The 144,179-nt window shown below is 38.2% G+C and overlaps 3 protein-coding genes across 5 annotated transcripts; all 3 read left to right on the forward strand.

Moving 5' to 3' along the window:
- Window positions 1–670: 670 nt before the first annotated feature.
- On the forward strand, window positions 671–7,881 carry LOC121737982 (zinc finger protein 271-like). Of its 2 annotated transcripts, none has more exons than XM_042129735.1 (5): window positions 671–917; window positions 1,543–1,658; window positions 4,444–4,641; window positions 5,625–5,825; window positions 6,596–7,881. In XM_042129735.1, the coding sequence occupies exons 2-5, from the start codon at window positions 1,583–1,585 to the stop codon at window positions 7,336–7,338; spliced, it is 1,218 nt and encodes a 405-aa protein (XP_041985669.1). In that variant the 5' UTR covers window positions 671–917; window positions 1,543–1,582; the 3' UTR covers window positions 7,339–7,881. The 2 variants fall into 2 exon arrangements, with proteins under 2 accessions (XP_041985669.1, XP_041985670.1); XM_042129736.1 differs by having other exon boundaries at window positions 1,543–1,646.
- A 9,353-nt stretch (window positions 7,882–17,234) lies between these two features.
- Window positions 17,235–85,014, forward strand: LOC121737980. 2 transcript variants are annotated; one of them, XM_042129732.1, is made up of 16 exons: window positions 17,235–17,284; window positions 31,673–31,793; window positions 65,091–66,127; window positions 71,200–71,391; window positions 74,570–74,674; window positions 74,989–75,154; window positions 75,532–75,642; window positions 76,614–76,715; window positions 77,026–77,160; window positions 77,650–77,788; window positions 78,220–78,371; window positions 78,821–78,925; window positions 79,470–79,559; window positions 79,947–80,057; window positions 80,482–80,669; window positions 81,054–85,014. In XM_042129732.1, the coding sequence occupies exons 2-16, from the start codon at window positions 31,748–31,750 to the stop codon at window positions 81,222–81,224; spliced, it is 2,850 nt and encodes a 949-aa protein (XP_041985666.1). In that variant the 5' UTR covers window positions 17,235–17,284; window positions 31,673–31,747; the 3' UTR covers window positions 81,225–85,014. The 2 variants fall into 2 exon arrangements, with proteins under 2 accessions (XP_041985666.1, XP_041985667.1); XM_042129733.1 differs by lacking the exon at window positions 71,200–71,391.
- Window positions 85,015–119,832: 34,818 nt separating this feature from the next.
- Window positions 119,833–123,504, forward strand: LOC121738237. Its single transcript, XM_042130186.1, has 2 exons — window positions 119,833–122,962; window positions 123,460–123,504. The coding sequence occupies exons 1-2, from the start codon at window positions 119,852–119,854 to the stop codon at window positions 123,502–123,504; spliced, it is 3,156 nt and encodes a 1,051-aa protein (XP_041986120.1). The 5' UTR covers window positions 119,833–119,851.
- Window positions 123,505–144,179: the final 20,675 nt, after the last annotated feature.

A 144,179-nucleotide genomic window follows, 5' to 3' on the forward strand; every position in this document is an offset into this window, starting at 1 on the left:
ATGCCTTGTCGGCTGTTGCCATAGACATAATATATACTGTATATATCATGTATATATTATGTCTATGGCTGTTGCCGTGCTGTTCGAAGCATTTTCGTAAAGGGTTTGACAGTTCGTGACAGATGAAAGGATTTAACATAATATTATTTATAGGTCTACCAGAATCTGATGGCAAGAAGTGAGAAATTAAATTGACTCTAGCAATGCCGGGGTACAGCTCGACAAGGCTTTAAATGAACGTGGCGAGAAAAGGAACTAAGAAACTTAAAAAAGGAACTAACGCTTCTATCATACAAAAACGTCATTTTTGACATGTGTTTGACAGTTCTCCTTTACCAGCAGCGCGGGGCGCCCCGTCCATATTCTTATTTAAAAGCCTTGGAGCAGTTGGAGCACTTAAGAACATTTTGATCCTTTTTTTCCTTATAGCGGCTTATTCTGTGTGTGAAACATGCAAATATAAAATTTTATCCAATGATCAAGGATATTTTTTGAAAACCTGCCGTCAAAAGCCATCAGGCTCAGCTTAGTATTTTTTTAATAACTAATGATTTTGCCAGTCTATGGATTACATGTGATTACTGAAGAAGAAGGAGAAGAACATTATGTCAAACAATGTACAATAGATTGTTCGGTTCATTTAGGTAATTAGTAAAATATTAGTAAAAATTAGTGGAAAAACCTTAAAATTCGTTTATTTAATTATTGTAAAGACTCAGTAAAGTGGTTATAACTAAGTATCAATAACTTTTAGTGTCTAAAATTAGGAACAAGTGCGTTAAAGTGTTGTATGATTTGTGCATCAAAGTAAAGTTTAGATTAGGCGTGTATTATTCTAGTTAGAGTGTTTCGGAGACCCCTGTGATTGTAAATACGGGAATAAAGTGTTTGTTTACTAATATTTGGAAGTTATAAAGGTACGTGTGTTGATGTTTTCGGTGTGTAAGTTGGTTTTATGCGTGAACTAGATAAGGAGATTATATCGCTACTTGCAGTAATTATGGGCGCCCGTAGAGTTATTTCAGAGTAAAATATACGAATTTTCATTATTCATTACGTACATTACATTTTTTTATAAAAATTAAAAAACTTTGTGTAATCAAACACATGAAGATACATTATAAAATAATATAGTTTTTGTTATAGTGTTTTTATCTGTGCTGTGTGCAGGATAATATCTGGGTAAAGCTCTGAAAAGAAGTCCACGATTAATGCATTGTTTTACCACTTGCACATCACTGAAAAATAATTCATTACTTATTAGAAAATAATTTATTTTGCTCTATATCATTTTAGTGTTAAATTAAACCTTTTTATATGCTATAATTTATAATGATATGAATTAAAACCTACAATAATTTATTACAGCAATAGCTTTACACAGAGATATTAACATTCTCATAACTTTGGTTTCTTTCCAAAGCATTCAACACTTTGGTGTTGACACTTGCCTCATAGATTCAGAGATTGTTCTCTAGTCCTTCACAATGTAAAGAGTGGTAAAATTAAATTTTCATTAACAATAATTACCGTTGCTTACAGAGAATAAAAATTATAAATCCAGCGTGGAGCTGCGTTGAATATGTCCGACAATGAGCTGGACATGAAAGAGGAGCCTCACGAGATTGGCGACCACACAGACGACGGTCAGTACTATGGTCAGTTTATCTTAAGCGTTTCTCAACCTTTTTGAATTATATAATAAAACATGAAAAGGGCTTAGGGCTTTTATCTTTGTAATATTATTTTACAAAGTAATAATAACTTGAGTGCCTCAAGATTCTTCAAACAAAAGGCGTCATTATTACAGCAAGTTTCAGGCATAATAAGAATTGGTGTCAATGACTACAGCTCTAATGGTCGTTCCTGATGATAATTATGATGATAATGATGATGGTTATGACTCATGATGATGATGATGATGATGAGTAGTAGTTATGTTCTTTATTGTCACTTAAATTTTATAGTCTAGGAGGTGACTGTAATTTCCAATCTTGTAAACTCTAGTGATATTATTATAGACAACTTGTAATTGTAACTAATGTAAAAAATTATATTGTCAAGTTCATAATAATTTACTTCAAGTTTTATTAGCTTACTAAGTTTCTAGATATTATTAATCAGCTCTAAAGTAAAATAAGCATTTACCTTTTAGAAATCTGGGGGCACGGGAGTACCCCCGCCAAGATGAGCTAAACTTATTTCTATAAAGAGCAATTCAATTATTATTTAAATGTTTACCATCTTTGATACAGTTGCCTATCAAAGCACAGAATGTTTTTGTCGCTAAACATTTCACTAACAATAATAAAATTTCATAAGGAAACAATTTTGTAAATTAAAGAAAGCAGACTGCACTTTGGCTCGCGCGTCATACCTTGACTGACTGATGATAACACATCTACATATAAATAAAAAATACTATTATAAAGCACAAATCAATATGCGTGATAGTTTTTCCGTAAAATACCACAAAATGTTTAGGTTGTGGGATATACTCGCTTCGCTTGCCCTGACAAAAAAAGTACATAATTTAATTTTTGAAACACAATTGAACAGCATTTGAATTCGATACACATAGTCACCTCCCAACCACGTTCACCTCCTATACTACAACATTAGTGTGAACACGGCATTCGAACATTACGCTAACGACGCCGCTACCACGATCACAACGACGCGGGACGACATAATGACGACAAGCGATACATGGCGATACTATCGCGACTTGCGTGGTACAGGGTGAAGCGATGAACTCCGAACTCGGGAACCTTTCTCCTCGTTAGACGTTAGGTCATATTTTTTTATTTATTTATTTAAATCAGGCACCTTGGCATGTTAGGGACTAAAAGACGCGAGCAACTCCGTTGCGCCAAAATTCGATCGGGAACCGTACATTATTCCGGGATAGAAAGTATCCTATGTCCTTTCTCAGGACTCAAAGTATCTCCTTACCTTCAGCAAGATAGGTTTAGCGCTTTGGGCATGGTAACATACAGACAGACTGACACACGAATTGTATTAGTTGTTGGACCAATACAATCGTGGAGGAGCCGCATAAATCTAATAAATAACACGACGTTTATTCCGACCACAAAGTTAAAATAACTGTAAATGAACGAAAGTAATATTAACGTGGATGCTGGTGGGCCACATCATCGCTCGCCATATTACTGTGATAGTAAATAAGTTTAGAGTCGCTGTTTTATAATGCTTCGTCGCGTTGCCTCTGGATCAAAACTGCCATTTTGCAATTTGGCTTTCAAAAGAACAAATCAACTCAACAAGCTGAATTAGTTAATACTGAATCTGCAGTCTTACTTAATGAATATGGAGTTCCACAAGGCTCTGTCTTAGGTCCTCAGCTATTCTTGTTTTACATAAATGACATTCCCATTGAAATTAATAATCCAATAATCATGAATAATTATAAATTTACATTATTTGCAGATGACATATCCATAATATTTACATATAATAAATCGGACGTGAATAAAATCGAAAATGACATAAACTTGACACTTAGATATTTAATTGAATGGCTGACATCTAATAACCTTAAAATTAATGTTAATAAAACTAGGTATATACAATTTACAACTTATAACAAAAAAACCCATTAACTTAAAATTAACACACAATAATGAAAAAATAGAGGAAGTTGAGGAAAACTTGTTTTTAGGCGTACAAATTGACAAACACTGTAACAGCTGGCATGCACACATAGATAAAGTTTGTTCAAAACTGAACAAATTTGTTTTTGTCTTGCGCAGGTTAGCATGGACAGTTAGTATCCAAACCTCAATTACAGCCTATCACGGCTACGTGTCCTCAGTCCTGCGATATGGTCTAGTTGTCTGGGGAAACTCAACGCATATATATAAAGCATTCATTGTGCAAAAGAAATGTATTCGTGCTATAGCTAAGATCCCACCGTTTTTTTTTTTTTTATGAAATAAGGGGGCAAACGAGCAAACGGGTCACCTGATGGAAAGCAACTTCCGTCGCCCATGGACACTTGCAGCATCAGAAGAGCTGCAGGTGCGTTGCCGGCCTTTTAAGAGGGAATAGGGTATTAGGGGAGGGTAGGGAAGGGAATAGGGGAGGGTAGGGAAGGGAATAGGGGAGGGTAGGGAAGGGAATAGGGGAGGGTAGGGAAGGGAATAGGGGAGGGTAGGGAAGGGAATGGGGTAGGGGATTGGGCCTCTGGTAAACTCACTCACTCGGCGAAACACAGCGCAAGCGCTGTTTCACGCCGGTTTTCTGTGAGAACGTGGTATTTCTCCGGTCGAGCCGGCCCATTCGTGCCGAAGCATGGCTCTCCACGTGGGTGAGCCATGCTACCATGATAAATCTTAATAAAAAAAACTTAACTAATTTTCCTATGATTTCCAGTGATTTTTATAGTTCACTCAGCACTCTACATCCCTATCTCTTCCTCAGATCTAACGCTACAGGAGAGCTGCTACAAGTTTCTGGAGGTCGAGATCAAAGTGGAGAAGGACGCCGGCGCCGACCCCCTAGACCCCTCGGGGGAGCGGGGGGTCCAGGGGGAGCAGGTGCAGCAGGGGGGGCAGGGGGAACAACAGGGAGAGCAGCAGGAGGAACCGGGAGAAGTGTACGAGGCGAGAGAGTATAGAGGTGGGTAGATAATATCTATGGATCTCTCGCTCTCATCTCTCTGAATATTGTGATTACTTTGATATAATCATATCAAAATGTAAAAATGCTAATTTTGGTTGTACCTACTATACTAAACTAGATGTTCCGCGCGGCTTCGCCCGCGTAATTTAGTATTTTGACGGAAACCGTACATTTTTCCACAAAAAATAGCCTATGTCCCTTCACGTGGTCTATCTATTCTTCATGTGTGCCAAAAAACATTTTTTTTTTCAAAAGTTTTTTTCATTTCTATTTCTTCGCTCCTATTAGTCTTAGCGTGATAAAATATAGCCTATAGCCTTCCTCGATAAACGGACCAGTATTTCCTGAGATTAGCGCGTTCAAACATACAAACAAACTCTTTCGCTTTATAATATAAATAGTATAGATGTTGCCCGCAACTTTGTTGTGAAGTTCGTTTGTCGCGGGAACCGTATATTTTTCCGGCAATGTCCTATGTCCTTTCCCGTCTCTCCGACAATGTAACGACATTGAGTCCCTTAAGAAATTTTATCTAAGTCCGTTCTGTGGTTTAAGCATAAAAAGGTAACAGACAGGCAGATACTAGACAGACAGATAGATTTACATTAATAATATTAGTAAGGATTATCGAGTTCAAACTATCCACTCTCATGTTATAAATTCGAAAGTGTGTTACCTTTTCACGCACAAACCGCTGCACCAATTTGAATGAAATCTAGTATGGAGATACTTTGAATCCTGGGAAAGGACATAGGATAGTTTTTATTCTGGAAAATGTACGGTTCCCGCGCGATAAACTAATTTTGGCGCCACGGAGTTGCGACGTCATCTAGCCTAATCTTATCAAGTCGCCAAGTTGATATGGACTTTAGTCAACAGTGGCGCCAACTGATGATCTTCTATTGCAGGTTTAAAAAAATATTTTTATTATCATATCCGCTTTGATAAGATTTTTACTACACTCTACAACATACTTCCAGACATGGAGCTCCGTCGTCGCAAGGCGTGCTCCATGGTGGAGACGGACGACGAGTCGTCGCCCGTCGACCTCCGCAAGCGTCGGGCCCACACCGTCCGCCACGTGACCGACAGCAGCGGCGCGCGCGCCTACGGCTGTAGATACTGCCAGTACGTCAACAAACGGAAGTATCCTGTGATACTGCACGAGAGGACGCATACAGGTGCGTAGTGTGTACACTGTACAGATGTGCCGGTTTTAGCACTACCAGCGCCCGGCCCTGGGCGTAATTTCTTCGATGCCCTTTTTTGGGCCTAGCCTAGTGGCCTAGCGTCGTCGCCCACCCAATAAGACCCGCGCGCTGTACCCTAAGTAAGTCAAGTACCCTATTCATGAGGCTTCGATGTCTGTCTCCAGGCTGTATCTCAAGAACCGCTATAGTTAGACTTCTGAAATTTTCACAGATTTTGTATATCTGTTGCCGTTATAACAACAAACACTAAAAACAAAATAATATTAATATTTAAGGGGGGCTCCCATTCAACAAATGTGATTTTTTTGGCCTTTTTTGCTCGTAATCAATAATGATAAGAGGTAGGCACCTGAAATTTTCACAAAGGCCTTAAATATATGTGTACATTAATAATAATATTTAAATAAAATAAATAATTAAGGGGGGCTCCCATACAACAAACACAATTTTTGGCCGTCTTGGCGAGTCCGACTCGCACTTGGCCGATTATTATTATTTATTCACGTACAAGTGAGGGTAGGTTTGAATATGCCGTAAGTTTGGTTAACTGATAACTCAAGTTACTTTTAAATTAGTGACCTTACCTTATAACCGATCATGTCTTGTACTCAAACTTACCTCATACTCATACTTACACTTGAACCAAACATAATCTAGATCCGAACATACTCTGTATCTGACCTAACTCTGTTTCCAACAAACTCTGTATCCAAACTCACCCTTTCTCTATACTATTTCAGGCGAGAAACCCTACAAGTGCAACGTGTGCGACAACACATTCATCAGCAACAGCTATCTGAAGCGACACCAGCGAGTGCACAGTGGGGAGAGGCCGTACCGCTGTCCGCACTGCGAACACACATTCTACACCAGCGCTGACATGAAGCGCCACCAGCGCACGCACACACAAGACCGACCCTACCCCTGTGATATCTGCAAAAGTGAATTCTACACGAAAAGTGATCTTAAAAAGCATAAAAAAACCCATACGGATGAAAAACAGTATATATGTGAAGTGTGCAATCTGAGGTTCTTTACTAATACTAATTTGAAGACTCATACGAGGACCCACACGGGGGAGAAGCCGTACCACTGTGATATATGCAGCAGACAGTTCTCGACTAATACAAATTTAAAGACTCACAAGCGTATACATACAGGTGAGAAACCCTACCACTGTAATATCTGCAGTAGAAACTTTTCTACGAACACAAACCTGAAGACTCACAACCGCACCCACACGGGCGAGAAACCGTACACTTGTAATGTGTGCGATCGAAAGTTCTCCATCATCACAAATCTGAAGATTCACAAGCGAACTCATACAGAGGAGAAACCGTACACCTGTGATATTTGCAATACTAGTTTCTCTCATCTCAATACGTTGAAGACACATAAACAGACACACAGAAACCTGCAGCCCCCTATGCAGATGCCCATGCCCAACCCGCTGCTAAATCCGCTCCTGAGCCAATCGTTTTAACTTTGGACTTCTAAGGGCCAGCAGTGGCATAGCTAGGCTCGCGTCGTAAAGGGCACACCTGATTGTATTTACTTATTTGTTGGAGAAATGTTGTATTAATTTATCAAACTATTTAAATACTTTGTGAATTGAGTTATCTTATCTCAAGTGAAAGAAGAAAAAAAATATATCAAGATGAAACTAACACTGATTTAGCACTAAATCTCCAATCGCTTGAGATAAAATATGTTTTAAATTCGTTATGTATACAACTCCTAAAAATTTTTAAATATTTACAGTACTAATTTGCTTCTTTTTTATAACTGAGTACTTTTTTAATATTACTTTCTTGCACTTGCCAACATTCGATATTATTATTAGATACAATAAGGTGTTGCCCCTACCTAGCTACGCCACTGGTTCAGACTTGTAAAGTCAGAGGCATCTAGCAATTTTGTGTTACAATACATATACATGATACATACAGTCTAATGAAATATAGTGCCTGATAATTATACAAAACATTGCAATAAACTTTGTTAACATTATTATAATAGTAGATTAATACAGCAATAATATTAATAAATATTAATAATTCTAATCTGTAAATAGTTTTCAATATTTAACAATATGAATGTGTTGTAACACAGAATTGCTATGAATGTATTTGGCCCTTAATAAAGTATATGTAAATTATAGAGTAAAGCAATGAATATATTGTTATTATACAGCTAAGTATAATATAGGGCAATACAGCTTACTGTATAATTATTTGTACAATATTTCTGTCTTTGTATGTCAACTATCAACATAATGACACCAACATTTTATAAAGTAAGTAAACGTTTTATAAGCGGGATAGAAAAATAAATAATTATTTTAAAACATCTAGGTTTATAAAATAACGGTAATATTTATATTACAATATTTAATAAAACACAAAAATTATATTTTTATCCTCAATATATTTTGATCTCAACCGAATGAAATATGATAGTATGTTTTATGTTAATGACTTGAATTTCAATGTTTATTTAATAATAATTATTATATTATTTACAAGTGAAAAATTCGAAATTATGATATTAATATTTAGTTTTTAAATACATTTTGTAAAAAGAGATTGTTGTTGTATGTAACAGCTAAGGTGTAGACTTAGCCAGAAAACTAAACAAATAACAATGAAAAGATAGGAACTAGTACATTTTGTATTATAAATAATCTACTAAGGCTTTAGTAACTTCTAATGATAGTTTTGCTTCTGTCCACTAAAGTTTTAGTGGACATATTGTCATGGGTACTCTGTTCCAATTAATTTTGATCAATATGTAAACAAAACTCAGTATATTAGCTATAGTGCTACCAATTTAAATGTTGCATGTAAGCCACACAACAAATAAAAGCGATTTTTTTACATTTAGGTCAAAATGAATTAAAACAGAGTATAGAGGGTGTTTTAACACTGATGTTGATTTTAGTGATAGACAAATGGCCAGATATATTAGTGTTGTTTATAATTAGAGATATTATTATAGTGTTAAGGGTCAGCTAGCTACGTAAACGACCCTTAAATAATTAAGATGGTAGACAATTCCTAAATAAGTGTTAAGCTTGTACTTACAAGTTATGTTTAGAGTTGGGTTAGAGTTGTTACACTTAGAAAGAAGTGTTGATGCAATAGAAATATTGTCAGCGAGAAAAGACAGCTTGGTTGTATAGTTTAGCCGGAGAAAATGGTATATCTTCACTCAGGTAATCAGCCATTTATTTAAAAGTGTTTACATTTTTGTTGCTTTATTGTAATGCAACCATAATATTATAAATGTCCTTTGATTATTTATCGCATTTTTATGTAATTTATAAAATAGAAAGTGAAGTTGATCGAACATTTCTAATGCTCTGTCTCTAATTTCATTTATTTTCTCAAAAATATTATCCAATTGTTGAAAACACAACCGGCTTAACTCTGTAACCAAGTACTATAATATAATTGTATATAACATAGCTTTATTTCAAACCAAATAAAAATAAAGACAGAGTTTGAACAACAAACTTAGGCCGGTCAAACTACGCCTTGTTACTAATTACACACATGTAACTAAACTACGCCATATTTTATAGGCGTGTTATATTGGTGTGTGTTATATTATACAAAGCTACACATACTACATCAATTATTGGCCTAACTTTTTTCGGCAATACTCTGTCTCCATTTTTAGTTTGAGAGAAAGAGATAGAGATATTATGAGATGCGTAGTTGAGTTGTTAGTGGTCGATTATAATTATATAGAATCATTGCAATATGTTTGTATACTCTGTTCAAATCCAAGTTAATCTTATCGCATACAAAAATCTGATACAAAGCTGTACAAAGTTATGCAAATAAAGTTATACACTATACAGTCTATGGTTATACAAAGTAATGCTAGAGTCCGGCCGCCAGATAGACAGAAATTAGATCATAGTTTGTCTCCATCACACGCGTACACAAAATATTTATATTCATATCTTGTTTCCACCATTGCAAATTGACTAGATACCCTGAATTTTGAAATCTTTTGTTTTTGGATTTGAATTGTGTATAGCTATGAATAATGATGGTTTATGATCATATAATTATTTAGAATGGTTTGTCTGTATATATACTACTGTATACACGATGTAACAAAATTAAGTGATAATATAATGAACTTTACTTTTAACTTATTTGTTTCATGAAAAATACCCTAACAAACGAACCAAAGTAACTCTTTTAGAGCTGCTACTTTCAAAGTGAACTCTATACTAGAGACACCTTAAAGAATTATTACTAAGTTTTGTCACACCCTGTATACTATACATCTATGTGTACATAATACAGTGCTATTATTATTTTACACGAGTACTTATCAAATTAAATTTTGTATTTACTATCGAGGAAATAAATAATTTTAAATTTCCTCTTTCTATATTTTTATATCTGGGTGCACGGTAGTGCAGCCGCCGAGACGAGCCAAGCGAAGCCCAAGGGCACTACCTACCTTTTCTCGAAGTGTTTCGCCGTTTTTTTGAACCCTCAAAGAGTTGGTTTCCGGTGTAATACTCTGTCAAGAAAGTGAAGAAATTAAAAAGTGGTAACATTGTAGTTTCAAACAATCAGACAATGTAACATTGTAATTTGAAATTAATCTAAGAAAAAAGGGATGCTACTACGATGTTGTCACTTTTTAATTTCCTCATTTTTTGACAGACTATATGTCAGGAATCAGGATAATATGATGTCAATTATAGTAGACTAATTAAACATACAAAGTCTCAATTGAATAGCTCATACTTTAGATTTTATTGATATCTAAAATACACCGATTTCGTCACTGACACACTCATACACTTATTAAAATGTTTGGCTACTTCCTGAAGTGCTAGAAAGCTGAAATTTGGTATGTAATCTAAGATTAGTATACAACCAACAAAAAATTCATAAGCTCAACTTTTGCCCCCCATCCCCTAAAATGGGGGGATGGAGGTTTATATATAAACCTCCACCCCCCATATGAGACTTTCTCCGATTTTATGAATTAGGACAAGAGTTAAGACAAGACTGTAGACAGTAATTAAACAACCTTTAAATAAGTACTTACAAGAACCAACTTACAAAAAGAACTAAAAGTCCACCAAAAACATTTCTTGTAAAATACATAATATTTACTGGTGTGTAGAATTTGTTTAAGTTTGGGTCAGTAGAGTTGGGCCATGTAGATTCCGATGTAATTTTTTTTCACAGGGTAAACCTTGTGTGGTCGTCTGGGCAACATTTTACAAAAAATGTTTTTGGTTGGATAAACCCTTTTATACAATATACAGATGTTAAACAATGTTGTCCTTGTCCAATACTTTAGAAAAGTGACTTGATAGACAAGGACAGAACATTGCAATGTATTACTGTAAAGTTTGTGTGTCTGTCTGAACCGCTGAACTGATATTGCTGGTATGGACTATGGAGATACTTTGGGTCCCGGGAAAGGACATAGGATACTTTTTATCTCGGAAAAATGTACGGTTCGAACACGATAAACGGATTTTGGCGCAACGGAGTTGCGGGTGTCATCTATGTAGTAAGTATCTATAATATTGTGTTCTGAATGACAGACATAGTAATGAGTAATGACTAATGACACACTTGATACTAAACCCGGAAAGAATGTAGTTTGGGAATAAAACACAATTCTGAGACTAGAAGCTTTATATTTTATACAAAAATATATTTTTTTAAGTCCAACCATTCGCGCAGTGCCATCTTGCGGTGGAGTCTGAAAACAAAATGTCAGCATTTATAAATTATAATATAATAATATAATATCTATGGACGCTTCACACCACGTCAGTCTGGCCCCGTGCTAAGTACCTAAAGGACTTGTGTTACAGGTACCAGACAACGGAAATATATTTAATACTTTTATACTATACATATATTTAAGATTTTTATTATATCATACACATATTTAATACATTGAAAACTTTTTGTTCCGTCGGCGGGATTCGAACCCGCGACCCCCGGCTTGAGCTACCAACGCGCTCACCACTGAGCCACAGAGGTCGTCATATTATAATTATATTCAAGTTAAAATATTTTTTTCGTTTATAATAATATATTATTTCGTTTTTATTATAAGAAATATTTTCAAATTGAAGGAAATTTAATGATTTTTGAGACAGATAAATTATTGTTCTTCATGAAAAATAAAATGTACTTATTATATTTTAATTTTTTTTTAATAATTTATTGCGTCGCGTCGCCTTCTAGTGAATAAGTAAGTATTGTGTTCCATAGATAGCGCTACTGTCATGTTTCTTGGAATATCCATTCTAAAATTTAATTTTTCTAACTAAACCCCCGAAAAGAGTGTTTATATAATAGTTTGACAATAATTGACGTGTGTGTCTGTCTGTCTGAATTTTTTTATTTTTTAACCCGAACCCAAAATGTTATTTTTTAACCCTAAAAAACTTTGCCGCTCGGCTCGCAACACCAAGACCGAAAGTGTTTGTGAGTAGAGACTAGTCACTAGAGAGTATACCTAGGGGTTAGGATCCTAGGGCCTAGGCCCTAGACTCTAGAGCAGTGGTCCCCAACCTTTTTTTTCATGCGGGCCACAAACATGTTTTGGTCTTGGTGTCGTTGGTGTGTTAAAAATAACATTTTTCAAAATTAACGATCTAAAAGTGGAAAAAATTTAACGACTATCACGTCTAGACTACGTTATTTTGCCGGTGGGCGTGAATTTCAAAATTGTTCGTGGGCCACAAATAAAAGTTGGGAATAGCGGCTCTAGAGTCTACTCACCTCTATCCAGCAGTGAGCAGGGTGCCCGCAGCCTCAGCCAGTGCGTTCAGCTTGTCTATCGTGTGTTCGATGTGCGCCAACGCCAGAGCTGCGATCAAGGACGTCGTGTTGCCGCCACCCCTGAAACGTTATGGAAGCCTGGTAGTACTTTGCGTTAACACATTGAGCCAGTGCATTGGGCCAAAGTGGCCTAAGTGTCCATAAAGTTTGGAGCAATATTCCGTACTCTACAATGCGCTGGCTTGTATTCACCGTACAGCCGGCTTGACACCGAGGAGCAGGAGTGTCACAGAGATTTACCTAAAATGTTAGGTACCATGCTAGTCCACAAGCTCTTTGATATTCCTGATTGCCTGGTTTAGATCACGAAAAACACGTCTTTCATGTTCTAGGTAACAGACAAAGTAGAAAGCACTGATGATGACACTTTGTAATCTGTTACAAGGACATCAGGAGTCAGTATTCAAATTCCGAGTCCACAGCCCACAACGGACGACCCCTGAAAAATCTACAGACCGTGGGAAGCGGCAGAGGTATTTTGCCACTTTGTGACTGTTCATGTCCCAGGAACACATATTTGTGTGTTGGTATACTCACAGCGCGTCTCCCAGTAGACCGAACAGCGGCGCGGGCGCGGGGGCGGGAGCGGAGGCCGCTCGCCGAAGCTGCTCAAAAACAAGTAAGTACGGTATAATAATATAAAGTAGGTAAGTAAAATAAAGACGTAAATTCACATGGTGATAGTGACAAATTGTCTGTCTTTGTCTAATATATGTAATAGGAAAGTGGTAGACAACAGGCCCCTGTATCTAGATACAAAGAGTAGCTGTACCTACTAAGGATGTGATTTGGCAATATTATATTGTATAGTCCGTCAAGAAAGTTAAGAAATTAAAAAGTGGCAACATCGTAGTGTCATCCCTTTTTTCTTAGATTGATTTGAAAGGGATGACTGTTGCCACTTTTTAATTTCTTCACTTTCTTGACAGACTATAACATCACATCTCTACGAATATTCTGTCTGTAACTTTTTCAAGTTAGGCAGGTCGATCCGATACTTATATATATATGAAGGAAGAATGAATATACTTCAAGAGACCGGAAAGGACATAAGTACATATATTAATATCACATACTTACGGTTGTACCTACTTAGCTGAAAGTTGCGAAAAAAAATCCGATTTACGCGCGGTAAGCCGGTAAACAAACAACACGACAAATTTCGACGCAATAAAATTGCGGGCGTCATCTAATTTAGAATAACAATAGTTTATTCTAGACAGACTAGACTCTCTCTGACAAAAGGACGATTTCCGGAGATTTTCCTTTCCCAGATAAAGGAAAAGGACAAATCTAACCGCCAACTATTTAATGTTATGAATAAATTGCAGTAACGATGTTAAACCAGTGGCGCTGACGGCGGTGAATGCTAAGACGCACGTTCTGTCTTATTTCATTACTTCCTAGTGTAAACGAGCAGACGAATCATCTAATGGCAAGCGATAGACTATAATATTATGCAGGGAGCTCGCAAGTTTCATGGCGTTCCAGGGTAATTAGACCACTTGGATTCGGTGGTCGACAGAATCCATACTAAGGGCTACTGGCGCCTGTGTGCAAAAAAAGGATTTTGGCGCCCTTTTAGGCAATTTTTTTGGGACCTTGGGTTTGGCGCCCCTAAAGATGGCAATATGGCGCCCTTAGAGGATGGCGCCCGTGTGCATTGCACACATTGCACATATGGTAGCGGGGGCCCTGCCCATACTTAATATTGTAAATGCGAAATAAGCGCTGAACCGACTTTGATGAAATTCGGTATGGTATAGAGATGGACTTTGAGTTCCAGGGGCCAGCATGGCCACCTGTAGAAATGCAAAAGTATAGACAAACTGTGGACATGAACTTAAGGTGCCGTTCCGCTCTTTTTTTGTTCCGAAAAATTCAATTAAAACGCCACTTTATGACAGACTATATTATAGTCCTAAAAATTGAAATAATATCCTACTATATTATGTCAATTACTATAGTCTGTCATAAAGTGGCATTTTAATTGAATTTTTGTCGGTATCGATTAGCCGCGGTAAAGATCGGAACGGCATCTTAAGTTTATGTCCTCAGTTTGTCTATACTTTCGCATTTCTACCGGTGGTCATGCTAGGGTTAGAAAGGACAATAAGATACTTTTCATACCGGAAAAATGTAGAGTTCCTGTGAGTAAAGTTTCTCCGCAACAGTAGGCCTACAACGAAACAATTTTGAGACTCAAACAATCGGACGAGAATGCCGCGTCATACTCATGACAACGTCATTTCACGTTTGTTAGAGCAGGACGCGGCATTTTCGTACGATTTTTTGAGTCTCAAAACGGTTTCGTGGTACGGCCCCTGAGTCGCGGTCAAACGTATGAAGTAGTGCATCAATAAAAGATCGAATCACCTAATGGTTAGTTTTAACCACTCTGTTCTGAGGTTTTAACTTACGACAAAATGGGTACTAAGACAACTTCCACTCGGTTCGATTTGCTACCTTGTCTACCCCTTTCTCTTGTCTCCGACCATAAAGTTAATATTATACCTTTGTAACTATTATAAATATTAACTTTATGGCTCAGAGTTGTGACTCGACAGGACAAACACAATATTATCATATATCTTTAAACGAGCAATTCTTGTATATATAAATATATATATTATGTAATTGTAATCTCGGAATCGGCTCCAACGATTTTCATGAAATTTAGTATATATAGGGGGTTTCGGGGGCGATAAATCGATCTAGCTAGGAATCATTTTTAGAAAATGTCATTTTATTCGTGTTTTATCGAATACCGAGCAAAGCTCGGTCAAATAGCTAGTGATATTATAATAAGCGTACCTATTTGAAATCGGTTTTCATAAAGGGCCGTACCATTGATCCAATCGAGCCGATCCATTCGTGCCGCAGTTCTTCCAGAGCCCCTAGCCAAAAGGTTTCTTTATTGCTTCTTTATTCTTTATAGAATCGCCGACCGAATGTATGAAATGGATAGAACATTCGACTCATGGTCATGTAAATCCATACACTATGATCGGCGATTCTATAAATAAGCTATAAAGGAATCGTCTTGGCTAGGGGCCTGGTCCTATATTTGGTAAATATAAACAGTACCTAGGCTAGACATTAGACACGACAAATTTTGTCCTAAAACGAATTTTCAAGCAAAAGCCATTACAGAAAGCCCGCGTTAAAAAGTAACAGCAAAAGGTACAAGTACAACAGATAACAGAGAATTTCAAATTAAGAACTCACCAAAAGCAATAGAATAGGAATTAAAATGGCGACCGTTTTAGCCACACGACACGACATCGCGAAGACTTATAATACCACACGAATCACGATGGTTTTACACTGAACCATGCGTACGACCAACGACTAGCAGTTTTATACTCAGTGTAACAATAAGTACACAAGCGTTTGATATGTTAATTACACGAGAAAGGTTTGACATAAGCGTGGTTTGTCGTTGAGTACTATATTTTGTGAATGGAGTTTTATACCTTCATAATAATATTATAGAAACCGTAGATTGTTATTTATGTCATCAGGCGATAAAAAGGCCCATTTAGCCTTCTTATATTATAGGAAAACTAAACGCCGATTTTAGTCTGAGACGTAGAAACTGCACATTGTACGTACGTATTTTAAGTATCTAAAAACCGAATTTCATTAATCGTCAGATTCCGTTTAAAGGTTTAAGCGTAAAGAGGTAATAGACAGACAGTCACATTAACACCACACATTTATAATAATTATAATATTATTATTTTACTATCAAACAATTAAAATAAAAGCCATTAATAATAATTATGACCGACGGAACACGATTGCGATTTTACACCGCAGTGTGACAACAATAACGCCTTGCCCCGCTTATGAACTATGGGTTTATATGAGTCAAGAGCGGCACAAATTGCCATTATACAATATATTATGACAGGTGACATGAGCATAAAGAGAGGGACTGAGACAAATGAAGGCCTATCCCTTGTTTTGTGTCTAATTATTATTAATGTTATAGTATTTTCAGGACGTTTGCAGTGGAAAATGTGAAAGTCGCGTCAGGACACGTAAACTGTTTAAAAATTCGTAAGACCTCGTCTTACGAAAACCGGGGAAGACCGCCGAACCGGGTGAGATAAAGTAACATATATCACTCTTTCTATAGCGCAGTTAAATTGAATGGCTGCCTCTGCCGTTTCGTTTTCACCTCTGTTGGAATATGAGTAATACCTATGGTATAACCATAGAGTAATAAATATGGTCTCTGGTTATACTTATACCGTATGTTTTTTTCAAGCAAATAATACATATTAATATTTTGTTCTCCAACCCACAAATCACATAGCAATCCCAAAATCTCTCTGCAACCTCTAATTTTTACCATACTTCACAGAATCACAGCATAGCTATCTGAAAATCACACACCCCACATTTCGTTACTATTTTTTACCACCCTTTAAAGAGAATCCCATTGATCCCGATCGTGTCGTCCCGTGTGAGAGCCCCTCTCTCCCCCCTCCTACCCTCCCTGTTTCATCCCTCAGTCAGTCCCGCCGCGGTCCTCCCGCTGTATACTCGTGTTTGTGAGTGAGTGAATATTACAACGTAAGTATTCATAGATCATTAGATAAATCATTGATAAATATTAAATACATTGTTAGTGTGTATAACTAGGAGCGCATGATAGTGAAGGAGGTGTGGTTTTCGTTTTTTAAGGATGATGGTGTCCGAAATTCGCACGCAATTCGTAATAATACGCGATCAAACGTTTCAGGGAAAATCAAATGAAAAGCTACCGTGGCTTTTCCTTAAGCTGAAAAAACTTGTCAATAATATCAACCTTTTTGATCTGCTTTTGATTCCTAAATAAATAAATGGTTAAAACATTGCGAGTTTTGTGATAATGTCGGTTTTCAACAAAAATCTTGTTACTCTCGTTGAAAATATAAAACCACTTTTAGATTAATTAAAGTTTAAGAATTGTTACCTGAAAAAGAAATTAGCATATTTTATGAAAATTCAGTTTTTAAAGGTCGTAGCAATAAAAAAATGTTTGAATGACCTTTTATTTTTAACTGCTTATTAATGGCAGCAACGGAAATACAAGGGAAATACATACTTAAGTTAAAATTTTAACTCTTTAGCTAAATGCGGTTCTCGATATTATACAGCCTGATGAGTGATGACAGACAGACAAGTCTTACCCCTAATTATTATAATTTACAGTATACCAACATCGACATAAGATTCTTTCCAATCGATCTTTCTTTGTACGTGTGCAGTGGATTTTTCGCAGTCTACGGCAAAAGTTCCAACATTACGCGGTTAACAACTGTCGAAGTTTTTACGAGGACTTTGCCATGAACGTTTCCTGTGTTTCCATGTTATCCTAGTAGTCAAACTTAATAGTTACTATAGTATACTGATGTCTCCCGCAATTCCGTTACGCCAAAATTTTTCCGGGACAAAAGTATCTCCATACCAGATTCAGCAAAATCTTCAGCGGTTTCAGCGTGAAGAGGACAGACGGGCAGAAAGACACACTTGCGCATTCATAATTTAATATTAGTAATAAATGATTTATGGCATATTTTAGTGACAAATTGGCTTACAAATATATATTTTTTCTAACTTTTGAAAAAAACAAAATTTTCTCTGGCTTCATACTAATCTGACCTATACTTCATAGAAAGCCAATTTGTCGATAAAATATGCCATAGATCATGACATTAAAGGATCGGGCACCGGTGTCGGGACACATTGTATAAATTAATTTTAATAAAAATACATTTTGGCATTGATTTTTTTAATAGATGATTTGACATTTGCGAAAATTGAAAATGGCGTGCCTTATACAGGGTGTAACAAAATTAAGTAGGTAATAATACTTTAGACTTCCATACGGCTTGAATACACCATTGAAAATGTTATTTACATAGAGCAAAATAATACAAACTGAAAATGTTAAACGATTTTAATCCGTGTTTAAAAGTTATAAATAGAATAATAGACCGGTAAGAACTCAATTTTGTTTTTATTGTTCAGTGAAAGTCAGGATTTTGTTATTATTTTGCAAGTCAGCAACGGTAATGTTAAAGAAAACGGTTCCTACACGATAAACAAATTTCGGCACAATAAAATTTTGAGGAAAAATGATTAACTATTATCGTTGACTTGCATAGGGTTGCAACTCCATTAGTCGTTACGCAGATAATTTCGTTTATCGCATGGGAACCGTACATAGTTCCCGGGTAAAAATATCCTATGTCCTTTCTTAGTCTCAAAGTACTGTATATTATCTCCAATCTGGTACCAACAAAATCGGTTCAGCGGTTTGGGCGTGAAGAGGTAACAGACAGACTTTCGCATTTTTACAATATTAGTATGGACGTGGGAAAGACTAAATTATCTGAATTTGCCCGCAAGTGAAGCCGCGGAAAAAACATCCACTTTAAAGAGCAACAAAAAGCACATCTATAAAATATCGGTAAAAAGAAAAAAAACATGAAAGCTTTTTATTGCATTCGGTATCATTCACCAATACTCGTCAGATAAATTTAAAATTTCCGCGTTGTATAACGCAATCCCGTGTCCCGGAAATACCGGGAATTCCGGGATAGTCCCGGGATCGCGGGATTCCCCGGGGGGAGCACAACAAAGTTTTATATTTATTTGACTCCGCGATTTATAGTGTAGCACTTATCTTGAAGTTTGGCTCGAGTATTCGAGTTCGCAGTACAAGTTGGGTCTTATGAGAGCTTCATGCACGTTTCTTTGTGAGTCTGTTGAGTTACAGATTGGGGGTTATTTCTGTTGTATCTTGTAGTTAATACTGATAACTAGAACAAAGAAGGTTAGGTAACAAGTTTTGTTTAACTCTTTGGTGTTAGGACGCAAATATTATTCTGGTTTTACATGTTACTTGAATGTTAGGGTTCCGTACTCAAAGGGTAAAAACGGCCCTATTACTAAGACTTCGTTGTCTGTCCGTCCGTCTGTCTGTCTGTCTGCATGTCTGTCTGTCGCCAGGCTGTATCTTAAGAACCACTATAATAGCTAGACTTCTGAAATTTTCACAACACAGAAAAACCAAATAATACAACAAACGTGACTTTTTCGACCTTTTTTGCTCGATATCAATTAAATGACAACAGGTACGCCGCACTTGAAATTTTCACAAAAGCCTTAAAATATAGATGTGTACTTTAATAATCTATATTTCTATTATATAAAGTATAAAGTAAATAAGTCGGGTTTTCCTTCCTGACGCTATAACTTCAGAACGCACAAACCGATTTCCACGGTTTTGCATTCGTTGAAAAGGTCTCAGGTCTCAGGCTCCGTAAGGTCTATAGAAAAAAATATCAGAAAAACTTCAAGAGAAAAGCATGAGAACGGGGAAAATCATTTTATGGCAAAACAACATTTACCGGGACAGCTAGTTAATAATAATAATTTAAATAAAATTAAATTAAATTGATCTCCCATACAAAACGCACAATTTTTGGCCTATTTTTGCTCTATAACGGCACGGAACCCTTCGTGCGGTTATCCGACTCGCACTTGGCCGATTTTTTATGAATATTCAACCCGGTTTTATGACAATAGGGAATATTACGCTGCGGTCAGAGCAGAGGGCGCTACTAGCACAAACAGTAAATGAACCGATCAAAATCTGACATAATATCATGAAATTAAGAGAAACGTTGTCAAACGTCGAACAAAACTTTTGTTTACTCACTGTTCTGGTGCTGGCCTCTAGCCCGTCGATCGTGGAAAAACGAGACACAATAGAATTTCTATTGTGTCTCGGTCACCGGTGACCGTATGGGGCTTGATGAACTAGCGTGAAACGTTGCAGTTATAATTTGCTATGTAACAGACAGACAAACACTTGGACATTTGTTTTATTAGTAAGGATTTCAGCGTTCCGAATTTAGGCAAGTCGTCTACTGTAACAAATATTGTCATTTCCACATTTCTATGTATAGATGACATATTCATACAGTCTACAGATTCCAAGGAAATGACATATTTTCCGGTGCTATCTCATCTACGTATACCTATCATTTGCTTGAGACATACTTTGCATAAAAATTAAAAATGTTTTGAAACATTGTCCTTCGCTATACAATCTTTTTTGGGGAAAATCCTTAGATTTTTTTATTTATAGGCAAACTAGAAGTAACCCACATACGGAAAAATAAGTTTATTGTGTGAAAATCCTACATTTTTCGTTATTACAACCATCCTTGTAAGGTCCCAGAAAAGGTTCTAGGACTTAATGTTTCTCCAAACCCCCAGCAGTTAGTATTTAATGCTTAGGTCAGACCTAGGTATGTCCGTCTGCTACGAGTAAGCACCGCTAATTTTGCATTTATAATAGAAGTCCTTACTTCCTACTAATATTATAAACGCGTAAAATAAAGTAAAATAAACGTTTGTTTGTTACCTTTTCGCGTCCAAATCTCTGAACCGATGGATGGAGATACAGATACTTTGAATCCTGGAAAAGGACATAATATTATGATAGTTTTGGTCACGGCATGATGTACGCTTTCCGGGCTATAAACCAGCAAGCATCTATTTTATAAATTGTAACTATAAACCGAGAGTCATTCTACCAGGGTAGCATAACGGCCAAAGAGAGGATATTAGTCAACTCTTTAATGAAGTACTCCTCTTCACTCGAGGGTTGAGGGTCGGGAGTGCTCTTCAAATTTCCACCTTATCCTGTACAGCGGTGGGTGTATTTTTGAACAAGCACTCCACACAATTGGCTACTTTGGTTTGAAAAATTGTTTTTGCGATTTTATCTTGCCACTAGTTGTTTGCGGCGGTTTCGCGCGGGAATATGATAAGATGAGTGATGATCGTTGTTTTTCATCGCTTTTCCGGTTGGTTCTCCTTTTTTGTTGACGTCTGTATTATTAATTTAACCCTTGTAACTAAAAACCTTTCAAGTTCCTTCCAATCTGAAAACGCTTAGATAGCGACTAGATCACTAGACTGTTATAGCAAAGGATTCGTTGTTCGTTGTTAGTTGTCACGGTTGCAACTTCAGTGAGTTCTGCACTTCTTTTGTATATACGCTCGGGCCCCTGCCCATACCAAAGTGAAAAATTTGTTTCGTCTTTGCGTCAGCGCTGCTACTTTCACAGTGAACTCTCTACAAGGAACACGTACACACCCTAAAGTATTATCACTTATTTTTGTTCCAAAGCTCGGTCAAATAGCTAGTAACATTATAAATGAGAAAGTGTGTTTACCTGTCTGTCTGTTACCTCTTCACGTCCAAGCCGCTGAACCGATATTACTGGTATGGAGATACTTTGAGTCGCGGGACAGGACATAGGATAGTTTTTATTCCGAAAAAATGTACGGTTCCACGTGATAAGCTTATTTTGGCGCAACAGACGTCATCTAGTCCATAATTTTAACGTGGTAGAGCCACGCTTCGGAGCGAATGGGCCGGCTCGACCGGAGAAATACCACGTGCTCACAGAAAACCGGCGTGAAACAGCGCTTGCGCTGTGTTTCGCCGCGTGAGTGAGTTTACCGGAGGCCCAATCCCCTACCCTATTCCCTTCCAAGGATTCCCTTCCTTATCCTCCCCTATTCCCTCTTAAAAGGCCGGCAACGCACCTGCAGCTCTTCTGATGTTGCGAGTGTCCATGGGCGTCGGAAGTTGCTTTCCATCAGGTGACCCGTTTGCTCGTTTGCCCCCTTATTTCATTGAAACAATGCTGTGGAGTGCCTTACTTGAGAAGTTAAGTACAGATCAGATCAAGTAACAGACAGCTGCGGGGCTAAAATGGTCACATTTACAATTCCTCTCAATCAATTCAGCAAAATATGATTTGTCAAAACTGTCAAACTGACAAATCAGTACAAAAATACAGAAATTAATTGCAAGCAGAGTTGCATTTTGCGATTTTAGAAAAATGAATCATATTATGATTCATATCATGATTCTCCAAAGCGACCATTTTAGCCCCGTTGAGCTGTGGCCTGATTTCTTTACGCATAAACGTTTTAATGAAAGGTATGAAATACTTTGTGTCACGGCAAGAGACAAAAGATAGTCTGAATCATGAAAAATGTACGGTTTCCGCTTGATAAACGAGTTTAGGTTTAATAAAGTAGCGGACAATAAGTAGATTCTTGATGAGCCATATATTTTGTTTATGAAATAAGGGGGCAAACAACTTCCGTCGCCCATGGACACTCGCAAGTCGCAACATCAGAAGGGCTGCAGGTGCGTTTCCGGCCTTTTAAGAGAGAATAGGGTAATAGGGAGGGTAGGGATGGGAAGGGAAGGGAATAGAGTAGGGGATTGGGCCTCCGGTAAACTCACTAACTCGGCGAAACACAGCGCAAGCGCTGTTTCACGCCGGTTTTCTGTGAGAACGTGGTATTTATCCGGTCGAGCCGGCCCATTCGTGCCGAAGCATGGCTCTCCCACGTATAATCTAATGTAGTATTTAAAAAGGTTTTGGGTAAGAAAATTTATTCAGCTTGGTCGCACAATGTATTCTTCATAGCGTTCATATTTTAAAATTTCAAAGGTTCTTGAAATTTTCATCTTCCTTAACTAACGTCTGGAGTTGTGCCAATGACTTACCCCAGTTTGCCGTAGCTGAGAATTCCGTATCCCGTATCCCGTATCCCAGAACATTTCATCCGATATTTGTTCCCCTCCCCAAAACAGTTCCTTCCCGAAAATATAACGTTGAATAGTTTTATAGTTTCGATATTGGAAGAGCTTGCTCAGGCTAACCTGTAATATTATGCTATCCTAGTATTTTTATTCCTTATGAAAAATCTTAAGATGAAAAATTTATCCTGGATGTTCAAGGTTTTGTGTATGGATAGATATATTTTTTTGCCTTATTGTAATAAAAGAAATGAAATGAATCTCTGTACTAACATAGTTTACTTTTATTCCCAAAAAATATAATATACTAGCTGTTGCCCGCGACTTCGTCCGCGTGGACTTCAGTTTATAGCGCGCGGTGTCAATAAAATTGGTGTCAAAAGCTTTTTAAAACCCTGGTACCCCTTCAATCAAAATACCCAAAACAGCCGTGTAGTGTGCACATAATATGATTTTTTTTAATTAAACTTTTTTATACCTTTTAAAGCTTATTTAGCTTTATACAACTTAGCTGCATAATGCATTACACAACTTTAGCTTTGCCCAATAGCCAATACCCATAGGCCATTAAACTATTTAGGGCGGATTCGACCAAACTGGAGTAAAATTTTACTCGAGTATAACTGTCTCCTAATCTAAGTTTGCGTTTTTCCAACTTCTTATCCAAGAATGAGGTAACGGGAGTAAATAATTAAACGGGCTATTTTGGTGGAATAAATATTAAACTGAGAATAGTTGCTGAGAACTGAGAATAACAGGGTTCACCTGTCACGGTCGGTGTCATTGTGAACTATAATTGACATTTTATTTCATACTCTTTGAGTAACTTGGTAAAATGCAAACGATTATACCCTAGAGTAAATTAAAGGAGTAAAATTATTCTCATGATAGTTATACTCGTGTAACTTCAAGTTTGGTCGAATCGGGCCTTAGTATTTATTATTGGTAGACAGTTGTTTCTGATTTCTATGTTGGTACGTGAGTTATTTAATAACACGTATAACAATCGAAAGAATCGAAAAGCCTAGTTTGACATGGTACCACCTCTTATAGAAATACGCATGAGCAAGCAATAGCGCGATCTAGGGAACTCTTGGTGCCATCTATTTTAAGTTTTTGGAACTAACTTAATTTGACCAAATTTACGCATTTTCACCCCCTTACAACCCCCTTTTCCAGTTAAAAGTAGCCTATGTCCTTTCTCAGGCTTTAGACTATCTGTGTACAATATTTCATTACAATCGGTTCAGTAGTTTTGGCGTGAAAGCGAGACAGACAGACAGAGATACTTTCGCATTTATAATATTAGTATAGATAATATTCTAACGTATTAAAAACTATAAACAAAAACATACTAACTAATAAGTATGATTAGTTCTATAAAGTAAAAATTAAAACGCCATCTGTTGAATCGTATTAGAACTAAAATGTTCGTATTAGAAATTGCATCGATATATTTCTGGATTTTTTATAATATTATACATAAAATATGTTTAAGATTTTTGAAATTTTATTTTAATATACATCCAAGACCCAGGAACATTGAAAACTTTTTGTTCCGCCTGCGGGACTCGAACCCAGGACCCCGGGATGAGCGCTGGCCACGCGCAATGCGAATTCATTTTCATCGATATTTTCATGGAAATAAGATATTTTCCCACATCAAAATGTAGCCTATGTCCTTTCTCAGACTCTAGAATAACTGTGTACAAAATTTCATTGCAATCGGTTCAGTAGTTTTGGCGTGAAAGCAAGACAGACAGACAGACAGACAGAGATACTTTCGCATTTATAATATTATATATGGATATATGGATATATGGATATATGGATAGTATTGATTAGAAATGCAGTAGGAGTTCTATAAGATAAGATAGATTGATTATTATTATACCAAGTGATTAAATTATTAAACATAATATTCTAACGTATTAAAAACTATAAACAAAAACATACTAATAAGTATGATTAGTTCTATGTTACAATAAAGTAAAAAATAAAGCGCCATCTGTTGAATCGTATTAGAACTAAAATGTTCGTATTAGAAATTGCATCGATATATTTCTGGATTTTTTATAATATTATACATAAAATATGTTTAAGATTTTTGAAATTTTATTTTAATACACATCCAAGACCCAAGAAAATTGAAAACTTTTTGTTCCGCCTGCGGGACTTGAACCCAGGACCCCCGGGATGAGCGCTGGCCACGCGCAATGCGAATTCATTTTCATCGATATTTTCATGGAAATAAGATATTTTCCCACATCAAAATGTAGCCTATGTCCTTTCTCAGACTCTAGAATAACTGTGTACAAAATTTCATTGCAATCGGTTCAGTAGTTTTGGCGTGAAAGCAAGACAGACAGACAGACAGACAGACAGACAGACAGACAGACAGACAGAGATACTTTCGCATTTATAATATTAGTATGGATAGCCGAACATAGAACCTCCTCCTTTTTTGGATGGCCGTTAAAAATACATTAATCCTATGGGATATATAAAATATTATGTGGAAAACTTGGATAAATATTGTATGAGTAAAGTAGTGCAATCACACGGGACGGTAGCCGGTTTCATCAAAACCGAACACGCAGGAGATCAATCTTATGTACTGCGCACACACTTTGGCACTATAAAATAATTTGTATAGTGCCTAAGTATGTGCGCAGTACACATGAGCACTCGCTCTTCCCTCATAATCCAGTGGAACGGATGACAAACTCTACTTGAATGTTTGAGTGCTTTTTTTATAAAATAAGGGGATAAAGGAGCAAACGGGTCGCCTGATGGTAAGCAACTACCGTCACCCATGGACACTCGCAATATTAGATGAGCTGCAGGTGCGTTGCTGACTTTATTGTTGATGATTAAATACCAGGCGGGCATAAAAAGTCAGGAATTACCCCAAACTTGGATTAATTCGTGAGTTTCGGTTACTGTTCAAACTTAAATAGGGTTTCAGAACTAATCTAAATAGGCGATTGTTATCAACATGATCATCATTTTCTTATAGTTGAGCTGCATGAGTGGCTGAGCCGATTTTGCTGAAATTTACTACAGAGAAACTTTGAGTCCCGTTAAAGGATATAAAATGTTTGGGCCTAGGATTGCACGATTGCATTTTTCAGGGATGAGTTATGTCCTTTACCGGGACTCAAATTATCATTAAGTATACCTTTCAGAAAAAATCTTGACTTGAAGAGTCAGACACACTTTCGCGTGTATAATATTATTAGTATGTACTATGTATATCACTTACGAGCTTTTTCCCGCGGCTTCGCTCGCGTTAAGAAGGATTATTATATACAAACTTTCATCCCCTATTTTAACCCCTTGGAGTTGGAATTGATCAAAATCCTTTCTTAGTGGATGCCTACGTCATAACAACTACCTGCATTTTAAATTTAGTTTGTTATTATTTTTAGCCATATTCCGCGAAAACAAACAAAAAATTGTTTTCGCGGAATATTGCTAAAAATAATAACAAACTAAATTTAAACTATGGATTTCCGCAAAGTAACGCCTGATTCCATTAACTAACTACCTGCATGCCAAATTTCAGCCCGATCCGTCCAGTGGTTTAGGCTGTGCGTTGATAGATCACTATGTCAATCAGTCAGTCAGTCTGCAGTCACCCTTGAGTTTTATATATAATATATAGTTTATCATGCACTTTCGATTTATAACTACGCTATCAATATCATCGAATTCTATTTGTCTAAGTATCCAACTTTGCCGAATCTCCAGATCAATATAACTAAAGACACTTCTCGATTTTCGATAGAATTCAAACGCGTATATAGTATGTTACAGCACTAACAATCGAATTTAAACTCTATCTCCTACGTGTTAAGGTACAATTTAAGATGTAGGTGCGAGGGGAGGTAGGGGGTGCTTGAGTTATATAAGGTGTTACATAGTACAATAGTGCTTTGTGTTAAGTTAATACTATACCACAGCATTCGTGCTAATATTTATCGAAATGGTCTGTCTGTCCTGTTACCCCTTCATGATATAGCCGCTGAAGCTATTTTGATGATATTTTGTGCGCAGATTGTTTGTCTCCCGGGAAACAAGCAAACAACTCATACACATCCTAAAGTATTTTTTTAATTTATTTCATATTTGTTTATTTATATCAGGCTACGGAGGCCCATACATTACACAGGGTGTAACAAAACTAGGTGATAATACTTTATCTATACTAATATTATTAATGCGAAAGTATCTCTGTCTGTCTGTCTGTCTCGCTTTCACGCCAAAACTACCGAACCGATTGCAATGAAATTTTGTACACAGTTATTCTAGAGTCTGAGAAAGGACATAGGCTACATTTTGATGTGGGAAAATATCTTATTTCCATGAAAATATCGATGACAATGAATTCGCATTGCGCGTGGCCAGCGCTCATCCCGGGGGTCCTGGGTTCGAGTCCCGCAGGCGGAACAAAAAGTTTTCAATGTTCCTGGGTCTTGGATGTGTATTAAAATACTATTTCAAAAATCTTAAATATATTTTATGCATAATATTATAAAAAATCTAGAAATATATCGATGCAATGAACATTTTAGTTCTAATACGATTCAACAGATGGCGTTTTATTTTTTACTTCATTGTAACATAGAACTAATCATACTTATTAGTTATTATGTTTTTGTTTATAGTTTTTAATACGTTAGAATATTATGTTTAATAATATTATCACTTGGTATAATAATAATCAATCTAAATCTTATAGAACTCCTACTGCATTTCTAAGGAGTTCGAGTGTACCGTGTTGGCCTATATTCCATCCAGAAAATATATCAATGCAATCAACATTTTAATTCTAATATATGAAAACAGAAGGCGTTTTACTTTTTCTTACTTACTTCATTATTGTAACAGAACTAATCATACCTACTTTATTATATACTAGCTGTTGCCCGCGACTTCGTCCGCGTGGACTTCAGTTTATAGCGCGTGATGTCAACAAAATTGGTGTCAAAAGCTTTTATAAAAAAACCCTGGTACCCCTTAAATCAATACAGCTGTGCAGTGTGCACACAATAAGTAAGTATTCCATTTTTTATATTAAACTTTATATTTTATGCCAAATTTTAAAGCTTATTTAGCCCTCCAATTACACAACTTTACCCATAAACTATTTATCATTGATAGATTTAAGGTTACGTCACTGCACAGATAAAGTACTGAGTTATTTAATACCGTAGAATAGATATAACAATCGAAAAAAATCGAAACTTAAATGTAAGATGATACCACGTCTTATAGAAAGACTTTTGAGCAAGCGTCAGCGCGATGTAGAAGACGCACGGCGCCATCTATTATGAATTGTTGGAACTAACTTAATTTGAACAAATTTACGCATTTTCACCCCCTTACAACCCTTTTTTCCAGTAAAAAAGTAGCCTATGTCCTTTCTCAGACTCTAGAATAACTGTATACAAAATTTCATTGCAATCGGTTCAGTAGTTTTGGCGTGAAAGCAAGACAGACAGACAGACAGACAGAGATACTTTCGCATTTATAATATTAGTATGGATAGTATGGATTAGAAATGCAGTAGGAGTTCTACATAAGATAAGATAGATTGATTATTATTATACCAAGTGATAATATTATTAAACATAATATTCTAACGTATTAAAAACTATAAACAAAAACATACTAACTAATAAGTATGATTAGTTCTATGTTACAATAAAGTAAAAAATAAAACGCCATCTGTTGAACCGTATTAGAACTAAAATGTTCATTCCATCGATATATTTCTGGATTTTTTATAATATTATACATAAAATATGTTTAAGATTTTTGAAATTTTATTTTAATACACATCCAAGACCCAGGAACATTGAAAACTTTTTGTTCCGCCTGCGGGACTCGAACCCAGGACCCCCGGGATGAGCGCTGGCCACGCGCAATGCGAATTCATTTTCATCGAAATTTTCATGGAAATAAGATATTTTCCCACATCAAAATGTAGCCTATGTCCTTTCTCAGACTCTAGAATAACTGTATACAAAATTTCATTGCAATCGGTTCAGTAGTTTTGGCGTGAAAGCAAGACAGACAGACAGACAGACAGAGATACTTTCGCATTTATAATATTAGTATGGATTATTGTTTTTATTCATAACTAGCTGTTGCCCGCGACTTCGTCCGCGTGGACTTTAGTTTATAGCGCGCGGTGTCAACAAAATTTGTATCAAATTTAAAAACTTTTTAAAACCCTGGTAAGTGGTACCCCTCTTAGGGCCGCGCTACACCGGAATGGCAGCGCTGAAAGTGCTCGCCTCGCCGCTGCCATTCCGGTGTAGCGCGGCCCTTAATTAATCAAAATACACAAAAACAGCTGTGCAGTGTGCACATAATCTATACTAATATTATAAATGCGAAAGTATCTCTGTCTGTCTGTCTGTCAGTCTCGCTTTCACGCCAAACGCCAAAACTACCGAACCGATTATAATTAAATTTTGTATACAGATAGTCTAAAGCCTGAGAAAGGACATAGGCTACTTTTTTACTGGAAAAAAGGGTTGTAAGGGTCGTAAATTTGTTCAAAAAATTCATAATAGATGGCGCCGTGCGTCTTCTACATCGCGCTGACGCTTGCTCAAAAGTCTTTCTATAAGAGGTGGTATCATCTTACATATAAGTCTCGATTTTTTTCGATTGTTATATATTCTACGGTATTAAATAACTCAGTACTTTATCTGTGCAGGCAGTGACGTAACCTTAAGACCAAATTTCACCAACGACTGTTAAAATTAATGCTCGAATTAGTATCACGTTAGCTGTTTCGTTTTTCATATGAATGAAAGAGAAGACAGGACATTTTAACAAGCTGTTAACACTAACAGACGTTGGTGAAATTGGGGCTAAACCTATCAATGATAAATAGTTTATGGGTAAAGTTGTGTAATTGGGGGGCTAAATAAGCTTTAAAATTTTGCATAAAATATAAAGTTTAATATAAAAAATGAAGTACTTATTGTGTGCACACTGCACAGCTGTATTGATTTAACGGGTACCAGGTTTTTTTATAAAAGCTTTTGACACCAATTTTGTTGACATCGCGCGCTATAAACTGAAGTCCACGCGGAATAAGTCGCGGGCAACAGCTAGTCATATATAAAATCACATACAAAAGTGAAAAAAATTGATCTTTCAGCGCTGCTATTTTCACAGTGAACTCTCTACATGGAACACGTACACACCCTAAAGTATTATCACTTAGTTTTGTTACATCCTGTATATTACCTTAATGACTAACATACATAATATAAATAATAATGATATATACTTTATAACTACACTTTATCACGAGTTATCTCTATGTTTTGTTACACACTGTATAATAAAGGATAGAGGCATACAAACAACCACACAAGTACGGTACCAGGAGATCATGTTTAAATTTATAGTGAGGGTAGTAGGTAAACTTTACAGTGCTACACAGTAAGAACAACATTTGCAATACTAGGAAGGTTGCATGTGCGTTGTACTGACAACATCTAAGTATATTCATTTTGAGGTTAGAGTTAGTTAATGTATGTTGATAGTTACTTTTCTCTTTTACTCGCATAAGATAATAGGAGCGTAATTATTATTATAGCAATATACAGGGTGTAACAAAAATAAGTGATAATACTTTAGGGTGTGTACGTGTTCCTTGTAGAGAGTTCACTGTGAAAGTAGCAGCGCCGAAATACCAAAAAAAATTTTCACTTTTGTATGGGGGAACTCGTGACGCGGACGCTCGAGCCATTGCCCATACAAAAGTGAAAAAAAAATTTCGTCTTTCAGAGTTGCTACTTTAACAGTGAACTCTCTACAAGGAACACGTACACACCCTAAAGTATTATCACTTATTTTTGTTACACACTGTATTGGTGAGTTTGAGACAAGTAGCAATAGAATATAAATGTGCGAAATTCTATGTGCTGACCACGTGCTGACTACATAATAATTATATTGATTTTTGGGATACCAAAAACTTTAATCTAGGTAATTATAAAGGCCAATTTACACGTTATGAGTTATGACATGATGTTATCGAATGACTGCCAAGCTGAAATACACAATCACCGATCATGGGCAAACACAAAGATGGACCTCTACACGTACGCATTTAGTAGTCCATTCCTAACAGAAAGGTGTTATAAGTTTGATGTGTCTGTCCGTCTTGTCCTGTTTGTCTTGTGTATGTGTGTGAGTTTGTGTGTATATACCTATTTTGTATCGTATATAATATATTATATTGAAGCATTCAAACGCCTGCACAGATTTTGATCAATCTCTTTAACCATCATCTTCACCCCCAGATGCAGCGGCCGTGGAGATGAGCGGCGCGCATCGCTCCGTCTCGCTCGCACCTCTACCCCTCCCCCCGCACCGCCATGCCGCCCCGCGCTCTTCTAGCCACGCTCTTCGCTACTCTTGTCGGTGAGTACCTTAGATCTATGTTGTCCTGATAGCAAGATATTAATCTAGGAGTATATTCCACGTTGGCTCATGATGGAGCACCATGATTGTGCAAGATGTCATCGGCTATTCAAGACGAAAGCGCCCTTCTAAACGGTCGTAATCACGTGTATTTGTCCATCATGGCCAACATAGAGCTTTGCTGCTCTCCTTAAAATTTAAAGGTGTGTCTTATACCTTAATTGACACTTCACACTTTATTTAATTTCTATAAAAGGAGAGTCTGACACTAGAAGAACATATTGTGATTGAATTATGTACGAAATAACGCGAAAAAGCTGTGCTTACGCCGATAAAGGGATGATGACAAGGTCAAAGATTAGCGAATTTTGTTTATAAAATAAAGAAATCACGGTAAAAAATAGGTGTTCCCAAAATTTCAGCTTGATATCATTTGTATTTTTTTTGTTATGCGCCTTCAAAGTTGGATATTCAAGTCGAATTTTTTTTCAATTAAATTTCTTAATATTTGTATACAATTCGATAACTTATGCAATTAAAAGCAACTTTTGTTATGAAACCACTTTCATAAACGCAATATTTAATATACCTGTCGACCAAAGTTGTCTCCCGATACTTACAAACTACGAAAGACTGACGTCATACTTTCGTAGCACTTTGTATGGAGCGTTTCGGGCAGGTCTTTTTAATGAGATATTTGAATTGTCATATCTTGGTGAATTTTAAAGCTATCAGAGTCATTCTTTTAACGATGTTTCTATTTTTTAAGTGACTTTCAATTACCGATAAGAAAAAAATGGTCATCATGCCTATTCAGGTTATATATTCCGGTTGCAGGGCAGAGAGAAATTTGTCCTGCAGTAGCGGTTTGTCTTTTTCACTCATGCACAAAATATTGGTACATGATGGACAACTATGATTGTTAGTAAATTGTTATTATTACCATGATTCCGAAGCTGTCTGTTTAACATGTACACTCGATCATGTGCAATCATAGTCCAATGGCGAACGTGCAAAAGACGCATTATACAGTAGCCAGTGGGTGTTACATACATCATCATGTTTTTTCCTGTGAAAAAGTAAACAAAAATGGCGACAACAGTAAGTGTTGTTTACAGTCCACCAAACTCTGAAACATCGCCGAAACAAATATACAATAAACAATATAACGCCAAACTTGCCAGCAATAAATATCAAAGTCAGCGAATTAGCCGACTTACGAAGAAGGGTTGTGTGTGTGAATTTTGAATTGTTTAACTTTGAAACGTGCTGTTGGCGAAAACTCTGTTATAAAAGATTTTCAGGGTGTTTTCATTGTACTTACATACAATTTTATAATATGTCGCAGTCATCTGGTTGAATCTGCTATTCGATTGAATGACTATCGAATTCATTAAACGAAATATTTCATTTTCCAGTTAAATACTTGACAAGTTGGCCTTTGACATTAAATGAATTACTTAATGGTTTCATTCAATGAATTCGTTAGTAATTATTCAGTCAAATAGCAGAATTAACCGGATGACTGCGACATAATATTATATAAACAATTATTTTAATTTATCAACAAAAATATTAGGCTCGCAGCATTTAATCACACAGCCGAGTGATTTTTATTAAAAATAGCTCAGTAAAGAGTAATTGGGGCATCATAGGAAGGCATTGACAGATCGGGGGCGGGCGACCAGGGAGGCAGAAGTAACAAAGGGGGTGAACAAACTTAGATAAGACAAACAACGTACTGGAGCCCGAATTTTCCTTTTTACGTCGATATCTTGCGCGTTATACAAGCCTGGTACTTTGTTATCGAATTTTCGCAGATCGTTAGGAGTTTCGCTTAAAATATTTTTATTTTACATTTTCTTTTTACGGTTTGCTGCTTATCTTTATGTAGTTGTTTTATTTTAATAGATTCGCCCAAAATTAGTTTATCCCACAGGAATTCAACATTTTACCGGATGAAAGCAATCCTCTATCCTTCAACTTACATCCATACCAAAGTTCATCGTAATTGGTCCATCGTTTTAGGCATGAAGAAGTCACAACTTACAGACAGCCACACGAATTACGTACACAGATTGCTAAAACTCATGTTTCGCTTGGTCAGACTTTCTAGCCTTTTAAAATAGAAATATTATGTAGTATGCAATGTCCCTACCTCGACCAATGTCTAGGTAGTAATTTTGTGCGTCACTACACAATCCATTTTCCCGCTCAGCAGGTCTATTATATCGCAAACACAATATTAACTTCCTATTAATATGTTCCCCTGGTAAACATCTTCGGGCGGAATATCGTTTTGTACGTAAACTAAATTGGGTTTCGAGCTCACTGGTGTATGGAACCGTACATTTTCCCGGAATGAAACTATAATAAGTATTTTGGGAATCAAATTATCTCTATACCGAATTTCATCAAGATTCAAAACGCAGGACATAGGATGGTTCTGATTGCGGCAAAGTGTACGGTTCCCACGCGATAAACTAATTTTGTCGCAATATAAATACGGGTATCATCTAAATAATGAGATCAAGCTAAGCTGAGTCACGAGCGCTTAATTTTCATCTGAAGATATTTCGGCTGCCTCCCCAAACATCCCCAAAGCCTATGCATATTTCGAAGGTTCTAAGTCAAATTCAAATTAAGTTAAGTACCAGGCGCTCAGACTCGTGTAGATATCGCCACAAGCCACAACTAAAGTAATTCTCAAGAGAGCAACGTTTGCATACACTTAACATGCTCCTCTCTACGTATGCGAGCCTGGCGTTTAAAAGGATAGAAATTAGAAAAGGGCTCTCATGAGTTCAGCTTACAAACTAAGCTAAGTGCGAATCGGATTCTTTTTGTGTGTGCCGACAGAACGTAAAAGGGAACAGCAGCACAGGAATTTTCGCCATGCTGTTGAAAGACTTATACGTAGGAGAGCCATGCATCGGCACGAATGGGCCGGCTCGACCGGAGAAATACCACGTTCTCACAGAAAACCGGCGTGAAACAGCGCTTGCGCTGTGTTTCGCCGAGTGAGTGAATTTACCGGAGGCCCAATCCCCTACCCTATTCCCTTCCCTACTATCGCCTATTCCCTTCCCTACCCTCCCCTATTACCCTATTCCCTCTTAAAATGCCGGCAACGCACTTGTAGCTCTACTGATGCTGCTAGTGTCCATGGGCGACGGAAATTGCTTTCCATCAGGTGACCCGTTTGCTCGTTTGCCCCCTTATTTCATAAAAAAAAGAAAAAAAAAGAGTAGGGGAATTTTTCCCCTCCTACGTCGTCTATAATTCACGCTCTTAAGAATTTTCATTCGTCACGTGACCCTGACGAAAGAAGTTTACACTTCTATAATATTCTGAATACTCACTTTATGTGTAGGGTACGCAAACATTTTTTTTTCGTGATTTATTTTTATTCCTTAATTCAGCCCATTAGGGTTCTGACTTCCGAGACAGACCCTACGCCTGCACCGCCTATTTACTATTTAGGGTTCCGGAGCTACGGAACCCTAAATAGTAAAAATACGTTCTTCAGTTGATTTAAGATTTATCACGAGTCACGACATATAAAAGTGAGTATATATATATATCTGACAGTAATTTATGTTCAATTATTTCATAGTCAATATTGAAACTGGAGATCCTTTGTTCGCCCCTTAATCATGCCGCCGACGAAAATTGGACTCTATTGATTAGGTAATACGATACGAAATGGTTCGCCCTAATTGGGGTGACTGGGGTCGCATAGGCGTTAGAATACTCGACGTACAGAGAGGAGGTGTTTATTACACAAGTATCAGGAGAGCAGAAGATTGGAGAAATTAACATATTAATGACTTTATACTTTTAAATACAGTTGTAGTGGTTTTGACTTGAAAAATTACTTTGTGACGTATACCGTATAAATATATACATATATTATAAGTGAAAATAAATTACATTTAGGAAGTTTGTATGTTTGTACATGATAATTGTACAAATTGTGCGGTCACACTACCATGCATATACACGTTGAGGTCATACTTAGTTTTATGAAAGTGCCAGAAGATTTGACATTTTTAAGCTATTGCATTGCTTTATCACGGGCTTTGAGTGCGATAAAGGAATCAAGAAATTCCGTAACGAACCTTTACTCCGACCGGCACAGCGGTGCGGGCGGCGTTGAACGCCGTGCATCGTCTAACATTCTTTCAGTTTGGCAGACTTCAGCATGCGTGCGTGCAACCAGACGTATACAATTTAATTATATTTGCATAAGTTGATAAAAATGCAATAGTGTGCCACACGGATTTTTTTGTAAAGTACAAGTCCTAAAACGGGTGGAAATATTTATGTTAGAATTTTGACCGCCAGCGGGTTTCTATAAACTTTTTAAACTAGAATTGTAGTTTACCGAATGCCCGATCCATACAAATACATTTGGAATTTCACAAGCAAACTGCAAAATTGTATTAGCTTCATACCGGCGGGCGGCGTGGCGTGACTACGAAGTACTGTCATGTATGTGACGGTTTAAATTCTTTTCCTTTATTAGGGTTCCGTACCCAAAGGGTAAAAACGAGACCTATTACTAAGACTTTGATGTCTGTCCGTCTGTCTGTCTCCAGGCTGTATGTCAAGAACCGCTATAGCTAGATTTCTGAAATTTTTACAGATGGTGTATTTCTATTGCCGCTATAACAACAAATATTCAAAACAAAATAAAATTAATATTTTAGGGGGGGCCCCATACAACAAACGTGATTTGTTCGGATTTTTTTGCTCTATATCAATAATGGCAACAGGTATGCACTTGGATTTTTTACAAAGTCCTTTAGTATATGTGTACTTTAATATTTCATTATATTATTAAAATAAAATAAAAATTTAAGGGGTTAAAACATAATTTTTGTCCTATTTTTGCTCTATAATGGTACTTAACCCTTCGTATGCGAGTCCGACTTGCACTTGGCCGATTTTTTTATTGTTACTACATGAAAATACTAAATTAAAACTCCGTTGCGTAGATATTCGTTTCGGGGGTACAAAGTATCCTATGTCCTTTCCCAGGACTCAATCTAGTTTCATACGAAATTTCACAAAAATCGATTAAACGGGTTAAGGGGGAAGAGGTAACAGACAGACAGACACACTTTCACATTTTAGTACGGGTTTGTCGTATAATTCACCTTCTTACTAATAAATTGATATTTATTGTAGGTTCTCTGGTAGGTTCTCTCAGAGACAAGCAGACTGAATTAAAATATTAAGAACCTACAAGTCATCTTATTGAGGCCAGGCCTTTGCCATGGTTTTTTGTTGCAGTAAAAAGTACATTTTTTATGGAAAAGTTTGCTATTAAGCATCGCACCAACTGTAGAAGCGATTTTAAAATTATGAGCAGCCTATACTTGCTCCTTCGCAGTAAAAAACCATAACATATAAAATGAAAAGTTAACCATTTAGTATCGATTCCGGACCAACTGTGGCGGCGATCTTAAAGCTATAAGCGGCCTATACAGTATACAGGTCCCTCCCAGCAAAAACCCGTGACGTATGCAAAAGTAGTCCATTACGAATCGATCTGAGATGTGACATCTCGGACGCCGAGTCTGGCCGAGTCATCGTTCCGAGACATCGCCTGTACTAGCCCTAGACCCAAGTATTAGGTACGGCTCGCAAAATATTATTGGTCATTGCGCTACATACTAATATTATAAATATGAAACTGTGTATGTCTGTTACCACGTGCGATTTTGGCAGTAATTTGGTATGGAGATACTTTGAGTCCGGGAAAGGACATAGGATACTTTTTATCATGGTTCCAGCGCAGCGCTGAAAGTCGTTTGTCGCCCAGTAACTTTACATGTTTCCGTTACCGAAAATATCCTACGTCCTTTCCCGGGACACAGCATCCTCTTCCGAACTGTTTCAGACTTCAGTTATGACTTATGTAGTAACTCTTTAGTGTATCTGTGGTTAGGTCTCTAAACACACTGTGCCGATTTTCCGCGGCAGAAGTTCGACTTGATTCCGCCTGCAATGTATTTTAAATTACCGATGACACACCATGCCGAAATTCTGTCGCGTTATATTGTATGCGTTTGACACTGCTGATGTCATCATTGAAAATAGGTATTTGAAAATGTATTGCTGTCTCACCAATCTCAAGTCTCCCATGATCGCAGAGCGCGATAGAGACAACACGACAAAAGTTCTAATAAAAGAACAGAAAAACTTCGATTCGTTGTCCGCTGATTCCTTTTCCAAAACTTAGCCGATTTAATTACTACTTTCATTAAGAATTAAAGCAAGGCTTGAGCTGTGTTCCTATGTTTTTTTTTTATATTTTAGCCAGTTTTGTTTTCTGGGTTTTTGAACACGGAGGAAAATCTGGCCATCTTTTTGGGTTTTTTGACGTTCTTATCTTTTTTAATAATAAAATTATGAAAAAAAAAACATAGGGACATGCTAATAGTGGCCGTAGATATTCAGGAAAAAAATTATATTAACTCTACCGGCACACAGTGTGATAAAAACCTCGATTTTGTTTCACAACGTTTTTCTTTCAAAATACTATAGTTGATAGCTATATAAACATTAGAGTAAAACTCCGAGATCGATATTCTTTGTAGTTATTTTTTTAAAGAGTGTCAAAGTTGGCGTTTTTCCGGGTAAAAAATTTGCATAAAAATTATTTAAAAAAAAACTAATCAAGTAACATTAATTTTGTTTATACCAATTAAACAAGCACTTAATACTTGACTTTTTCTCCGAATTTGGTTAACCTACTGTGATCAAGTAGGCAGATATTTATTTATTTAGTAATTTTAGTTTTTTATTTTTTATTTCGCGATTAGATCGAATTAGAAAAAGTTTTAAGCATGAAATGATAGTGTGAGTAATCCTTTATCAATGTTATCAAAAATCACACTCTAATAACCTCTGTGTCAGAAGTAATATCCAATTCAATTTTTTTTTTATAAAAATTCGAATTTTTTATACCTAGGGTTGTCACTAAAGTTGATATTTTATTTTCCCCGACTACATCAGAAGGTGATTATTGATTAGATACTGTTTGAGCATATAAAATCATTAATTTACGTCATATTTTTTCACTTTTTAGTTTTTTTATTATTAGACCTACCTAAACGTGATCCTGATATTTTTTGTATAGGATATCGATTGCGAATTTGCGTATCAACCGGATAAATCAAACAAGAGACCTTTAGTGACAACCTTAGGTACAAAAATCCGAATTTTTATTAAAAAAAAAATTAAATACGATATAACTTCTGACACAGAGGTTATTAGAGTGTGATTTTTGATAACATAGATAAAGGATTACTCACACTATCGTTTCATGCTTAAAACTTTTTCTAATTCGATCTAATCGCGAAATTTAAAATAAAAAACTAAAATTACTAAATAAATCAATATCTCCCTAATTGATCACAGTAGGTTAACCAAATTCGGAGAAAAAGTAAAGTATTAAGTGCTTGTTCAATTGGTGTATACAAAATTAATGTTACTTGATTAGTTTTCTTTTAATTAATTTTTATGCAAATTTTTGACCCGGAAAAACGCCAACTTTGACACTCTTTAAAAAAATAACTACAAAGAATATCGATATCGGAGTTTTACTCTAATGTTTATATAGCTATCAACTATAGTATTTTGAAAGAAAAACGCGGTGAAACAAAATCGAGGTTTTTATCACACTGTGCGGCATTATCCAGACAGGAAACAGGGGACAACTTTTGTATGGAAAAACGACGGTGTGGAGTCCTCTTAAGCATGTAGTATTATATTATCAGAAAAAAATCACATTTTTTCGTATGAAGCTTGTGATTCTGTCTGTACAGCTCAGGGCTATAAGACGGCTCGCATAAATCTCGTCTCACGAGGGCTCACATTCAGATTTGATTAAATTGGATCGCCTGGCGCGAGATGATCTTTATCTCGGATCGTTTTGTACTATACGTGAGAGGATCTTAAAGATTTTTTTGCGTTCAAAATGAAAATAATTTGTTTTGCGCGGTAATCGTATATTTTTCAGCGATAAAGAGTGTCCCAAATATATATATATATATATATATATATATATATATATATATATATATATATATATATATATATATATATATATATATATATATATATATATATATATATATATATAAAACTCAAAGGTGACTGACTGATTGACATAGTGATCTATCAACGCACAGCCCAAACCACTGGACGGATCGGGCTGAAATTTGGCATGCAGGAAGATGTTATGACGTAGGCATCCGCAAGAAAGAATTTTGATAAATTCCAACCCCAAGGGGTTCAAATAGGGGATGAAAGTTTGTATATGTATAATAATACTTCTTAACGCGAGCGAAGCCGCGGACAAAAGCTCGTCATATATAGAGATCAAAAGTTTTTCTATGCCTTTCATATTAATAGGATGAGCTATTTAGCCAGTTTAGAGGTGACAGAGACGGACAAATAAATACAACATGCCGGAAAGACGGATAAAAGAAAAGGTAGGAAAAAAGCCATAAAGACACAGCGACATCGACAGCACAACACACAGACACAAAACGACAATAGTCAAAAAAGACAGGAAGATAGTAAGTCAGAACGACAGAAACACAAAATTGTAGAAAGATAGACAGACAGTATTTTGAAATCGTTGTGTTTAAATTAAAATTGAAAATTTTAGCCGTCTTTATGGTTCCGCAGACAGTCCCCAATCGTCGTGGATATTAAATCCCGAGTACTAGGCTCGCATAACTCAGCAGGGATTAGCAATAAACGATTTGATATGAGGGTGTATCGGCGCTTCGGCCGCTCAGTTTTACGCCGAGAAATACTTCGAGCCATAAAGTGTTACCTACTTAAGGTTTTGCCCGTTTTAGAGGAGAATTAAGTGGGAATTGGGATGGAGTTTTTTAGGAGGTTCTATTTAGTAGTAGATTAAAATAGTTATTTAGTACGATAATATTATAATCGTAAAGTAAAGTGTAATAATATGGCAAAAATGTTAAATTTTGCTTTATAAACATAGACCTAACACTGTTCCAAAACATAAGCAACCTAACCAAACAAAAAAAATCGTGTTATTAATGTTTGATTGTTAATAAATACTGAAGTAAGCGCCAAAATTAGTATAACGCGCGGGAACCGTATATTTTTCCGGTATAAAAAGTATCCTATGTTCTTTCCCGGAACTCAAAGTATTCCTGTACCAAATTTCATCAAAATCGGTTCAGCGGTTTGGGCGTGACGAGGTAACAGATAAACAGACAGACACACTTTCGCATTTATAATATTAGTAAGTGTAGATGTATGCATATTAGTAATTAGTATGGATCTTAGAACAAGAATGGTAAGTTTAGGGGTTGGTAACTTAATTTTTTTTAATAATAATAAAAATTGTTTTATTTCTGAATAGATTTTAAGAAAATGCTTTCAGAGCGTTGATATTATAAGATGCCTACCACCGGTTCGGGAACTAACCCGGCGGGAGGAACCGGCATAAGAAACTTAGATTTAGGGGTAAATATTTCTTTAAAGCTGGTAACACCGACGATATTGTATTCGCTTCTGCGCCATTTGGCGGGGAGATGGGGAATTCTGTTGATTGTGCGGATTAGAAACGGGCCCGGGGTAATTTAGACCGTATCGCGGGGGGATAAGGTCGGATTTACTCCGCCGGAGCGAATTACGATTCCCGATAATAAAATAGAGTAGATGTGTCTTTGTGGGACCGAGGAGATTGGGTCCGTTTTAGGGTTCCGTACCCGAAGAATAAAAATAGGACCCGATTACTGACTTGGATGTCTGTCGGTATATCCCCAGGCTGTACAAAACATGAATTTCTGTTGTCGCTTTATCTACAATTACTAAAAATAAAATTAATATTTAAGGTTTAATTTTGTATTGGTGTGGAGACTCTAGTCTCCTACACACAAAACACAATTTGCTCGTTCTTGTTCGTCAATCGTTCCATAAAATATGGTACGGAACTCTTCGTGCGCAAGTTTGACTTGGCCGATTTTTTACCAACGCCATGGAAGACGGATATAACATGAGACTCGTACAAAAAGCTAAGTCGTGAATAGCTTTCTACTTTAATAAGCATCCTTTTTTGATTCAGTTACTATATAATGGCATTAACTGGCAGTTGCGTACGGCACCGACCGACTAACCAGTATTCCGCAGTAATCGTACATTTTTCCGACAGAAAAAGTATTCTATGTCCTTCCACGTCTCTATGTCTGTGCCAAATTGCGTGCAAATCAGCCCAGTAGTTTCGGAGCCTATTCGAAACAAACAAACTTTTCCAATGTATAATTAGCGCAGAATATACTCGTGAAATATGTATATTGTATAGGTCTTTAGGTTTATGTCATTACTCATTAGTCTGTGGTCCAGTTTTTCCATTGGCTGACATCTTCCGACCAATAACAGGCCGAGATTTAAATATTTGAATATGTAATGTCGGAGTTTATAACGAGATTTCTCGCCAACAATGAATATTGTAATTACTTCGCCGTTCGATTTCGCTGCAAAATGTAAAAATGCTAATTTTGCTTGTACTATACTTGATTTTGCGTCAGAATGGAAAAATGTTAATTTTGTTTATACGAATGGGCCGGCTCGACCGGAGAAATACCACGTTCTCACAGAAAACCGGCGTGAAACAGCGCTTACGCTGTGTTTCGCCGAGTGAGTGAGTTTACCGGAGGCCCAATCCCCTACCCTATTCCCTTACCTACTCTCCCCTATTCCCTTCCCTTCCTTACCCTCCCCTTACCCTATTCCCTCTTAAAAGGCCGGCAACGCACTTGCAGCTCTTCTGATGCGCGATGCGTGTCCATGGGCGACGGAAGTTGCTTTCCATCAGGTGACCCGTTTGCTCGTTTGCCCCCTTATTTCATTAAAAAAAAAACAAGCCATTCTCAAAGTGTACTCAGCTGAGCGCTGCAGGGACTCCGCAAAAGTCTTTTAAGGCTCAGTTGGTGGGCTATTGGTAGCTCAAGAGGGGTCGCGGCGCGGGTTCGAATCCCGCAAAAGCTTAAATATATGCATAGCATAAAAGTATTAAATATTATATTTCCGTTGTCTGGTACCCGAAACACAAGTCCTTCAGGTACTTTATTCTTAGCACGGGGCCAGACTGACGTGTTGTGTTGTTGATATTATATTGTAAGGACTCCGTGAACGATACATAAATTGTTTTTATAAATGAGTAATAACAACAGAATGGAGACAATTCAGAGGCAGATCAAAACAAAATGTCACTTAGAAGGGTTCCGCCACCAAAAAAGTTTGGTAACCGCTGGCTTATACTTTACTAGATTTTACGACAAAATGTCAAAAATGCAAATTTGGCTTATACTACTATTTTTTCCGTAATTTTATTGCACCGAAATACTTACCGTAATTTTTTCCGGGATAAAACTCATCATAATAATATTATGTCCTTGAGGGACTCAAAAGTATTTCCCTAACAAATTTTATTAAAATCGGTTCAGCGTGGAGATGTTACAATTTTACAAACAGACTTACTTTCGCATTCATAATATTAGTAAGCATATTTAATATAATATAATCATACATAAAAGTCAACCCCTTTTTATCTGTGAGTTATGGGTCAGTGGATTTGAATTTGAGGTCAACCCCTCAATGTGCGGGGTCGCGGAGACCCCACGATGCCATTTAAGATACGCGCAAGTTATGACGCAGCGGAGCGGGCCGCTATAAGTCGCATGTGATAGTTTTTATTCCAGATACGATTCTAATGCGATAAACTAATTGAAGACGCAACATTTTATCCATATTATTCCGTACTAATTAAATATTAAGTATAATTGTCGAAAGTGTCTTTGTTTTAGCTACGTGGTGAATACCTCTTGACGCCCAAACAGCTCAACTTATTTTGCTGAAGGTATAATTATTGTAGCGGATAAATGTACGGTTCCTTCGCCAATCACCATAAACGAATTTTGGCTGACTTTACGCTTAAACCGCTAAACCGATTTTGATAAAATTTTCTATGGAGGTTTCTTGAGTTTTGGGAAAGGATATGGAATATATTTTATCCTGAAAAGATGTACGGTTCCCATGTATTCCTAGTCACATTATATCACGATATTTCTCATTAGTCAATATATTAACTGTCTTGTGTCAGCCCTGCCGCGTGCTAACTGTCGCGGGATTCATAGCGCCAGTGATTGTCGGTAGTGTGCGGCCACGAAGCGGGCGATAGGATGGAAAACGCTGCGGCAGACGCAGTGAATAGTCACAGATGAGAGAGTATGAATCACACAATCATCATCTTTAAAGGGAGAGTTTTTTTTTTATTTATTAATGTTTCTTGTTCCCCCGTACAGTATACAGGTAAATTCTTACATTCATTTACCTTTTCACGATTGAAAAATTTTTTTTAGATTTTTCTATTAGACACTTTTACTACTTTAGATATTATGTGTGTAATGTGTTATCTAAAGCCAGAATACTATACATTTCTTTGATTTACTGTGCTAAGTTCTTACCCAGCGGGACGGATGACTAGCACGACTAGCGAGAGATCAGGCACAAGACTTTTAACATGTCCATCGGACGCATGGATATCTCACTTGTTAGACAATCAGGTGATGAGCTTGCATCGTCTTAGCCAAACTTGGAAACAACATGTTTCCAACGCGGGAATCGCACCCACGACCTCCGAGTCGCGCCACGCTCTATACCACTAGACCACAGAGGCGTTATACTATTCGCATGTAATCGCCGCGACAGTCGCTGGTCTCGTGGCGTGATAATTAGTCGCGACTATTGACACAACTGTCTGCGTGTTACATCGACACAATGGCTGCTGAGATTGTGTGGCATACCGCATAGGGTTGCCACTAAGTAGATTTAATACTCGTTGGATGTAACTTTGTTTGTTGCACGGGAACCGTACATTTTTTGTGGACTAAAAAGTATCGAATGTCCTTGCCGGGACGCAAAGTATGTTTTTACCAAATTTCATTAACCCATCAAGCCCCATAAGCTCACCGGTGAGCGTGACACAATAGAATAACAATAGATTGGAAATCTATTCCACGATCCACGATCGAAGGATTAAAATCAGCGGGTCGATGTAAGAAATGTCAGACAGATTGGTATCCACACTTTGGCATTATAAAATAACCTTTGTACTAATAAAGACGTAAATGGCGTAAATGATTTTATTAGTAAGTGCTTGATTATGCGAATGGTAACATCCCTGCAGTACGCCTCTTTCTAGCATACACACCATAATGTTGCCTATTCACAATGGCCCATGCTGCCCCACTATAAGCCATCGCCATTGTGTGGACGGGGTAGTGGTGTATGATGGCGGACGATGGTCTACAACTCTACACAATGGCGATGGCCTTAATAGTGGGCTAGCATAGACCATTGTGAAGAGGCAACTTTGGCAAGTTCCTGACGTCTGTCAACGTCACTGTCATCGATGACATGAGTGCACAAAACTATTATTTATTGATCCAATACACTACAGCGCGAATTACAATTCGGCTAGAAATAAGAAGAATCCAAAACGTTATGGAGATGTAATTTTAACGAGAAACGAACGAAATGTTATTACAATGTTCCTCGTGCAAGGCATTTTCGGCACCAAAAAGTTAGTTTTTTTGTTACTTCGCTTCAGCTGAGAGTAAAAACGTTTTATGAAGGGTTTTCGTTTTAACAAGCGCTCTAGTATCTTGTATAGCTTTTTATCGCGGGCTTAGAGCGCGATATCCGAGACAAAAAAAACGTAACGAAAAACCTAACACACCCCACTCCAACCGGCACAGCGCTGCGGCGCGGCGTCGACTGTTCGGCAGACTTCTGCATGGTGTTTGTGTGCGTGCGACTAGACGTATGCGATATTTATTGCATAAGATGATAAAAAATGATATACAAGAGCTTTACCGCGGCAGTCCCCAAGTGCCACACGTTTTTAGAAAAAGTTTATCTTTACACTGGTATTGCTGATTCTTTATTTCAATCAGCTCTAATAGATAAACTACAGTCATTTTTATAATATATATAACCTTAAGAAACCTCGCATTAAACGTTTGATAGCATATCCTAGTAACCTCTGCTCCCCTGGTATATCTGTATCAAGTAAACAAGTTATCAACATTCGTCTCACCAATATATTCCTCAAGACTGACATACACACACATTATATATTACTCCTTGAGTACCGTCACATATGAGTCATATGACTTACGTCACTCAGTCTCATATATCTCGGCGAATATGTTTTGTCTGTCTGTCGCCAGCAGTTGCGATATATGGCCGCTGGTCGTTTGCTTTGCTGGTGAAATGTATGCGATGTGTACACGGATTCTAATATGTGTTTGTGCGTACTAATTATAACTATAGTCTGGTTGAAGAATATAGAGACAGTTTTTTTATTAATTACTAGTAGATGCATCTCCCTTAGGCGAATATCCTACTTATCGTGCGAGAACCGTACGCTTTATCCGGGATGAAATGTATTCTATGTCCTTCCCTGGAACTCAGTATTTCCATATCAAAGAGCAAAACCGATACTGTGGTTTCGGCGATAAGAGGCAACGGACAGACACACTTTCGTATTTATAATATTAGTATATTTAAATGTGTTTCAAAACTAAGTGATAATACTTTAGGGTGTGTATGAGTCCCGTGTATAGAGATCAGTGTGAAAGTAACAGCGCTAAGGAGAATTTTTTTTCACTTTTTTTATGGGAAAACTCGTGACGCAGCGGCGCTTACCCAAACAAATCACAAAAAAATGTTGCTCTCTTAGCGCTGCTACTTTCACAGTGAACTTTATATACAGAATGCATACACACCCTAAACTCTAAAGCATTATAACTTTGTTACACCTTGCAGTTCCGCGACCGGACTTTAAGCTCTATGTAAATGTTAATTTTGTGGGGTAGTCATAAGTTATTTGAGATTTGACAGCACGATGTGACAACAGCCGTAAATTGCATTAAATAATTTTACAACTGATTGTAAATCTGTCAAATTTTATCGCTTGCATAATTATTATTATTGGCATTTGGCAATAATTGATGTATTGATAACCTACATAAATTGTGTTACATGATTTAGGCCCGATTCTACCAAACTTGAAGTTACACGAGTATAACTATCATGAGAATAATTTTACCCTTTAATTTACTCTAGGGTATTATCGTTTGCATTTTACCAAGTTACTCAAAGAGTATGAAATAAAATGTCAATTATAGTTCACAATGACACCGACCGTGACAGTTGAACCCAGTTGTGCAACTATTCTCAGTTTAATATTTACTCCGCCAAAATAGCCCGTGTAAATATTTACTCCCGTGTTCCTCCTCCTCCTCTTCTCATTCTTGGATTAGAAGTTGGAAAAACGCAAAACCAGATTACTCATAGATTAGGAGACAGTTATACTCGAGTAAAATTTTACTCCAGTTTGGTCGAATCCGCCCTTAAAAGTCTATCTCTATAGTAGGGGAGCCCAGGGTGCTATTCTTGTAATCTTTCGAGCGTCATGGAGACCTATAATAGTTTGTGCGTTTTAAGATGATATGGGTGACAGTTTTCATATTCCTTGCTACAGTTTTTTTACAAGAAAACAAAAAAAATCAAAGTGCAATAAATTGTATTTCATCTACAAAAACAAAAGTTTTCTTTGATTGGAAATGAATAAAAATGAAAAGTTGCTAAATGCTAATTTATTAATATAAAATTATAAATATTTCATCTGTGAAATAGGAGTATAAAATTATTGTTACGAAAACATTTGAAAAATGTTAGATGCATGAAACGGAATTTATGTCAATAGAGATTGACTGTTGAATCGAAATTAAATCGATAAAAAAGGGCGACCATCTTAAATCGCCGGCACAACTGAAATTTTTCATTAGTAGAACATTAGTTTCACCTAATTTAAAAAAGGTTTTTTAAATTAGGTGAAACTAATGAAAAAATAATAAGAGGGTTTTTTATTTTATTGGTGGGTTCAGAAACTGCAGCCATTTTAAAATTATGAAAAAGAAAACATATTCAGAAAATTGCTTATTTAGGTAAATTATAACAAGATCTTAGACAACAAGCACTAAATCATTTAGTTTAGTGCAACATAAAATATCTACGAAGCTTAGTTAGGAACATAATATGAAGTTTTATTTTTTTACATTTTAAAATGTCCCTACAGGCTTACCTAACCTTTGAATCGTCAGTGCTTTATACGTAAGCTTATTTGGGGTATACTTATCATCCCCTATCTTAATCTGACAGATCCGATGAAATTTCAATATTTGAAAATAGCTTTTTTAACCCACCACGTGAGAAATCCGTTTTGTATACCATAATAACTAGATATGTCATGTCGGAAGCCTATACAAGCTTAATCGGACACGCTCGAGCTTGTCGCGAAATACCCTCTTTCCCTAACTACTATGTTACACTATGATGGATAGCCATAATTGGCAAAGTTTTTAAGTAGAAACATAATTTGAACAATCATAGATAAATGTTCGTAAGGCACGCACATGTAATGTGAGCCCAAATACAAAATTTTCATAGCATTTTAGAAAGAGGCAGGCATGACTAATTTCTCTTTATCCAACGACCGGACTAGCACAATTGTCAAAATACGTTTAGGTCAAACTTTGCAAAGTGGATTACCAAACAATTTAGTCGGTACACAATAAGAACTACCAGGGGAGCATGAATTGAATAGAAATTCGTGTCGAGATAATCGAGTTGGCAACTTTGACGTTAATAACAACGTGTATGGACGGTAATTTTTAGGTTAACCACGTTAGTTGACCCGAATGAACCAGGCGCACAGAACTTCACAAATAATACGCGGGAATATTATGATTTTTGTACCCGCGACCGGCCTGAATCAAATTTAGGTCTTGTGCTAGAACCTTTTTAGTTTTATTAAGTCGACTGACCTCTGGGTACTTAGTCAAATTGCTTTCGATAGTTTCAATGTCGCTAAGTGCTTGCGATGCCTTATGTATTCGACATTTTTGATTTGTGAATTACGTTTGTATGTTTAGTAATGCAAAATAACTAAACACCCCCTTAGTTTCAATTAAAAGTGTTTGAAATTTATAGGTGTAACTTTGCTTAATTTATAAAGCTTAATTCTTTCTGTAACTTGACATTTCTTTTTTGCATAAATTCAATGCTAAGGAACGTCAAAGCAAGTTGAGGGTTACATAAATCAAGTTTTAACCACAGCAATCACAAATACCACTCAATTAATCCCCCTCGCTCTCTGCGATCCTGGTGCTAAGAACTCTATCGCTTATAAACGTTTTAAGGCACCCCTTCATAAAATCTACACTCCTAGTACTTGGCTCAATAAACTTTTTAAAACTACTTACATACAGTCCCTTCAACCTTTGAGGGTTTGCGTTGGGGTAGACTTTAATTGAGAATGGGTATATAAAGTTCGGTCGCTAGATAGAGAGAAACAAGTTCGTTGACCGCTACTTTATAGATGCTTGTTTTTTGCACAGGTCCGTGAAAGTGTTGGTATCTGCTAAGACCTAATATCCTAAGATCCGACCGTAAAATCCTGCATGAATCGTTTTTTTCGATCAAATATATTTTAAAATAATCTTTAGAACGTATGGAATGGATTAATGTTGGGATGCCTTGTTAAAAGTAGCCGCAAGTACCTCTAATTGTGTAAAATGAAAGCCCGTAATACAAATTTGCGTGTATTCAATGGAAAAATAAGAACTAAGAAGGAATGACAGGACACTACGCATAAAAATAAAAACGCCTATTAAATAAAAATTGCAATCTTGTAGGTTCTCGACGTTCTCAAATTCTCCCAGGCATAATAATTGTAGGCCTGAACATTTGTCTTAAACAAAAGTGATGGCAACCCCAATTTGCGGCTATCGTGCAACTTTATACGTGTAACTATATGCGTAAAATTTTAAACGTGGGAGAGGCATGCTTTGGCACGAATGGGCCGGCTCGACCGGAGAAATACCACGTTCTCACAGAAAACCGGCGTGAAACAGCGCTTGCGCTGTGTTTCGTCGAGTGAGTGAGTTTACCGGAGGCCCAATCCCCTACCCTATTCCCTTTCCTACCCTCCCCTATTCCCTTCCCTTCCCATCCCTACCCTCCCCTATTACCCTATTCCCTCTTAAAAGGCCGGCAACGCACATGCAGCTCTTCTGATGCTGCGAGTGTCCATGGGCGACGGAAGTTGCTTTCCATCAGGTGACCCGTTTGCTCGTTTGCCCCCTTATTTTATAAAAAAAAAACTGGCAACCATGGATATTCGTGCACAAAATGCATAAAACTTTAATTTTGTATCAAAATTATTAAAAAAATCGATGCTTCAATTTTGATGATGAACTATGTCTGTTTACGGGCTGGCAACCCTAGGTTGCGGCCGATTTAGAGCTGGCAACCATTTTGTCTTGTCATTTTCTTTCAAATGATGTAAAATTTACTGAAAAAAAAATCAAACAAATTATGCATTTATCTCATGAACATTAAACTTAATTAGAGGTACTTGCGGCTACTTTTGACAAGGCAACCCAACATTAATCCATTCTATACGTTCTAATAAATTTGATCGAAAAAAACGATTCCTGCAGGACTTTACGGTTGGATCCAATAGGTGCTCGCATAAAGTTTATGTGGAAAAAGACAAACTTTAGTTAACACGAGCTTTTGCCCGCGGCTTCGCTCGCGTTAAGAAGTATTATTATATACAAACTTTCATCCCCTATTTGAACCTCTTGGGGTTGGAATTTATCAAAATCCTTTCTTAGCGGATGCCTACGTTATAACATCTACCTGCATGCCAAATTTCAGCCCGATCCGTCCAGTGGTTTAGGCTGTGCGTTGATAGATCACGATGTCAATCAGTCAGTCACCTTTGAGTTTTATATATATATAGATATCATATAAAGGTTTTTTTCTTTATCTTTGTTTTTGCCATACATGGCATGCCAGCCATCGTAACTTATAAGTTATAACTATCTTATATACGAGGAATTCTTGTATATAATATATTATATTATTATATACAAGAATATAATCGGAATTGGTGTGTATAATATATAATTGGAATCTCGGAATTGGCTCCAACGATTTTCATGAAATTTAGTATATAGGAGGTTTTGAGGGCGATAAATCGATCTAGCTAGGAATCATTTTTAGAAAATGTCATTTTATTGGTGTTTTATCCAACACCGAGCGAAGCTCGGTCAAATAGCTACTTTATTATTATAGTCCATACCACACTCATTACAGTTAGGCGAATTAGATATCTACTAAAGGTTTTCTTTGTCTATTCACCTGATAGATCCATAAGAGGTTTTCGTATTATAAATTACTAAAATATACACATATGCACTTTTTGCTGAGAAGTGTAGGTATGTGTTATAGAAAGCTTGGTAAATGCTCGTTTTTTTTTTCGTTGATTCTTGTATCATATTTTAGGTTTTTTATAAATAATAGGCCTAGGCGTCTAGTCAACTGACCAACCCACCTACATGTCTAATACTGTACTTATATCAAAACGTGTGTCCACAATATTCTCTTTAAACTGCGTTAATTTTAAAACAAACTGTAAAGGTCGTTAAGTTGAAAGGTACAATCATTAATTTAACCTTTTATCTCTCTGTTAGCTCTGCTCCCCTGGTACTATGTAACGCAATTATCCCCCCTCCTCACTGCCCCCCTGGTGGAGGGGGGTGGGGGGTAATGCGGTGGATTGTAATCGAATTTGGGATAATTAGAGGCGGAGTGCTCAATTTTATTATACAGGGGCATTGTCGCGATGGGCTGGCAGATTCCACAATCTGTTTGCTGATAGTAGCAATATAGTGGTTTATTTAAAGCGAAATATCTCTAAACGTTGGGCCGTGATGGATAGCCACGATTGCGCATAACAGAAATCAGATTTCTGACGTGGTGGGTTAAAAAAAAGCTATTTTCGAATATTCAAATGTCATCGGATCTATCAGATTAAGATAGGAGATAGGAGTATATCCCAAAGATGCTTCCATATAGAGCATTGACGATTCGAAGGTTAGATAAGCCTGTAGGACATTTTAAAATGTAAAAAAATAAAGCTTCATATTTTCCTAACTAAGCTTCGGAGATGTTAATTTTATTTTGCACTGAACTAAATGATTTAGTCGTTGTTGTCTAAGATCTTGTTATTATTGTTATTATATAGTATTTACGTATATAATTTTCTTTTTCATAACTTTAAAATGGTTGCAGTTTCTGAACCCACCGCTAAAATAAAAACCCTCTTATTCTTTTTTTATGAGGTTTAACCTAATGCACAAAATATATATTAGTAGTACCAACCTAATGTAGAAAACTACTAAATACTAGGTCTCCACGAATAGCACCCTCCCCTCCCCTACTACAACGTCGATCATTCATACTTAATATTTTAATATTAATATTATAAATGCGAAAGTGTGTCTGTCTGTCTTCACGCCCAAACCGCTGAACCGATTTTGCTGATAGGTATGGAAATACTTTCGGTCTTACTACAAAAGATTTAAACACCTGTTGAACAGTTGATAAGAAAAAAATTCAGTACATAATGGTCTTAACAACTGTTCAATAGATGTTTAAATCTTTTGTGGTAAGACCGTTTGATTCCCGAGAAAGGACATAGGATACTTTTTATCCCGGACAAATGTACGGCGTCAAATAGGTAATTAAAACAGGATTGTTCTCTACACGTCGTTGAGCATAATCGTCTATCGTCTATCACGTCCATAATGGGCAATCATAGACGAATACACCCATTCACCAGTCTCCAAACATTCGTAATTGCTAATCATTGTATTGGTCCATCATAATATTAATAACTCCCACACCAGTTTCGGTTACGGTGGCCGGTTTCATTGAAACCAGGTCAGGTACGCAGGAGTAATTTTATAGTGCCCATGTGTGTGCGCAGTACACAAGATCACTCTCTATTCCTTTACTCTCATAACCCAGTGGGACGGAAGACCGACACGACTGGCGAGAGATCAGGCGCAGGACCGACTTTTTACATGCCCATCCGACGCATGGATCATCTTACTTGTCAGACAATCAGGTGATCAGCCTGCATTGTCCTAAACAAACTTGGAAATAGTTAATAGAATCAGGCGTTACTTTGCGGAAATCCATTTAAAATCGGTGAGACTCTACATAATCAAACTAAATTTTAAACTTGGAAATAACATGTTTCCAACTCGGGAATCGAACCCACGACCTCCGAGTCAAGAGCAACGCTCTAAGCCACTGGACCACGGAGGCCTTCATTGGTTCATCATGGGGTAACATGAAGAGACCTCATTGGAACCGAAGTCGAACGCTCAAAAATCGTATTTTATCGAGGAAATCAAACATTTTCCAGTGAAATAGCCTATATCCTGCCTTAATAATTGGTCTATATCTCTTCCGAATTCCATCAAAATCTGTCCAGTCGCTTCGAAGTCAAACGAAACTTGTACTACTTATCCTATTTTTTCTTTACTTTTCTACTTAATCTTCTTTTGTAATAACTTTTATATTTCCTTCTTTATTTTAATTATCATCACCGAGTATTATTACGAATATCAGCGGCGCTTACGGCGTTTAATCCCTTAATCCCAGGATTACGGGATAAATCCCGGGATCGCGGGACTCGTGAGTCCCGGACTCCGGGATTACCCGGTATCCGAGATTCTGCGAGTAATTATCGCGGAAAGGATTAAAAGTGAACTGAAAGGTCTTTTCAAAGCGATAGTTTCTTTTATTGGTCTTTTAGATTTGGACGTTGGAGGGTTAAAGGGGACGTTGGAGGGTTAACATTATTCGGTCTCTATTATGAGAGGCAAATGAGATGGCTTGGACAGGATTTGGCGATCGATGCAGATTACTTTCTATTCAGTTCTGCTAGCCGGGTACAATATCTTCGTTTTGTATCAACACTAGACAACACCTGCAACTCCGTTGCGCCGAATTTCGTCTATCGTGTGGAACCGTACATTTTTCCGGGAAAAAAGTATCTTATGTCCTTTCTTGGGACTCGAAGTATCTCCATGCCAAATTTCAGCAAAATCGGTTCAGCGGGTTAGGCGTTAAAGGCAAAAGACAGACAGACACACTTTCGCATTTATAATACTAGTATTGATCGTGCGAGCGTAAGTAAGAAACGAAACAGCAGAACAGACATATTTTTTGCTGTGCATTAAGACAGAATATTAAATAGAAAGTTGAATGTCTGAATGAATGTTGAATGTTGATTTTACTATTTTAATGCAACAGTAATACTGCATCTTTTCTTAATCAATCTAGTCCAATGATGAAATACTCAAACCAGATATGTTACTACCGCGCGCGTTGTGAAGCTTCTAATACGGCCCAATTGGGCCGTCTGTTGTTTAGTCTGAATCGAGCGCAGTCACGAACGTGCCGCGTCTTGTCTTACCTAAATAAATTGAAAATGATGTCGTGCCTGTTTCGAAAATGTACCAATTATGACTCGAAAGTAAACAAAACACATGGAATCTCTTACCACATGTCTTGATTGCAATAAATACCTCGATTAATTAAAATAATTTTCGAACAATCTGGAAAAAATCGAATTTTCGTCATAGCTCAGGCGAAGAAAGAGACAGCGATACGATTCGACGGTTTAAAAATAGAACTGTCTCTTTTACGTAAATGGTTTTTCGTATCTTTTGTTTCACTCATCTGTCAAATTTGTCAATGTCTGCAATTTTGAATTTGAAAATTGTTCGGAAGAGATTCAAGCCGGAAAATAGTATGGACGTAACATATCTGTATAAGTACAATATCATTGATCTAGTCTCTTTCAATCTATATCCATACTAATATTGAAAAAGTGTGTCTGTCTGTCAGTCCGTCTGTCCTCTCACGCCCAAACCGCTGAACCGATTTCGCTGGGCATGGAGAAAGTTTGAGTCATGGGAAAACACATAGGATAGTTTTCATCCCTGAAAAAAGTACAGTTATTGCGCGTTTAGTTCCTCCATAAATAAACATTTGTCATAATCCAGGATATTGACATTTCATTGTTCACTTAACCAGGCTATAATAAACAACCTCTAGAGTTCGGTTAAAAATATCGCCGCAGCGCGCACTGTACATATAACACAACACATTGACAATTTGTCACGCAAAATGTATCTCTTCCTGTGTTCTGTTGTCCTGGTTACTGGCACAATATGTAGCGCGTTGGTGCTCTGGTAGTTTGTTTGTATGCTGACACTTATGATCGTTTGTAACGAGTATGAACGGTCTCGCAGAAAACCGGCTTGAAATCACGTTTATTTAAATCGTGAGTAAGTCACATAGGTAGTTGAGATTTGGAGTTAGGTATAGGTTTGGTTTTTCCTGTTCACGACCAATTTTGAGACCCAAATTTTTTATCGGTCTTAAATCAAATTGGTCTTAAGTCAAATTGGTCTAAAATCTAAATAATACCACAGAGATATTATCAAACATACTTACGTAGTCGGATAAAAACGTTTAGTAATGTTATTTTCCCTCACCGCCCACTTTTACATGTAACCGCTCTAGAGTTTATAACGACTGCTGCGTTTATTTACAAAGTTTTACCGCTGCGAGGTACTGGGTAGTGTTTGTATGAAACTAGTTAACTCCTACCTACTCATGTTGACTTGGTAATTATTGTGGGATGGGGTAGTTTAAATTGGAGAATGCCACGGACATCGTACATTTTGAATAAATTAAAGTTTAACGGACGCACTCAGATTCAATAATTATTTTAATTTAATTAAGGGCCTGTTTTACCACTTTCTGATAACGTGCCTATGCTATTCACAGCTTTTTTGACAGATTCTCCATACTTATGTCAAGTAAGGTGGTGGATTGCCTATTTGGCACTTATCAGGAAGTGATGAAAAAGGCCCTAAGAATTCTTATAGAAAAGGACCTTTTATCCATACTAATATTATAAATGCGAAAGTGTGTCTGTCTGTCTGTCTGTCTGTCTGTCCGTCTGTCCGTCTGTCCGTCTGTCCGTCTGTCCGTCTGCCAGCCCAAACCGCTAAACCGATTTTTCTGAAATTTGGTACGGAGATACTTTGAGTCCCGGGAAAGGACATAGGATACTTTTATCCCGGAAAAATGTACGGTTTCCGCGCGACAAACACATTTCGACGCGAAGGTGGCATCTTTATTTAGTAATACATAAGACAATACTTTAATACATAAATTAATAAGGAGTGCTCGAAGTTTTTTCAGAATTCATTACCCTAAGTTTTTTCCGTCGCTACAAAATGTCGGCCCCCGACATAATTACAAATTAAAATCACCAGACTCCGTAATTAGTATAAAATATATTAAGCAGGCCTGGACGCTGAGACAGATTACTTTCGATAGCGGCCGCAAAATTAGAAAACAAAAGTGTTTGGGATTTGAGCAAGACAAAACGCAAGCACCATGACTTGGCGATGAGCTATGTCAAATGCTATATTATTTATATTTTTGCAATCGACATTATCGAGTGTTACTTGACTAAGTACCCTATACATTATATGGATGAGGAAATCGGACGATCACCAGACTATTTCATGTCAAAAACTTTTTATTACGTCGGCGGGATTCGAACCTGCGACCCTTGAGCGCCATAATATCCATACTACATAGGACATAAGATAGTTTTGATCCCGAAAAAATGTACAGTTTTCGCGCAATAAATGAATTTTGGCCCAACGGAGATGCGGGCGTTAGTGCTTATGGAAATGACAACTGATTTATAAAAGTAAGATGCACGATTCCCGCGGTGCGGTGATCCTCATCAGCGTGCACAACAAACAACATAATTTGGTTTCAAATTCACAAGTCCCACCTCATAAATAACAGAAAACAAAACAACAACCAAAAATTATGATAATTTTCATAAACACCCGTGGCGAGGGGGGGTCACCGCGAATTGCGGGGTCTAACGACCCCCCAACCCCGTGTGGGGGGTCACGGGGGGTCAGATTCAAACGAGGCGTTCGACAGGTCGTTTTGTATTGATAATGTCGCGTTGACTGCCTGTGATGTTATGTGCTCCTGGTATACGAATACTGGATTCGCGCAATTCATTCAATAAAGAAGGGACAAAATAAAAAAAAATATAAAGTTATTTTTATAATTTTTCTTTTCTTTATATCAAACATTTTAGAGCCCCTAGCCAAGACGTTCTCGTCACCGTTATAAAATATTGTATGGAATTAACATAACATGACTCGAACTTTATTATATTGAACTTTTTATGTAAATTTTGATCGGCGATTCTATAAAGAAGCGATAATAGAGTAAGAGCCTGCGACGGCCAGACCTTCCTCACCTGTTTGTGACCCCAGAGGTAAGAACGACCAGCAACTATGGAGTTTCGGTCGCGGTTACTTTAGACCGTTCAGAATTGGATACCTCCTAAAGTACCGCGACCGAAGTTGCTGGTCGTTCTTACCTCGGTAAAGGCCACAAACAGGTAAACTTTCAGCTTTACTTAAATGAGGAAGATCTGGCCGTCGCAGGCTCTTGGACCATGAAGAAAATGTCTTAGCTAAAGGGCTAGCATGGCATTAGTTTTGTATACTGTAAGTTGAAACATGATCGTAGGCTTTTTAAGCTAAGTATGAAGTGAGCCAGAGAAATGACAACAAAGGGATTGTAAAGGTACAAATTGGAAACCGGCTACATGAAGTTGCAGCAGACGACGCGCGACGTGTCGTCGCGACACTACTGGTTTCTATGTATTTCTATGAATAAGTGTCGCTAGCTGTGCAGGGTGTTTCATTGAAATACATACAAACCAGTAATGTCGCTGCGACAAGTCGTCTGCGGTTGCTTCATGTCGCCCGCTGCCAACCGGCACCTTTAGGCGCAGCGCAGACGACAGACTATCCGTGACGAACTTTTTGGTCCGTGGAAATAGAACGTATGCAATTATATGCAGTAACGCGCTGCTTTGCGCTGCGCGTCGTGTGCGTTACTGCATATAATTCCATGCGTTCTATTTCCACGGACCAAAAAGTGCGTCACGGATAGCATTCGAATCAAGACGACCGCGACTCGCGACCGCCAACCGCGACCAACTGCTTTATATGAATTAATAGGAAGTGCTGACGGATGCAAGCGACCGAGTCGCGCGACGTGTGGGCGTGGCCTGCCGGCGACTTGCGTCGCGCGACCCAGTCGCTCACAAGGCAGTGCCGTGGCGCGACAGATACAAAATGGCCGCGTTTCCTTCGCACAAATACGAAATTTTGTACGAGTTTCGTATGCGTCGCACGACTCGGTCGCGTAGATTCGTAGGTAGCTGTCGGTCGCGGTCTCGGGTCACTGCCTCACGTCGCGGTCGTCTTGATGTCGAATGCTACCTTTAATCTCGTAGTCTGGCGTACATTTAAAATATGCTACGAAACCCCGTAGCGGGTCTACGCCGTAGCCGTGCTACGAATACCGTAGCGGTAATGAAGGCGAATGTATGTAATTTGAAATTTGGGGGAAGCAACATTATGTTAGGGCTGTGCTAAAGGTTACGAAATTTATTTTTCTCTTTTTAACTTCCAACGAAAATAGAGGGGTGTTTCCTACATCTACACTTCTATGTCAATATAAAAGAAGTAAAGTTTGTCTTTTTTGTTTGTAGAAAACCAAAATTTTAGCACCAATAGAAAACTAGTGTGTTCCTGAGTGACATATCCTATGTTTTCTGTGTAAAATCTAAAAAGTTATTTTCATGGTTTTCATTTTTTTTCACATAATGATTTTTTTTCTCTGAAATTAATTATGTCGTTCTCAGAATTTCCTTACCGGACATATTAAGCTAATTAACTTGATGTGTGTTTGTGTGGTATACATGGCATTGTAGCTTCCAAACTGATAGACGACTTTTGTTTAAAGTTCATGCCCATTTTCGAGTTTTCTTAGCAATAGTTAATTTTCATAGTCTTTCTGAATTTATCATTAATTATAATACTATGCTGAAGTCAAAAGTTCTTATATTCTATCAATTGAAAAAATTGTTAGTTGTAAATAAAATTGTTTCAGTGAATGAAAAATAAATGGAAAGGATAAAAAAGTAACAAAGTCTGTATGAAATGTAATATTTTTCCCACAAACTAAACTAGCTAAGCTGTAAGCCGTGAAAAATATTAGTTATTTATTTTGTAGCGACCATAAAATATATTGAAGCACTGCAAAAAATCTGAACTGTTTTATTGGATTAAGCGGTAGTTTTTGATATACTGTTTTTATACAGTTTAATATGTTATATTGTATGTTCTGCTTAATCTAGTTACCCGACTACACTAAAAAGAAAGATAAAGATATTGGCCGTCTACTTTATTTCAACTGATTTAGATGAAATTTGGCATGCAGATACCTTCCTACAGAAAGATAGGAAAGGACATAGGATGATTTTCGTTACAGAAAAATGTAAGGTAAATGACTAGTAGATTGGACAGTACCAGTCATTGGAAAAACCACAAAAACATAATATTTATTAATGTTGCTTTAAAAACTGACTGTTTTTCTTTAATAACAGGCGTTATTTTACTTTAAAAACAGGAAATTTTTAAAGCAACATTAATAAATATTGTGTTTTTGTGCTTTTTCCAATGACTGGTACTGTCCAATCTACTAGTCATTTACCCTACAGTAATTTTCGTCGCGATAAATTTTCAGCATAGCGGAGCTGCGATTTACATTTAGTTGGTTTATAAATTGTGAAAGCTAACTTGGAGGCGTATGTGATTACTGATTGCCTTTAAATTAACGTAGATTGTACATATTATCTTCACAAACTTGGTGAAAATCATTGTCTTCCATCAGAATTCAACATAAAGAGGAGCCCTAGTATCAAAACACACTAGGTCGAAAATACGCGGCCGAAATTCGCCACGATTACGTCAGCAATGCGCTACGCTAAAATATAACGCGACGTCATTTCAGCATGGTGTGTCATCGGTTATAGACCGGGAGATGGTGACACAAAATTCTTTGTCATTTGTACCAGGCTGGCGGTTCTACAGGGGTCTAATTACGTAAAGGCAAATAGGATACCACTGCAAAGTTGTAATTTTAAAATTACAAAGTGGTATGGTGGCCATTGGGATCTGTCGGAAAAGTAGGCAAGGTGATTTTCGTGAATGACTCGACGATGATTAGCTACGGAAAAATTTGCCTGGTACAAATGGTTCAATTGTTTTATTAAAAATTAATGTATTCGTGTCGGTATGGCGGGCTGTAAGCTTTTTTTTTCGACTATCTGAAAATACAAGCATTTTTGTGGAACAAATCGTTCGACACTCGTTATTTAACCGAAGCGTTCGATTAACGCCCACGCGTTTGGGCTGCCAGTGCGAGTGCTATGACCACAGAAATGGATCTAGTTATGACCATCATTTTCCTTTTTGTTTTTACGTAATTAGACCCATGTAGAACCGCCAGCCTGGTACAAATGACCAAGAATTTTGTGAATCTTCCGGTCTATAACTAAAAATACTTTGCAGTTTGCAGGCGTAATCAAGCCGAACTTCGGCCGCGTTTTTTCGGCCTAATATGTTTAGACACTAATTACTAATATTTCACATGTATATGTGGCCCGCCCCGCTGCATAATGTGCACGTACTCGTAGGTAACATTATGCGCTTTGACCGCACATGTACCAGTATAGCATAAGTAGCAAGGAGGTTGAATAGCGCCTGATGGGGGCTAGTTAGGGCGCGGACGTGATTCAGCATACGAGATCTGTGCTTTATAGTCCGAGAGTTATAGTCGGGGAGGTTAGTTCTTGTGTGATTATGGTGGATGTACTAGGGTAATATAAACTAAAGTTAGTGTCAAGAAGTTTAACCCCTTTACTAGAATACTAAAAGACGTCCGTTGCGCCAAAATTTGTTTATCGCGTGACCGTATATTTTTCCGTGATAAAAAGTATCTTATGTCCTTTTCCGGGACTCAAATTATCTCTTTAACCAGCTAAATCGGTTACATACAAACACACTAGCTTTTATAATATTAGTATTGTATCTTTGTTATGAGATGGCTTGTCTAAAAGCTGAAAGATTTCTAAGTTTTATAGACTTAGAGCTGCAGGCTACGTTAGTTTATAGTCGGGGAGTTAGCCACGTTTTTGCGATGCTATCACTTTATAGACGAGGAGGTACGTGCGCGATAATATCGCTTTATAGTCCAGGAGCTACGTGTGGGTTTAGCAAACGTGACTTTAAAACAAACGGTGGTTTTTAATTTTATTTTCCCCAAAACTCAATTCGGTCCGCTAGTATTTCATTATGTTAATTCTAACTTCTGAACTCGGCTTGTGCTGTATGAAATTTTAAATTTGATTCAATATTTATTTTAACTAGAAGCTTCAGTATTTTAAAATAATACAATTTTACTTGTTTTAACTATAATAATAATAATTATTATTACGCTGTGAGTATAGAGTTTACTGTAAATATTTTTGTTACTTGCTTTCTAGGGTTCCGTACCCAAAGGGTAAAAACGGGACCCTATTACTGAGACTTCGTGGTCTGTTTGTCCGTCTGTCTGTCTGTCCGTCTGTCTCCAGGCTGTATCTCAAAAACCGCTATGGCTAGACTTCTAAAATTTTCACAGATTGTGTATTTCTGTTGCCGCTATAACAACAAATACTAAAAACAAATAAAATAAAAAATTAACGGGGCTCCCAAACAACAAATGTGATTTTTTGGCTTTTCTTGCTCTATCTCAGTAATGGTAACAAGTAGGCACTTGAAATTTTCACAAAATCCTCAATTATAATATGTGTTCTTTAAAAATCAATAATAAAATTAAAATTAAATAAATATTTAGGGAGGGCTCCCATACAAAAACACATTTTTTGCCTACTTTCGCGGTACGGAACCCTTCGTGCGCGAGTCCAACTCGCACTTGGCCGATTATTTATTATTAAGTATTGTATTTTTATTTATTTATTTCATTCAGGCGTCTTGGCCCATATTATCAATACCTTGTAGACTAACATACATACAATTACACTAAAAAACTAACACTAACACTAAAACACTAAAATGGAAAATATGTATTGGAAAAGTCATGACGTTGGGGCATTTTCTCATAGTAACATAGAAGTTAAGATACGTAACTCTTTCAGCGCTGCTACTTTCACACTGTGAACTCTATACATTATATAATAGACACATACACACCCTAACGTATTATTATATTATTATCGCTTTGTTCCAGGTACATCGAACAGATCAGCATGTTTACATTATAATAATCGCCTTGGCATTTAGCGAGGGCAGTAATTGGCGAGTAGTTGTCGAGTTGTCAACCAATCGGTCCGCCGTCCGAGTCGCTGCCTTGACAGCTCGTATAACCATTACCATTCACCATTAACTAAACCATAATTAATAACCTGTGTAAACCAGTGTTACTACACTAATAGTGAATAAATATTTCAACCCGTTTTGCATCTTTTAACTCTACCAACCACGCGTGTGTGAACCATCAGAACAACCAACGAACCAAACTAAACCACCAGAAACTCCACCCCCAAAAGAATACCCTTTTCATGCTTATTTATGTTACATCTTGTAGTATCCATACACATCTTATATCTTTAAATGAGCAATTCTTGTATATGTTACGCTCAAAGACCGAAATCGCTCAATGAACGAAAAAATGGCTCACAACGCGTTGTGGTCACAGTGAAACAGCCACGACGCGAAATTTGCGTCGTGGCTCTAATGAAAACGGCCACGACGCGTTCTGGCAATCACAAAAAGACCATAACGCGAAATTCGTGTCGTGGCTGATGTGCTATTCGTTTTTCTTGATTTGTTCTTGATTGATTAATCGTCCATAGGTATGGAAGATTATATTTAAATTACCACGCGTACTACAAAATATTTTTTCTTTTACTAAATCACTGCATAACGTGTTTTTCATTATTATTTGAAAATATCCATAGTTCCATAATATCCGTGCTAATATTAGTACTGTCTGTCTGTCTGGCGCCGGTTATGGATATTTTATAAATAATAATGATAAACACGTTATGCAGTGATTTAGTAAAATAATTTTTTTGGAATCTCGGAACCGGCTCCAACGATTTTCATGAAATTTAGTATATAGGGGGTTTCGGGGGCGATAAGTCGATCTAGCTAGGAATATTTTTTAGAAAATGACATTTTATTCGTGTTTTATCGAATACCGAGCAAATCTCGGTCAAATAGCTAGTACCTATTATAAATGCGAAATTGTGTTAGTCTGTCTGTTACCTCTTCACGCCCAAACCCCTGAACCGATTTTGCTGAAATTTGGTATGTAGATACTTTGAGTCCTCGGAAAGCACATAGGATACTTCTTATCCGGGAACAATGTACGGTTCTCGCGCGAACGAATTTTGGCGTGACGGAGCTGCGGGCGTCATTTAGTACTTATATACGCGTACAAACAATATATACGCGTTATATAAGAAGAATATAAGCAGTATATAACTAGTATATTTCTTCGTTAATCTCAAGTACAAACTTCTCAACAAGTATCAAGTGTCAAAAGAAGTGAGTGATTGTATGTAATTTATTTACTGTTGCCAACGAGAAATTCAATTGACGACCCCTTCCTCCCCCATACACCCCCATCGCCTCATTTACCCCCATTATAGGGTTCCGTACTTGAATTTATAATGGTGAAAGAGTGTCTGTTTGGTACCTCTTTTCGTATAAACTGCTGAAGTTATTTAGATAAAATTTTGTATAGGGATACTATAAGTACTGTGAAAGGACATAGGTTAGTTCTTATCATGGAAAAACCTACCTACGTGATAAAGATAAGACGGAGCACCAAAGTAGCGACTAATATTTTAAGTGTGTGCAGTGCGCACTGAAGACGTTATCTTTTAAACGAGTCTCTAAAGATACGACAGTCTGCACGAATGGGTCGGCTCATTAGTAGTAGGTACGGCCTCACGGAAAACCGGCGTGAAACAAAAACGCTTTAAATGTTGTGTAAATGAGTTATCCGAAAGGACACTATCATAGGTGACACGTGTAACTCCTCTGGTATTGCGAAGCTCTTGGGGGATATCGCTTACCATCAGGTGATTAGTTTGCTCGTTAAAGAAACACATCACAGCCACTTTTTAGCACGCTTTTATATATAAAAGCGTGCTAAAAAGTGGCTTGGGCTGTATCATGTAGATAATAATATGTATGTGACGGAATCTTTGAGCACGATTTTACCTATCTCCAGTAGTATAATTAATTGGAAATTTTGCATAAGAACGTATTAAGAGCCAATAACATTGCAAAAATGTTTAGTAAACATAAAAAAAATTAGAAAATATAATTTTTGAACTATTTTTTTTTATTTCTACCGTAATTTTGTTTTATGGGAACTTTCATATTAAACTGAACCTGTCTTACATAAGCCCGACTCGCGCTTGGCTCTCCCCTTTTTGCTAATTTAAGTTAGTGAGTTTGAGTGCGTTTGAGTCCCGCGACCTTTCCCGATGAAGTTATACGTCGCCGAGCAAGTATTGAAAGGGATGTGGAAAAGTTTAAGATTTTATGTATTCAACTATGTACACAGATATGTACATGATAAATATATTATTATACAGGGCACACAACAAAGTGACAATACTTTAGGAATCCAGGCCATTTAGCCGAAACTTTTTCGTTTTCGCTTCGTTATAGAATCGCCAACCAAAATGTTTGGAATTGACATAAGACGAGTTGAACGTCGACGTCATATTAACGAACGCTTGTGTCAATTCCATACATTTACATCGGCCATTCTATAACGAAGCGAAAACGAAAATATTTCGGCTCACCCCCCAGGTGTCATGAGTCCCTACTCCCTTGTATTCACTGTGAAACTAGCAGAGCTGAAAGAGTAACTTTTTTACACTGTATGGAGATTCTTGACGCGCGGGCACTTGCCACTTGACCATATAAATCATAAAAAAATTGCTCCTTCAGCGCTGCTACTTACGCAGTGAACTCTATATATCGGACATAAACACACCCTATAGTATTATCACTTTGTTTTGTTACATCATGTAATGTATGGTGTACGTGTAAACTTAGTTGTCTTCTTGAAAAAATGTCCACAGTTATTTTGAAATCTTTGCCGATTTTTTACTTCTTATAACTGATAAAAAAAAACCACAGCCGTACATATTATAACCTCCTCCTTTTTGGAAGTGGGTTAAAAACATATATCTTGTACTAGGCTAACATAACCACGCAATATTTCTAACGTCATTCTCCTTGTCCGCAGGCTTTCTTCCCGCGCTGTGTGAGCGCAGCAGCTCTGAGAGGGCGCTGTCGCTCGACGCCGCCGATCTCCTCCGAGACGCCCCCCTCTACCCCCCACTACAAGATACCCTCTACCCCAACACCAGGAGCGCAGACCCGCAGATCAATGAAGCTACCAGGAACACAGAAGATGACACCTTCCCTCAAACTAATACTCTCTATGAATCTACTAGGAACGCAGATGAAACCCTCTACCCTAACACTAAGAATACAGAAGATGATACCTTTCCTCAAACCAACACTCTCTATGAAGCTATTAGGAACGTAGAAGTAGATGACACTTTCCCCCAAAATGATGACACTGTTATTCAAGTTACCAGAAATGTATATGATCCTCAAAAAGCTACTAGAGACGCAGAAGATAAAGATGGTATGGTAGAAAAAAATCCAAATGATTTAACAGACACTGAATCGCTTGATAACAATCCAAACCTTATAGCACTTGTAGAAAATCCCGACAATTTAGATCCAGACTCGCTTCAAAATCAACCAGACCAAATCGAACCTATAGATAAAAAATTCCAACCGTTCTTTGATACTGAAGATGAGTCTATAGAAATCGAAACTGATCCAGAGACGAGCATAGAAGATAGCGGTATCGTTGTCACACCCGACGAAACCTCACTACCTGATGATAAGACTAACGAGATACCTATCAACGAAAATTATATTGCGACTGAAAGATTAGATGATAAAGATATTTTAGATAAAGGTGATAGAGTAGAAGATTTACCGAATGCTAGAATAGAGAACGAGAATAGAGATCTACAGTCCAATAGAAAGGGAGAGACATTAGAAGATATAGAAGATGCTAGAATAGAAATGCAGCAGAATGACAGCATAGAAGATTTACTATCGAAAGTAGAGGTAGAGGAGAAAGAAGAATATAACGGAGACATGAACATAAGTGAAGATGTTCTGAGAGAGATTCTAGGAGGTGATGAGGAGGACAGTGACAGAACTAAGAGGAGCGCTGGACAGGACTGGGACAAGACTAAGGTAATTATTGTTGATATTGTAACAGTAATGGCTGCAATCAGAGTCAACCATTTTTTTGCGAAAGTCTGTCTATATTACCTCTTCACGCTTATTTTCACCGATTTTGTAAACTGCGCACGGTAAAACTCTGGAACAAAATGTCACCGGCAGTATTTCCGTACCTATACGACCTGCAAACTTTCAAAAAAGAGCATATTCCCTCTTAAAAGGCCGGCAACGCACTTTCAGCTCTTCTGATGTTGCGAGTGTCCATGGGCGTCGGTAGTTGCCTTCCATCAGGCGACCCGGTTTCTCGTTTTCATAAAAAAAAATTGATAAAATTTGGTATGGAGATAGTCCCGAAAAAGGTGTCCCGGGAAAGGATTCAGGATACATTTTATCTCGGTAAAATGAACGGTTCCCGCGCGATAAATAAATTTCTGGGCAAAGGATAGCGGGCGTCATCTAGTTAATACATAGAATAGCTTATGATCTCGCGTAGTAGCGCCTAGCGGCCAAACCGCGCGTTCGAGCGGACGCATCAAGCTACTCACGGCACGGGTTTCGTTCGCGCCCGCCGCGGTTGCGGCGATGTCATGGCAAGCTCACGTCAATGAAGCGATTCTATTGGTTCTCAAAAACACATTCCTCGCAACACAACTCTGGTGGAAACGCAGCCTTAAAAGTATTCCCAGGGGCAAAGCCTCGCGGCCTAATACGAATCGCCTTTAAAAATAAAACGATGGACCAAAATAAAAGTAATTGAATCACTAACTTCTGTCCATTTCGGCCATTTTTGTTCGGGCAACTTCCATTTTGTTAATTTGTACTCGTTTGAGGACAGATTAGGACACTTAGCGACGTCGTTCATTAAAAGTGTAGCTTTTGGCCGTTTTGTAATGAAAAGAAGTTATATTAACTCCAAAATTCTTGCGTATATTTCGTTTCACTTCATTTTGATCGATATCCACACTAATATTATAAATGCGAAATTGTGACAGACTGTCAGTCTGTCTGTTATCTGTTCACGCTTAAAAACCTTAGCAGATTGAGATGAAATTTCGTATGCAGATACTTAGTGCCCTGGGAAAGGACAATAGGATAGTTTTTGTCGTAGAACGCGCGGTTTCCGCGCGATGAACGAATTTTGGCGCAACGGAGTTGCCGGCATCATCTAGTGTTGCAAATAACACGGTTGCACACGTAGCATGGTCACCATAGAAACGGTCTCTTTCTACGGAAGAATAGACAAAGTTAGACAATGGAAATCCGCCATTTTGTCGATAAAATTTGTCAGTATGTCGATTCTTCCGTAGAAAGAAACCGTTTCTATGGTGACCATGCTACGCCTGCAAGAGTACTGGCAGAGTGAAAATGAAACAGGAGGCATTCATTTTTGCCTCGCGGTAGAGAGCCAGCGACACATCCTTCATCTTACCCGCACAAGGAGAATCTAAAAACTCTACACATTAGTTAAAATCGGTGGCCTGGCCATTTATCATTAGTTACGGTATAATATCATTAAGTTCAAAGCCTTGACGAATAACAAAATGGCCAAGCCACCGATTTTGACTAATGTGTAGAGTTTTTAGATTCTTCTCGTGCGGCTGACACATTATAATATTATTATCAAATATTTTGCCGGGCTTTAGTGTAAAATTAAGGTTTTTAGATTTAGGGCTGAGTATGTAAGGTTAGAAACTTGGCTCTACATGAGATTTCACTACTTTTTGACACGACGAACTATAAAATTATTATGTTCTCATCTTGGCAACATTTTTACATGAAAATGTTTTTGGTGGGATTTCATTCCTTTTTGTAAGCTGGTTTACGTTGTTTTTTCTTTTAGTTCATTTTTCTCATTCAACAAACGTGATTTTTCGCTATTTTTTCCTCTTGATAATAATAGATGTCGCTGCTGGTCGTCTACATTGCGATATAGCTTGCACAAACAGTTTCATATAGTTGTTAATGCACTCTAATCGACAAGAGATGTCACTGTTGGGCACCTACATCGCACTATCGATGACGCGAAGATGTTTCTGTATAGCCGTTTAACTTTCGAAGCCACTTTTTTTTTGTTTTTAACTAACCGTAAACCGATGTTGTTTAGAACGGTAATAGCTAGAGAGTTGAAATTTTCACAAATTATGTATATTGCCGCTGGAAGAACAAATACTAAAAATAAAATAAAAGTAATATTAAAGGTGGGCTCCCATACAACAAACGCGATTTTTTTGGCCTTTCTTGCTCTATATCAATAATAGCAACAGGTAGGTACTTGAATTTTTCCCAAAGTCCTTAGTTATATGTCTACTTTAATATTTAATAATAATATTAAAATAAAATAACAAATTAAGGGGGGCTCCCATACAAAAAAACACAAAATTTTGCCTAATTTTGCTCTATAATGGTATGGATATAGGTTAAGTTGGGTTTGATATTTTCTTGTTGTTTTAGTACTAATATCATGTTACATACCAAATTTTAGCTTTCTAAGACTTCAGGAAGTACCCTAACAGTTTTGATGATCGGTGAGTCAGTGACCAAATTGTGGGTTTTGGACACCTATAAAATCTAAAGTATAATAGCTACGATATTCAAACTTTGCGCATGTAATAACTATACCCATGTCACTATATCTTAAAAATTTCAACTATCTGGCATTATTCAAACCAAAGTTACGAGGGTTCAAAAATACGACGAAACGTTTCGATAAAAGGTAGGCAGTGCCCTTGCGCGCTTCGCTTGGCTCATCTTGGCGGGGGCACTCCCGTGCCCCCAGATCGTTGTCTTAATGTCTAAACTCGCGATATTGCTCGCGATCATATCAGCTCCCAAACTTCATCAAAATCGGCACTTCCGCTTATCAGCGATGTAACACTCCGTAAAAATATTCATCACAGAGATTATAAACGAGCGAATCTTTCTCGTATTATGATCGCCTGGTAGCGGCGTCAGCCGCACGTGCGCCCGACAGCGCCGCTCACACTTGCCCCGCCCGAGAGTGGGGGGATTTCCCACTTACAGGGTTGCCAATACGTGGGGAATTCCCTAAGGTGTGGAGATTCATAAAATTTGAGATTGGTGATTGTATAGAAAATGCGGGGATACTGACTTTCTTCTGATTGGAATATATTTCATCGTACTAATATAGTATTCATATATATGGCAAGATTTTCAGCTGAGATCTATTAGTTGATTTTGTGCCTGTCGCGACGTATGAATAATTGTTTATGAAAAGGTCAAAATAAAAAAAAAGAATAAAATGAGAAAAATCTATATTCAATTATAAATATGACAAGTCTGATTGCTCTCAAGTCTCAACGAATGGGCTCAAAAATTACTAAGCCGATTTTGATAAAATTTGAGACATAGTGATAGCTCCTATACCGGTTTCGGTGACGGTGGCCGGTTTCATTGAAACCAGGCCAGCTACGCAGGAGTAATTTTATAGTGCCCAAGTGTGTGCGCAGTACACAAGAGCACTCTCTATTCCTTTTACTCTCATAACCCAGTGGGACGGAAGACCGACATGACCAGCGAGAGATCAGGCGCAGGACCGACTTTTTACATGCCCTCATGGGCATGTAAAAAGTCATGTAAAAAATCACCTGTAAATGTAAAAAAGGCATGTAAAAAATCACCTGATTGTCTGACAAGTAAGATGATCATTCATCTTACTTGTCAGACAATCAGGTGATCAACCTACATTGTCCTAACCAAACTTGGAAATAACACGTTTCCAACGCGGGAATCGAACCCACGGCCTCCGAGTCAAGAGCAGCGCTCTATACCACTAGACCACGGAGGCGTTAAATGAGACATAGAGTAGACGACGGACAAGGACATAGAATATTTTTCATTGCAGGATAATATAATGGACGGTTACCGCAGGATATGTTTGTCATGCGGAGGCGAGGAGAGATATCTCGATCATTAATATATTTTTTCCAAAATAAAATAAAACATGGGAAATTCGTTATATTTTTTAAAGAGATTGTAATAAAATTGGCAACCCTGTTCTCTCGGCCCGTCGGCACCAGCTGTTGTATGCACATATTATTATATTATGAGCTGTTTTTAAAGGCGGATAATGCGCTTTTTCGCGGAGTTTTTGCGAGGGTTACTGTTTATTGCTATGTTTGTCTGATACTTTACACCTAATTCTTTTAAGTCTTCTCTGTCTTATTGTTTGCATGTTACTTTACCAGCTTTTGATGATAATGAATTTCTTAAGACCACTCACATGTCAGCTTTCAAACTAAAAAAGGAAATCTAAATTCATCCACACTTTAAGATGCTACGGCCTACGATGCCACAGATGGACATACACATACAGAAACATACAGTCACGTAGATTTTACAACACAGGGGGTTTTCGTAAGGGGTAAATAAAATTTAGGAATACTCAACTCTTTTCTCTCTCACTAACTCATGGTGAGTTTTCGTCTAAACGTAAACGGTTTTCTGATGCCCTAGTATCTCTCATTAATATTATCATCTCTCTGAAGCCGCCGGTTCAAGCACGCCATTGCTTTTAGGCAAGGCATCACCTTAGTATCTTCACTCATGTTCTCCCTACAACCCAAGGAACCTTTACCGGTTTCCCGAGGACCATTCGCCTACTGGCAGTATTTAATATGCCGTCAGTGACATTGCCATGTCACCTCTACGTCGCTGCAAAGCGCTGTTTTTAAACGTAACTTTAAGAAAAACACTTTGCGGCGATGTAGAGATGCCAGACGTTGCTTGATCGTTGCCATGGTAACATCACTGGCTACGTCGCGTTGGCTTCCCGGTGAGTTATAGCCCTAAAAAACCGCTTTGTTGCGACGTAGAGACGCCAGACGTTGCCATGGTAACGTCACCGACCACGTCGCGATGGCGTCCCGGCGAGGTATGGCCCATAAGTTAACCTCACGTTAACTTGGTAGGTATCTTCGCTCAAAATGCCCGAAACGTTTCTACCGGATTTCTGACGACAATATCATTCACCTATCTGCCTTAATACTTATGTAACCCTGGGCACTCGAAGTTTTCGTTAGAGAACTCTTTGCGCTGTTGTCTCTAAGGCCACATTATCACCACAGACTCGGCGCATCAAGACAGGAGACACTATCCTGAACATCCGGGGCGCAGTCCGGGACGCCATCGGGGACGCCGGCGCAGCCCCCGGCCCGCGAGCCTCGTCGAGAGTCGACGCCTTCGTCATACGACCGGCGCCCGTCATGAGCGACGAGCCCAGAGAGCAGAGAGAGAGCAGGAGAGAGAGACCCGTGCAGGTGGGTGGGAGTTGTGAGAGAAAATGGAGAGAGAGAGAGCAAAATAGACAAAAAAGGAAAAATCTACGCCAGGCTTACTTAGATGTTCCGCCAAAATTACGTTTTTGATCACCGTAGTCAGTTGAAAGTTTGAAAGAGAAAGAAAGAGCTGAGAGAAAGAGATGGCAGATATTTGTTAGTTGGCTTTTGATCGCCGTTATTATCGTTGACATTATGACTTTGTTAGAGAGAAAAAGCTGAAAATGAGAAGCTGCAAAGCATCAGAATCTGCCCACCATTTTATGCTGGATGCTACGATGCCACGTACAGACATACACACAGACATACAGACGCGTCAAACTTATAACACCCCTCTTTTGTATATCCAGTGTCACTCTCACAGCAAACACGAATCTCACACACACACACACAACGGCTACAGAGCGTGCCAAACATACAATAGTATACTTTCGAAAAACATAATAAAGTCGAATAAAACATTGAAAATCATGTTTCAAGTTAAATTAAAAACACAACCGCCTACGTCTAACAGATCGGGTAATTAAAAAACTTTATGCCGTAGAGACAGAGTGTGTCCATCCATGGGGGTTTGTGGGGATTTTGTGGGAGCTTTGTGGGGAGTGGGAGTTGGGGGTTGGAGGTTAGGGGTCAAATTAATTACAACATTAGCGGTGCCATCGATGTAATGTATAGGGATGTTATATGGTCGAGCTAAGGTCAAAAGGTCGTCTAAATTGAACTATAATATTATGACGCCTGCTTTTTTGCACCAAAATTCGTTTTTCGCGCGGGATCCGTACATTTTCCGGAACAAAAACTACCTATCCTAATAAATATGTCTTTTCTGCCCCTCAAATAGTCTCTAAACCATTAAATGCTTCAACTCCCAAGCGGCCACATACGACCGCGATAACAATAGATAAGCTATGTTGTGTGGTTTTTCCATGACCGAGGGTAATAAATTATCAGTGAAGAGGTAACCGACAGACACATGCATTTATAATATTAGTAAGGATTACCTCCTGGCTCCTTAGTAGTTATAACATAATACTAATAATACCTTATACCCCCCACACCGGTTTCGGTGACGGTGGCCGGTTTCATTGAAACCAGGTCAGGTACGCAGGAGTAATTTTATAGTGCCCATGTATGTGCGCAGTACACAAGAGCACTCTCTATTCCTTTACTCTCATAACCCAGTGGGACGGAAGACCGACACGACTGGCGAGAGATTAGGCGCAGGACCGACTTTTTACATGCCCATGATCATCTTACTTGTCAGACAATCAGGTGATCAGCCTGCATTGTCCTAAACAAACTTGGAAATAACATGTTTCCAACGCGGGAATCGAACCCACGACCTCCGAGTCAAGAGCCACACTCCTAACCACTGGAGTACGGAGGCGTAGAGTAGTTCTAACACCGAGCCCATGAAACGATATCGAATGTCAATTATTATCGTGATAATCATTTAGCAGAATCGACCCACATCTCACTAAAGTCTAAACTTATTACGTAAGTATGGAACAAAAGGAAACAAGAACGGCTTAAGATGTATTAGAGGAGTTGATAACTTTGAGAGAACAAAGAAAGTAATCAAATCTATACTTGTAATAATCCTTGCCTTAGGCCGCCTCCTCACGCTGGCATATTATGACCAAGCGAACGTGTATAGGGGCATATTCGTCCATGATTGTCGTCAATTGTGTTTGCTGTTTATAGACATCCTTTCTATTATTATAAATGTGAAATAACTGTGTCTATCTCTATGTTATCTATTCACACTTAAGACGCTGATTAAGATGTTGGTAAAGAGATATTATATGGTCCGGAAAAGGATAAAGACGCAACGGAGTAGCCAGTAACAACTATTACTTTTTTTTGATGCGCAGGGGAAACCTTTATGGGTGCCCCGGGTTTGGGGTGTGCCTCAGTTAGCTGAAGCAACCCCTGGGTATGTGAGACTCCCGGCGAGAAGCGCCGGGCTTGCCCACTAAAACCACCTGCGGTTCGCGTATACGGATGGATGGCAGTTATCTCCTTTATATTAGAACAAGACTGCATTTATAAATCAACAATTTTTTATGCGGGTCAATACACAAAAGCTTAGCAGCAACCATCTTATAATACGCATACAAACACACATTCCCAGCTAGGCCTTATAGGTTTTCGCTTAAGCAATAAGCTATAACAATAAAATATTACGACCCCTAACATCAGCGCAGTTTATTTGAAAGCCCGTATAATGACACCCATCTTAAGCTCGTTAAACCCAGCTGGCTTCAAGATACACAAAAAGATTAAAGAATTTTATTTTGTTTCTAATTTAATTATAATGCTATTGTTTTAAAGTTACGAGGGTTACTTGCGATTTAAAGTTTATGTTGTTTTGAAAATCTGTCTGTCTGTTACCTCTTCACGCGTAAACGGCTAAAGTCTGAACCGATTTTGGTGATGTTCAGTAAATAAATCCTTTAGAGTTCCGAGAGGATAATAGGAATCGTATTCCAACAAAATGTACTTTTTGTCAGAGTATGATACCGCGCAAGTTCTGAATATCTACTCCAGGAAGTTAGGTATTTACATTATAATAATCTTATATATAAAATTCTCAATGTTAGGCCGCGTCCTTCTCCGAAATGGCTTTACTGATTTTAACATATATACATTTTCAGTGGGTCTGAGAATCGGCTACTGGGTACTTATTATATTGATAAGTGCATTTGTTGAATAAGTAATAGTTATTACAACTCGAGACTGACGGCGACCATTGTTTGTGCGACGACGGGATAGCGATGGACGTTGCCATGGTGACATACTTATTTAGTCACTTCAATAAAATAATACGGGCGAAATACTTTATATGGCAAAGAAACGTTGCCGGGACAGCTAGTATTATTGTATTATTTTCAATCAAATAAGTATTTTCGTTTTACTGTATTTTCAAATGTATCCTGGGATGTACGTCTTATAAGTTATACTCCAAAACGGCTGGACCGAATGTTGTGGACAACTTGCTTGTTATTTTTAGCGAACTTAGGGGCTATATTCGCTATGATACTCCATACTCTATTTGTCAGATTAGTCGTGGATAGCCTATCCGGCACTAATCAGGAAGTGGTGGAACAGGCCCTTAACGTTATGCGCGGCCTGTATTAACTCTGTTTGTTGTCAACAGCAACAGAAGCGCGAGCGCGAGTTGCTGGTGGAGCCGCATGCTGCTGCGCGGCTGCCGTGCGATGTCGCCAACATCAGCAACGTGCGGTGGTACCGGGACAATGAGGTGGGTACCAGGGATGCAGAGATGTGTGAGTCATGATAGCGGTACAATTACCTCATTGTAGACGCACAGAGCAAGGAGACGTGGGTATTAGAGCTGTGTGGCAGTGTAAGCAACATGCGCTGGTACCGGGATAATCAGGTGGATACCAGGGTCGCAGAGGTGTGACAGTATGAGCAACAGCCAACACCTCCAAAAGACGTCTATCATTATTATTAACGTTGTATTTCTCATTCCTAGTACAAATAAAAAGAAAGAAATGAATTTCTATTTTAGCATGGTAGCAATAACCCAACTTAATTAACCATTCCCCCCAGCAAATGAACCTCCCCACATCCCCCGGGGCTGATGGCGTCTACCGCGACGGTGCCACGCTGGTGGTGGGGCGGGCGACGCGTCACCACGCCGGTCGCTGGCGCTGCACCGGCAGGGATGGCAGTGGGAGAGCCGTCAGCGGGGAACCCACCAGGCTGATGATATATGGTACGGTACTAGGAGATTAGGAGTTGTATGGAGGTTATAGTTTTATCTTATAAGGGGAAGTTGTAAGCGCAATTTTGTATGTGCACAGTTTAGCAATATTGTATACAGCCCATTAAGCCCGGCCGCACATTGTCCGAAATTTCTGATCAGAAACAGAACCGAGTGAGCTCGAACTCACCGTCAACGTCACTCGTCCGGTGAAATTCAACTGTTTCTGATCAGAATTCGGACAATGTGCGGCCGGGCTAAATCCTATCTTAGAACCAAATAGGTTTAGAAGTGGAATACTTGAAAGTCAATCATAAACGGTATAGACATCTCGGCTGCATTTCGCCTCCTATCTCTTCATTCGCCTTCTAATATTCTTTCTCCTTCAGAACCGGTGCGGTCAGTCTACTTGGCGGTGGACGGCCGTCGTCTGGATGCCGGTAATACCTGGGTGCCAGTCAGAGACAGGGCAGAGCTGGTCGTGAGATGCGTAGCTGAAGGTGAGTGTCGTAACATCACAATAAAATAAAATTAAATAACCACAATTAAAAAAGAGCGAGCACAATGGTAAACCTTAATGAGGCATTTGCCCAGCAGACATAGGCTGGGCAAAGGGGACAGCATAGGCTAAAGAAAAATGAGAAAAACAATATCGCAAACAATGTTACAGCAAGCTTGGCACAGTAGAAGTAAATATAGACGCAGACAGCGAGCGACCTTAAGAGCTCACCTGACTCTAAAAATGAAACATCGTCCTTCTCTCTTCACACTCACGCCCGTCTTTCATATGCCAGGTGAAAAAGGACAGCGCGGAATCATCGCCGAGTTAGTTTTACTTGAATAAAAGACGAACTATAATGATTATGAAAAAAGTGTTTTGAGCAAATTTAGGTTTTATCAATACCTTTTTAGATATTAAAAAATATTAAAGAAAAGACAGCAAACTTCGAAGATCCAAGCAAAAATGTGTCTAAAACAAGGTTTTTTGTAAAAAAGAAACTATCAAGCATTTTTTGAGTAATCGTGTTTTCGTCTTGAGCATTTAATCTTTATGAACTGAAGTTACTTGTGTCAAAAAATCAGTTTTCTAGACCTTACAGATTTTGAGATCTAGGTTAAAGTATGTAGTCAAGTTAGGGTCATAATTATGGGCTCTTAAAGGTGTGCGCGCCTTTACACTGTCCGTAAAGGCCAAAGCAAAGCGAGCAACATCTCAATAGATTTAACATGAACACAATACAAATGTAGAATAGAGATTTTTCCCCTTTCACTTCCACCGAGCAAAGCTTTAAGTTATACTATCAGATAAGTTGATTCCTAGGCAGATGGGGCACCTACGTAGTTTGGTCGCGTTACGTCAATCCCAGCCGACAGATTAACATTGAATTGATATGATCCGACAAAATGACGTAGGTCCCTGTCTATGCATCAATTTCTCTGGTAGTACATGGTCTATACCATATTTTACTAGGTGGAGTACCATCGCCGGAGCTGTCGTGGCGTCTGATGGCGCTGGAGCCGACCCTCGACCACAAGCCCTACCTGCGCCCCAACCCCACCAACTACAGCGTCGGTGAGTAGAACGCTTGCAAGGATACTTTCACGACTAAAAGGATCGAAAACTAAATGTCTGTTGTACTGATGCCTCAGTAGCCAGTGTTGACTCATGAATCATGATGGACTAATCACTCCCTTTCAGGAAATAAGGTTTTGCTGAAATTTGGTATGGAAAGACTTAGAGTTCAGGGAAAAGACATAGAATACATTTGTGGAAAAATGTACGGTTCCCCGGTGATAAACTAATTTTGGCTCAGCTGAGTTGCGGAGTCATCTAGTCGTCTCTCTCTCGTCAAACAAACTCAAGCATCTTTAATGTCCTATAGAGGGTGTATCGTTCTCCCGGGTGTCGCTAACTGCCGCCCGCGAGCTACACAACGCGACGCTGCTCTGCACCGCGCGACAACGCTCCGCCGCCGCGCCGCGCGACAGTACTGCCAAGCTGCAGATACACGTCACATGTGAGTACACCCTTATATGAAATTCCAATGGTCCTGTTCTGGATGGTAAATCTACAAATAGTACTGTCTGTAGATTTACCATCCTCTATACTCTAAAGGAGAAGAGAGTTCTTTTTAGGGTTCCGTAGCCAAATGGCAAAAAAACGGAACCCTTATAGATTCTTCATGTCTGTCTGTCTGTCTGTCCGTCCGTACATAGAATTACCATCTGTCTGTTATCTCGCGCTGGTCGTGTTTCTGACTTGCTCCCCTACTCTACCCGTCTCTCTCCCGCAGATCCGCCGTCGTCCGTGACATCTCACTTGTCGTATTTCTGTCCTGCTTCCCCACTCTATCTATCTCTCTCCCGCAGACTACGTGTCGCTCTCCAGTCTCCCACCACCTTTTCCGTCTCGCTTCCCCACTCTATCCGTCTTTCTCCAGCATCGTGATATCTCGCTGGCCGTGTTGCTGTCCTACTACCCTACTCTATCTGTCTCTCTCCTACAGACCCACCATCATTCGTCATCTCTCGTTGGCCGGGTTTCGGCGTGGCGCTGTGGGCGGGTGGCGCGGCGGCGCTGCGCTGCGACGTCGACGCCAACCCGCCCGCGCGCGCCACGTGGACCAGACACGACCGCGCACCCGTGTAAGTATAGGAACCTTGCAACTTGTATTTTTGTGAAGAGTATTTTTGTATAAGCACTAGCTAATGCCAAGTCGACATCTTAAAGGCGAAAAGGTGATGGAGGGAACTAATGAAAAACTGAGCGTTTAACCTACGACGTCTATCGTGTAGTAGCGTAGAGCCGCTCAGTGCGGTCTCTCCCTTGCGAGTAGTTTCACATTGTCAGCTTATTACTTGGTGGGTGTTTAGAATCAGTCGTGGCATTTAAGTCGCTTTAAATGATAAAGCTGATTTCTTCTTGAAATCTCTTTTTATTTGGTCAGAAAGTTCTAGTATCTACAAAATTCTTCGCATAATACCTCCCACGATTTCGAAAAGCTGAGACTCAGTTCCGAATCAGAAAAAGTATACTGTGTAAGTGTAGTAAGTGACGTCACGTGTATCTCTGTCAGTTCCCTGGCGCCCGTAGAGGAGGGTGGTGCGGGGGAGGCGGCGACGCTACGGTGGGGGGCGCTGCGGGCGGCACACGCGGGTTGGTACCGCTGTCGGGCGCGGTGGGCCGATACAGACTACTACAGCATCGGGTACTACCTCAATGTGCTGGGTGAGTGATGATGATGAGGAAAAACTGGATGAAAATTGATATTTAAAGCAGGTCATACACGCAAGGATGTACCTGACAGGTTTGCTTGAACAGGTCAACTGTTCAGGTAATCCGGAGCGTGTATGTTACAGAACTGTGCAGGTTTTGCCTCAACTTTGCCTGACAGGCGTAACTGCACAGGCAAACCTGTCAGGTACATCCTTGCTTTTATGGCCTGCTTTAGTATAACGATACTTCCCGGAGAAGAATCTTAACACGTAGATGCCTATGGCGATGTTTTTAAAACTTAAGCGAGTTTGCCTATTGCTTGTCAAAAAGCACCTTAAGATTTGGAGAGACAGACTTTACATGATGGTAATAATAATGATGCTAACGTTAAGGTAAAGCCTGATGAAAGATCATCTTCTTTAGTAACAGAAGAATTATTGCTTAATTAAAACTTTATTTAGCATCAGAGGAGGCTCCCACAACAGAAGCAGAACCGGAACCAGAACCAGAGACGCAAAAGGTGGAAGTGCCGCTTGGTGGCAACGTGCAGCTCCACTGCCCTAAAGGTGAGATAGTGCAATAAAGGAGTGAGCACACTGAGACGGGCCATGCCGGGGCTCAGCGTGCCGGGGCTCATCGCCAAAATCCGCCTCCATCCAATTTGTATGGAAGCGCTCCGCTGCGCCCCGACACAGTATGCGATACGCGCATCCGCTTCCATGCAAATTGTATGGAGGCAGATTTTTGCGATGAGCCCCGGCACGCTGAGCCCCGGCACGGCTCGCCTCAGTGTGCTCACTCCTTAAGTGATCAGAAGTTGGTAGCAGGCAATTGATGTTAAATTATATATTGGGACAGTAGAAGATGTAGATTATGGAATGGAGGGATTGAAGAGGTAATGTAAGATGAAGTATAGGCCGTGGATTCAAAAAGAGTTGTAAGAGAAATAGATGATTTTTGAGGGTTAGGTTGTTTACGAGAACAAAGCTTAAATTAGGACTAAGTTTTAATTTTGATAAAAAAAGCTAAGATATTTAACAGGGAACATCTGTTAATAATAATAACGTTGAGGTTGGTAATAAAACTAATGATGATGATGATGATGTACAGGCAGCGTGGGTTGTTGGTGGCGGCGCGTGGTCGGCAACGCGAGTGACAGCTGGGCGCCGGCCGGCTCCCATCACGCGCATGGAGTACTAGGTGAGCAAAAACCGCAGGAGGTGTTTTGTGAGTCTGCGGTCCTACGTCATTTGGTCGCGTTATGTGAAACCCAACAGACAGATCATCATCATCAAGAAAATTCGCTATTTTCCAATGTCTTAATTTTATCGGTGGTATAAATACCACCGATGGAATTAAAAACCTTAAAAGGTATGAGATAACCACACAAATTATTCTTCTGTAGTTCGGGGAAAGCAGTATTGTGTTTAACAAAACTGTTAGTTTGCCATCACTTTATATTAGTGTAGACATTTTGAAACATTTACATTTCGTCTCTTATGATGTCGTTCTGTCTTATGGACAACATTTATAGGTATGGGAATATAATATTGTTACATCTACATTATAATCTCTTTTATCATGTAGGTATAAAAGAAGCAGTATACGAGGAAGGTGGTGAGTACCGGTGTGTCGGTGCGCGCGCACCAGACCTACAGCGACTCAGGGAGCTGAAGAGAGTCACGCTGGCTGTTACTGGTGAGTGATGGTGATGGAGGTTTTAATCATAGAGTTAGACATTATGGTAAAAAGGCTGTTAATTTAGTGACTGTAGATGTGTAATTAAGTATAGATAAGATAAGGCAGAGACAATGTTAATGATCAATTTGTCAATATATTGCCATGGTCCATGACTAGAGATGCGTCATACATATCTACATATCAGTTTGCATTTTTTGTATTCTTCACAATGACAAACTAAAAACTTCTTCTTTTTTTTGGAAGTCGGTAGAAAATGGAGTGCTACAAGGTTCCAAATTTTATATCATACAAAACTTATACAGCTATAGTCCAGCTATACCTTAGTACTACTATCCGTATCAAAATTAAGTATCGATGTAATTATGTCGATTGGATGGATCACTTCAATGAACATGGCTTTGACATCTTGAATCTCCATCAGGCGGCGCGACGGCCACCGCCATCAGCTCTGAAGCTATATCTGGTGGGTGGCGGCTCACGTGCGGCGCGTGCGGTCGCAACCTGCGCGTGGTGTGGGTACGCGGTGGCCGTGCGGCTCCTGCTGCCCTGGTACCAGACCTCGCGCAGCACTGCTGGCGCGCGCAGATTGCCCTGCCTGAGCCTGATGAGGTGAGTGACAGATCTCCAGATGGATATTGCTGTATACTTACAGACACTTGTAGTCTCGTGGCTTAGCTTATGATTCGATCGTGGTTTCGGTTCCTGCAGAAGAACGTACTAGATACTTATAAGTTTTGAAACCAAAGGTCAGATCAAGGCTTGATTAAGGTGAACAGTCCTGGACCAGTGACTAATAAAAAAGATATTCTATGTCGTCAGATACACATGTAAAAAGTAGGTTCTGTGCCTAGTCTCTGGCTATAAACGAGTTTTCCTGCCCCATAATCTACTTTTGTTAGATGTCACTAAAATTGTTCCAATGCTTTCAAAATCAACAAGTCAATCCAATCTATTGCGAGTTTCGAGAATTCACTACCTCCACTTCTTCACCAGGTATGGTGCGTGGTATCAGCGTCCAATGGCGGCGCAGTAGCGGTGTTCCCGCGCCGGCCGCCCCCCTCCCCTGCGCCCGCGCGCCACGCCGTGCGAGCGCTGCACGCCGGCTGTGACGTCACACGACCGCTAGCAGCCCTGCTAGCCGCAGCGGTGATGGTATGGATATAGATAATAGAGTGCAACTTCTTAATGACATCTCTTTTTAATAGCAGTTGGTGATGATTTACATTGATAAAGTTGTGGATCCAAGTTGGATACTGTGGGGTGGAAAGGTTGTAAGCTGGGACACTCGATAATGATGATGATGATAATGATAGCAGCTCCTGTACATCCGACATTAGATGCTGTTACAATTATTGTCAAAAATATATACCAGAATCCAATGATGCTGGAGGTTCAGTATCAATGTATATCAGTAATAAGAGCAATCAAAATATAGCAACAAATAACGATGATGCAATGTGAGGTTCCACAATACATTAAGAATGTTGCACTGTACACACTTGGGAACATGACAAGAGCAATGAGGTAGACGAATTAGTAGAAACAAATCTTCTTAAATATGAAGAAGCTTTTAATTATGAAAAGATGGTCTTGTCATGTCGGCAAGTTAGCTTTTTAATACATAAGATATTTTTGTAATGTTTTAATAAACTCAGTCGCCAACGAAGTGTCAAATTGAATAAAACCCCAACGTTTTTTAAAAGACTTGATTCTTGTCATATCGAAAGCTGCTGTGAGACCAGAGAGCGTTCTTCGAAACTTATGATGTTTGATGTATACTATAATGTCCATTATGTTATTAAACGAGGGTAGATCAGACCTATTATATAGCTATCCCTTTCACAAACCATACGTTGGAGCGAGAAGTTAAAAAATAGTTTAGAACCTTTGATCACATCTTTTAAGCTACTATCCCATTTTCATACCATACGTTGAATCAAGAACGATGCTAGTCAAATTGTCTGGTTATATTTTAGGTCTGCTCTTAGGTATGAAAGGTTCACGCCCAGTACTTTTAAGTTCCTAGGTCCTAAGCTTCGTCCTAATGCTATCTTAATGATTCAATTACTCGTAGACGTGTCGATGTATCCTAGTAGTGCTCCTATAATCATTTGTTCTAATATAACTGTTATGTGTAGCTACCTACGGACTATATTTGAAAGCCACGAATTTACTTGCTCCTTTTTTTTAATATCATCTAAAATTCTCGAATCACCTTCAGAAAATGTATCATCTTTGGGTTGATTTCCTTCAGTATAATTAGTAAAATCGTATTAATCTTTTAAATCAGGAATATTTTTTTTATGTCTGCAAGAAATTCGTGGCCGTTGTTACTTTTCACTCCTTCTTCTTCTCTATCGAAGTTAAAACAGGAAAATGTGCCAAATTGTTGATATTGTGTTAGTTTTTATTCTGTGGAGTTATCGAAGTGTATAGAACACCAAGTTTAGAGATGTTAGATATACAGAGCGTTCAGAGTTATTCTGCCTCCAGTATGATCTTTATGTCAACGACATAAGGATCTCGAAGGTAAAATAACTCTAAACGGACTATAAGATTAAGATTTTATGGCGAATTTCGTCAAGTTCACTTAGCACAAACGCGGCGACGCGACGTAGCTCTGACAAACTGCCAATAGATTAAACGTTTAATCTATACTGCCGTGAGACACTGAATAAAATAAGTCGTCGGTCTCGCTTTTGCCAATATAATTAAGTCGAGTTATGTCACGTCTACGCGCATTGTACTAGAGGGCATATATCCATATATTTTATATAGATGTCAACTCGATGTATCATAGCTTATCATGTAAATTTCGATGTCAATTTTCGGTCCGCGTTGTGCGGATTTTTGTAACGAATTTGCTACCACAATTTTTGCAACAATCTTGTAGGTAAGTGATATATTATTGAATGTTCTAGTTGTTGTTGATCTCGGTTACTCTCATTATTGTCTGATATGTCTGTCTCTTTCTCTGCTACACTTTGATCGGAATGAGTAAAACGTTTAGCTTTTGAAGTAAGGGGAACAGAGATTATGTTTCTCTCTATGTAATAACCGATTGTCAAAAGGATACTGTGAGGTAGATAACTGTCATTTGTTCCAATTTCCACATAAAAATGATCAACATAAAGAAATCATACAGTAATCATGGTCAGTAAATCAGCAGCAGAAACATTTGTATATTTAACTGACACAATTATATCACAAAGAGATGATCTGAAAAGTAATTTGTTATCTGAATCAACAAATCAGAATATGCAAGGACTAAGAGGAAGCTAAACGTTTCACTCATTACATTTCTTTCTTTCCTGTCAGAGTTATCGTTATTGTTGTAAAGAATTGTGATACCAGCGGGGTGCGGGGCGCTCTGTCATATATACGACGTTATATAACACGAATTAGTTGAATTAGTTGTTAGGGAATGTATTTTTGTACCGTCTAAAAGTTATGGTCAATTGAAAATGTATAATTTCGTGTACCTGTGGATAAAATTATCCGTCCAAACGGAATTCGATAGGTTATTAAGATTAGAACCTCTATCTAGCAGCCTTCCTAGCACGATGCGACGCGACGTGGCTATCTCACTATTGACTGTCTTTGACGCCGCTGAATTTGGATGAAACTACGCACACACATAGTTTGTTGCCTAAAGTAACATGGTTGTACCGCTTTAGGGATAAAAAGCTGATAAGATTGAAAAAAATAAGGAATAAGATAGCGAGATAGCTGCTACGTCGTTGTCTAACACCAAATCCCTTGAATCCTGTAGAATTGGGGGCTAAAACGAATTACAATATCTAAACGATGACAAAGATACAGGGAAAATGTGTAAGAACATCTGCGTGGTTGATCCACATTGTTGTTTTCCACAGACTTTAATCTTTTCCATCTTCGCTATCGTTTTATAATGTGATAGGTCCCCTGAATAGATAGATAAATTATAGATAGAGATACCCTTCTCCTCTCTTTCTCTCTCGACGAGTGTTCTGAACACGTTTCCTTTTATTAGAGACGACGGCCCCCGCACCTCTGATGTATATATTGATGATATTGTGACGGTGGCATCCATATTTTTGGACATAAATTATTAAGCTATAGCATAGCTTTTTTCGCGGCGACCAAATCAAGAAATTTTGTTTAAAAAAAACTTAACATCCCCGCCACTCCGACCGACACAGCTATGCAGTGATGCTGTACCGCTGTGCCAGTCGGTGCGGCATTGCCAGACTTCGGCACTTTGTTTGTGTTAGTGTGACTAGACGTATGAGAATTACAATTGCGTCGATAAAAAATGCTATGCAATAGCTTTACCGCGGCAGTCCTCGCGAGTCACACGTATTTTCATAAGAAAATTATGAACAAACATAAATAAGTATTCAGAGCTTATCTCTTTGATAGATTCCTTCCAGCGAATAATTTATTTTTGCGAGCGTAAGCAGTGAAATTTATTTGGCTCCGCATAAAATTATCACCCGTTTAAAAGTTTTTGATTTATTCCTTGATTTATACAACGAGTTTTTAAATAAAAGTTGCTGGTTTTTAATCACTTTGCTGTCATATTAAACAGCTAGCCAACGTTCTCTTGCTTTAGACGCGTTACGTCGCTGTCTGTCTAGAAACAGTCATGAAATAGAAATGTTGACATTTAAATAGAGATTTCTCGACAGATCGCAACAGTGCATGGCCTAAAGGTTTAACTAAACCGATAATTATAAAATAATGTTGCCAAACTAAAGTATAGATTGGCGTTAAGAGGTTTTACTGAGCCGATAATGATAAAATTATGCCAGACTATAGTATGGATGTCGCCATCACAAATTTTTCGTACCTAGCGTCCATTTTGAGATACTGTGTATCAGGTGCCAACACGGAGACATATATTTACACATACTATGTTTATTTGATATGTGTATCGCAGTGTTTACTCGTATACTGGATAATAAACGGTATTATAATACATCTCTTGGTTTTTATTATCTCTGACACTTGTCTATACTTATCTTATATCTTTACGCGAGCAATTCTTGTTTAAATATATATATAGGTACTAAATTTCATGAAAATGTTGGAAATTGGAATCTCGGAATTGGCTCCAACGATTTTCATGAAATTTAGTATATAGGGGGTTTCGGGGGCGATAATCTATACTCCACTCGGGCTAGCTTGTCGCTAGCGGTCATTGACTCCCTGTCAAAAACTTGTAATTTTTCATATAAACCGCGGATGACAATGAAGTGTCAGATATTGTTTATCGTGGTTTTATATGGAAAATGACAAGTTTTTGACAGGGAGTCAACGACCGCTAGCGACAAGTTAGCCCGAGTGGAGTATAGCTAGGAATCATTTTTAGAAAATGTCATTTTTTGTGTTTTATCGAATACCGAGCAAAGCTCGGTCAAATAGCTAGTTAATTATTATACAAGGTGTAACAAAACTTATGTTTTCCTTATATAGAGTTTACTGTAAAAGTAGCAGCGTTGAAAGTGAATTTTTTTGGTGATTTGTATGGGAAAATCCATGACGCTTGGGCGCTTGCCCAACTTGTTAATCTGCAGTCTGATTGATTTACGCACATTATCGGTAACATATACATATTTTTGGGCACATTTGTTCAGACGCTGATATAGACTAACATAAACGAAAACTGGCCAGTTCTGGCAATATTAAATACATACGGGTCGAATTGAAAACATTCTTTTTTGAAGTCAGTTCAAAACGTCATTTAAATATTAAACTTAACATAAAAGGACGAATTCCTAAATTTTCATCAAAAGCCATACTTTATAAGGATAAAGGGTATTTGACACGTATTACGGTAAACCCTCACGGCGTTTAATATAACCCTTGTTGGGCTTATCTGAGGGTTCGGGTAAAAACGTGCGTTACCAGGGTACCAGTACCAGGGTCGCAGATAGGAGGTTTAATGAAAATGTACGACGACGATACAAGAATGGATGGGTCTTGGGAGAAATACGAAAGAAAGTATTTTATTATTTACTATACTGTACTCAGCGAAACATGGCGGTAGCGGTCATTGACTGCCTGTCAAAAACTTGTCAGTATAGACTAGATGACGCCCGCAACTCCGATGCGCCAAAATTCGTTTAACGTGGCGGGAACTGCACATTTTTCCGGGATAAAAAGTATCTTATATCCTATATCAGGACTCAAAGTATCTCCTTACCAAATTTCAGCTAAATCTGTTCAGCGGTTTAAGCGTGAAGAGGTGATAAGCAGACAGACACACTTTCGCATTCATCTTGCGCTGTGTTTCGCCGAGTGAGTGAGTTTACCGGAGGCCCAAATCCCTTCCCTATCATCCCCAGTTCCCTTCCCTTCCCATCGCTACCCTCCCCTATTACCCTATTCGCTTTTAAAAGGCCGGCAACGCACCTGCAGCTCTTCTGATGCTGCGAGTGTCCATGGGCGACGGATGTTGCTTTCCATCATGTGACCCGTTTGCTCGTTTGCCCCCTTATTTCATAAAAAAAAATCATTATATTAGTATGGACTAGTCGATCTACTGGGGGATAAGGTTGAAAAATAGTTTTACATGGGGATGATGGTGATGAGGATGTTAATAAAGTTAAATTAAGAAAAAAAAAACAATTCCATACATTAATCATTATTCAATTCATTAATTCAATTCGATTCAAAACTTTAATAAGTGTCAACTGTTAGGCTAACAACGGTTCATTAAATAGACAAACACAAAACTTGTAACGAGCTGATGATGATGAACTATTGCTAAGAACACTCTCGATCATACACAGCACAGGCAGACATACACGTAAAACTTATAAGTTACTAGCTGTCCCGGCAAAAGTTGTTTTGCCATATAAAGTAATATCGCCCATATTATTCTATTGAAGTGACTAAATAAGTATGGCACCATGGCAACGTCCATCGCTATCCCGTCGCACAAACAATGGTCATCGTCAGTCTCGAGTTGTAATAATTTACTATTATTTATTCAATAAATGCACTTATCAATATAAAAAGTAGCCAATCTCAAACCTACTGAATATTTATTATGTATATAAAATTTTAAATTTGATAAAAATCAGTAAAGCCGTTTCGGAGGAGTACAGCACTGACAGAGCAAATTTTATTTCACTTTTATACTTATACAAATCACATATACAAATTTTTTTTTTGTGATTTGTATAAATATTTTATACAAATCACAAAAAAAAATTGGTCTTTCAGCGCTGCTACTTTCACAGCGAACTCTCTACAGGGAACATGTACACACCCTTAGTTTTGTTACACCCTGTATAGTAGAAGAAAGAAGAAGATAACAAAGCCTTCAAACGATAGTTTTGCCCTTAGCCACTATGACTGGTAAATGGTAAAGCTAGTGGGCAGTGGCACAATCTTGTACTGGCAGCTACTAGCACACACTTATGCTTGCTGCTAGCAAATAGTCATGCTAGTAGAGCATCAATTCACGCCAACATACTACACATACTAGCACATAATATGCCAGCTACTGGCTTACAGTCATGCTTGCTAGTCGCTACTTGATACTAGCACATAGCTATGCTAGCTGCTAGCACTAACACGGTACAAAACTCGTTTGTATCAGAGCGCGCTATTTGCGGTCGATACGGCCACTGTACTACGAGCGAGTTGGGAAATAGCACAGGGGTTCCGTAGAGGATTTTAAATATATTAGTTTAGTTTTTATTAGTAGTAATTTAGTTTAATACTTATTTTGAAGTAGCTAAATCTTATCTTTTAAATATAAAAGACTCGCTCCTGGCAACGTTGTTTTGCCATAAAATGATTTTCCCTGTTTTCCTGCTTTTCTCTTGGAGTTTTTTCTGATTTTTTTTCTATAGACCTCGCAGGTCCTCGCAGGTCCTCGCAGGAGCCCGAGACCTTTCCAACGAATGCAAAACCGTGGAAATCGGTTCGTGCGTTCTGGAGTTATAGCGTCAGGAAGGAAAACCCGACCTCTTTTAATATATTAGATGAGATTTAGGTACTGCAAAATTAGGAAATAAAATATATTAAAGTATCTGGTGATATCTTACTTCTTAGTAAACATAAAGTTTTCATGATTGATTTTTTTGACATTTATTTTCTCCCAAACACAGAATAACTTAATTATTATCTGTCGTATTACTCAGACACGTAATCGTTATAATTAATACATAATAACATTAATCAGTATTACATTAATCAGTAAACGTATTCTAAACATGGTATGGCTTGACATTACTGTACGTCCAATCCCAAAAAAATCTCATCCCACAAGCAAAACTTTCTAAGGTTTTCATCACAGACTACGGAACCACAAAACTCTTTCAACTCCCGCCATTGTTCCCCCTCCCCCCACTTCCGGCCGGGACCGGACACGCCGGTTCAAATTTAGAACGCGGGTTTATGAATGCGCCTTTTGAATTTGGAATTATCTTTTTTGAGATTTGTTTATAACTAGGTGGCCATTCTAATCTTCACTTTCTTTCTAATTGTTCGAGCGCATACGACTACTAAATAGCAACATGATAAATTTACAACCACCGGCATGCTAACATTTCTTACTACCCACCAATTGATATTTCAAATACCTTCCACATTATTAATATTTTATGAATTTGCTTTGTCATTTTGTCATTCACCTTTCTATTCTCTTTGTTCGCACATACAAGTAACAATAAAGTAATTTTTGTCAAGTCTATCTTTAATTATACCAACCAACCAACCAAACATACAATTCGGAACACTAATAATAAAAATGCAATAGTGCCTCTGTCCGTAAGTAACAGAATGGTTTATGGTACAGACTTCTTACTTAGGGTCAATTTATACTAGCGCAGAGTTGAAGCGCATCGAAGCAAATTATTAGAACTGGACATATCAAAAATTCAACCTTAACTCCAAAGTGTTAACGCACTTTACTACTTCTGAGAATTAAAAAAGGCGTGAGCATCCGCGCGAATTCGCGTGAATGCGCCCGGCCAACGCTGATAGGCCTCGCAGATGTATTGTATGCGTTACGCTCTGGAGTTAAGGTTGAATTTTCTGTGTTCAGCTTTTGGAAATACGCTACGCTTCGCTTCGACTCTGCTCTATTATAAATTGACCCTAAGGGAAAATAAATTGTGATATTTTTCCGCAGTAAAAAGTAGCCCATGTGTTAATCCAAGGTATCAACTTACTTCATACCAAATTTTATTATTGATCAATCCAGCCGCTTAGACTAAAGAAGTAACACATACACACTCACAAACTCTCGCCTTTATAAATAATTATTTGATAATATTATGATTAGTGTAATGCTAAAGTGTCTCTGTCTGTCTGTCTGTTATCTCTTCACACTCAAAACACGGAGTTCTGCGAGACTTCTGCGAGGCCAATCGGCGTTGGTGGGGCGCAGCCACACAAATTCGCACGGATGCGCGCACCTTTTTAAATTCTCAGAAGAAATAAAGTGCGTTAACGCTTCGGAGTTAAGGTTGAATTTGTTATGTTTAGTTTTAATAATTCGCTTCGATGCGCTTCGACTCTACGCTAGTATAAATTGACCCTTATAAAACGCGGGTAACACCGCGGGGTACAGCTAGCTTATAATATTAGTATGGATGTAGATTTTTTCATCAGCTCGGGGACTAGTAAAGTATAAAGTAATAAAATATAATATCATGGGGGTTCTGTACAGTGTCAGCTCGCGCCTGGCCGCGGAGATCTGTCCGCTACATTAATTTTTAAAACCATTACACTCTACTCTCATTACGCGCTAGTGTGGTGACATGTCGATGAAATATTAAATTTTATCGATAATCCTTACTAATATTATAAAGGCAGAAGTGTATCTGTGTGTGTATTAAATGTATCCAAAGTCAAATCACATCAATTTATTTTTTATAATGTTTGATGATTGATCGTTATAATGTTGTACAAGTTTATTTATTTATTTAATTTTATTTATCCCCGACGAAAAAGATGAGTGTTATATATTATTGATATAGTTTATTTGCTTCAAAACTATCATGATCAAATGTGTTCTCAACTCACCCATTATGATGCGAGAGACATAGTAATGTCCCTTACATCATAATCAGCCCGCTCTATGCTAAAAAATTTCGGTCAATAAACTTCGAGTGATTTCCACGGATCAAAAAATATTTGCACACTTATTTATCAAATAAAATCAAATCATTTATTTCGGGCATCAGAGGCCCATTATATAACAAATACCTTAAAACTAACATACATATTTTATATATATTCTTAAAAACTAACACTGTCACGTTTTGTCGGCGACGTGACTCGCTTCGTTCCGGAGTCTCCCCCGGAACCTCCGGTAAATCACATCCATCGGCCAGAACTCCGGCGCCTCGAAAGTCGACAGAAGATTCGTCGGTACTCTCACCACAAAGGAGCTAAAGTTAACCTCGACCCTCAGGCGCAGTGTCGTCTTCTTCTGGATGTAGTCCACAATTATGACGCCCACGCCCAAATTCGTTTATCATGCGGGAACCGTACATTTTTGCGGGATAAGAAGTATCCTATGACCTTTATCGGGACTTATAGCAGCAAAATCGATTCAGCGGTTTGGACGTGAAGACGTAACTAGACAGACAGACAGGCAGGCATACGGACAGACAGACAGACACACTTTCAAATTTATAATATTAGTATAGCTTAACACTCACGCCATTTTCGAAAAAATTTCAATTTCTAATTACTCTCATTAAAAATCATCACAAAAAATGGTTTACACTTGACATACCGTCCACCCTAATGTGTTAGCGGCTTTTTATTTGCATCTCTGTTTTATTGTTTACGTTGTAGGAAATGTAACAAGGACAGAAACAATATAAGCTGGCTTATACTTTTTTGGCGCCCATTTTGAGCGCTTGACAGATGAGAGGATAGATAGTATTTAAAATTCTTGTTTCTCGTAATTTATCGACAGTGCCTCCTCCCTACGTAATGCGATTGTCCAGTGATTTAAGTCTGTTCACTGTCGGGTTCTGCAGAAACGTTCATTTCATTATCGCCGACTGTCCACAGCAGCTTATTATACTTCAGCGAGTCACTCCTTACTAATATTATAAATGTGAAGTGTGTCTGCCTCTAGCCTTTTCACGCTTAAATCGATTTAGATGAAATTTTGTATGAAAATGATGAAAACCTTTTTAATAAGGGTGTTTAAAATTCTATTTGGCACCAGCAGGCTTACAATGGTCACCATAGAAACGTTTTCTTTTTACGGAAGAATAGACAGTGACAGCTAGACAATGGAAATCCGCCATTTTGTCGATAAAATCTGTCAGTATGTTGATTCTTTCCCATGTTTATTGTTGTTATGCTAAGCCTGCAGGTGCCGCTATGTAGTTGTCTATCGTGTCAAATAGGCATATTATCGTGACACATGCCACCGATATCATGACATATTATGACAGCAGTTTGACACGACAGAATCTAATGGCACCTGCTTGCTTAGCACGGGGTTGAAATTCAACATAGAATATCATTGTTGAAATTGGTTTCCGATCTTCGTAGACAAAACATAAGTATAGTTTTTTTGATAAAAGATCCTAGTAAATAAGGTCGTAGATTCATTGTCAATGTTATTTTATTTTTAAGTGCTTTTTGTGAACTGTTTTTATTACTTACCCACTGTTTAGCGTGGGAAAATTAATGATTCCACCCTCAATGAATCTACATCGCCAAAGTGCTGGACAAATTGTGTAACATTTTATAAAATCCGAGCTCGCAAAACAATAGGTCGTAAAAATTGCTCGAAAAACTTACCTACATAAAAAATGATTCCTGTTGTCGATGAATCAACGACCTTATTTACTTTAAAACAGGAACTATTTTCCAAGAAACCATAGTTATTTCTTGTCTTTATCTTTTTTTTCTAGATCGACAATCCCTGTGGATAGCTGGTGGCTAATAGAATTTCAAATACCCTCATCAGTGTGCTAAAACTGCTTAGCTGTTTTTACAGACGCACGCAGGCATTTTGAAAGACGGGTGCGACATACGATTAACGATACTTTTATCACCAAAAAATGTACGGTTCACGCGATATAGACGAATTTTGGCGCAACGGAGTTGCGGACGCCATCTAGTAGGTATAATATTTAGTGCATGTTTGTCTGTCCCTCACAATATATTCATTATGTATAACTTTACGACGTTGTAAAAATGTTTATGTTATACGGAAAATATATTTCTTAAAAAAGGTTTATGAGAATTTTATATGAGCATTTGGTGGACTTCAGTCTTTCAACTTTTATATTAGGAAGCATTAATAAATGATGAGTTAAGTCTTTGTATAAAGACACTAGACGTTCCGCGCGGATTCGCCCGCGTAAATTAGGAATTTCACAGACAAATTAGCCCACAAAAAATACCCTATGATCATATGATTCACGTGGTCTACTTTTTATCTGTGCCAAATTACATAAAAATTGCTCTAGTAGTTCGTGAGATAAGCCCTTTCAAATAATTTTCCCTGTTTTTTCCACATGTTCCTCTGTTTCTTTACTCCTATTAGTCTTAGCGTAATAATAATATATAGCCTTGATAAATGGTCTATCTAACATTGAAAGAATTTTTCAAATTGGACCAGTAGTTTCGAAGATTAGCGCGTTCAAACAAACAAACGAAGAGTCTCTTCGTTTGCTTTGCTATTTGCTAAAATCGCGGCACTCTCGGTATAACCGCTCGCGTTCGCATCGGGTGAAAAATAGCAAGTTCAAGTCACGCAGCGGTGCATAACAGCGATACAGCGCGGACGTGAATTTTTTCATGATCACAGATTATTGCTAACTAACTAACTCCGCTGGCTCAGCGACCCAAAGTGGATCTTGGCCTCCGAAATGAGCTGGGCCACGTGGAAAGAATGGGAGAGGATCGCGGGGTAAAAAGAGCGTATAAGGGTCGTCCAACAGGCCGTCGTCCTGTTGGACGCCCCAGGTATCGCTGGAGAGAGTATGCGTGACCTTCAAGTCAGTAACTGGCAGGAGGTAGCGCAGGATAGGGCTCAATGGCGGAAGAAGAATTATTGCTGCACACAATAATAATTACCAATCGTATTTTAGCAAGTACTGTTATAACCCCACAATTATTGTGCTTACACTTATTTTTTCCTTTGTCAGCATAAAATAGGAGAGACGCTGCTCGAGCGCCGGACACAGCTCAGTTCTATTCCAATCTCCAAATCGGTCGAATTTTAATTAATCGACTTTCTATTTCCTAATTCCATCTCTTTAAAATTAATTGTAATTTTAGTTAGTAAAAGTTTTTTAAAGGCTTTCGCTAAGGTTGGGTTGCACTAACTAACTTTAACTGTAACTCGCTTTAACTATAACTACAGTGCAAAATGTCAAATCTTTGGTTAAAGTTAAATATTATGGCGTCCTTAACTCCGCACATACGTGAATTTCTCCGGTTAAAGTTATAGCTAAGGACGCCATATTTAACTATAAAAATAACTTTAACTTTACCCACGCCTCTGGTGCAACCCAGCCTTAGTCTCCGATAATAATTAATAGTACGATTTATTTTATTGCTAATGGCCACTTAACAATTATGAAATTTATTATTGCTATTGCTATTTTTACAAACACTAGTAGCCATTATAATATAAAAATCCGTCTGTCCTGTGGCCGCACTCTCGTCAGTCTGGCGATAGAACTAATTACATTTCTCAGTAACATTTAATTCTGAAAGTTGGCTCGCTGCCATTGGCAAGACACTGTACCTTTTCCGATGGTCCTTTTGTTTCTGTATCAGACTTTTGTGAGTCATACTTTAAATGAAAGAAAGTGAGTAAAAATGAAATTGCACTTTATTTTTTTGAAATATTGCTAAAAACACTCTCGATCAATAGCTTTATCCAAACTGTGCGTTTTTCTGTTCGTCAAGGGCATGCGTTATAGCACAGTCAACAGGGAACGTGAGGCATGCCCGCAATGCATGCCCTCTGACCGTATTCAAAACTTTCGCTTTGTTATCAAAAATGATGGTTGGCGTTGCATTCGTTGATGCATTTAATTATTGAAAGCGCCAAAACGAAAGTTGAATGAAAGAATATGACCAAAATTGAAGATGAAAGCGCATAGTGTGGACGTAGCTATTGTCAGCTTTTAAGTAAACAAAAAAACTATTTCAAAATTAGCCTTAACCCGCTTGGTTACTAATTAAGTAATTACTATCGATACTAATTATTATAATGTTTCTGTAAACTCGACACTCCCGAACCGTTAAAAATAGATTTTGCTAAAGTTATGATCTATGGAGATACTTTGAGTCCCGGGAAAGGACATAGGATACTTTTTATCCCGGAAAAATGTACGGTTCCCGCGCGATGAACTCTCGCAATAGAGTTGTATGTCATCTATGTAGTTAGTCTATAGTTGCATAATATTATGCTTTACGCACAAACAGACAAAACAAATTTATAACACTTTTCTATTTGCTTCGGGGGTAAAAAGTCTAAAAACAACATCTGCCTAATCATTTAGTTTTCTTTAAATATACCACGTGGTAGAGTCATGCTTCGGCATGAATGGGCCGGCTCGACCGGAGAAATACCACCGGCTCACAGAAAACAGGCGTGAAACAGCGCTTGCGCTGTGTTTCGCCGAGTGAGTGAGTTTACCGGAGGCCCAATCCCCTACCCTATTCCCTTCCCTACCCTTCCCTATTTCCTTACCCTCCCCTATTCCCCCTTAAAAGGCCGGCAACGAATGAAAATGTCCATGGGTGACGGAAGTTGCTTTCCATCAGGTTACCCGTTTGCTCGTTTGCCCCCTTATTTCATAAAAAATATAAGATTTCTCATCTTATATAACTTTGTTTAGAACTCGTAATATAGTTAAGTAACTTTTCACCCTCAGCCCTTAGGGAACAAACATTAACCGCCCTAAGGCACAAGTAAAGAAATAGTTTTATTTTGAAGTGACAGATGTTCAGATAATACAACTCTGTTATGACCAAAGACATCTATTTAAACAGAAGTTTTTGGTTATGACCTCTTGGACCTCTTGAAACCGTGCATTTTACAGGATGAAATGTTGAAAAACGCGCTGAATTTTAATGAAATTAGGGTATACTCTTGAAATCGTACATTTTGCTTGATTTTATTAAGCACAAATGCTGAATATTCTTTGGAGCGAAGTCGTGTTTCTTCAGTCTCTTCTGGTTCAGTTATCAATGAGTCAAAATATTATACTTCAAGTAACGTTAAGTAGTAAAACAATGCATCATCACGTTGAAAGTAAAACTCGTCTCTATATCTCCACGTCAATACCTACGTGCTGACTTTCAAAATATTTGAAGCTGATTTTCTTTTGGTCCAATTAATAATAATAATAATACTCCCGACACCGGTTTCGGTGACGGTGGCCGGTTTCATTGAAACCAGGCCAGTTACGCAGGAGTGATTTTATAGTGCCCAAGTGTGTGCGCAGCACACAAGAGCACTCTCTATTCCTTTACTCTCATAACCCAGTGGGACGGAAGACCGACACGACCGGGAAACATCAGGCGCAGGACCGACTTTTTTACATGCCCATCCGACGCATGGATCATCTTACTTGGCAGACAATCAGGTGATCAGCCTGCATTGTCCTAACCAAACTTGGAAATAACGTTTTTCCAACGTGGGATTCGAACCCACGACCTCCGGAGTCGAGAGTAGCTCTAACCACTAGACCACGGAGGCGTTGGTCCAATTATTGGGAACTTGACCGACTACCTATATCGTGATTCTACTGTCTAATACAACATTGATGCAGTTTCGTTTCTTTTTTGATTTAGTCTGGGGTAGCAAACAGTAAAATCCATATCCATATTAATATTATAAATGCGAAAGTGCGTCTGTCTGTCTATCCGTCTGTCTGTCTGTCTGTATGTCTGTCTGTCTGTCTGTCTGTCTGTCTGTCTGTTACCTCTTCACGCCCAAACCGCTGAACCGATTTTGCTGAAATTTGGCATGGAGATACTTTAAGTCCCGGACAAAAACATTGGATAAGTACTTTTTATCCCGGAAAAATGTACGGTTCCCGCGCGATAAACGAGTTTTGGCGCAACGGAGTTGCGGGAAACATCTAGTAGAATGTAAATCACTAAAAAGTCTCTTTAACTCATCAATCCCCAAGCCGCAGCCGGCTGCCGCATAACAGTTGACGACCTCTGTGGCTCAATTGGTTGAGTGTGTGGCAGCTCAAGTCGGGATTCGCGGGTTCGAATCCCGCCGACGGAACAAAAAGTTTTCAATGTTCCCGGGTCTGGATGTGTATTAAATATGTGTATGATATAATAAAAATCTTAAATATATGTATAGTATAAAAGTATTAAATACACATCCGTTGTCTGGTACCTGTAACACAAGTCCTTCAGATACTTTAAGCACGGGGCCAGACTGACGTGGTGTGAAGCGTCCATAGATATTATTATTATTATTGTGTCTGCGATACCCACGATGGTGGTGTTAAATAACCGACTTCCTGATATGAAAAAAAGAAATGTGTGAAGATTTGAATTACACTCCAACTCTTTATTGATACTTAATTTTAATTTAATGAAGATTTAAGATTACTAGAGATCGCCCAATGGTCGAAATTCGACCTTAGTTTCAACGACATTAGGACTACTACCTATGTATAGACATGAGCCTATTCCTTAAATTCCTCCCACTTTCAAATATCCCGCCAACCGCGCGTATCGCCTCCCGCCAATCACTGCGCGCGAGCAAGAAAAAATATATATGGCCGCCTGAAAGATATCGCGTGTGCGCGTCTGTGATCTAAAAATCTAGAACTAAAAAATTAACAGTCTCGTTAGAGGTTTGCTGACTGAATTGCGCTCAATCTACCGTGGTGAATTTGTGGTGCTATAGTTTCACACCCACCAAGGTGTCTTCGAAGGGTTTTCCTTTGCCGGCCGGCGACCAGGCGACGCCCCGAGTTCAAGAGAATCTTCCTCCAGTCCAAACCTTTCCAGGTGAGTGTTTATGCTTTTCTACCGCTGGGAATTCACTAGGTATTGAAGCACAAGCTTCAGGGAAATGCAGCTGCCTCTCCAGCGAGAATCATACATTTTTTATGGTGCCTCCTGTGAGGACTAATTTCGTCGCCAACTAAGGCCGATCAATTACCTCGCTTATTAATTAAATTAGATAACATTTTCCGTCTTTCAGACGAATTAAAACTTATTATTTCAAAATATTAACTGAGTAACTTAACTATCATTGTTGCTACGGTCGCAGCAAGCGTCCGCCATTACTACCTACACCTACAATTTATAAATTTTTGCATTGAAATTCATTCTTCATTAAATAAAATAATTTCATAATCATCTGAGACATAAGTGGAGTTTTGTCAAAATTAAACTTATCTTAGTAGGTACTTAAATAGTGAAATTGGCACTGCATTGACTTGAATTTTGTAGTGTTATTTGTGGGTGTGGTTGTGCTCGAAATATTTAGGTAAATCTAGGGAGTAAAGGTTTTAATATTATTTTTTTTAATTACGTCAATGTCTAGATAGTGAAATACTATTTACATTCGTAAATTGAGAAAAGTGTTTGTTCAGCCTTTTCCAAGTCATAAAGGTAAAACAAAATGGCGGGAGCCAAATTGCAATCTTACATTAAACGTCGCGAATTCGAGTTTAAAAATGTACAAATCATCTACGATTTAAGAGCTCACCTGACTCTAAAAATCAAACATCGTCCTTCTCTCTTCACACTCACGCCCGTCTTTCATATGCCAGGTGAAAAAGGACGGCGCGGAATCATCGCCGAGTTAGTTTTACTTAAATAAAAGACGAACTATAATGATTATGAAAAAAGTGTTTTGAGCAAATTTAGGTTTTATTAATACCTTTTTAGATATTAAAAAATATTAAAGAAAAGACAGCAAACTTCGAAGATCCAAGCAAAAATGTGTCTAAAACAAGGTTTTTTGTAAAAAAGAAACTATCGAGCATTTTTTGAGTAATCGTGTTTTCGTCTTGAGCATTTAATATTTATGAACTGAAGTTACTTGTGTCAAAAAATCAGTTTTCTAGACCTTACAGATTTTGAGATCTAGGTTAATGTATGTAGTCAAGTTAGGGTCATATGGGCTCTTAATACAAGAGATTAGCAAGGATTCTACAAAACTCGCGTCATTTAAAGCGAGGTACAAAAATATAGATAGAATTCGTGCTAATTTTATTGAATCACACGAACAGATAAATAAATTTGAATTGAGCTTAAATCCAAAATATGATTTCGATAATAGTGTTTTGTTTTCCTTTGACTAATTATATTACGCCGCGGTTGAATTTGCCGACTCGCTCGGTACGAATACTGCCTCGAAGCCTACGGAATCTGGACATCAGTCTTCTTCCTTTACTCGCGTTAAATTACCTAAATTAGAAATTCCTAAGTTTGACGGTCGTATTGAGAATTGGCAGACATTTATAGATAGTTATGTTCCGCTTATACAAAAAATGAATCGTCGGATATCGAGAAGTTTCATTATCTACTATCGCGCCTGTCCGGAGCCGCGTTGACATTGGCTAAGGGCGTACCGATTACTCAAGCAATTATAATGTTGTCTATAATGCACTTTTAGATAGGTATGACAATAAGCGCGTCCTAGCGACGGCCTACTTAGAAAAGTTATTTCAATTAACACCGATACAAAAGCCGTCTCTTAAGAGCTCACCTGACTCTAAAAATCAAACATCGTCCTTCTCTCTTCACACTCACGCCCGTCTTTCATATGCCAGGTGAAAAAGGACGGCGCGGAATCATCGCCGAGTTAGTTTTACTTGAATAAAAGACGAACTATAATGATTATGAAAAAAGTGTTTTGAGCAAATTTAGGTTTTATCAATACCTTTTTAGATATTAAAAAAGATTAAAGAAATGACAGCAAACTTCGAAGATCCAAGCAAAAATGTGTCTAAAACAAGGTTTTTTGTAAAAAAGAAACTATCGAGCATTTTTTGAGTAATCGTGTTTTCGTCTTGAGCATTTAATCTTTATGAACTGAAGTTACTTGTGTCAAAAAATCAGTTTTCTAGACCTTACAGATTTTGAGATCTAGGTTAAAGTATGTAGTCAAGTTAGGGTCATATGGGCTCTTAATAACTTATCAGTATTTACAAATACTTTATATGAAAGTGTCAACGCCTTGCGCGCCTTAGGTATTCAGGATTTGTCTGAATTTATACTATTTTATATCGCTTCTCGACCTCTCGACATCGAAACTAAAAGGCGGTTTGAGCTACAAAATACTAACGAGATTCCGACCTTTAATAACTTAATATCATACTTACAAAGTTATGTAAAGGTTCTGGAGGTGAGTCAACCTAATGTTATGACCGCCCCATCGAACATAATAATTAGTAAACAATCGCGTGGCGTCAATAGGGTTAGCGGCGGTAGTCGCTCGCAGGGATCGTCGTTTGTAGCTTCCAATAAGCCTACGCATCTTATCAATAGTTATAAACAGATGTTATGTTCATGCTGTAATGAAGGTCATTCAATTTATAGATGCGGTAAAATGCATTCTATGAGTTTAGAACAAAGACAAAACTTCGTACGCGAATTAAAATTGAGCATAAATTGTTTAAGGCCGGGTCACACTAGCGAAAATTGTAAATCAAAATCGACTTGCTTCGTTTGTAACGGCAGACATAATACGATGTTACATGTTGAACAAAAGGTGTCTCGTACGAATGATTCGAACTCGTCGGACGGTGCTAGTACCGTTCTGACAGGCGCCACCAGCACAGAGTCTCCTGTCGATCAGGGCCTTACCGCTAAGATATTAGGTTCGGCGGTCGTGCGCATCTACCGCGCCGACGCGCGACGGTTCGCTACAGTATGCGCGCGCCCTTATAGACAGCGGGTCGATGGATTGTTTTATTACGACTGCGTGTGCGCGTCGATTAGGTTTAAATATTAAAAAATGTAATTTAAGTGTGACCGGATTAGGACAAAATAGTGTTTGTAATATAAAAGGTTATACTTTTGGTTCGATAATACCTCGTTCGAGTGAATCACCAAAGTTTAACTTACCATTTGTAGTTTTACCTAAAATTACATTTCAAATGCCTTCCGCTACGTTGCCGTTGTCGGTCAAGGATCATTTTAACCGATTCGTGGCCACTGCCGCGCTCAGCGCGTCATTTAAAAAGATTCAGTGAGGCCGATGACGCGCCAGGCGCGGCAAGGATTGTTCAAAAACACGTTAAAACTAATTTTTTATACTGTAATTACAATTCCTTAGTCTAAATGTGCATAAAACACAACCAGTGGCCAATGCCGCACGTGGGGCGTCATCGTTTAGCAGGGCCGATGACGCTTATGGCGCGTCATCGAACAAACTGCTTGGCCTGTGGTAAGAATTCGTGAAAATGAAGGTGGCAACGAATCGGTTAAGCACCTCGATCTCGCCGACTGCGATTTTAATAAATCGGGTCCGATCGATCTTTTGTTAGGTGTCGAATGTTTTGATCAAATATATACCGCATCGCGCTTTTCGCCCGGCCCCGGACTACCGTGCGCCTTGTCTAGTGTGTTCGGCTGGGTCGTTACCGGCAAGTATTTTCAAAACACGAAATCTCACGTTCCTGGTCAACCTGTTACGTCACTTCTCGCGTCTTCCTCGGCGCTCGAGAATATCGTGCAACAGTTCTGAGAGTCCGAGGAACCGCCGAAATGTAAAATTTCCGGTCCCGAGGACGATATTTGTGAACACAAATATAAGATAGGTACATATCGCACCTCCGATGGTCGTTATGTAGTACCTATTATGTTGAAGGTGATTCTCCGCCTTTGGGTGATTCTTATAGTCACGCGTCTTATCGTTTCTTTAATTTGGAAAAACGTCTTAATAAACAGCCCGAATTAAAAAGGGAATATAAGGAGTTTATGAATCAGTACGAACACCCAGGACACATGCAGCCTGCAGATGCTTCGTCTACTGATCGTTATATAATTCCACATCATTGTGTGGTGCGTCCGGAAAGCGCTCCTACACGGCTACGAGTAGTCTTTGATGCTAGTAGCGAGACTTCTAGCCATGTTTCTTTAAATAATTTTGTGCATGTTGGGCCAAAGCTTCAAATCGATATTATCGACTTAATTACTAAATTTCGCCTACATAAGGTTGTTTTCACGTGCGACATTTCTAAAATGTTTCGGCAAATCTTAATAAGACCTGAAGACAGGCGTTACCAACATGTATTATGGCTTGATGATCCAAACGATAATTTGGTGGAATATGAACTTAATACTGTAACTTATGGAGTTAGTAGCTCTCCGTATTTGGCTATCCGAACTCTTAGGCAGTTAGCAGAAGACCACGATTCTGAGTTTCCAAGTCGTGTGTCAGAAGTGCTAACCAAAGAGACGTTCATGGATGACGTAACCACGGGCTGCTCAACTCTCGAGGAAGCCAAGCAGTTAAAGGCGGATCTTACGTCTTTATTGTCTAAAGGCCACTTTGAGCTTCGCAAGTGGAGCTCAAATGAGCCCAGTCCTTTTTTTTGATGTTCCTTTGGATCATTGTCAAATTTCCAAATCCTTCGAAATATCAGGAGATGAATTTGTCAAAATTTTAGGTATCCGTTGGAACCCATCAAACGATAATTTTTCATATCACTTTTCGGACTCTTTCGACGTCAGGTTTATTAAAAGATCAATACTTTCAATTGTTGCTCGAATTTTCGATCCTTTGGGTTGGATTTGTCCAGTAGTTTTTGCCGCTAAGTCATTGCTACAAGACATGTGGTGATTGAACTTGTCCTGGGACGAAGATATTCCTCCAGAGCTCGCCAAAAGGTGGCATCTAATAGCTGCAAATTTAGCGGATTTACAGAAAATTGTTTTTCCAAGGCTTGTAATACCTTCGACACCGAAAGAAGTTCATTTAGTGGGATTCTGTGATGGTTCATTAAAAGGGTATGGTTGTTGTGTGTATATGTGTGTCGTTCCTGCTGATGCGTGCAGTTCCACAGTTGTTAGCTTACTGATAGGAAAATCCCGAGTAGCTCCGTTGAAACCGACAACAGTGAACAGACTCGAGCTAAGCGCAGCAGTGCTTCTAGCAAAGGTCTTGAATCATATGTATAATCTTCTTAAGGACAAGGTCGACATTAGTTCGGTTCGAGCTTACTCCGACAGCACGACTACGTTATCATGGCTAAACACAGCACCGCACTTGCTTCAAATGTACGTCGCAAATCGTGTAGTTCAGGCTACTGATTTGGTCAGCCCTGATAAGTGGTATTACGTATCTACTGAAGACAACGCGGCTGACTGTAGCAGTCGTGGTGTCTCATGTCTAGATCTCATTGACCACCCACTCTGGTTTACCGGTCCGCCGTGGTTGCAGTTGCAGCCTAATCTTTGGTCTTCAAAACAAGTGCTCCTTCCTAAAGAAGAGTTACCAGAATTAAAAACTCTAGCTACAGAGAACTTTCACGTTGTGCAAACCGAAAACGTACTTCTGACTTTAACTTCAAAGTTTTCAACTCTTACTAAAGTTCAAAGAACCTTAGCCTGGTGTTTACGGTTTATTTCAAATTCTAGGTGCCGTCGTAGGTCGGACCGTAAAATTTCCGCGCTCACTAGTTCTGAGCTTGATAATTCAATGAAAACTTTAGTTAAATTCACTCAAGGTCATTTTATGACTTCCCAGGTCAGTCAAGTGCAAAGGCACGAGCAATGTGAAAAATCTATTCAAAAATTATCTCCATTCTTAGATCAGGATGGTTTATTGCGAGTGGGGGGACGAATTGATGACGCGAACCTTTCTCCATCAATTTTACATCCTCTACTCTTGCCTAAGGCATGTAATCTTTCTCGACTCATTGTCGAACATTTCCACTTAAAATATTTACATTGTGGTCCTCGAACCCTTCAGTCTTTAATCCAAAGAGAATTCTGGATAGTTGGATTAAGACTTCTTATCCGTACTGTACTATCCAAGTGCGTGCGATGTTTCAAGATAAACCCAGTTGCTAGGCAACCAGTCATGGGTAAATTGCCCGCGGCTCGACTAAGGCCTTCTCGCTGTTTTCAAACCACGGGAATTGATTTTGGTGGCCCGTTTTGTTTGAAGGAAAGTCGCCGTCGAGACGCTAAAACTTATAAGGCATATCTTTGTCTCTTTGTTTGTTGACCGTTTTGTGTCTCGCCGGGGAATGTGTCAAACTATTATTACCGATTGTGGGACTAACTTCGTAGGAGCAAATCGGCATTTGAACGAAATTATAAACGAACTTAGTAAACATAATCAAGAAATATCCGACGGCTTGGCAAATCGTCAAATAACTTGGAAATTTAATCCTCCGGGTGCACCTCATTTCGGAGGTATTTTCGAAAGCGGTATCAAATCGACAAAATATCATCTTAAGCGAGTTGTCGGTGCCCAAGTGCTCACTTTAGAAGAATTTATAACGGTTTTAACCAAAGTAGAAGCAGTATTAAATTCGCGGCCACTTTGCCTATTGTCACCAGATCCTCAGGAATCTGACGTTTTGACTCCCGGACACTTTTTGACGGGAGGTCCTTTGGTTTCATTACCGGAAGAATTTCGTGATGAAAACCGTTGTCCACGTTCTCGATGGCAGATGATTCAAAAGATCACTCAGAGTTTTTGGCGCGTTTGGCAGCGTGATTTTCTCCACACGCTCCAACAGAAAAATAAGTGGTTCTCAGAATCCCCTAATTTAAAGAAAGATGATTTAGTGGTCGTTAATGAACCTAATCTTCCACCTCTATTGTGGAAACTAGCTCGCGTTGAACAGGTTCATACTGGTTCAGATAAAGTAGTTCGAGTAGTTACTCTCCGAACTGCTAACGGAAGAATTATACGTAGACCAGTTGTAAAGGTCTGTCCTTTACCTATTAATTAATTTCTTAATGCTGTAATCGCTAGGGAAATACTGTCAAGCACGTAGAAGGTAGATGGTGTTTCCTTATTAGCTTTAGTTTCCTAATTTATTTTTAAGTTTATTATATTTCGAGCACAGCTATCCCCTATTAATATCACTTTGCTTATGAAATCCTTGTGAATTTCAAGTGGGGGGAAAATGTATAGACATGAGCCTATTCCTTAAATTCCTCCCACTTTCAAATATCCCGCCAACCGCGCGTATCGCCTCCCGCCAATCACTGCGCGCGAGCAAGAAAAAATATATATGGCCGCCTGAAAGATATCGCGTGTGCGCGTCTGTGATCTAAAAATCTAGAACTAAAAAATTAACAGTCTCGTTAGAGGTTTGCTGACTGAATTGCGCTCAATCTACCGTGGTGAATTTGTGGTGCTATAGTTTCACACCCACCAAGGTGTCTTCGAAGGGTTTTCCTTTGCCGGCCGGCGACCAGGCGACGCCCCGAGTTCAAGAGAATCTTCCTCCAGTCCAAACCTTTCCAGGTGAGTGTTTATGCTTTTCTACCGCTGGGAATTCACTAGGTATTGAAGCACAAGCTTCAGGGAAATGCAGCTGCCTCTCCAGCGAGAATCATACAACCTATATTTTGTAAAAAATATTAGCTTTATCATATTTTTTTTCAACTCTTGTCTCTGGGACTCAGCTGATCTCAGACTGGCCGTGTTAGCATTGTCTAATAGTATCTAAGATTCAATAAAAAAACTATAATCCATTTTCAATTTGTCAACTTGTTGTCAACAGACTTCAACCATAAATAAAAGAGAATAATTCGTATGTATAGGTTTGTCACTCAAAAATCTGTCATCTTCTTGAGTGTGCGTTATGTAGTGTGTGTAATGTTTTATTTGTTAAAAAAATGTATGATAAAAGCATAATTTCAAAATAATACTAGCTCGATGCACTCCTTCACCATATTCAGACAGATATATAAACTATAACGGTGCAAAATTTCATGCACGTACGTTTCCGCATTTTTCGTCAAAAGGGATACAACGTTTTTCGCTTGCGTATTAATATATGGATGGCTGAACTTCATAGGTACAATAATTATGATGAAGGCACGAATCTGCATTACAGAATCAAAGTAAGATGCCCCTCAACCTCCACTCAACTTGAGTCCAACTTAACTCAAGTTACAGTGTTATACTTGTTAATTATAATTGTTCTAACTATACAATACAACTCGATCTAGCCAAACTATAGCCTATTTGTACAGCAAAACTGAATAGTGGAGTCGCCAGAGGTCCGAAAATTGTGATAGTTAATGGATTTTTGTTTCCGAGGTCTCATTTTCTTTTTTACACTATGTCTATAACTTGCAAAGTTTACCAAAAAATTTTTTGTGCTTTTAATTTTTTAGTTACATAATTAAAAATTAATATTTCACCATACAAAACTAGTCAAGAAAAATTTTTTTTTCGTGTTCCTGTTATTTAATGACTCTTATCCGATTGTTTACAGTGAAATTTAACCAAGAACACAATTTAAAAAAGAAAGAAGCTAAATAAAACTAAAAGATTCTTGCAAAGTGTTTAGAGATTAACGCTCATCGTAAACAAGATAAAAGGGTTTGGGAGGATTTCATAGTCGTAAAGAAAAGTGTGTTACACGTACTTATTGTGCGTGTTTAATTTTTAGAGAAATGATGAGTCTTAAGTACTTTAAAACGTTTTAATATTTCCAAAAATGTGTAAAATAGACCAAAATTTTTTTTCTCCATTTGTCGAGAATTTATTTAAGTAAGAGCTTAAACGTTAAATGCATCGGCAAATGAAAGGCTTTTTCTAGCCTGTGAAATATATTTAAACTTCCTACTTAAAGCCAGAAAAAAAATTGGGTGCTACAAATCTCACGTACATACTAAAGACGCATGTTTCTATCTATGTTTGGAAAATTCTTACCTGATTACAAAAAATATCAGTTCTTAACCTAATTTGTATTTTTCCCTTAAGTATGTTTTAGCGAATATAATTAATGAAAAAAGTAAATAAAAAATTAATTTTATTCTGTTGAAACCTTGGTTAGGTTTCAACAGAATAAAATTAATTTTTATAAAATACAGATTTTCTTCGAAATATACGTGAATAGTTTGTGCTACATTTTCGGAAAATTTAATATAGTAAGAGCTAAAAAGTTATACGCATTAACTTATAGAAGTCTTTGTTAAGCCTAGGAAATAATTTTAAACTTCCTATTTTAAACCAAAGAAAAATAGGAACGCCATTTATCTGGCGAGGCACACGCCAAGCACATTTGGAGGTATGCTCATCTAGATATAAAAATATTAATTTTAAATCTAAATTCAAAGGTCAATGTATACGCCTATACAATAAAATCCCAGACGATGTCCAAAATCTTTCAATTAATAAATTTAAAAAAAGTTGTTAAAGATCGTTTGTGTGCTAAGGCTTATTATAAGGTAACTGATTTTCTCAATGATAGCACACCTTGAGAAAAATAAGCTGATTATAATATTATACCATAGGTCGCTTCTATATAAATGTACCATATTTTTACTTACTATAAGTACTTACATACTTAACGTAAATTAGTTTAAACTATCTTTGTTATTCCACCTTTTTGCCGCCTTTCTTACGCCGGTTCTTCTCGGCGGGGTAGTTCCCGAACCGGTGGTAGGCCTCATGTAGACACGACGTTCTAAAAGTGTTAACTTTGTTAACCTATTTGGAAATAAATATTTTTGATTTTGATTTAAATTATATATTTTTTCAACTAATTTTCTTTCTTTGGAATATAAGCAACGATACAAATCAAAAAAATAATAACATATTTTATTATTTTACTACATAAGTATAAAACTCAACTCAACTCAACTCAAAATTTTTTATTCAGAATAAATTTTTTCAAATATTCTCTGAACGTCGGGGCTACACAGATGCCTACCACCGGTTCGGGAACTAACCCGGCGAGAAGAACCGGCGTAAGAAACTCGCACGGGGCCATCTTTTTCTAAAAAGATGGAAAATTACAAAAAATATATTATAAAATAACAGTGTCATTATGACTAAATAAAATACAACGAATGTACAATTATTATACATATTATAATGAAACAGCTCTGCAGGGGGCGACCTTATTCCCATGGCGTACTATCATTCATGAAATCAGTAACTTTATAGTACGCTTTGGTACACAAACGTTCTTTAACAACTTTTTTTCGTCCGGTCCGAAGGGGGGGGGGGGTCACGGGGGGACATGACCCCCCCCCCCCCAAACCTGGGACAAATAATAAAAGAAAATTTCTAGCTACCCCATATCAGCGACAAATAGGTATATAGAAAATGCCAAGTTTTTTGACAGGGAGACAATGACCGCTACTGATTCCCCCCCCCCCCCCCCGCGACTGTCTGACTCCCTCCAAAATTTTATGCTGCGACCTCAGCTGTGAAAAAAGAAATAAATATGCAGATTTTCTTCAAAATTGTACAGTTTATGATTTTACTTGAAACGGAAGAGAATAATAAAAAAATCAAAAGCACAACTTTTCAATAGGTAAACTTTATTATTTATGTTATCACAAGTTATCAGCTACCAGGCGCGGTCCGAAGGGGGGGGGGTCACGGGGGGACATGACCCCCCCCCCCCCCCCCCAAATCTGGGACAAATAATAAAAGAAAATTTCTAGCTACCCCATATCAGCGACAAATAGGTATATAGAAAATGCCAAGTTTTTTGACAGGGAGACAATGACCGCTACTGATTCCCCCCCCCCCCCGCGACTGTCTGACTCCCTCCAAAATTTTATGCTGCGACCTCAGCTGTGCCTGTCAGCTACACATTCCTTTTTTTCTTTTCAATATTCATCCACTATTATTAAAAATCGGAGGTTTGCTCGATTTTTGCGCTCTGGGAACTCCACTAGAAGCTAAAATTGGGAATTATAGATTAGCCGTAATTTCGTTAAAGGCAATCGTACATTTTTCACAAAAATTCTTCACATCAGCAACTGTACATTTTTAAAGAAAAACTATCGCTTTTTCTAGAATTCAGTCTATTTCTTCTACTTTAGTTAAAAGTGGGATTCTAAATTAAGACAAAACTTTGCGGAGGTTTATGTCTCGGAAACCGCGCATTTTTAGGGTCCTGTACCCAAACCGTAAAATCGTGACCCTATTATATAGATTAAACTGTCTGTCCGTCCAACTGTCATCTGTCTGTTTGTCTATAATAAATCGAGAACTAGACTACTAATTAGCTAGAGCTAGCGCAGTTCTCGATATATTATACAGGGTGTAACAAAAATAAGTGATAATACTTCAGGGTGTGTACGTGTTCCTTGTAGAGAGTTCACTGTGAAAGTAGCAGCGCTGAAAGACCAAATTTTTTTTTTCACTTTTGTATGGGGAAATACGTGACGCTCGGGCCCTTGCCTATACAAAAGTGAAAAAAAATTTTCGTCTTACAGAGCTGCTACTTTCACAGTACAAGGAACACGTGCACACCCTAAAGTATTATCACTTATTTTTGTTACATCCTGTATATGCATTATGCTGTCTACAGCATTTTCTTCAATTTCACTAATTTTGTTTTTCTATTGCCGCTACAAAAATTACGAAACACAAAATAAATATTCATGTTATCAAAAACGCTTCATCATAAGGGCGCAACAGACAGACAGTCTTTTCTATTTTATAACATTAGCATAGACCGCCATACGCAAACCCCTGATTGTACAAAGCGAAGTTGAATATTGTAAAAAATACAAAATACTTTTTTAACCACAATCAGCGTTGACTTATAACGAACTGTCTCCCCTGGGGGGCTAAGGGGGAGACGCCGGGGGCAGGGGGGAGACTAACTAAGCCCAATAGCGCACTAGCGGCCATCGAAAGTATGATGGCGCGTGGTCTGTGGCGGTTTCATACAAAGGTATCTATCTCCATGGCCTGCTGCGGCCTTATGTGCGCCTGGTATTGGATAATAATAGATGGTATTGTGAAGACTGGGCCTTGCTATAGTAGTGAAGAGCTCTTGCAACGTCATGAAAACCTGGTATATGTGAAAGTCATTTTAACACTACCTAATACCTAACTCTAAGGGCCTGTTTCACCACTTCTTGATAGGTGCCGAATAGGTTATCCACCACTTAACTTGACAGATGAAGTATGGAGAATCTGTCAAAGAACCTGTGAATAGGCTATTCGGCACTTTATCATCTCTTTGACTGAATTTATGTGCGTCCGCACGAACGCGCGGTATGGCGGCTATACCGCGAGATCACAAGCAAAATATTATGTACAGTTCGACAAGGCTTTATTTGAACGTGGGTGACATTGACGGGAGCGCTGCTGGTAAAGCAGAACTGTCAAACACATGTCAAAAATGACGTTTTTGTATGATAGAAGCGTTTAGTTCCTTTTCTCGCCACGTTCAAATAAAGCCTTGTCGAACTGTATGTAACAATTTATTGAAATAGCGACGCGGTCGCGCTGTCATTTACATCAAAGAGAATGTCATATACAACATTTACATACAATTGCATGTGATCTCGCGGCGTAACCGCCAAACCGCACGTTCAGGCATGGGCGTAGCGAGGTACGGGCATGGCTACAAGAGGGATCGGTCGCTAATGCTCACGAGTTTCAATATTCATAGTTCATACCTAAACTTGGAGCGGAGAGAGTAGAGGGGTGAGAGGGGAGGCATTCAACCCCAGTTCGCTCGCTCATATTTTGTTTTTAACTCGCCTTCAATACTCATGTTAAAATTCGAAGTCTAGGATTTTCTTAATCTGCCACCCCGAAAAGACCTATGCCCCCCCCCCCCCCCCCTAGGATCCTGGCTACGCCTATGCGTTCAGGCGGACGCATATAATTTGAGCCTTTCTTTCATTGTCACGGCAAAAGGTACAGTTCCCTACGCGATGATTGTACAATATAAAGCTACAATAGCTACTACGATGTTATGTTAACCTAGTACCTTGTCTGTTTCACGCTAGAAACAATAATCAGAGAAGGACATACAATTTAAAGTATTGTACTTGTCATTCTCTGTGGTCTACTCATAGGTATACAACAAATTCCATCAATATCGGCGTAGTAGTTTCGGAGCCTATTCGATGCAACACATATCTATAGTCCAACTCCAAGCTACGATTATTCATCACATTTTTGCCGCTCACCAAAAATGACGTACTTCTTCTCCTATGCCGCGCCAGCAGTCTACTCTCCGTCTTACGAATTTTCGATCAGGTCACATGTCCTGACTCCTGAGTTTAACATCCCACTCATTTTACATCCATTTCACTCATCTTACAAAATGAACTCAACGCTGCTAAAGGAGTTTTAACTTCAAAAAAACATAATTTAAGCACGCTCCCTTAATTAACTTAAATGATGATGATGATGAAATCAGAAAAACCTTCACGTATTAAACCAAAAATAACTCTTATGATAAAGGGATGTTCGTGCAAGCAAAATTATACTTTATATCAATAGGATAGAGTTCGATATCGCTTGTGGAATTATCACAAAGCAGACGCGATTAACACCAAAAAACAACAACAAAAGTAACGCGGATAAGTTAGTCTAGTCCGCAGGGCTGTGCCAAATGAGAAAATAAGAAAATAAAAAAACTCGTAGAGGTGCTACGAAGTTCGTAGCGACGTAGCAGTGCTACGAATCTCGTAGAGCCGAGGACAGTGTGAGTTTTGGGGAGTTGTTGTTTTGAGTTAGTTAATATTGCTTATTACAAGTCTTATAACTATTATAGGTCTACCAGGATCTGATGGCAAATTTGGATGGCAGATTTTCAAAAAATATCCTTGATCATTGGATACATTTTTATATTTGCATGTTTCACACACAGAATCAGCTGCTATAAGGAAAAAAAACGGATCAAAATGTTTTATTCCAATTACCCCGGTATTGTTAGAGTCAATTTATTTTCTCACTTTTTGCCATCCAATTCTGGTAGTCCTATAATACATGGGCGCTGTTTTGATGCCAAATTTTAGTTAACTTACTGTGAAAAGTGAGAAAAACACTCAGCAATCTAATTTGCCATTTTGTTGGCTAGGCTTGTCATAATCCGACCAAATTACGTCGGTACATCTGCTATGAATAAATTGTTTATGGCGTAGAAACCGTACATTTTTCGACACACGTCCCTTCCCGGGCTCAAAGTATCTCATACCAAACGTCTAAATAGATTCAGGCGTAAATAGGTACCAAACAGACACACTCATATAATATTCGTATTTTTTTCCAAATTGTGTAAACCCTAGTTGTCGGTCAAACAATTGCGGCTCCCCGCTCCTGCGAGCCCCCGGCTATAGCAGATAATCCACGCATTGTATCATACTAATACATAAGATGAGAGAAACGCACATAATTGGCGGAAAAATGTACGGTTTTAGCGCGATAATCCAGTGGTTTAGAGTGTGGCTCTTGACTCGAAGGTCGTGGGTTCGATTCCCGCGTTGGAATCGTGTCATTTCCAAGTTTGGTTAGGACTATGCAGGCTGATCACCTGATTGTCTGACAAGTGATGATCCATGCGTTAGATGGGCATGTAAAGTCGGTCCTGCGCCTGATCTCCCGCCATTCGTGTCGGCCTTCCGTCCGTCTGGGTTTTGAGAGTAAAGAAAGAGAGAGAGTGTGGTCTTGTATACTGCGCACACACTTGGGCATTATAAAATCTATAGACGTGGGAGAGCCATGCTTCGGCACGAATGAGCCGGCTCGACCGGAGAAATATCACGTCCTCACAGAAAACCGGCGTGAAACATGCGCTGTGTTTCGCCGAGTGAGTGAGTTTACCGGAGGCCCAATCCCCTTCCCTATTCCTTTCCCTACCCTCCCTTATTCCGTTCCCTTTCCATCCCTACCTTCCCCTATTACCCTATTTCCTCTTAAAAGGCCGGCAACGCACCTGCAGCTCTTCTGATGCTGCGAGTGTCCATGGGCGACGGAAGTTGCTTTCCATCAGGTGACCCGTTTGCTCGTTTGCCCCCTTATTTCATAAAAAAAAAATCTACTCCTGCGTAACTCGCCTGGTTACAATTAAACCAGCCACCGTCACCGAAACCGGTGTGGGAGGTATCATTACCTATATTTATAATTTTATAGGGCTTCCATGATTATTGAAAGGCCCTTTGTCAATAATTTTCCGTTGTGCGCGTATTTCATATCAGTTCTGTTATTGAAAACTCAACGACTCGGACACAATCGCTCTGACCGCTTATTGGATGTTACATGCTCTTACACACTCATAATAGCCTGGTAACTGGTTTAATTAGCAGTGAGATATTGATGCAAATGTCAAAATTAAACAACGCGTAGAGTTTTTATAAAATCTTGAAATAGGAGTGAGCCATTGATGCAAAGGACAAAATTTAACAACGCTTCAGTTGAGTTCTTATCAAATCTCGAAATAGGAGAGAGTCCGTTGCAAATATCGGAATTTAACAACACTTTATGTTCTTGTGAATTCTCGATGTAGGAGTGGAATTCGACCGCTTGGGAGTTGAAGCATTAATTTAATCTGCGATCGTATTTTATTATTTTTAGCGAGATGAAATATGCGGGTATATCGAAAAAGAACAAAAACCCTCAATATACTGAGCACTGTTATAAAAATAAATATTTTAAAACGATATGTCAAGCTCACAATATAAATATTTCGTCTAAAATTCTAATCCTAGCGAAAAAGCGCGGCAATTTGCTCGATTGGCGCGCTGTCACTGTCAGCTGTCAACTGTCAGTGTGTTCGAATCTGCGCTTCGAATTCGAAAGTTTTTGTTTTTTTTTTCGGTCAGATAGACACGGTATTAGATTCTCAGTGTTGATTCCGTTTTGCTTTACACATTGGAAAATGATATATTGTGTGTTTTAACAAGTTTGTTAAAACAAAAATGTCAATTGGTTGTGTTTTTAATGGGTTTCGTCAAAAGTTGTTATACTTTACAGAACCGATTATAAACTACTAATATAATAATCACCTCTTTTTTGGAAGTCGGTTAAAAATACATAGCTACCCATACTGATTATAGTAAATGCGTAAGTGTGTCTGACACTTTTTGACATAAAAACCGCTGCATCGATTTACTTACCTAGGTGTTAATTTGTATTAAGATGCATTAAATCGTAAGTAAGGAGTAAATACATGGGATATTTTTTTCTCAACAAAATGTACGGTTCCTGCACTATGCGCTTTCTGCACGAAGGAATACGCAATATTAACTCTTAGGGTCCCCGCAGACTTACAATTTCAAGTTGGCCGACTATCGTACAAACCATAGAAATAGATCAATATAGAAACGCAATGTCGCTCCAATTTGTATGAACACGAGCGTGTCACTTTTTTCATACCTACTTCTATCTTGATCTATTTCTGTAGTTTGTACGATAGTCGGCCAACTTAAAGTTGTATATCTGCGGGGACCCTTAAACGTTTTAACTCGTTTTTGCTGGGAGTAAGGACATGGGATGTTTTTTTCCCAACAAAATGTACAGTTCCCGCGCTATGCTCTTTCTGCACGAAGCAATACGCAATATTAGGCAACTCTTTCAAACGTTTTAACTCGTATTTGCTGTGTCATGTCACTCCCATGGGCCATGACACATGTTATAAGCAGGCAGCATAATATTTACAGAAGTAAAAGCCTCAAAATTTTGTTTGTAGAGTTAATATTTATTTACTAACATGCTATTTGCGATTTCATTCGAATAATAGGAAAATACAAATTATAAGGAACTGCATGGTAGCCCTAGGAAGTAAATTTACTTTTTAGGGTTCCGTACCCAAAGGGTAAAAACGAGACCCTATTACAGAGACTTCGATGTCTGGCCTGTCTGTTTCCAGGCTGTATCTCAAGAACCGCTAAAGCTAGACTTCTGAAATTTTTACAGATTGTGTATTTCTGGTGCCGCTATAACAATAATAAATACTAAAAACAAAACATAGGTAGACAGACAGACAGAAACACGCTTACATATTAGAACATCTGATGTTGGCTGCTAATTTGTTTTCGCGAAAATTCGTTAACCGCATGGGAACCGTATACGGGTATACCCCACGGTCAAATCTTTTTACAATTAATTCAGCAGTTTAGACGTGGAGACGTGTCAAACAGACAGACGTCCATAGTATTAAGGACTAGACGTTCCGCGCGGCTTCGCCCGCGTAAATTAGATATTTCACAGACAAATTAGTACACAAAAAAGCCTATGATCCTTCACGTGGTCTACTTCTTATCTCACCTAAATAACAGAAAAAATGCTCTAGTAGTTCGTGAAATAAGCTCTTTCAAATAATTTCCCCCGTTTTTTCCAAAATTTTCCTCTATTTCTTCACTCCTATTAGTTTAAGCGTAATAAAATAAAGCTTTCCTCGATAAATGGGCTATCTAACACTGAAATAATTTTTCAAATCAGACCAGTAGTTCCCGAGATTAGCGCGTTCAAATAATCCCTTTCAAATAAATCAGGTCATCAGGTGACCTGTTTGCTCGTTTGCCCCCTTATATCATAAAAAAAAAAATATAGCCTATAGGCTAGCCTTCCTCGATAAATGGACCATCTAAAACTGAAATATTTTTTTAAATCGGACTAGTAGTTCCTGAGACTAGCGCGTTCAAACAAACTAACACACTCTTCCGCTTTATATTCAATTCAATTCCTTCACATTTTTATACTAGATATTTCACATTACTAACATTTTTCTACACCAGGAACGCATAATACTCCAGAAGGTGATGCTGCCACTGCGCCACTCGGTAACTGGAGCGGCGGTTTGGGTCAACTGGTGCGGTAATGGTGCACTAAAAGCCCCTCGCGACTCCTGAGTGCCTGGTAGTTGAATGCTTGTTGTTCCGCTTTGTGTGAGGTTACATTCATCATCATCATAGGGGCTAGATGTAGGTTGAGTACAGTTTTAAGAACACTCAGATTGGAAGAGGCAATAGGAACATAAAAGAGAAGTTGTTTATATGGCGGGCCTACGTAATTTGGTCGCGTTATATCAAACCCAGCCGATCACAACTAATTCAGATCTTCGCGGCAACGCGACCGACAAAAATTCTAATAAAATGCCACTTTATTTTTCAGTGGTTTGGGCGTGAAGAGGTAACAGACAGACACACTTTCGCGTTTATAATATTAGTATGGATAAGACAGCACAGCGCCAGTACTTCTATCGTTTCATATGGTTACGAATACGTAGCTTAAAATATTCCTGCTTACCCTCTGTTTAGTAGACAGCATCTAGCAAATTATGTCAAAGACAATTGTGTCAAACACTGTCAATGTCATCTAAGTGTAAGTACTCACATACGGTTTTGCTCGATCGAGCAATCACGTTGAGTAAAAACCACGGCTCAGGCTTTCGTACACACATTCAGCATTGCTCGATGGTTTTACTCCTGTTCGAAGGAAATTAGCTACGAATAATAAAAACTAGTGTCAAAAAAATTGTCAAGCCGGCTTGATTCGAGCCTTTAAACTGGCTCGATGCGCGCCTTCGAGCTGTGAGTTTTGCGGTCCACACGGTGGTTTTTGCTCGATTTAAAATTAAAACTATCGAGCAAAACCGTATGTGAGTACTTAGCATAAGTATAACTAGCTATTTGACCGAGCTCGGTATTCGATAAAACACGAATAAAATGACATTTTCTAATAATGAAAATAACATTATATATATATATATATATACAAGAATTGCTCGTTTAAAGATATAAGATTTTTCATGTGTCACAATTTACAAATGACGACTAACGCTAGTGTCATTTTGTGTGACAATAACAACTGACAGCCCCGTGACACTGTCACCCAAGTGACACAAGATCCTTGTCCGAAAACAAAACCGCAACCCCTCCCTGCGTAGTTGGGTAAGATAAGTCATTTAGTCACTTCCTAACACCAGGGAAACAGAACATGAAAAGTGGTTAACTCCGGAGTTCGGAGTCGGTTAAAAATGACGTCACTAAAAGTGAAAAATATACGATAATAAAAATTACGCTACAACAATGCTTAGCCAGTGGAATAACAAAATTCTAATCGACAAGCCAAAATATACTTTATTAGGTTAGAATAGAGTCTAATTCAAAATAATAAAGCTTTAAGACCTTATCGAATTGAATATAGTACAATAACAAATTGATGTGCGATCAAAAGTGGACTTTAATGCCAAATAATAAAACCTAAATTCGCTTATTCTAATCTTGATTTAGGTCGTTCTGCGTCTGATAAGCTATCTCCTTGAATCCCATATACGCTTCTCAACTAAAATACAATCTATGGATTAACCCTTGTCCAAATAAACAATTGCACCCTATCACGTAGGCGATAGGGTTCTAATTCCTTTGCGTTATCCGTATCTTAGTATCCTTTTGTTGTTTAACAGAATTTATACATTGGATTTATTGTGAATTATTTTGCTGAGTCAATTTCAACTGTATTGCGTTGGTATTAGGATGAATTTGGTGTGTATTGTAAAATGTAGGGTAACCATGTAAGCTGTAAATTCGGAGAAAATCAGCGATAGTTATAGCGTCTCAAATTGCTGTACCGTTTTTGATAAGATATAGGGGATCGTTTGGGGGATTGTATTCTATTTTAAGCTATCCACTTTATTTTAACCACGACTTTAATGTCTTTCGGTAAACATCCTATTCTGTATATTGTTTCTGTAGAAAAGCGTTACGGGGGGACATTTAGGAATAAAGTTTTTGGTACCAGGGTACCCATGAATGTAAAAAGAGCTACTAAAAGGCATCAATGCACATGCAAAGCCTCCTGTTGTGCGTTTTTTATGGTTCCGTACACAAAGGGTAAAAACGGGACCCTTATATTACTGAGACTTCGATGTCTGTCCGTCTGTCTGTCTGTCTGTCTGTCTCCAGGCTGTATCTCAAGAACCGCGAACTTCTGAAATTTTTAAAGATTGTCTATTTCTGTTGCCGCTACAACAACAAATACTAAAACCGAAATAAAATTAATATTAAGGGGGGCTTCCATACAAAACACAATTATTGGTCTATTTTTGCTCTATAACGGAAACCTTCGTGCGCGAGTCCGCTGTCCGACTCGCACTTTCATTATTTTAGCAATTCCATACTAATATTTAAATTTTAAATATGAACCAAGGTGTGTCCTTCTGTCTGTCTATCTGTAACCTGTCACCACTTGTCACTTAAACCGCTAAACCGATTTCGATGAAATTCTACACAGATAACAAAGGCCACTTTAATTTTGCAGTTTTGCCGCTGTAAAATGGATGTAATTCTACTATTTGTAGTACAGAACATGATATCATAGTTAAAATTTCATTACAACGTCGTACAATCAGGTGATCAGTCTGCTCGTTTATTCCATAATAAAATCAGTTTGTACGTCTAGTTTGTAACTCGGATTTGTATATATTCGTTCGCTAGAAAAAGTTAGGTGTAGTTCTATAGCAGTGCGCTGTACATTGCGCGTCAGAACAAAATATAATTAACTTTATTCGAAAAAAATACAATCGAAGAATTTACAAGAGGTTAGCTAGAATACGGTATAAAAAAATGCATTTTTTTTTTTTCCTCGCTTATCGCTAGCACTTATTTCCTAAGGGTCAATTTATAATAGCGCAGAGTCGAGGCGAAGCGAAGCGAATTCCCATAAACTGAACACAGAAAATTCAACCTTAACTTATTTTTTGGGCATAGTCCTTTATTATTTTATACTAACCAAGTTACTAACACATTTGTTTTTGTTTGTTTGTTATTTTTGTTTTGTAAGTAGTATATATAATTTTTATTTTTTATTGTCAATATGTAATGTAACCTGTAACTGTTAGGCTACCATATGGGCTATTTGGCCTGAAATAAAGATATTATTATTATTATTAACTCCAGAGCGTAACGCATACATTACTTCTGCGAGGCCAATCAGCGTTAGTCGGGCGCATTCACGCGAATTCGCGCAGATGTGCGCGCTCTTTTAAATTCTCAGAAGTAATAAAGTGCGTTAACGCTTTGGAGTTAAGGTTGAATTTGTTATGTTCAGTTTTAATAATATAGTATAAATTGACCCTGACTCGTATGTTATGATTGTAGATTTTGTCAAACTACTTGTTAGCGCCATCTGTATTCCGCTATTATGTCTTATACATTTTAATTCAAATTGAGCGATATTCCCCATCCTTTTCCACTGACGCCGTATGCACGCTACTGATTGGTCAAGACAAGTGGCGTGATCTGCAAGCTCCTGCGCTGACGAATCAACCCCCGAGGAGAATGCATTATGCATTGTCTCTTGAAAATCGTCGCTAGCCGCGTCCGCTCGCTCCTCGGGCGATATATCCGCTAATAACTTTAATCCTGTCCTTTTATCCGCATCGAGCGCGCTCGCTAATAACTATAAACTATAGATGAGTGAAAGTGATTTGTGAAGTGCAGTAAAACCACATCCGAAGACAATTGAAGAAGGGACGAGGTCGGCGCCATCCACTCTCAGGTAGCGTGCTTTCTCCTTTCCTTCTTCCAGCAATATCGCTCATATTAAGAGCTGGCGATTACCAGTTCTCCTTCGAAATACAGTCCACCTAAACCCTAAATTAATTCTTTGCTTAATAAAGTAAAGACATTTCCGCAAATCGCCAGACACGGCCATATTAAAATCGGCCATCTTATCCCGACCGCACCATTTGGTAACGTCATTCTCATACATAATTTTGGTCCATTACGAGCCGGACATCCATAATATTAATTCAACATTATAGTGTCGCTAGCAAATTCCGTATTTCAAGCGCTTCATTTAAACCGCCTAAAGTGTTGCCTTTTATAATTAATAAATTACAATTACCGCATACCGCATACCTATCGCATTACGCATTACCGCAATTTACTTTAAATATTTCCCCGCATCTATTATTTTTCCGCATTATCTTTTCCCGCATTTAAAGTCACAGGATTATATTATACCCCGCACCGCATCGCGTACCTTACTTCCATACAAGTAGGTACTTAATATTTTACCGCCAAATTGCTCGCTGTAATTTGTACGTATTTACAAACCGCATAATATTTGTTTATACTCCCGCAATCTCAAGTATTTAATCTTTTCGCACATTTAAATAAATACTTAGGTACTTAAATACTTAGATTTTGTTTCACAAGGTCGTTAATAGAATATTAACATTTAAAAATGTCGAAAGTGTCGAAACAAGACAAACAGTCTATTTTGAATAACAAAGAGTTAGCGATGTTATTAGCTAAGCGTAACGTTTTATTTGAGCGCATTCAAAACATTTACGATCGCTCGAAAACCGCTGAGTCATGCGAAGCTGATAAGGAATTATTTCTCAGTTCTTGCATGACGATAGAGGAAATTAGAACTAATTTTCATAAATTGTTGGACGACTATAACGCCGAATTACTTTCTTTAAATCCTGATTCCCAACTAGACTATCAAGCATACATGTCATTTGAAGAACTGTATTGCGTTATTAAACGCGTACAATCACGTTTGGAATGTAACTACGCTAAGCCCAGCGACGCGGCACGCATCGATACAGTACGTATGCAGCCGAGGCTGCCTGCGATCGAGCTCGTGTCATTCGACGGTGATATATGCAATTGGCCGCTTTTTTATGCAAGTTTTAAATCTACTGTGCACGATAATGGCTCTCTGACCGACGCTGACAGATTGTACTATTTATTAGGTAAACTGTCGCCGAAGGCGCGGACCGTGTTCGCAGGAGTTACACCAAATGCTGAGAATTATCAAATAATATTCCAATCGCTTCTTGATAGGTATCAGGATACTCGCATCCTCGCATCTACGTACTTAGATCAAGCTTTAAATCTTAAATTGTCTGGAGTCTGGACCCGCGTCAGTTTCTAGTTTCCAATTATTTATGAATAACTTTGTCACTGCAGTAAACTCTTTAAAAAACTTAAAATTAGACGACCTTTCAGATTTCATATTGCTACAACTCGCTTTGAAAAAGTTCGACCGAGACACTATACGTGCGTTCGAAATGACGGAGCGTAATAACAAAATACCTACACTCGATAGTTTCATTTCTTTTATAAGAGATCAGTCTCGAATATTTCTTAATACACAAAATATTTCATATAATATTTCATCTCGTAATATCGGTAAACATAGTTCGAATAAACTACGAGGCGGTAATTCCGCTCCAAATCCGCAGTCGTACGTAACATGTTCAGAATCTATCAATAATAATAATAGTTTACTTAAATGTATGTGCAACAACATTGTGCACGATCACTTTTTTAAATGTCCCGCTTTTAATAACTTGACTCCGACCGCTCGATTTAAATATGTTAAGGATAATGAAGCTTGTGTTAATTGTTTAAGTTTAAAACATAAGATAAGCAATTGTTCAAGCACATCCAAGTGTCGTGTGTGTAACCAGCGTCACCATACATTACTGCATTTTAATAAAAATTCGCCGCGCAACATAAATAACAATCCAGTTTCTAGCGGTCAAGGTCATCGCGATAACGCTGCACCCGGGTGCACTGCGCCTAGTGATAGAAATTCCCAGCCGGAAGTATCTTTGTGTAGCACATTCGTCGCGCTGCCGGCGCGCACGCACGTGACCGCGCGGCAGACCACAAACAGTACTATACTTCTAGCCACCGCGCAAGCTATTGTTTACGATACGAGTGGATCACCGATAATCGTGCGTTGTTTACTAGATAGCGCGTCGCAAAGTAGTTTTATTACTTCCCATTGTTTCCGACGTCTCGGACTATGGAATAAAATGAAAAATTGTAATTTAATAGTTACAGGAATCGGTGGCTCGGAAAAACCGTGTAAGGGTTCCGTAGATATTAGAATATATTCGCGCCTTAATAATAATATTAATTTTAATGTTTCCTCGCTTATAGTGGATAGTATTACGGACATGTTGCCGAACGCTCATGTGGACGTATCCGCACTTACTCATCTCGAGAAATTGCCTCTCGCAGATTTAGATTTTGCGCTTCCGGGTAATATCGATATTTTGATCGGAGCTGCAGTATTCCCGCACTTACTGCTACCTAACATAGTACGCAGTGAGCAAGATAATTTACCTCCCGCTATTGAGACGGTTTTCGGTTATGTGATTATGGGCGCCGTGCCTACGTCACATAGTTCTCGTTATACTACGTCTTGCTGTTCTGTTCTTCAAGAAAATAACATTAATTCTCTCGTAAAGCGATTTTGGGAGCTTGAAGAGATTTCCGCGCCGCCCTCGATGAGTCATAAGGACCTCGAGTGTGAAGAACATTTCCGCGCTACTACTGTTCGCGATAACAGTGGTAGGTATATAGTCGCGTTACCATTTTGTGGTGACCCTTATTCGCTAGGCGATTCGTACGCCGTCGCTCTCAGACGTTTTCATTGTTTAGAACGAAAACTGAATTCGTCACCTAACTTACGCCGCGCTTATAATGACGTTATTCGTGACTACATCGATAAATATTTTTTGAGCCCAGTTGTGAGTGATAACGCTGACTGCGTTCCCGCATATTATATTCCGCATCACGGTGTAGTTCGCGAAGATAAAATTTCCACTAAACTCCGCGTAGTTTTAGACGCTAGCTGTCGGACTACATCGGGCCAGTCTATCAATGATATTTTGCATACTGGACCGAATCTACAGGGTGATTTATTTAACATAATAATAAATTTTCGTCTTTTCAAAATTGCTTTGTCAGCTGATTGTCGACAAATGTTTCTTAATATAGGCGTTCACGAATCTGACCGTAGATTCCAGCGTATATTTTACCGCTTTAGTAATGATGAACCTATAACGGTTTACCAATTTAACCGCGTTTGTTTCGGACTTAGGTCCAGTCCATATCACGCCTTACGAGTTGTGCGTCAACTGATTGCTGATGAAGGCGATGATTTTCCCGCTGCTGCGTTAGCAGCTTCTAAGTCTTTATTTATGGACGATATCGTTTGTAGCGTTATAGACACTCCGCGCGCAATTTCGCTTTGTGAAGAGCTTATTCAGCTTTTCAAGCGAGGCCAATTTGATCTTGTCAAATGGACGAGTAATTCAAAGGAGGTTCTCGCACACTTATCTGATTCTCATAAGGCTTCACCGGACATTGAGTTCGATAAGTCCATTCCGCATAAGGTCCTTGGCTTGCGCTGGGACAGATCGCAAGATAGTTTTCGCTTTGACGTCGCACTGCCTGATGCGAAGTGTACCAAACGCATAATGCTGTCCACAATAGCTCGACTTTGGGACATAATGGGTTTTGTGGCTCCCACCATTTTGTACGCCAAGCTCTTGATAAAAGAGCTTTGGTTGGCAAAGTGTGAGTGGGATGACGCACCTCCTAAACATATAGTCGCAGCCTGGAAGCAGTTTTGCAGCGAGCTTCCCAAGCTCAATCAAATTATTATACCGCGTCACTTAGGATTAGTGGATGGATGCAGTGTTAATTTAATAGGTTTCGCTGACGCTAGCGAAAGCGCTTACGGCGGAGTAGTGTATATGCAAGTCCGCAATGGCTGTAACTATTCTGTGCAATTAGTTTGTGCCAAGTCTAAAGTCTCGCCAGTCAAAACCATTTCGATTGCAAGACTTGAATTGTGTGCAGCCCTTCTGCTGTCACAATTGCTTCGCAAGGTCAAGGACACAGTTTCAGCCCACTACCCCATTAATAATATTTTCGCTTTCACTGACTCCAAGATAGTACTTGCTTGGATTTATTCTTCTCCGCATCGCTGGCAGACTTTTGTCGCCAATCGCATTACCAAACTTATAGAGTTTGTTTCCCCCACTTGTTTTAATCACGTCCCGGGTATTGAAAACCCCGCTGACTGCCTGTCTCGTGGAATCCCTCCAATGGCCCTTCTCGATCATCCCTTATGGAAACGTGGTCCACCCTGGATTAGCCATGATCCGTCAGAGTGGCCCATTGAACCCTATAGAGAGAATACAGAAGTTGAGGACGTACCCGAGCAAAAAATTGTCTCTCATCCTGTGGTCGTTGATGTTGCGCATTCCCCGTTTTATACACTCGCACAGCGCATATCATCTTGGCCTAAGTTGTTACGCGTCATCGTTTATGTCTGCAGGTTTCTTAGGAAACTACCTAAAGGAACTTTTGTTTCAATATCCGATCTGGAATACGCAGAACGCAAATTATTATTATCCGTACAGGCTGTTCATTTTAATAATGATATTCAAAGTTTAAAAAATAACTTACATGTTTCCCCCGCTCTTCTTAAACTTAAACCGTTTCTCGATAAGAACGGTATAATACGCGTCGGTGGTCGTTTGTCAAATTCAGACGAGCCTTATAACTATAAGCATCCGTGCATTCTTCCGCGTCATGATCATGTAGTCGATCTTCTTGTAGAATTTTATCACAAAAGGCATCTTCATGCCGGTCCAGAGCTACTTATGTCCTTACTCAGGCAAAAGTACTGGATTTTAGCTGCTCGGCGAACCATTCGCCAGATAATACATAAATGTAACACGTGTTTTAGATTTCGTCCGCGTCCAACTTATCCTCTTATGGCAGACCTTCCTAGCCAACGCGTGAACCAGGTAGATAAGGCGTTCACATTTACCGGTTGCGATTATGCTGGACCTCTACAGTACACTCCGATACGTGGTCGAGGTGTTAAAGGTCGTAAGGCTTGGTTATGCATATTCACATGCCTAACAACGCGCGCTACGCATATTGAGATTGCGACGGATTTGAGCACGGTGTCTTTTCTAGCCGCACTAAAGCGTTTTCTTTCGCGCCGCGGCCCTATACAGTGCTTGTACTCTGATAACGGCACTTGTTTCGTGGGCGCTAATTCGTACTTACGCGATTTATATAAATTTCTAAATGAAGAATACCGCACACGTATTCAAGACGAACTTTTGACCAATCACATTGATTGGAAATTTATTCCGCCTGCCTCTCCACATTTCGGGGGATGCTGGGAGAGCATGGTTAAGGTAATAAAAACGCACCTCTTTAAGGTTATAGGTCAACAAATTCTTTCTTACGAGGAACTTTTAACTGTCCTCGCTCAAGTCGAGGCATTGATAAACTCGCGTCCGCTTACTACGTTGAGCAGCGATCCCGCTGAGCCTTCTGCTTTAACTCCTGCGCACTTCCTAAACACAGTGCCATTGTCGTCACTACCCGCTCCTGAAGCACATTCATCTAACATGCTTCAAAGACATACACTGCTCGACAAGCTCGTGCAGTCATTTTGGCGGCGCTGGCGTTTAGAGTACTTACATAAGCTGCAGACTAGATATAAGTGGAGTAGTCCTGCTTCGCCTATACGGGAAGGAACGTTAGTTATTATCATTAATGACAATTCACCACCGCTTTCGTGGCCACTAGGTGTCATCGAAAAGTTACATACCGCTAAAGATGGTACAACTCGCGTTGTGACTGTTAAGACCGCGAAGGGAAGCTACGTGCGCCCTGTTGTACGTCTCTGTCCATTACCTACCCAGTGAGATCTAGTTGTAACCTAGATCTCCTTCCTTTAGTTTATAGGTTAATATAAGTAGGATATAATTCAGTAAATTGACGGTAATGCGATAGTTTACTTACTTAAGAAATATACTACTATTTTTCAGTCTTTTTTAAAGGTAACCCTTTAAGGCCGGGGGAATGTTAGCGCCATCTGTATTCCGCTATTATGTCTTATACATTTTAATTCAAATTGAGCGATATTCCCCATCCTTTTCCACTGACGCCGTATGCACGCTACTGATTGGTCAAGACAAGTGGCGTGATCTGCAAGCTCCTGCGCTGACGAATCAACCCCCGAGGAGAATGCATTATGCATTGTCTCTTGAAAATCGTCGCTAGCCGCGTCCGCTCGCTCCTCGGGCGATATATCCGCTAATAACTTTAATCCTGTCCTTTTATCCGCATCGAGCGCGCTCGCTAATAACTATAAACTATAGATGAGTGAAAGTGATTTGTGAAGTGCAGTAAAACCACATCCGAAGACAATTGAAGAAGGGACGAGGTCGGCGCCATCCACTCTCAGGTAGCGTGCTTTCTCCTTTCCTTCTTCCAGCAATATCGCTCATATTAAGAGCTGGCGATTACCAGTTCTCCTTCGAAATACAGTCCACCTAAACCCTAAATTAATTCTTTGCTTAATAAAGTAAAGACATTTCCGCAAATCGCCAGACACGGCCATATTAAAATCGGCCATCTTATCCCGACCGCACCATTTGGTAACGTCATTCTTATACACTACTTAAATCAAGAGGAACATCTTGCTGATTCCGTCAAATAGCGTAAGAGCAGTATACGGTATAAAAAAAATCATATTTTAAATATTGTTTTTCACGTTTATCGCTAGCACTTAATGAGCACTTACTACCTATGTATTTATTACGGAACTATATCACCATTATTAAAGTTTTTGGTTATGTACACTGCTAGCTTGACGTCAAGTTCGCAGTATTAGCATTTATTGCGAATTTTGAGGAGCACTAAATTCGCGGTTTTTGCACCAATACCGACTTACCCATTCCGAGTTATTTGCTTACTTTGTCATCCTAGCTTTATACACGTTCACGCATTTACCAGCTTACTCCCCAAGTCAACCGTACGTAAAGAAGTTTTACTTCAAAAATAATAATCAAAATCAGCAATGTACAACACAGTGTTTATTACGATCGTAATTTCACATACAGTACATCAACGCAGACTTCGATCAGATGCACATAATTACAGAAATATGAAAGTAAATAACTCCTTACTATTCATGATCTCCTAGTAAATCTATGCCAGCCATTCTCAAAGTGTAGAGCCCTGGGGCTTCGCAAAGGATTGTTTTAACTTTTAACCGACTTCAAAAAAAGGAGGATATTACAAATGTCATCAGACAGCTTGGTGACAATTCATTCAAAGACAAAATATTTTTTGTTGGTTCTAAAAAATGATCCTAAATCTATATACGAATAGACTTACTTTCAACTATTTTTTTGGGGTTAAAAACGCCTTCCATTTTCCCCTAGCGATCTAAAAGTAGTGTGCGAGTACTTCACTAGAATGTCACACCCGCAACTCCGTTGCGCCAAAATTCGGTGATCGCCTGGGAACCGTAGTTTTTCGGGATTAAAACTATCCTATATCCTTTCCCGTTTCTCAAAGTATCTCCGTACCAAATTTTATATCAATCGGTTCAGCCGTTTTAGCGTGAAGACGTAACAGACAGACACACTTTCGCATTTATAATATAGGGAGGATTTCTTCGATATAAGCTTCCCCCTATTCATGTTACCCCAGTACGTGCGCTGTATATCGCGTCGTGGGTTCGTTTATAACATGCGATATCGGATATGTAAATTATCTTTATGCATACAAGATTTTTGCCAGATACCTTTCTAAGAATATTGTAAAAAAATATTTTAAATGAAGTGTCAATTCTTTATTGTGTTTGGGGTTCCGTTCTCCGTAGTGTTTTATAAGGGGCACCGTACATTTTTTACGCTATAATAATTATAATATGTCCTTTCCCGGGACTAAAAGTAGTACATCAAAATATGTTCAGCAATTTAAGCGTAAATAGATAACATACATATTTATATTATTAATAAAAGTATGAATTTTCGTTACACTACCTCGTATATAGCGTAAAACGATAACAGACATACAGACGGACAATCAACGTCTTAAATAATATTACTTAGTATGTATTTTCGTAGACCCTCTACGCGAGTGCTACGCGGCTGTTTGAACGTTTCATGTGTTATCCAACTGCGACGAAAAAGAGGGTTTTGATCGAAATAGATTTATTCTTATGTTCTATACAGAGCGCCTGCGTCATGGATTTTCCCATCAAATTTTTTTCAAGTAACTTTTTCAGCGCTGCTACTTTTACAGTGATCTCTATTATAGGGGACTCATTGTACCTACCCTAAAGCGCCACTCAGTTTTGTTACAACCTGTATACCAAAATTTTATGAAAAATTGGTCCACTCTATTTTTTAAATATTTTTTAGTCAAAAAATAAGAAAAACAATGTTTTCCGGACCAGTAAGCCGTATCTCTATATAATATCTAAACCAAGTTTATCTAAAAGAGATACTTCTACAAACTACGAAGAGAAAAGCGACCGCAATAGACAAAAATCTCTTATAACTAAATGGAAAATAAACCTTAAATCAATGAAATAGAGCCTAAAATTAAATGAAATCTATCAATTATAGACAAAAATCATTTGTAACTACCAAATGACGGAAAATAAACCTTAACTTAATAGCATAGAGGTTAAAATCGAATGAAAAATAACAATTATATTACATACCTTATTACAACGGAATTAGATTTAAAATAAAATGTATACAACTGTAGAAACTGTGGCAGGTAAAAATGTACTCTATCTACATTATAGTAAAGTTCAAATTCCATCGCTCGTTGTTACCAAATTTATATCCCCAAGTTGCCATAGCGATATGCACTTTACTACATTGTATTAAAGTTTATATTAGCTTGATTACTGTAGTGCTCGTTGAAAAGTTTGAGAACTACCCGCAAGAAGTATTTGCACAGTTTGTAAATACTTTGTATGGACCCCGCCTTAAGTTGTTTTGTAAAAAAAAAATCATTTATAAATTGGTTTTGGTCAGTTTAACGATTTTGTACGCCAGACTGGGAATGGACGGTTCTGTTTTCGAGTGTATGTATGTTTAGCACTTTGTATGACCTAAACGGTTCATCGGATTACATGCATAACATACAAACATGCTTTGCGAAAATAGTTTATCGCGTGGTAACCGTACATTTTACATTTATATAAGACGTATATTATGGACTCATAGACATAATATATACTATTATAGGTTTATGTTATGGACTCATAGAAAACCCCCGAACCAAATTTTCCAACTCAATATGCTAATAACTCCTACATCAACTCTCAATTCCTCGCTCCGAGTGATCCACTCTCATCATCTGTCACCACCAGACGTCAGGGGGTAAAGGGGGGAGGGGAGAAATGATATGGGGAGATGGGGTGATGAAATTTGGAGTTGATTTGACAATATGATTGGGATGCTGTGGTTAAAATCTTTACTTATATTAAAAAATATCAAAGTGTGTCTGTCTGTTACCTCTTCACGCCCAAACCATTAAATCGATCTTGCTGAAATTTACTATGGAGATACTCTGAGTCCCGGGAAAGGACATAGGACACTATTCTACCCGGAGAAACGTACGGTTCGTGCGATAAACTTATTTAGGCGCAACCGACTTGCGGACGTCATATAGTAGTGACTAGTGATATAAGTGCGTATGGCTCGCCATATATCATCAGTTTTTATGACATTTCGACACTACTGTACACACTTGGTGAACTTCTAAGTGCTTCTGTGAGCCTAGTACAATAAAACGTTAGATAAAGTCTGGTCTATGGCTAGAAAGAAAAAGAGAGTGTATGTGTGTGAAAGAGATAATGACAGCTTATCACGGACATGATCCGAATTTATATCATCAACGAATGTTTCCTTGTATGTGTGAGAGATACGCAGCTTACCGGGTTCATAGACCGAATTTCTATCTATCTGGCGACCGGACTTTACGTGACATTTTCTTATACTAGGGCCGCATAAGTGTGAAGGAAGTCCTGATCTCAGAATAGCATAACCTAAGGAGTTGAAATAGCATTTTCTACCATTCTAAATTGTACGTTGAACATTCATCTTTTGCTAGAATGACGCACCGATTTTCTGTAAGACTATGATAGCCCATAAAGTCTGTGGCGGTACCCAAAATTCGCCTAACATTCCTGCATCGCACATCGAAGTTTTCTGAGCGCGTCGGTATATTATATACGATAGCTGAAATGTATCACGTGGGCTTCGGCCTGACCGGGCATACCACCTCGCTCGGTCGGAAGATCTTCCTTTAGCGTCACCGCGCATATTCCCACAAGTTTTTCTTACTTAATTCCGAAGAACATCATAACTTGCGTCATAGTAAAAGGAGCGGAAGTAAGTTATCTTCATAGAAAGGCACCGCGCGCGGCTTGTATGTGTGCGCCATAGTATCAATGCGCGTGCGTCGCCACGTACGGCACACAACAAAATCTCGGCGGTACCAGCCTAGTAAAACTGGCCGAGATTTTGTTGTGTGCCGTACGTGGCGACGCACTATGGAAAATGGTAGAACTAGAGCATATCATAAATGGATTTTAAAAATATCACAATTTGAATGAAATATTTATTGCATTCGATACTCTAATAACCAAATAATCCTAATCAGACATTTTTTTTGTTCTAAAACTGCATAAATATTTTTTTTTCATAGGTTGAAGTAAGTTGAAGTAAGTTGAAGTAGCGGATGGCTCATTCAAATGTTTGCATACACGTAATTCAAATGAATATTGTGAAAAAAGTATTTAGCTCATGCATGCGGTTTTATACATTTTAAAAAATGATATTTTATGTTCTTAATAATGAGCTCACGGACGTAAAAAAAATACGGACGGATCGCCATTAAGAAATGAGTGAAGCACCCTTAATAAGCCCAGGCGATCATATGTACACATCTTGCACAAACACTCGCACTGTAATAAGCCGATCGTACCGCCATTACGCAATTAGACTGCATCGCGGTGACACATCTTTGTCATTCATAAATAAAAATAAATATGCCATCTTGTGTTGTAAAATGGTTCAAGAACAATACAACCTTACACAAAAAACATCAAGGAATAATATTTCATAGGTAAGATAACATATTTTTAAAGTATTTTGATAAAATAATGTAAATATTAATTCAACTTCATCAGGTCAGTATTGTCCATAACAAAGTGGGGAAATTTTCTCCAAACCGGGGAAAATTTTAAATTATTTTTAAATAATCAAATAATTAATTTTATTGTCTTTTATTAGTGTCATGTATGTATTTAGCATACTATTGACCAGTAGTTAGGCAGGAATACAATAATAGGGGTGTAGACAGTAAACGAAATCTAATACAAATTATTATTTTTTTGAGAGTTTGTATTATAAAATTACCGAAAATGGACATATTTTACTTAATAACTTTATAATATTTTTTATATTTAATAAGTGATTTTTTTATTGAAATAAGAGTGTATTTATTTTTTATACATATTTTTAGGTGTAACAAAATACTTATGTACTATCAGAGAAGTTGATTCCTATGCAAATCGGGGACCTAAGTAGTTTGGTCGCGTTACGTCAAACCCAGCTGACAGATCACAATTAACATTGAATTGACATAAGTATTCGACCAAATAACGTTGGTCTGTCAATAGCATAGGAATCAACTTCCTTGATGGTACATCTGTAAAATAAATATATTTCCTAAAAATAGTCTACACCCCTATTAATTTCTTAATTTACAAAAGTGGATATAATTGTTGTTTGACGACCTCTGTGGCTCAGTGGGTGGGCTGTCGGTGGCTCAAGCCGGGGGTCGCGGGTTCGAATCCTGCCGACGGAACAAAAAGTTTTCAAAGTTCCTGGGTCATGGGTGTGTATTAAATATGTGTATCATATAATAAAAATCTTAAATATATGTATAGTATAACAGTATTAAATATATTTCCGTTGTCTGGTACCCGTACCACAAGTCCTTCAGGTACTTAGCACGGGGTCAGACTGACGTGGTGTGAAGCGTAGATAAAATTGTTGTCTTAGATTTCCTTCAGTAGTAGGGGAGGGAAGTTGCTATTATTTGTGTAGTCACCCGAGCGTCATTGAGACCTAGTAGGAATGAAAATATTGAATGGACCTCTAGACCAGGAATAAATTTAACACCATGTTAGGTGATTTGATTTGACGTTAGCGCATGGTAGAACTCTCAATAGCTCTAACAGGCCGTTAACTGATTTAACAAGCCATTATTTATTTAACATTACTTGATTGTTTGATGAAACGGGTTACGGGACTTAAGTATCTTATATCTTTTCGTATACAGGTTTCTTATATAGGTTTCGGGGGCGATAAATCTGTCTAGCTAGGAATTATTTTTAGAAAATGTCATTTTATTCGTGTTTTATCGAATACTGAGCAAAGCTCGGTCAAATAGCTAGTAATAATTTTATTATTGTAAATGTTTGTACATAATCATTATTACTAATAATGTTATGTAAATATATACTTCTCTGTACGTAATATATGTTTTTTTTTCTATCTATAGTGTCATAAAAATAATATTTTCATTATGACATAACAACCGCTTACATTTCTGAAGCAAAAAAAACATAAAAATATGTTTAAGTATAAAAAATACATTTAACTTGTCTGAGTTTACAAAATTTAAAAAGTAGGGAAATTTATGATTTATATGGCAACCCTCATATCACGCACACGTCCTACACGGGCGGCCATAACTAGGCTTCACTCGTGATTAGAGAAGGTTATTAACTTTTTTTAATATGCTTTTTATTTTTGAGTAAGTACTTAAAAATTGACATACCCTATTTTTCAATTTTCTTTTTTTTTCGTCGAAGGTTTTCACATTTGCCGACGGCTCCCGACGCGCAACTTTATGTGTTATTTGATAGCCTAACTATTTATAAATGAAAAATTAAAAAAATCAGCTGCGGAAGATTGCGGTCCTGGAAGTTATGGAAAAAAATGTGATAGAGGTCGGAGTAGATAATTCGGTATCTTTTGCGGTTACTGCTGACATAGTTTACAAAAACTATATTAACCACAATATTTTGATAGCAATAGCTTATCATCTATTTTGCACTCGTCGTGCATGAGTAAATATGCATAACATTCATATTAGTACGTATTTCATATCTAAAAAACCAGTATATAAGGGGAAGCAAATATCTTCAAATTGCACACTTCAGCGTGTATTTCATATTGAGTGACACTTATTTAAATTGGTTATTTCCATTAAAATGTCAACTTTCAACTGTACTAAGGGCGATTTCATCATTCCCTATATCGAGCGTGGCAGAACCTTGGAATCGTTGTCCATAGTTCTACAGCAAACATTAACCCCCTTATTAATAAACGTTGTATAAGCTTTGAATAGTTATACAATGTTTTGTCTTCTACAATCCAATTAAAAATGTCACTTGTGTGACAGGAACAAAACACTGCATAACTATTCTAAGCTTATACAATGTTTATTAATAAGGGGGTAAATGTTTCTGAAAACATCTTGTGTTTTGTAATTGGTGACATTCAAAGAAATATTCTGCCTTCTTTCAATAAGCGCTGGGCTCAAGCATCACGGAAAAAGGACGAATTTATTCGAAATAATACAAGCTGGCTGGAGTCAGGATATTCAGTACAGTTTCCGGAGTCTGAAGCACATTCACTGCCATCAACTTCTGGTAAACGAGGAAGACCGTGCATTGCTTATGGAGACTCCTCAGACTCAACAAAGAAAAGGAAAAACACTCTTTTACTAGAAGAATATGGGTTTGAGCACATTTGTAACGCATTTTTGCAAGGACTGCGGGCCTTAGGTGAGTATGCAGAGGCTCATCTTGTTGAAGAGCTAAGAAACTCTGAGAGCGAAAAGAAAAAAGTTTTCTCGACTATGTGGAAAGAGTCAAACCAAATGGAGATTTTATCTGATACAGAAGCATTGAGTGCTTTTATTGATTTGGATCTAACTAAAGCACAATATATGTACCTAAGAAATTTAACCAACGAAAGAAAGTGTACAATGTTTCCCCCATATTACAAAATACAAGAAATAAAACAAACTTGCTATCCACCATCTTCTACAATCGAAATCACAAATACTTATGCTAAAGTGATTAATATACAAGACTTACTGGACCACACAGTTGCCAGAATTTTAAAAATTAATCCAGTTTTCCTAGAACAACACAGAAATTTAATCCTTTACTGTAAATGGGGATGTGATGGTTCATCTGGCCAAAGTCAATACAAGCAGAAACTGCCAGAAGAATCGGAAACTATTTCAGATGCCAATCTGTTCGTCACTTCTTAGTTCCCATTAGATTAATTGATGACCTCTCACAAGCCATTATTTGGCAAAATCCAGTACCTTCATCTGTTCGTTATTGTAGACCCATTTCTATTGAATTTTGTAAAGAAACTCCTGAAAAAACTAAGGCAGTTGTAGACGAAATTACCAGACAAATTGAATCTTTACGCCCGTCATTAATAAACAAAGATGGTGTTGCAGTAAATGTGAAGCACGAACTTTTTCTAACAATGATTGATGGTAAGGTGGCTCAGGTCCTAACAGAAACTCCATCGGGTTCTATGTGCACGATATGTGGGGCTACTCCTCGACTTATGAATGACCTATTAAAAGTGACTGCTAGACCTGAAAATGAAAGTGCTTACCAATATGGATTATCCACATTGCATGCCTGGATTCGCTGCATGGAAATGGTATTACACATTTGCTACAATCTTGACTTTAAGACTTGGTCTGCTACAACAGAAGAAAAAAAGAAATTGAAGAAAGAAAAGAAGGAATTTGTTCAAAAACGTTTCAGGGAAGAGCTAGGATTAATTATCGACAAACCTCGTCAATTAAGTGGAAACTCAAGTGATGGAAATACAGCACGAAGGTTCTTTTACAATTACACTTGCTCGGCGAACATAACAGGTGTTGATGAAACATTGATTAAGCGCTTGTATATTATTTTACAAGCTCTATCTTCTGGAATGATGATCGATCCCGAAAAATTTGGAGTTTATGCCTTATGGCGGCTCTCGACATAGGCGAACGCGTTGGCCAACGCGTCTGCAGACGCGTTGGCCCAATGTGTAGAACGGGCGTTCGCGCGTTGGCCGTAGGTATTTAGACGTTGGCCGCCCGTTCTACACATTGGGCCAACGCGTCTGCAGACGCGTTGGCCAACGCGTTCGCCTATGTCGAGAGCCGCCATTAGAAACTGCGCGAATTTATGTTAGTAACTATGATTGGTACTACATGCCATCCTCCGTGCACAAATTACTTATACACGGAGAAAGCGTGATCAAACATTTTTCTGTTCTTCCTATTGGGAAACTGTCCAAAGATGCACTAGAGTCGCGTAATAAAGACTACAGAAATATGCGCCTGCACCATGCCAGAAAATGTTCCCGTATAGCTACAAATGAAGACGTATTTAAAACGCTTCTATATACTTCAGATCCATACGTTTCAAGTTTAAGAAAACCTTATGTGAGAAATGTGAAGGATCTTGATGAAGAGGCACTAAGTCTTTTGAAGGTGGTACCTGAAGGTGATCCTACATTTACACCGGAAGTAATTTTAGTTAGGAATAGCGAGGATAATAACAATTAGATATAACATTATAAGTAACTAAAACCTAGAATAAAACCAATAATATTATAAGATTTGTCTAATCTAAGATAAATTAGTTTGGTGTGAGGCATAGATAGGTACTATACGATTTTATAATTTTATGTATTTTATTATGCTTGTGTGATAAGTATAATTTTACTCATATTAGTACTTATTTATAAAAAATAAACTACTCGTATTACTTTTTTATCTTTTCTTTTTTTTTTAACCTAAAATAAATATGTATACAATGAAAAAAAATACAAAAATTTATTATTTTTAAAATCTTTGTATATCACTGTATACATGTGCCAAATCTCAATACAATTCGATGAAAAACCTTGAAGTTACAGATTTTTGATCCGATAAGGACCCAAATTTTCCACTGTGCGACGTATTGATACTATGGCGCACACATACACGCCGCGCGCAGTGCCTTTCTATGAAGATAACTTACTTCCCCTCATTTTACTATGCTTGAGTTGTAGGTAGTATTTCCCTACAAAAATGTACGGTTACAATGGATTATTTCCTAGTACTTACTTCTATGAGATCCTAGTAGAAATCTGCGACTTCATTCACTTACTTGGTACAAAAGTAAAACTTTGCAACTTTATTTCAAAAGGTACGGTTCGCGTAGTATGTACGCAGCTTAGGAGGGCGGACAGAAGGGACAGTTTATAACCCTTAGGTTATTACTCTGAGAGACCCTCGAAATGTAAGTTATGATTTGGCTGAAAAAGTTTTCCCTTCAATATTTTTTGCCTACCGGTTTCGATGGCAGTGGCCAGTTTCATTGAGAGTAGGAGTGATTTATAGTGCCCAAGTGTGTGCGCAATACATACGAGAACTCTCTTTACTCTCGCTGCTTTTAACGTTAAACATTGCAGTAATATAAAATCCTATTCAAAAATAAGCCAAGTGCGAGGCGAACTCGCACAAATTGTGTTTTTATATGGGAACTAGCTGTTGCCCGCGACTTCGTCCGCGTGGACTTCAGTTTAAAGCGCGCGATGTCAACAAAATTGGTGTCAAAAGCTTTTATAAAAAAAAACCCTGGTACCCCTTAAATCAATACAGCTGTGCAGTGTGCAAACAATAAGTACTTCATTTTTGTATGTTAAACTTTATATATTATGCCAAATTTTAAAGCTTATTTAGCCCCCCAATTACACAACTTTACCCATAAACTATTTATCATTGATAGGTTTAGCCCCAATTTCACCAACGTCTGTTAGGTTTAACAGCTTGTTAAAATATCCTGTCTTCTCTTTCATTCATATGAAAAACAAAACAGCTAACGTGATACTAATTCGAGCATTAACTTTAACAGTCGTTGGTGAAATTTGGTCTTAAGGTTACGTCACTGCCTGCACAGATAAAGTACTGAGTTATTTAATACCGTAGAATAGATATAACAATCGAAAAAAATCGAGACTTAAATGTAAGATGATACCACCTCTTATAGAAAGACTTTTGAGCAAGCGTCAGCGCGATGTAGAAGACGCACGGCGCCATCTATTATGAATTTTTTGAACAAATTTACGACCCTTACTTCCCTTTTTTCCAGTAAAAAAGTAGCCTATGTCCTTTCTCAGGCTTTAGACTATCAGTATACAAAATTTCATTACAATCGGTTCGGTAGTTTTGGCGTTTGGCGTGAAAGCGAGACTGACAGACAGACAGACAGACAGAGATACTTTCGCATTCATAATATTAGTACAGATTATGTGCATACTGCACAGCTGTTTTTGGGTATTTTGATTAATTAAGGGCCGCGCTACACCGGAATGGCAGCGGCGAGGCGAGCACTTTCAGCGCTGCCATTCCGGTGTAGCGCGGCCCTAAGAGGGGTACCACTTACCAGGGTTTTAAAAAGTTTTTAAATTTGACACAAATTTTGTTGACACCGCGCGCTATAAACTAAAGTCCACGCGGACGAAGTCGCGGGCAACAGCAAGTTATGAATAAAAACAATAATATATAATAAAGTAGGTATGATTAGTTCTGTTATAATAATGAAGTAAAAATTAAAGCGCCATCTGTTTTCATATATTAGAATTAAAATGTTGATTGCATTGATATATTGTCTGGATGGAATATAGGCCAACACAACACACTCGAACTCCTTAGAAATGCAGTAGGAGTTCTATAAGATAAGATAGATTGATTATTATTATAGCAAGTGATAATATTATTAAACATAATATTCTAACGTATTAAAAACTATAAACAAAAACATAATAACTAATAAGTATGATTAGTTCTATGTTCCAACGAAGTAAAAAAAGCGCCATCTTTTTAATTGTATTAGAACTAAAATGTTCATTGCATCGCGTCGATATATTTCTGGATTTTTTATAATATTATACATAAAATATATTTAAGATTTTTGAAATAATATTTTAATACACATCCAAGACCCAGGAACATTGAAAACTTTTTGTTCCGCCTGCAGGACTCGAACCCAGGACCCCCGGGATGAGCGCTGGCCACGCGCAATGCGAAGTAATTTTCATCGATATTTTCATGGAAATAAGATATTTTCCCACATCAAAATGTAGCCTATGTCCTTTCTCAGACTCTAGAATAACTGTGTACAAAATTTCATTGCAATCGGTTCAGTAGTTTTGGCGTGAAAGCGAGACAGACAGACAGACAGACAGACAGACAGACAGACAGAGATACTTTCGCATTTATAATATTAGTATAGATTAGTTTAATTTAATTTTGATAATAATAATTATTAAAGTTTAAATGCAATTGAGTATTTTGTGAACATTATTAATTTCGAGAAAAAATTAATAACAAAAAAATCACGTGTGTCCCATACAACAAACGTGATTTTTTTGTTATTAATTTTTACCGACTTCAAAATGATGAAGATTGAGTACATAAATAGTTGAGGTTTAGCTGAATTCAGAAAAGGGACTATTAGATAGGAAAAATTATTTAATACTTTTTAGTTCATATTATAAGGATGTTATTATTGTTTTTACCTTGGAAGTCTGTTTTAATTTTTTGTTAAAAATAATGTTTTTAGTATTTGCTGTTATAGCGGCAACAGATCACAATCTGTGAACATTTCAGAAGTCAAGCTTTAGCGGTTCTTGAGATACAGCCTGGAGACAGACAGACAGACGGACAGACATCAAAGTCTCAGTAATAGGGTCCCAAATCCCAATTTTACCCTTTGGGTACGGAACCCTCAAAATGTCACTTGTTTATTGGTTGGCAAGTTATTACAGTTGTACTCGTCACAGTCCCTGTCAATATCGTGACTGCTGAGTCACGTGACCAGCGATAACTACATCGGAGGGCTCGCTCCTCAGGGACACGAGCCCTTGGGGTCACTGAACCGAAGGGAAATATAGACGTGATGACGGAGCTTGGGAGAAATCTTATTGAGGAAAATTATTTTCCGGATGTCTTTACTAATATTCTTAACTTGATGAGCCGATGACCTCCTGATATAATCCCTGGATTTACACGAACATTCCATTACTAAAATTAGCCAAATCTGTTCAGCCGTTCTCGAGTTTTAGCGAGATTAACAAAATCGAAAATTCATATCCATACTTACAAACATTATAAATGCGAAAGTGTCTGTCTGTCTGTCTGTCACCTCCTCAGTCTTCACGCAAAAACGGTTGAACCGATTTTGCTGAAATTTGGTATATAGATACTTTGAGTCCAGGGAACATTGGATACTTTTCATCTCGGAAAAATGTACGGTTCCCGCGCGATTATCAAATATATTTCTTGCAACGGAATTGCGGGTGTCATCTAGAAATGTTATAAATGCGAAAGTCTGTCTGTCTATACAGACAGACAGACTTTCGCATTTATAACATTTAACATTTATTCACTCTAAAACCACAAGAGCTATTTGGGTGAAAAGGAAATGCTTTGAATTCGAGGAAAAGACAGAGGATCATATTTATGCCGGAAGTATGTACGGTTTCCGTGCGGAATATCAATTTCGACTTAAGGAAAATACGGACAACGTCTGACATCATAAAATTTTCAGATGTGTATTTTTTTTTTATGAAATAAGGGGGCAAACGAGCAAACGGGTCACCTGATGGAAAGCAATTTATGTCGCCCATGGACACTCGCAGCATCAGAAAAGCTGCAAGTGCGTTGCCGGCCTTTTAAGAGGAAACAGGAGGGTAGGGAAGGAAAGGGAATAGGGGAGGGTAGGGAAGGGAATAGGGTAGGGGATTGGGCCTCCGGTAAACTCACTCACTCGGCGAAACACAGCACAAGCGCTGTTTCACGCCGGTTTTCTGTGAGAACGTGGTATTTCTCCGGTCGAGCCGGCCCATTCGTGCCGAAGCATGGCTCTCCCACGTATATATTAAAGAATCGTCTCGTATAATTCACATAAACAATATCTCCGTATATTAAAACGTTTTGTCTGTCCGTGAGTGCGGATAAATCGCTCAACTGCAGCCCTCTGAAACGGTGATCCGTAGATGATATAAAAACCATGTTAAGGGACTTAACTGATTGCGTTAGAAGGGTTATGTTTTTCCAGAGGATGTGTATTTGTTTCATTGTTTGGGACGTATTGCAGCCTCATGGCTTGATAGATTTTTAACCACACCGACAAAAAAAGAGGCGTTATAAGAATAACGAGTCTATTTGTGTGTGTGTTTGTATGTGTGTGGCATCGTAATATCCAAGCTAGTGAACTTATTTTTAACCCCCGATAAAAAGAGGGGTGTTGTAAGTTTTGCATGTCTATCTATCTGTGTAATGTATATGTTACGCTCAAAGACCGAAATCGCTCAATGAGCGAAAAAATGGCTCACAACGCGTTGTGGTCACAGTGAAACAGCCACGTGGCTCTAATGAAAACGGCCACGACGCGTTCTGGCAATCACAAAAAGACCATAACGCGAAATTCGTGTCGTGGCTGATTTGTTCTTGATTGATTAATCGTCCATAGGTATGGAAGATTATATTTGAATTAAGACACTTACTACAAAATATTTTTTCTTATACTAAATCACTGCATAACGTGTTTATCATTATTATTTATAAAATATCCATAACCAGCGCCAGACAGACAGACAGTAATAATATTAGCACGGATATTATGGAACTATGGATAATTTCAAATAATAATGAAAAACACGTTATGCAGTGATTTAGTAAAAGAAAAAATATGTTGTAGTACGCGTGGTAATTTAAATATAATCTTCCATACCTATGGACGATTAATCAATCAAGAACAAATTAAGAAAAACGAATAGCATATCAGCCACGACACGAATTTCGCGTTATGGTCTTTTTGTGATTGCCAGAACGCGTCGTGGCCGTTTTCATTACAGCCACGTGGCTGTTTCACTGTGACCACAACGCGTTGTGAGCCATTTTTTTGCTCATTGAGCGATTTCGGTCTTTGAGCGTAACATATATGTATGTATGTGAGTCTGTCCGTAGCATCGTAGCATCCAAATATGGGTAGTCCAATTTTGATCTACTTTTTTTTAAAGCTGACATCTTAGCAATACATCATCATCATTAGCCCGCTCAGAAAAAAATGGGACAGACAGACAGACACGTCAAACTAATAACACCCTTTTTTTTAAAGAGGAAATACCTAGTTGCTTATGCTCTTGACTTTAATAGTAAACCTGAATGGCCTAAGAAATTTAAAGCATTAAAAATCTTTTGAAGCTTAAGCAAGCTCGTGTTTGAGTACAATTTTCTCTTTCATAACTCTTTTTAAGCTTTTAATTTTGTAGTATTTTAACCTTCAAGACATTTATAATTGAAAGTTATTTTAGCCTTGAATTTTGTTTTAAACTAGCTGCTCCGGCAGATGTTGTTTTGTTATACAAGGTGTAACAAAAGTAAGTGATAATACTTTAGGCCTTAGGGTATTTAATATGGGGCCCCTGTAAAGAGTTCGCTGTGAAAGTAGCAGCGCTGAAATAGTAACTTTTTTCACCTTTGTATGGAAAAGTTCATGACGCTGGGGCGCTTGCCCATACAAATCACAAAAAAAATTTTGCTCGTTCTGTGCTGCTTCTTTCACAGTAGCAGCTGTTCCCATAAGGGACACATACACACCGTAAAGTATTATCCCTTAGTTTTGTTACACCCTGTATACGGTGTGGGAATATTATGCTTGGGCCCAATGATTTTTTTAAATGAAATAAGGGGGCAAACGAGCAAACGAGTCACCTGTTAGAAAGCAACTACCGTCGCCCATGGACACTCGCAACATCAGAAGAACTGCAGGTGCGTTGCCGGTTGATAGTATAATTTCTGTGTTTTTTATGTCAAACTAATGTCAGATACTTCGATAGTGCTTAGAGTGCGATTCAGGACTATGCGCTGCTTGGTAGATGTTGATTGTTGACCAATACTCAGAGTTCAGAGCCAAAGAATGACCACACAAAGTTTCAGCACAATCGGTCCAGCCGCTTCGGAGGAGTTTGACAACAAACAGCGTCATTCGAGAATCCTTACTAATACTTATAATATACTAGCTGTCCCGGCAAGCGTTGTTTTGCCATATAAATAATTTTTGGTATGAAAAATAGATGTTGGCCGATTCTCAGACCTACTCAATATGCTCACAAAATTTCATGAGAATCGGTCAAGCCGTTTCGGAGGAGTATGGCAACGAAAACTGTGACACGAGAATTTTATATATTAGATACTAGCTGTCCCGGCAAACGTTGTTTTGCCATAAAATTATTTTCCCTATTTTCCTGCTTTTCTCTTGACGGTTTTTCTGATTTTTTTTCTATAGACCTCACGGAGCCCGAGACCTTTCCAACGAATGCAAAACCGTGGAAATCGGTTCGTGCGTTCTGGAGTTATAGCGCCAGGAAGGAAAACCGAAGGAAAATGTCGTGATTCTAGTGTTTCGCCATAAAGCAGGGAGCACAATGGCTCTGGTGGCGGAACCAATAATGGCAATCTTAGGTATTATTTTCGGTTAATAAAAAAATTTCGAAAATTAATGTCTAAAACAAACAAATATAACAGAACCTGAACTTTATAGACATTTTACAAAAAATAAATACACTCCCGGGGGAGGCAACATGTGCGCAATAATCATCAAAACCTATTTTTAAAAATGCTTCATAAAAATAAACATAATCAATAATAAGTAATAAAATAAGTCTTGTCTTCTAAATTACAAAATTATAAAAAATCCCGGTGACTCTGCTGGTAATTTTCGCCGGTAAATTTGTCATGACCTTCTTCGCCCTTTGACTCCTGCAAGATGACGTCTCGTACTTTATCGTCTAGTCTTGCCGGTTCAGCCAGCTTCCGACGTAGTGTGCGGTGTGGCGGTCCGGCCGACGTTCAAATGTTTCGTATCAGAAATTTCGGACAATGTGCGGCCGGGCTAAAGGTCTCAGCAACCAGGCCATAAGCTCCAAAAAAAAAATAGTTGTTACACTATTTGACAGGATTGGACAACAAATGTTTGACATGTAATAAACAAACCAGCATCTATTGAAATGATAAAGTATTCATTAATCATTACACATATCGAGTTTTCATTGTTTTTAAGATGTATTCTGCTAATCGGGACGGAAACAAATCCAACAAATCAAAAACCATGGCAATCGGTCCAGCCGTTCTCGAGTTATAAGTGTTGTAACAAACACGACTTTCTTTTATATATATAGATAAACTCGTGTCACAATGTTAGGCCGCGAACTCCTCCGAAACGGCTTTACTGATTTTAACCACATTTTATAATACATAATTCAGTGGGCCCGTGGGCCTGAGAATCGGCTACTGGGTACTTTTTATATTGATAAGAGCATTTGTTGAATAAATAATAGTAAATTATTACAACTCGAGACTGACGGCGACCATTGTTTGTGCGACGGGATAGCGATGGACGTTGCCATGGTGACATACTTATTTAGTCACTTCAATAAAATAATACGGGTGAAATACTTTATATGGCAAAGAAACGTTTGCCTATAATTATAAATAAATGTGAAACTGTGTTTGACCGTTTGACTGTCAGCCTGTCTAATGTCTATTAGATACTTTTTCACGTCTAAACCGATAAACGGAACAGTTAATTATCATCCTATGCCATTTTCCGGGCCTGAAAATACCTCCAAACCAAATTTTACCTAAATCGGTTCAGCTGCTTAATCGTGAAGACTGAGGAGGTAACAGACAAACTTTCGCATTTTAAATATTAGTATAGATATTGTACGGAACCAAAAATCCGGAAACAAATTTAAAATCATCCCAAAACAAGAATCCAATTGCCGAAAATAAAAGTACACGATTGATGACATTAACCCTCAAGCTAATATCAACTCTAAACCTTTGTGATAAGACTCAAAATCCTTCAACACAATATTACCATAACTATCGATATTTGATGAGCGAATATCAACTTTAATCCCCCGTGATAAGGGTCATTTTATATAACTTCTACAGCTCCCCTAGTATTGTCAATCGTTGATAATCGAATTCCATAGGGAAAGCTGTCTGAACGCTGCTTAGGGCAGAACTGATGAGACAGATTTACATAAATATTTCTGTCTTTTAGCTGTAGACGGAGACTTGAGACGAGGAAAGTTTTTGATAAGTTGGTCGGCATAGTCTGAAGCATGAAACGAGTGACATAAATCAAGAGAAAATGCGAAGTTTTTGGGTAATTTATCAATATAAAAATGGGTTAAATCAACTAAATAATATTTTTTACATTAAAGTACAAAATAGTCGTACTTGCAAGAAAAATTCTACCAGATTGTATAAAATTCCGTGATGCTGGTAACAATAATATTTGTTTTTACAACTACCTCCAGCGACAGTACACCATGCAGAATTGTTTCGAAAACGGTCGTGTATTTCGTTAAAATTTATAAAAATTCCTGAATATAGTGAAAAAAGTGGACGAAAATTTGTGTTTTATTAGTGCTCAACATGAAATAAGCAGCCAACATTTCAACAAAATAGTTCCAGCCGTTTTTTAAGGAATTTGACAACAAACACAGCGACACAAGAATTTTTTACGTAAGTTCCTGGAAATTTTACTCATAACTGTATTAATATATGTGTGTGAATTTAAGAACGTCGAAAATGATTTATTTTGTTACAATATTCATATCTTATTTAATTAAACATTTAATTATAACTAAATGAATAACTTGTTACAAACGCTGAACTAAAATAAAAGCGCCTAGCGTTTTAACATAGCAAAGATTCTCCGTCGCGTTGCTAATTTTAAACGCCAGGCATAATTACAGACTGAAGGTAATTTTGTACAGACATGGTAATTTAAAACCTTTTTGGAGCCAATTTAAAAGCTTTTTTGGGGCCAATTTGAAAAGATAATTTGAGATCATATTATACTAGTCGGTTTGGAGGGTGCGAAAGTATGCCAAATAATAAATACCAATATACTTTCGCATTTATAATAATACGAGCTTTTGCCCGCGGCTTCGCTCGCGTCAAGAAGTATTATTATCTACAAACTTTCATCCCCTATTTGAACCCTTTGGGTTTGGAATTTATCAAAATCCTTTCTTAGCAGATGCCTACGTCATAACATCTTCCTGCATGCCAAATTTCAGCCCGATCCGTCCAGTAGTTTGGGCTGTGCGTTGATAGATCACTATGTCAATCAGTCAGTCAGTCACCTTTGAGTTTTATATAATATATAGATTGGCAATATTATTATAAATGCGAAGGTATTTCTCTGTCTGTCTGTTACTTCTTCACGCCCAAACTACTCGATCGATTTAGATGAAATTTAGTATGGAGATACTCTATAGCATACTTTTATACCCGAAAAATGTACAGTTCCCGCGCAATAAACTTTAGATGTTCTGATGGCGCAACCGAATTTGGAGCGTCTTCTAGTAGAAAATAAATAAAATAAAACTTGCTCTTTGCTAAGGAGTAGGTAACTAAGGTGACGCCGTATTAAAGTAAGAAACCGTTTTGGATTTGTTT

This window comes from Aricia agestis, chromosome 22 (genome assembly GCF_905147365.1).
Source record: "Aricia agestis chromosome 22, ilAriAges1.1, whole genome shotgun sequence".
Taxonomy (NCBI): domain Eukaryota; kingdom Metazoa; phylum Arthropoda; class Insecta; order Lepidoptera; family Lycaenidae; genus Aricia; species Aricia agestis.

Excerpts from the sequence above, each read along its gene's own strand:
- LOC121738237 (XM_042130186.1), top strand. The coding sequence starts at position 119,852 with ATGAATAACTTTGTCACTGCAGTAAACTCTTTAAAAAACTTAAAATTA. Across the intron at positions 122,963-123,459 it reads CTCATCCTGTGGTCGTTGAT|ATTTCGTCCGCGTCCAACTT; the intron begins GTTGCGCATTCC and ends CACGTGTTTTAG.
- LOC121737980 (XM_042129732.1), top strand. The coding sequence starts at position 31,748 with ATGCCGCCCCGCGCTCTTCTAGCCACGCTCTTCGCTACTCTTGTCG. Across the intron at positions 74,675-74,988 it reads GGTGGTACCGGGACAATGAG|CAAATGAACCTCCCCACATC; the intron begins GTGGGTACCAGG and ends CATTCCCCCCAG. Across the intron at positions 78,372-78,820 it reads GTACTACCTCAATGTGCTGG|CATCAGAGGAGGCTCCCACA; the intron begins GTGAGTGATGAT and ends AACTTTATTTAG.
- LOC121737982 (XM_042129735.1), top strand. The coding sequence starts at position 1,583 with ATGTCCGACAATGAGCTGGACATGAAAGAGGAGCCTCACGAGATTGGC. Across the intron at positions 1,659-4,443 it reads AGACGACGGTCAGTACTATG|ATCTAACGCTACAGGAGAGC; the intron begins GTCAGTTTATCT and ends TCTCTTCCTCAG. Across the intron at positions 5,826-6,595 it reads GCACGAGAGGACGCATACAG|GCGAGAAACCCTACAAGTGC; the intron begins GTGCGTAGTGTG and ends ATACTATTTCAG.